The sequence below is a fragment of the Scyliorhinus torazame genome, chromosome 5 (genome assembly GCF_047496885.1).
Source record: "Scyliorhinus torazame isolate Kashiwa2021f chromosome 5, sScyTor2.1, whole genome shotgun sequence".
Taxonomy (NCBI): Eukaryota; Metazoa; Chordata; class Chondrichthyes; order Carcharhiniformes; family Scyliorhinidae; genus Scyliorhinus; species Scyliorhinus torazame.
In genome coordinates, this window is record NC_092711.1 from 299,172,021 (window position 1) to 299,316,199 (window position 144,179).

The following is a 144,179-nucleotide window of genomic DNA, read 5'->3' on the forward strand; positions in this document are numbered from 1 at the left end:
AGAAGTGTCGCCTTTAAGGAGGAGAGGCGTAGAGGTGGAATTATTCTTCAATTATACAGTGAGACCACATCTGGATTACTGTGTACAGTGCTGGTCTTCTCATTCCTCGAAGGATGTAAATGCATTGGAAGCAGTTCACAGAAGGTTTACCAAACTAATACCTGGATTGGGCTTATGAGGAAAGGTTGGACAGGTTGGGCCTGGAGTTTAGAAGAGTAAACTTGATTGGAGTTTAGTAGAATAAGAGGCAATGTTTTTGAAACATATAGGCCGCGATCTATTGGCCTCGTCGTGCACAGCTTGGCATGTGACAAGGCAGGTAAATCTCACGAGAGGCTTCACAAGAGATCTTGCAAGGCGTCGCGATCTGAATCCAGTCCATTGAGTTAAGGATCCAGATTTGCATATTCAAGTGTGCTGTTCGGCTCACTTGAATGTGCCAGCGTCGGAGTTAGCCAAGTCGCGGGATCTAACTTAACCCGCATTGGAGATCCTGAGCGGGTACCTTTTGGTTTCCACAAAGGTGAACCAGATGAACCGCCAGGGCTCTGGGTAGGGTGGTAACCTGGCACCCTCCAATGCCACCAGGGCACCATGGCACTGATACCCTGGCACCATTTAAAAATGGGACTAAGTGCAACCTTAGCGGGGCATACCTCACCAAGGCCCAGAAGTGAAGCAGAGACCGTTTAACAGCGGGATCGTTCTGGGTGCTACCAGCACCAGAAAAACGCTCAACACACACGACACGGGACTCTGTTTCATTTCTGTTAAATAGCACCCATAAGATCCTGAGGGGACTTGACAAGGTGGATGTGGAGAGGATGTTTCATCTCACCCACTTCGGACATTGATGAGGAGAATTTTTTTCTGTCAGAGGGCCGTGAGTCTCTGGAAATCTCTTTCTCACAAGGCAGTGGAAGCAGAGACTTTGAATATTTTTAAGGCTGAGTTAAATAGACTTTTGTTAAGCAAGGGGGTGAGTTGTTATGGGGGATAGGCAGGAATGTGGAGTTGAGGTTACAATCAGATCGGCCATGATCATATTGAATGGCGGAGCAGGCACAAGGGGCCGAGCGGCCTACCCCTGCTCCTAATTCGTGTGTCCGTATGAATTCCAGAGCTTTGGGCCGAGGCAGCTGGAGGCATGACCCACAATGGTGGAAGGATAAAAATTGGGAATTCAGAGGCCAGAGTTGAAAGAGCACAGAGACTTGGAACACATCAAGGGAAGTCCACCAGATGGGTAAAATATGACCCGTGCTCCGTGTTACTCTCATTAAGGAGCCCCTACTTCAGTGTGAGTCGAGAAGGGATTGTGAAGCTGTTCCTGATTGCATCTATTTGATGATATGAAGCCTGGGATTCATTTTTGACTCCCAAGTATCATTTAAATACACCAGGGTGGAATTTCCCCACAGATTGGCAATCTTGGTGCGATAACCAGTGCGATTCCCGCCAGCGCGATCCAGATTTCAATTGTTTGGTACATTGAGAAAGACAATTTCCCCACGTGAGGCATAAAGCTTCTGATTCACCCAGGGGGTCAACGGATCCTGCATTTAAATGGTTCCACACCACTTGCTGGGCTGGTTTAGCACAGGGTTAAATAGCTGGCTTTTAAAGCAGACCAAGGCAGGCCAGCAACACGGTTCAATTCCCGTACCAGCCACCCCGAACAGGTGCCGGAATGTGGCGACGCGGGGCTTTTCACAGTAACTTCATTCAAAGCCTACTTGTGACAATAAGCGATTTTCATTTCATTGCTCTAATTCCAGCCAGGAGGATGGCAGCGAGGAATCTTGCTCCACGCCTCACGGAAGGGATCCTCGCCCATATGCTGTATGCCGTAGAGATATGCAACACATGTGGCTAAACTGGTGGTGTAGGAGGGAGGGTTTCAGATTTTTGAACCATTGGGATCTCTTCAGGGGCAGCTGGGACCTGTACAAGAAGGACGGGTTGCATCTAAACTGGAGGGGCACAGATATCCTGGCTGGAAGGTTCGCTAGATTCGCTCGGAAGGATTTAAACAAGTATGGCAGGGGGATGGGAACCAGAATGTGAGCTTAGAAGGTGTAATAACTGAAGGGGAAATAGAGAACCAAAATAAAAGAACAACATCACCCTCAGGCAGAGCAAAAAAGGTGACAAGTGTGAGAAGGGAGGTAGTCAATGCAGGATTGAGGGTGTTGTACCTAAATGCGCGCAGTATACGGAACAAGGTAAAGGAGCATGTTGCGCACATTGAAATTGGCCGGTACGATGTTGTGGGCATCACAGAGACATGGCTGCAAGGGGATCAGGGCCGGGACCTAAATATCCAAGGATATGTGTCCTATCGAAAGGACAGGCAGATGGGCAAAGGGGGCAGGTTGCATTGTTGGTAAGGAATGAAGTTAAATCGATAGCAAGGAGCGATTTAGGATCAGAAGGCATAGAATCTATGTGGGTAGAGTTGAGGAATCGCAAAGGTAAAAAGACCCTGATGGAAGTTATGTACAGGCGCCCTAGCAGTAGTCAGGATGTAGGGCCGAAAATAAATCAGGTGTTGGAAAAGGCATGTAAAAAAGGCAATATTACAATAATCATGGGGGACTTCAATATGCAGGTGGACTGGGAAAATCAGGTTGGTAGTGGATCCCAAATATTGGAATTTGTGGAATGTTTATTAGATGGTTTTCGGAGCAGCTTGTGACAGAGCATTCTAGGGAACAGGCAATTCTGGATTTGGTAATGTTTAATGAGGCAGGCTTGATTAGAGAACTTAAGGTGAAGGAACGCTTAGGGAGCAGTGACCACAATATGATCGAATTTACCCTGCAATTTGAGAGGGAGAAGCTGCAATCAGATGTAACAGTTTTACAATTAAATAAGGGTAACTACAAAGACATGAGGGAGGAGCTGGCCAGAGTTGATTGGAGAAGGAGCCTCGCAGGGAAGACAGTGGAACAGCGATGGCAGGAGTTTTTGGGGGTTATTCGGGAGGGACAACAGAAATTCATCCCAAGGAGGAGGAAACATGCTAAGGGGAGGACAAGGCATCCATGGCTGACGAGGGAAGTCAAGGACAACATAAAAGCTAAAGAAAAAGCATACAAAGTGGCGGGATTAGTGGGAAGTCAGAGGATTGGGAAGACTTTAAAAGCGAGCAGAGGACAACTAAAAAAGCAATAAGGGAGGAGAAGATGAAGTATGAGTGCAAGCTAGCTCGTAACAAAAAAGAAGATAGGAAGAGTTTTTTTCAATATATAAAAGGTAAAAGATAGGCAAAATAGGCATTGGACCACTGGAAAATATGGCTGGAGAAGTAATAATAGGAAACAAAGAAATGGCAGAGGAACGGAATAGTTACTTTGCATCAGTCTTCACGGTGGAAGACACCAGTGGGATACCAGAGCTCCAGGAGAACCGGGGGGCAGAGGTGAATGCAGTGACCATTACTAAAGAGATAGCTAAGGAGATTGTAGAGGCATTGGTGGTGATCTTTCAGGAATCACTCGAGGCAGGAAGGGTCCCAGAGGACTGGAAAGTGAAAAATGTAACACCACTGTTTAAGAAGGGAGGGAGACAAAAGATGGGAATTATAGGCTGGTTAGCCTGACTTTGGTCATTGGTAAGATTTTAGAGTCTGTTACTAAAGATGAGATCGCGGAGTACTTGGAATTGCATGATAAAATAGGATTGAGTCAGCACAGCTTCGTCAAGGGGAAGTCATGTCTGACAAATCTGATATAGTTCTTTGAGGAGGTTAGACAAAGCAGAACCAGTGGATGTGGTTTATTTAGATTTGTAGCTGTTGTAGCTGTACTGGAACAGCTTGGCTTTGGGTTCTGGAATACAAATCTTCAGTACTATTGCCAGGATATTGTCAGAGCCCATAGCCTTTGCAGTATCCAGTGCCTTCAGCCATTTCTTGATATCACGTGGAGTGAATCGTATTGGCTGAAGACTTACATCTGTGATGCTGGGGACCACTGGAGGAGACCGAGATGGATCATCCACTCGGCATTTCTGGCTGAAGATTGTTGCGAATGCCTCAGCCTTGTCTTTTACACAGATGTGCTGGGCTCCTCCATCATTGAGGATGGGGATATTTGTGGAGCCTCCTCCTCCAGTGAGTTGTTTAATTGTCCACCATCATCCACGGCTGAATGTGGCAGGACAACAGAGCTTAGATCTGATGCCTTCATTGTGGAATCATTTAGCTCTATCTATTACTCGATGCTTATGCTGTTCGGTACACAAGTAGTCCTGTATTGCAGCTTCACCAGGTTGACACCTCATTTTTCGGTCTGCCTGATGCTGCTCCTGGTATGCTCTCCTGCACGCTTCATTGAACCAGGGGTAATCCCCTGGCTTGGTGGCAACGGTAGAGTGGGGGATATGCCAGGCCATGAGGTTACAGATTGTGGTTGAATAAAATTCTGCTGCTGCTGATGGGCCACAGCATCTGACGGATGTCCAGTCTTGAGTTGCTGGATCTGTTTGAAGCCTGTCCCAATTAGCACGGTGGTAGTGCCACACAACACAATGGAGCTTATCCTCAATGTGAAGACTGGCCTTGGTCTCTACAAGGACTGTGTGGTGGTCATTTATACCGATACTGTCATGGACAGATGCATCTGCAGCAGGCAGATTGGTGAGGACCAGGTCAATTATGTTTTCCCCTCTTGTTGGAGTCCCAGCCTAGCAGCTATGTCCTTTATGAAATGGCAAGCTCGATCTGTGGTGGTACTACTGAGCCATTCTTGGTGATGGACATTGAAGTCCCCCACCTAAAGTATATTCTGCGTCCTTACCACCCTCCGTGCTCCATCCAAGTGGTGTTTAACATGGAGGAGTACTGAGTCATCACCTGATGGTGACCAGTACGTGGTAATCAGCAGATTTCCTTGCCCATGTTTAACCTGAAGCCATGAGACTTCATGGGGTCCAAAGTTGATATTGAGGACTCCGAGGACAACTCGCTCCCAACTGTATACAACTGTGTCACCATATCTGCTGGAATGGTGATAATGGTGTCTGGGACATTGTCTGTAAGGTATAATTCTGTGAGTATGACTTTGTCAGGCTGTTGATCAACTAGTCTGTGAGACAGCTCTCCCAACTTTGGCATAAGCCCCCAGATGTTTCCAGTGCCTGGATCAATGCCCGATTATCCGTGCGTCTTGATAGGCCATTTCAGAGGGCATTTAAGATTCACATGTAGGCCAGACCAGGTCAACCTTGCAGATTTCCTTCCCTAAAGAACATTATTGAACCAGATGGGTTTCTATACAATCGACAATGGTTTCATGGTCATCATTCGACTTTTAGTTCCAGATATTTTATTGAGTTTAAATTCCATCACCTGCCATGTTGGGATTCGAACCCGAGCCCCCAGATCATTATCCTGGGTCTCTGGATCACTCGTCCAGCAATAATACCACTATGCCACTGCATTCCCATACTACCTGGTGAGCACCTCAGCGCTTCTGATGAACATCAGGTGGAGGCAGGAGTGTCCCAGGGTTCGGACAGTCAGAGATCTGCCGGATCCCATGTCCCCAGCAAGGTGCCGTGCCTCGGGACGTGTTCGTCCCTCAGCTGCTAGAGACGCAAAGGCAGAGCTGGGAATACCAGGAAGGGGTGGCAGTGACACTTGGGCCACTGCAAGGCCAATTAGAGGTGTCCCAAAGCCTCCTGTCTCAGCAGATGGTGCCGGCAATGCTTGGCATCCAGGCCAACCCCGCAGTACCTGGCAACCAGGCACTAAGGGGCTGTTTAGCACAGGGCTAAATCTCTGGCTTTTAAAGCAGACCAAGGCAGGCCAGCAGCACGGTTCAATTCCCGTAACAGCCTCCCGAATAGGCACCGGAATGTGGCGACTAGGGGCTTTTCACAGTAACTTCATTTGAAGCCTACTTGTGACAATAAGCGATTTTCATTTCATTTCCATTTTCATTTAATTTTCATTTCATTTCATTTCATTTCAGTGGTAAGCCTGAGGTTAAATCCATGGAGGAGGGAGAACTCTGAAGGGTGGCTCAGTCGCTGAGGACCATGGCTGAGAGGCTCAACTGCTTGGTTCAGACAGTGGCAGACCACCAGGACTGGCAGCACCAGATGACAGTGAGGCTCCTGGAGTTTACTCCGGCTGCCCCTCCATCCTGTGGAGGATCCCAGGGGCCCATGAGCGCCAAGAGGGAGGTGGATCCACTGGAGCACATCCTGGGGCCTTCCATCCACGAGACCTGTGGAGTGAGCAGCCGATCTGAATGCCCCCTTTCTGAAACCGGCAGACGAAACACGGTAATGCTACAACACCAGTGCCACCCAAAAGTAGACCAGGACCCTCTAGGACTCAGCCGTCCAGAGGAATTCGGTCCAGGGCCTTGCAGGTAACAGGGTGTGTAAGGCAGCAGGTTGCCTCCATCTAAATCTGCATCCTGGGAACACACCTAGACATTGCGCCAAAGCTCGCAAGGCTAAGGAGTTGCAGAGACGCAGCGTGGGCAGAGGTGAAGTTAGGCAATCATAGTTGGGGGACATTGTTACTTGTCACATTTTGACATGGCACTACATTCATCACTTTAGTGCCTCAGAATCTTTAACCCACCTTCCAGTGGCATGGCGCTACCCCTTATCGGGACGCAGCTATTCTAATGGGCCTCCTGCCTGCCAGACAGTTAGGCGCTCTCAGAGAGAATATTACAATCGCAGTGACAGGACTCAGGTATGATCCAGTGAACCTTAGAATCTTGCCCCTAATCCTCCTCTAAGGGAAAGGAATGTCCGGCAGAGTCTCACTCAAATATGAGCAGCGGATAGAAATCATGCTGCCTCAAATCCCGTTTCTGGGCTCTCGCAATATTTAGTGGCCATGGCGGGAATCTCACCTGTGGCCACTGGACCCGCTGAATCACATCCCAGTCCTCGAATATTCCCATCAAAACTTGGCATGAATGACATCAGGCTGGCTGGCGGGACTTGAGAGAGTTGGTAATCCCCAGCATCAAATAATTGGTGATGCAGGGAGAGGGGGGAGACAATCGATTTTGACGCAGGCTAGTCCGAAGCCCTCAGTTTCCTTTTGGGGTCCAGAGGAGAACTCTGGAGTGCAAGGAAAGGTTTAAAAATAAACTCTATGTCATGCAAGAGTGCCTTTAAGAAATGGATGTGTAAGCAATGTACCTTTAAGAAAACAGTGATGTCAGAGAGTGGGTGGGGCTGGGCTTTAGGTCAGCCATTTTGCAGGTTTTTAGATTCAGTTTAAAAGCAGTGTCTGTGTGTTTCCAGAGAGCTGCAAGTTTTGCAGTTTGGTTTTGCTGAGAGCAGCTAAAAAGTGCCTGGCTGGTTTTGCTGAGAGCAATTTAAAAGTAGAAAGCCAGTTTGCGACAGTCTCTGCCATTCTACAGAAAATATATATATCCTTTAACCTGATGTGATACTGTTTAAAGGTGTTAAGACTCTTGGAAGTTTGAAAGAACATTTTAAGGAATTATTTACTGTTGCGATATTTTCTGAGTTATCTTTGAAGTAAGGGGTGTTAAGCGATCCAATGTTTATTTAAGATGTTCAGTTGATTTGATGGAATAAACAGTATTTTGTGTTTACAAACCCACGTGTCCATAATTGTAATCCCACACCTTGGGAAAAAGCCGTGTGCTCGGAAAAGCAACAAATACATTAAAGGGTGAGTTTGGTTGAACTCCATGATACATTTTGGGGTTCTGAAAAGCCTCGCCCATAACAATTCGGGCTCGTCCGGGATAAAAGTCTATCTATTGGATTTGCGTTTGTGAACTTAAAGACAGTGAAGGATTGTTGCTTTTCCGGTGTGGTATTTTAGTTTAAGTGAGGAGAGTGTTGTGAACAATGGCTTTTTCAGAGGCTCAGAAGTTTTTGGGGGTGGAGAAGGTCACACGTAGTACCTTACGGGCAGAAACAAAAAGCAGACTGTTAGATTTGGCAAGAACATTGCAGTTCAGTTAACATTACCTGACAAAATGTGAAAAGATGAGGTAATTATGGCAGTGGTTAAGCATTTAAAGTTGCCTGAGATAGAGTTTGACTCATTGGAAATGGCAAAAATTCAGTTGCAAATTAAACAAATGGTACATCAGAAAGAATTAAAGCGGCTGGCATATGAGAGAGAGAGAGAGGAAAAATAAAGAGAAAGAGAGAGAGAGGAAAAAGAAAGAGAAAGAGAGAGAAAAAAGAAAAGGGGAGAGAAGAAAGGAGAAAAGAAATAATAGCCCTAGCAGAACAAAAAGATAAAGAGAGGGAGTTTGAACTTCAGAAAATGGCCATGAAATATGACAATCAGTTGCAATTGGCAGACGTAAAGGGAAACGTACAGTTGGATGATAGGGATGAGGGTAGTGAGAAAGAGCGTCATAGTCGAAGGCTTGGTGGGAATCTATTTAAATATGTCCAAGCATTGCCAAGGTTTGACGAGAAGGAAGTGGAAGCCTTTTTCATTTCATTTGAGAAGGTAGCTAAACAAATGAAATGGCCACAGGACATGTGGGTATTACTGATTCAAACAAAGCTGGTAGGTAGGGCTAGTGAAGTGTTTGCATCACTACCGGAGGAGGTATCTGGAACGTATGAGGAGGTGAAGAAATCCATCTTAAGTGCATATGAGCTAGTGCCTGAAGCTTACAGCCAAAGGTTTAGAAATTTAAGGAAAGAATTTGGTCAAACATACATGGAGTTTGAAAGGCTCAAACAGAGTAATTTTGATAGGTGGATAAGGGCTTTGAAAATAGACCAAATGTATGAAGCTCTCAGAGAAATTATACTTTTGGAGGAGTTTAAAAATTCAATTCCTGATGTAGTGAGAACTCATGTGGAAGAACAGAGGGTTAAAACTGCGAGATTAGCAGCAGAAATGGCAGATGATTCTGAATTAGTTCATAAATCAAAGATTGGTTTTCGACATCAGTTTCAGCCGGTGAGGGATAGAAACTGGGGACATGAGAAATACTCAAGTGGTAGAGGCAAAGGTGATCTGATGGGAGATAATAAGGAGAGTGTACCTCAGATTAAAAAAGAAATCCAGGAGGGTGGAAAAGAAATGAAAAGTTTCAGATGTTTTCACTGTAATAAACTATGCCATGTAAAGTCACGGTGTTGGTGGTTGAAGAAAAACACTGGGAAGGTTGATGTTGTAAAACAGGATAAGACAGTGGTGTTTGTTAGAGTGTTAAAGGAAAGCCCAAGGGAAGCGAAGGAGGTGCAAACGATTGTACAGCCTGTTCAAGAAGTAATTGTTAAGAAGGTGCCAGATGTCTTTAAAGAATTTATTTGTGTGGGTAAAGTTTACTCATGTGTATCAGGAGGAGCAGGTAAAGAAGTCACAATTTTAAGAGATACAGGGGCTAGTCAATCTTTAATGGTAAGAGATGAGGAATTATGTAGTTTGGGAAGAATGTTGCCAGAAAAGGTGGTGATATGTGGAATTCAGGGTGAGAGGAGTAGCATTCCATTATATAAGGTAAGGCTGGAAAGTCCAGTGAAGAGTGGTGAAGTGGTAGTAGGAGTAATAGAGAAACTATCTTGTCCAGGAATACAGTTCATCTTGGGTAATGTTATAGCTGGATCGCAGGTGGGAGTGATGCCTACTGTGGTTGATAAGCCAGTGGAAAATCAGACAACTGAAGTGTTGAAGGACGAATATCCTGGGATTTTTCCGGATTGTGTAGTAACAAGGTCGCAAAGTCACAGGTTAAGACAAGAGGAGAAATCAAAGAGTGAAGATGAAGTTGAAGTGCAATTATCAGAAACGATTTTTGATCAGATGGTTGAAAAACAATAAGAACAGGTGGAGGATGAGGCGGGTATTTTTACTTCAGGCAAATTGGCGGAGTTACAACAGAAAGATGTAGAAATAAAATGGTTATATCAGAAAGCATATATGGAAGAGGAATCTGAGAGTATACCAGAGTGTTATTACCGTAAAAATGATGTCTTGATGAGAAAATGGAGACCTGTACATATGCAGGCGGAAGAAAAGTGGGCAGAAGTTCATCAAGTAGTATTGCCGGTAGGGTATAGAAAGGAGGTGTTGCGAGTTGCATATGAGGTACCAGTGGGAGGTCATTTGGAATAAGGAAAACTCAAGCTAAAATCCAGAAACAGTTTTATTGGCCTGGACTACATAAAGATGTAGTTAAATTTCGTCAATCATGTCACACATGTCAAGTGATAGGGAAACCTCAAGCAGTGATAAAACCAACGCCCTTAATACCCATTCCAGCATTTGAGGAACCTTTTACAAGGGTCCTAATCGATTGTGTAGGACCGCTTCCTCAAACAAAAAGTGGGAATCAATATCCTTTGACTGTAATGGATGTGTCTACTAGGTTTCCAGAGGCCATTCCAGTACGTCATATTACAGCTAAAAGGACTGTGGAGGAGTTACTTAAATTCTTTACTAGATATGGACTACCCACAGAAATTCAATCGGATCAAGGAATGAATTTTACTTCAAAGGAGTTATGGATAGCTTAGGAATAAAACAATTTAAATCAACTGCATAGCATCCAGAATCGCAGGGAGCGTTAGAAAGGTGGCATCAGACATTAAAGACAATGTTGAGGGCGTATTGTCAAGATTATCCAGAGGTGGCGGCATTTGTGAGCGGAGCGGTCGCAGCAAAAATGCTCCCGCAGTTCCACAAAGTCGGGGCTTTTTCAGGGGCCTCCGGAATTTTTTTTTAATTTAAAAAAAATGTTTAAATTAAACATTTTTTATAAAAGTTTCCCGCAAAATCGGGTGCTGGGGAACTGGGCCCTCGGGAGTGTAGCGATCCGGCGGTGCCCCCCCCCCCCCCCCCCGCACGGCAGCAGAGCACAGGGCAGGACAAGTGGTGGCCAGGACCGAAGCGGCGGCCAGGACCGAAGCGGGGGCCGAACCTGCAGGGAGGAAGGAACGGAGGAGCGACCGACACCAACCCCTCCCCCCCACCCAAGCAGGACAGCGCAGGGTGCGACGGGCGGCGTCTCTGACCGAGCAGTGGGGACAGCAGCGGGGAACGACGGGGGGACCGTCCGTCCGACTGACCGACCGACCCCCTCCTCCCCCCAAGCAGGAAAGCGCAGGGTGCGACGAGCGGCGACCCAGACCGAGCAGCGGGGACAGCAGTGGGGAATGACGGGGGACCGTCCAACCCCCCCCCCCCGCCCCCGGCAGCGACCACCACGAGGCAGGAACAAAGAGCGACTCCGGACCAGAAGTCACTCTCTCTCTCTCTCGACCTGGGTGAGTGAGGGAAAAGGAAGGAAAAAAGAACTTTTGCAAAAACAAAACTCTGAAAAGAAAACTTTTAATCTTTTAAAACTTTTTAAAAAAAATTATTTTTGCACTTTTCTTGTCCTCACCCAAAACAAGTTCATCTGAGAAGAATTTTATAAAAGAGGGAAAAATAAAGTGGTAAAGAAGAGAAGGGAGGGGGGGGGGAAAGGGAAGGGGGGGGGGGAGAAAATAAATAAATAAATAAGTGGAGGGTGGAAAAAAAAAGGGGGAAAAAATGCCAGAAGGGAGCCAAAGCAGAGGGAGAAGGGGCACCAAAGGCAGACGGGGCAATGGGCGAGCCAGTTCAGACGAGCCAATCAGCAAGCAAAGTGGCAGAATGGAAGTATCGCCGCATCAAAAAGAGCTGGGCAGACAGGTGCAGTCTCCCCCGGGGCCAGGTGGGAGCTGGAACCGGAAGGCAGCCTTTGCTGATGCGCTGAGGGAACATCAGCAGGTAAACAAGGCAGAGGCTAGGGCAGACATAGAGGCCGCAGTGCAGGCAGCAATGGCCAAGGCCCTGACCGAGGTGCAGCTCGCCCTGGGCAGAGCAAAGGAGAAATTGGACGCCCAAGGGAAGAAACTGGAAGCCCAAGAGGCGACCATTAAGGAGCTGGAGAAAGCAGTGACTGACGTGAGCGACCGGATCACGGCCCTGGAGAGGGAGGTGGCGAGACTGGGCACAACACAGGGGAGCCTGAAGGGCAGAGTGGACGACCAGGAAAACCACTCGAGGAGGCAAAATGTCAGGATAGTGGGCTTACCAGGGGGGATCGAGGGTAGAAACCCCACGGCATACGTGGCCGAGATGCTGGGCAACTTAGTGGGGAAGAAAACCTTCCCCAGCCCACCAGAAATGGACAGAGCACACCGGTCGCTGCGCCCGAAACCCAAAGCAGGGGAACACCCGAGAGCAGTTATAGCTAATCTGCACCGGTACCAAGATAGGGAAACAATCCTACGCTGGGCCAGGAAAAACAGAACCTGCAAATGGGAAGGACATGCCATTAGAATTTACGAGGACATTGGGGCAGACCGAGCCAGGAGATGGGCTGAGTTTAATAGAGCGAAAGCAGCTCTTCACAAGAGCAACGTGCATTTTGGTATGCTTGTGGTATTATCAGGTATTGCAATACTCGAGAGGGTGCCCGACGGACTTCTACAAAAAATGTGCGACAGCACTGGCCCCGCACCTGCGGGAGATGTTCACAGACTCGCTAGCGAGGGGCACACTGCCACCCACGCTAGCACAGGTCTCAATCTCGCTGATACCTAAGAAAGACAAAGACCCAACGGAATGTGGGTCATACAGACCCATCTCATTGCTGAATGCAGATGCCAAAATACTGGCCAAAATCCTAGCCAAAAGGCTCGAAGACTGTGTAGCAGAGGTGGTCGCAGAGAACCAGACGGGCTTTGTCAAAGGTAGACAGCTAACCTCGAACATCAGGCGCCTGCTGAACGTGTTTAAAAACCCACGTGTCCATAATTGTAATCCCACACCTAGGGAAAAAGCCGTGTACTGGGAAAAGCAACAAACACTTTAAATGGTGAGGTTGGTTGAACTCCATGATACATTTTGGGGTTCTGAAAACGCCTCGCCCATAACACTCTACTTCCCATTTTGACCAGCTTCAGTACTTGTTGCTCCTTTGTTCCTGGCACAACTGTCAGCTGTCGGTAAATGCAGCTAACTCAAGTTAAAACTCAATGTCAACAAATCGAAGGAGATTGTCATCGCCTTCAGAAAGCGTAGAGGAGAACATGCCCCTGTCTACATCAATGGGAACAAAGTAGAAAGGGTCGAGAGCTTCAGGTTTTTGGGATTCCAGATTACCAACAACCTGTTCTGGTCCCCCCATGCCGACAATATAGTTAAGAAAGCCCACCAACGACTCTACTCTCTCAGAAAAGTTAAAGAAATTTGGCATGTCAGCTACGACTCTCATCAACCTTTACAGATGCACCATTGAAAGCATTCTTTCTGGTTGTATCACAGCTTGGTATGGTTCCTGCTCTGCCCAAGACCGCGGGAAATTACAAAAGGTCGTGAATGTAGCCCAGTCCGTCACGCAAACCAGCCTCTCATCCATTGACTCTATCTATAATTCCCTCCGTCTCGGAAAGGCAGCCAGCATAATTAAGGTCCCCACGCACCCTGGACATACTCTCTTCCACCTTCTTCCGTCAGGAAAAAGATACAAAAGTTTGAGGTCACGTCCCAACCGACTCAAGAACAGCTTCCTCCCTGCTGCCATCAGACTTTTGAATGGACCTACCTCGTATTAAGTTGATCTTTTCTCGACATCCCAGTTATGACTGTAACATTATATTCTGTAGTCTCTCCTTCCTTCCCTATGTACGGTATGCATTGCCTGTATAGCATGCACGAAACAATACTTTTCACTGTACACTAATACATGTGACAATAAAAAATCAAATCAAATCCAATGCAGTTTGATTCTGAATGGCATCATCAGAACCTGGCTTTTCAGCTTCCGAGGTGCTCAGGTCTGCCTGATCCGGGGGTCTTCTGGTGGGCCAGTGTACACCTGTTAATGAGGATCAGGTGGGTGCCAGCATTAACCCCTGATCGCACATTCTGTTTTTAGCAGACATCAGCATCGTCAGAGGTGGGCGTGTAGGGTTGAAATTTGGTTCTCAGGAAAAGAGAAGGTTCAATATTTGCATTCAAAAAGAATGGCTGCAATTCAGGATGTTTCATGTCGTAGAGTTTAGAAATGAGCAACAAACACTGGACAATCTCAGCAGGTCTGACAGCATCTGTGGAGAGAGAAGGGAGCTAACATTCGAATCCGGATGACTTTTGGTCAAAGCTGTTTCTGGTTCTACTTTTGTTTCAGATTCCAGCATCGGCAATAATTTGGTTTTATTTAGCAATGAGTACATGTGTGGCCTGACCTCCATTTTATCGCCGAGGTACCACGCTACTTCGAATTTTACTAAACGTCTTCCTTGCGTGTTTTATTTTCTCTGCCAATCACTCTGAAACATTGGGATGGGTTTCACAAATTCTGCTTTGGTGTGGTATTTTCCACTCAGAGAAGAATGTGATTGGCCTCTGTGTATGCTCCAATAAACAGTTTCTCCTTGTTCACCGCCCCTAGTAAAGTTAAACCCAAAACACTTCACCAATTGTTCAACTTCCAACTCTGGCACTCACCAGTCACAGAATCAGTTTTGTCATTGATTCTTGAACCAGCTCTCTCTTGACATTCTCACCACCCATGACAACCCCATCTCCATCAGGCATCCTACCTATGCTGTTGCCATTTACCAGAGCTCTCAATGCCAAACTTCTAAGGCTGAAAGTTTGGCACAACTGACACGCAGACCACCAATTGATGTTAGCACTGGACAAAATGTTCCCCCTTGTGCGGCAACCTAGAAGGAGAGGTCATGGATATAGGTTGAGAGGCAATAGATTTAAAACTGAGATGAGGAGGGTGGTGAACCTGTGGAACTCGCTGCTCCATTAGTGCGGTGGAGTCCGAATAATTAAATGGTTTCAAGAAGGAGTTAGATATATTTCTAATTTTTTAAAAACTAGTTAAAAGGATATGGGGAACACAGGGAGGTGGATTTGAGACCAGGAAGAGATCAGCCATGATCTGATTGAATGGCGGAGCAGGCTCAAAGGGCTAAATTGCCAACTTCTGCTCCTAATTCCTATGTTCCTATGTAACACCTGGACACAATGTGTCTCCACATCCTTTTCCTCCTTCGTTCAGGGAACTGGGTGTTGCCCAGGACACCAAAGAGAAAAATCTTCACTTTCATGTCCTGGATTAACTTGAATTTTATACAATACCAAAAGTTATTGAAGGAAATAAATATTAGGCATGGAGGAGAAAATCTGATCTTTTTTACGATCATCGAAATCTGAAAATTTTAATGTACAGTGCCAAGCAACAGTATTCCTGGCTCAAGTAATTTCAATTACTGTTGTACTGATTTAGTTAAAATTGTCATCAAGTCCTATTTTCGTGGCTATTTCTGATTGACAATTTCGTATTCACTGATTTTCCCTGAAGGAGAGAAATTTGCAACCAGATAGGAATGTGTAAAATGTAATGGAAAAATGTGTTTTTCCACAAAAATACTTTCATAAATTGCAGACAAAAAGATTTATTTTTTGCTTTGTTTGTTGGTAGTTGATATGCAAATTCATAAGATGGCATTTATAGATCTTAGTCTGGGGTTTCCCGATGGTGCTCGATGGAAACGCTTTGCATGGTGTCATGCTGAGCTATAGGTTGCAAGGTCGTGGGTTTAGGACAACCTGCACTAGTACCTGTCGAAGTGCTGGGTTCCAATAACTGGTGACCAGGGACTTAGAATAACCATAGCTTATTTACTAGTCTGAGCCGCACATGTTTGTACTCTGTCCACACTCAAAGGAGAGCTCCCGTGCTTCCGTCATATGACCTTATAAATAGCCGGGTCATCATGTGACCACTCAGTCTCCAGGTCCTACAGTTCTACAGCTATCAGATTGGATTTACACCCTAGAAAGTCTCCCGATCTCAGTGAAAATCTACTCTGATTTTTTTTCAATATTGTGATTGACTCGCCTTCAATGACCGTTTCTGATGATGCACTCCACATTCGGACAACCCTTTGAGTGAAAACACTTTTGACACCACCCCCACTCCCCTAAGCTTTCCTGGTATTAAGTGTGAATTTTCACCCCCTTGTTACCAAAGAGACCAAAGAACAAAGAACAATGCAGCACAGGAACAGGCCCTTCGGCCCTCCAAGCCTGTATCGATCAGATCCCACCCTTGGCCAAAACCCTCAGCACTTCCTAGTGCCGTACCCCTCTATACCCATCCTATCCATGTGTTTGTCGAGATACCTTTTGAACACCGTTAATGTATCTGCTTCCACAACCTCCCCTGGCAACGCATTCAAGGCACTCACCACCCTCTGTGTAAAAAAACCTGCCTCGCGCATCTCCTCTAACCTTTGCCCCACAGACCTTAAACCTATGCCTCCTGGTGACTGATCTCTCCACCCTGGAAAAGCGTGCCTGCCCATCCACTCTATCTATGCCCCTCATACTCATGCAGACCTTTATCAGTAGACGTTGTAGGAATTCAATTCATTAAAAGTAGGAATAATAAATGTTTCACCATTTACCTTTTTAAACATTTAAAAGACATGTTGAACACTTCAAATAGATCCCTTGAACATTCTCTGCTTCCATGAACATGGCCCTAGTTTCTCTACGCCCCTCAGCATAGCTATTCCGACTAATCTGTGGTTTTGTTCCTCTGAGACTGGGTTGTAGCTTTTCTACGGCTTTAATGTTATTTCTATCACGGGATGCCCAAAACTCCCTGAAATATTTCAATTGTAGCTGGGCCAATGGCTTGTCATCTTAAAATTCATCACCACCTTTTTATTTTATAAATAATTCTCCAAATTCCATTTGCCCTTTTAATGACTTTCCCCATCTATAATTCTTCCTTTAAAGATCTGTGTATTTACAGCCCTAGATCTCATTACTTTCCAACTCCATTGCCAATTTTACGATTATGGCTATATATCTATTCTCTGCTCTTTCATCCAAAATCTACTGCTATATATTTATTTCTGTTGAACTGTGTTTGCCATTCACCTGAATACTTCTTTCTGCTCCAGTCCTTCCACCACATTCTCCCTCTCTGCCACGCCTCGTTATTTTGCATTGTCAACAAATTTTGATATCCGCCCCTCCGTGTCTATATTGTAGCCATCTGGGATGGCCACGTCCCGATTACAAAATGGACACTTGCAAAGAATGCAGGGAAAATTGGACAATACCGAAACAGCAAGCTGGTGCAAGGTCTGACTGTTGATTAGAGCCTAAGCTCTCAGACAGGACCGGTACTGCTATGCCATTTACATACTAATGAGCCATCCCCGGGAACAAAAGGCAACATTTAAGGCTAAGCCAGACATCCCGGCGCCAGAGGAGACTAAAACAAAGCAGACCAACGGCCACCCAGGACACGCCCAGCAACCAGGGAACCCACCTCTCTATTGGAGGAAAATCGATAAGGACAATTGGGAAATGGCCCAATTAATTGGGGCCAAGTTCAAGGCCCGCCCAAAAGCGCGCGAAGCCCTTTTGGGGTATAAAAAGGACTCCCCAAGAGAGGATCCCTCTCTTGGCCTTGGCTCTCAGCGAGGAGAGACCTGCCTAGCAGCTACGCCAGACCAAGTAAGTTCCAAGTCAATGCACGCTATGAGATAGACGCTCCTAGTTGCTATTCTGTAAACAGCTCAACCCAGCAGCCTCAGAACCCAGCAACGGCCATTGTTCCTCTGACTGAGTGGGCACCCGAAGCTAAGTATAGGCTTTTAGTAATAGTGATAGTTTAGGTTGTAGAGTTTTATGAATGAGTAGATTTGACTGTGTGTCACTAAATGAGCATTGCTTTTGAACTTACTAATTGGTGTATCGGGTCTTTGATCAGTATTCGGTTTTGAACCTTGTGGCGGTGTTGAAAGATACCTGGCGACTCTTGAGCAAACGTAATTAAACAGAGCCAAATTAAGAGACAACAGTAAGTTAGCAACATTTACTGGCGACATCTGACGGGACTTGACTTAGAAGTGCCCTAACCATTCCGAGAGAACCCAAATTTGAATTGAGAATCCAATCGGAAACAGAAAAACCACAAGCGTAAGAACAATACTGATCAAGCCTCTGAGATTCGGAAGTGTGTTAATGCTTGCGCACTATCAGGGATATAAGGTAAACCTGAGCGATTTTGTTGCGTAAAACTGTCGGGAGGTTTGTAGGCCGGAAATTAGCGTAAGCCGTACCCGTGTTTACATCACCACTTTATCACCCCCTGTTCCAAATTCAGTAGAGAACCTCGATAGAGAAAATGGCAATGAAGGCAATGGAACGCCTTATGAACCCCCAGGAATTCGAGGTCGCAGCGACCAGTAGAGTAGGACAGTATCCGGTTTGGGAAGATGAGATCAGGAAATATCTCAAAGGGAAAGGATGGCCCCTTTGGAGTGAATTCTGCGCTACTGAGGAAACAGGTCCCGGGAGTATAGGACATACTTGGTGGGAGAACCTGTCAGAGATACACAAGAAGAGCTGAGGGAAAGCTCGCAAGCCGATGGCAATCGTGTCCTGCTTGGCACAATTGCGAGGCACAGAGGAGGTCGTTAGGACGCTCCGTAGAGAGATAGAGGAGAGAGACAGAAGTAGTGAGGTAGACGTGAGCGAAGTCGAGAAGGAGAATAGAGATTTAAAAGAGCAGTTAGCAACAAGGGACAGAGAGGTGGATGATGCAAAGTGGGCACACCAGTCTTGTCTCGCGCATTTGGGTAGTTTCCAAATGCAATACGATAAGGCCTACCAGGACACGCAACGTGCGGTCTTGGTAAGACAAGAGACAGAACAGCAAGTGGAGAAATTGCAGAAACAGTGCAGTGATCTGAAAACAGCCCTACGAGCACTCCATACTTCCACGACAGAACAAAGGCAGAGCTCCGTAGACCACGCAAAGTGCCGGAAGCAAATTGCAGAATTGCAATCTCTGCTTTCCGTTCAAAATGGGTTTCAAAGCACATTTGGACCACAATTAGATCAGGAAAACGGCCCCGACTGGCAGGAATTGAACGAGACATGGGACATGTACACAGGAAAACCCCCAGAAAAGGAGAGACCCCCAACCGAACAAGCAGAACACACCGCCATGAACCCTGTAGCCACACACCGTAGGGCCACAGCAGAAGGAGAAGCAGATTTCCTTTATACAACCCCGTTAACCGTGACCCAATTACGGAACGTGTGTGGAAACATTACACCGTTCCTTCCCACTTCAGACCCCCGCCAATTTTTCGCGAAGGCCAAACAACAGGCAACCATGTATGGTCTGGACAAAAAGGAGCAAGTGAAGCTCACAGTTTTAAGCCTCAACCCTTCAGTCTTAGCAGCCCTTCCCGACCCACAGAATGTAGGAGGCACACTCCAAGAGATGCACACAGCGATTCTTGATGCGATCGGCTTTAACAGAAGAGACCCCGTAGAATGCCTAAATAAGTGTAGGCAAAAGAAGACAGAGCACCCCACAGCGTTTGCTGGACGCTTGTTTATACACTTCACAGCAGTTTTCGGAGAGTTAGCCCGCGCCCATTTGTCCCCAGATAATTTGGCCAAATGGACCCAAATTCTAGTCTCCCACGCCACAGACACAGGACGAAAAGCTTGCGCAAATTATGACCCCTCAGATGAGGCCCACAATGGAAAATGGGTTTTGAAGAGATTGTCCTGCACTTGGGAGCAGGCAAAACTGCATTTATAACACCCGATGAAGATCAGGCAGAGATGAACCCAGTTAAATCGCACCAGAGCCCCACATGGGTAAATGAGGGCAGGAACAGCCCACCCCAGCCCAAAGCTCAGGAATGTTACAACTGTGGCCAGCTATGACACTTTGTACGAGAGTGCAACGCGCCCCAAAAGCAGCAGAGAAGCCAACAGACAGGCACCCTAAACGGGAATAGGGCAAAGCCGATCCATAGCGTTAGCGCCCGTTCAGAAAATGCAGACATGAACGGCACCGACTGACGGTGTTCGGGCTCCCCAACCTGGGTCTGCGACACCCTTTGGGACAAGTCCAGTAGACTGGTAGTGGCATGCAAAGTTCGGGGACACCCCGTAGAATTTCTTTGGGACACAGGAGGGTCCCGCACCACACTCAATTCGTCCACGATGTTTCAGTGAGACACGTGGCTCACAACAGACACCATCACACTCAGTGGTTTTACAGGTCATTTACAACAGGGACACATCACAGCCCCTGTAGCGATACAAATAGGGAACATCACAACTAAGCACCCCATAGTTTGGGTTGATCCGCCCCAGACAGTAGAACATTTCCTTGGGATCGATTTCATGAGCTCCCATAACCTTTCTTTTGACCCAGTTTACAAGTGTGTTTGGAAAATGGCAAAGGCAGCATGAGCCCCCGTCATGCTCACAGTAGGAGAGTATGTAAACAGAATTAGCTCAGTAGGAGACTTCTTGTTCGACCATCGAGCCATTAGTGCAGACAAACAGGTTAGGGCAGACCTGCAGGAACATAAAGCAGCATTTGCACAGCACAAGCATGACTGTGGCAAATTGGCTGGCTTTGTGAACATTACAGGTCCCGACCCTAAACCCCAGAAGCAGTGCGGATTTCCCCAGGAAGCAGAGGGAGAAATATCCAAAGTAATAGAGAGTTTGTTGGATCAAGGTGTACTCAGATCAGTAGCCTCCACAAACAACGCACCAATTTGGCCCGTCAGGAAACCAGATGGATCATGGCGACTGACCATTGATTACCGGGAACTGAACAAAGTGACCCCAGCAGCAGCCCCCACCGTAGCCACGAATCCCGAGACCATGCTCAAACAGGGACTACAGTCAAAAAGAAATTTGGTTTTGGACATTAGTAACGGCTTTTGGTCCATTCCATTGGCTAAAGCGTGCCAGTACAAATTTGCCTTTACATTCCAAGGGCAACAATACACATGGACGTGCCTTCCACAAGGCTTCCACAACTCCCCCTCCATTTTCCACCCACAGCTGGCAGATTAGCAAAATGTTCCCGCCCCGATTGTCTGGTCCAGTACGGAGACGACTTGTTACTACAGACAGACACAAAGGGAGAGCACATTTCGCTTCTCGCCGAGCTCCTAGCACTCCTAAAAGAAATTGGTTGTAAAGTCAACCCCAAGAAAGCCCAGATTTTGAATGAAAAAGTGATTTACTTAGGAACAGTGATCACACACGGTAAACGCGAGATTGAGCAAAAGAGAATTGACTCCATCGTAAAACTGCCCCTTCCCCACAATGTCTCAGCCCTCCGGTCATTTTTAGGACTGGTTGGCTACTGCCAAAACCATATTGATGGTTTTGTCACAAAAGCAGAGCCCCTATCTGAACTTCTCAAGAAGCAGGCGCCTTGGGAATGGCTTCCACAGCATACGGATGCAGGTCCCAGATCCACTTTCCCCATACGCTATCGAAGTAGCAAGCACCGACCAAAACCTTTCGGCCGTGCACCTCCAGGAACGCCATGACCAATTACGCCCGGAAGCATACGCCCCACGCGTGTTAGACCCTGTAGAGCAAGGATTTCTGCCTGTGAAAGGCACCTGCTCACAGTTTTTTGAGCCGTACAATACTTCGCCTACATTACAGGACTCAACCCCATCACCATCCTCACAGAACACACCCCAACACAGCTATTGTTAGACGGCCGACTTAAGGATGGCACAGTCAGCCAAATCCGCGCAGCCCGTTGGACCCTTGTTTTACAGGGAAGGGACAGCACACCAAGACCCACACCTTCCTTGCCGATAATTTTCAGTGTGCAGGCACCACTCATGAGTGTGAAATCATTACCACAAAATGCAACACAGGCCCATTTATTCCCAAAACACCTCCCAGGAAAACAGGTATTACACCCCAGAGACCCCAGCCCACAGACACGTGCATACCCCTGAAGATTTATGTGGATGGCTCCTCCACAGTGTTAAATAGAAAGAGAATTACCGGTTGCGGTATTTACGTAGTGGACGTGCAGGGACGCGCCCTTGATGAGATTGTATTAAAGTTGCCAGGACACTTAGGCTCGCAGGCAGCAGAACTGGCAGAACTACATTGTAGACCACCCCGACTCGTTCCCAACCCCAGCAGACATCTATTCAGACAGCTTGTATGTATGCAACAGTTTGACGGAATTCCTACCCCTGTGGGAAACAAGAGGATTTGTTTCCGCGGACGGTAAACCCCTACCCTCAGCCCCATTACTCCGACATATCTTAGAAGCAGTGAAGGATCGAAAATACGGAATAATTAAGGTTCGCAGTCAGCACCGCTCTTCCCCCCTGGTAACGTTAAAGCAGACGCCCTAGCGAAGGCAGGCTTCAGGCATGGTTATTTTTGGAACCCCCCCCAAAAGCACCCCAGTACACGCAGTTCAGGTCTCACAGACCAATATTCAGAATCTAGTGAAGGCACAGAAAGAGGACGAGAAACTCAGGGAAGTTTTAAAGGGTACATTCCCAGCCCCGTATGATAATTACAAGAATGCAATAACCACAGACCACAGCCAGGACAGGAACCAGATCATTTGTCAGTTCCATGACAATCAGGAACACCAAAGTATTGAACCCACCCTAGCCCACCTCAGACCGCTCTGCTTGTAGTGGCCTGATTTAAAAGCCGATGTTACCCATTGCATAGAGAATTGCTTGATCTGTGCCCAGAACAATCCGGACAGATATGCTAAAAAGGCTCAACTTAGTCATACCGCCCCGTTAATGGACCCTGGGCAAATCTCCAGATAGATTATATAGGACCCCTACCCCCTTGCAGAAATGGTTATAAGTATGTGTTGGTGGTCATAGACACCTTCACAAAATGGGTGGAAGCATTTCCATCACAAACTAATACGGCCAAGACAATGGCTAAAATATTAACACATCACATCTTTGCAAGATGGGTACTCCCCCGCAGTATAGAGTCTGATCAAGGCTCCCATTTCACAGGACGTGTAATGAGAAACGTCCTCATGATTTTCGGCATTCAACAAAAGTTTCATATTGCATACCACCCCCAGTCAAGTGGTATTGTTGAGCGGATGAACAGGACATTAAAAGCCACCCTCAGGAAAATGGTACAGCAGAATAACAGCACCTGGGATTCAGTTTTCCCATTTGCTTTGATGTTTTTAAGGAACACGGTATCCACGTCCACAGGATACACCCCCCATACCCTCATGACCAGACGCCCCATGAAAGGCACTGAGTATTTCTTAGGACTGGATTTGGCCAGCCCCGCAGTCACAGCCCTCACGCATGAAAATGCGGTTCAACAATTGGTAGAGAACATAAAGGCGGCCGAACTCACAGCAGCTGTGAGACCTGGAACAAGGAAGAAACAGAGCAAGGCTTGTTTCGACAAAACAGTACACGCCACTGAGTTTGCAGTAGGGCAGCAAGTCATGCTTTCCCTTTACAACCCTAGTTCATTCCTGTTCCCTACATTTTCCGGACCGTACTCCATTTCGGACAAAGTCAGCTCCTCGGTATACAAAATTACATATCCCAATGGTAAGTCTGCGTGGTTTCACCAGCTCAAGGCTTATGGCTCGCAGAATAACCACGCACACTACATCCTGCTCGCAGCAGCAGACGAGCACGCCCCGCCCACAGATGACATTTTCCCACCCTCCCCCAACCAGTCCAGCCCGCCCTCAGACACGACTTCAACTGCACCCCAGGCACGACGCCGCCTTTCCCTTCCTTCAACCAGCAGCGACAGCGACAGTGATAGCAATCACGATGACGATAGCCACAGCACACCACGTTACGATTATCCCACTGTACCAGGCCCCACTCCCAGCGATTCCGAGCATGATTCCACTGACCCCTTCGAGATTACATATATCAAAGCCCCTGACCCAGACCCACCGCCCGACGATTACGGATTGAAACCTAGTAGCTCCAACCTCGACACACGATTCTGGCACCGAGACAATTTGTTCAGGCTAATCCGGAATGATGAGATGGACCCCAATTCGCCCCAAGCAGCTTTAGCGCGGTTACTACAGTCAAGAGTTTGGCAGCCGGGAGAAGATGATGACATAGAGTCTGACTCCCACCAAACAAATCCCTTTGCGACCCTGTTCGCTATTGAGCAGTGAGGTGTCCAGATGATGGAGAAAAAAGGAACCGATGGGGAGATATGGTGTCTTTTCTGATGGAACCTGCACCATGTTTGTTGTATGTTTGTTCGTTAGGGCTAACGTTAAGTGTTGTTTGACTACTCAAAAGTTTTCACGGCCCCACGTCACCACTCCTTTAACGCCCCCTGGCTGTTCATGGAGCAAGTTTGTCCCCAGACAATAGTTCAGAGGAACTAGTTTGTCAACAGAAACCAGTTTAAAGGTACACGTTTGTTGCCAGACACCCGTTCAGAGGAACTAGTTTGTCGACAGACATGACTCATAGTTACCCTCCTGATTCGAGAGGAAACCCCCACGACAACCACATTCATACCCGTTCTTGCCGGTTGCACAGGCAGTGGAGGAACGGCATTGGTTCTCGCCCTGCCTGAGGACCCCCCCCCCCCCCCCCCTCTGGTCAGCTACGCTCTGATAGAGCACAAACGGCATTGATCACCATCCTACCCGGGGATTCCACCCATTTCCGCCCATATTGACCTTTTATTATTAAGTGACTGTAAATTAATGGGCAACAAATACAACTGGTTAACTACTATTTAGTCTCTAACCCGAGGGGCCCTTTTAACTCGCCCCAGCATCTACACACATGGACAAACAAACACTGAGAGGAAAGAGGGGTGTAAAATAATGATGAAAGTGAAAGGATAAGAGTCTCTGTTTCAGAAAGCCGTCTTCCAGTTATTTTCTTCTTCAGTCTAGGCTTTCAGTTGGATGTTGTCTTTTCTTGCAGTTTGTAATGGTTTTCACTGTAGACTCACAAAAATAACAGGCAGCCAGCATTCAAGAGAGGGAGAGACAACTTCTTCTTTCAGGGTCTAGAAGCTTCTGCCTTCAAACGGTAGGTAGCAGAGCAGAGAGAGATAGAGATAGAGAGAGAGCTGCTTCCACCTTGAGGGTTCAGTGTCTTCTCCTGGGTTCTCTCTGAAAAACCCCATTTAACAGGAACCAATTGCTGTCAGTTGCTGGGCAGATTACAGTCCCTGGTCAATCCATTGGCCGCCAACCAACCAATCAAAACAAACCCCTCAAGTCTCTTGGGTGCCATAAAGTCTGGGTTTGTCTGTTCAAAATACAAAACTTTATAAAACAGCGTACTAATCTGGCACTTTGAGTTCCTTATTTCCTCTGCGCGACTTAAAGGTTTGCCCCCATTAATGATCTATGGACCAAAAACCATAAAGACAAAACAAAAGAAATAGGAACTAAGGGGATCAACAGAAAGGGCCCTTACGCAACGCTATTTCACAGCGATCAGGCACTTACCTGGGCAGCACCGGGCCTACTGTCAAATTAAGACCCAAGCAGAATGGAAATCCTGCCTCTGACAGCTGCTAGTTAATCACAGGCTGGCAGCTCCCCAGTGCCACCAGTGCCACCGGGCGTAGTGGCCACTGCCAATGTTACAAACAAATCTTCAGGAGGGATGGCTGATACATTCCTGGCAGTAGTGTAGGGTTGGAATGAGGGATAACAGGGAGTGAGGGGCGCCAATGAGGTGGGGAGAAGGGTTTGAGGGTTGTGGCTTTTAACTGCACCCCACCCCACCCCCACCACATACCATGTTGGTGTAGCGCACAATGACTTACGCGAGACGAGAAGCGATGAAGTCTATCTAGGCTTTATTAAGCGAGACTTGTTCCCCAGCAGCTCAGTAACAGAATGAGGATGCGGGGAGAACTCAAGCTCTTATACTCCGGCTTCAGGGCGGAGCCAGAAGTCGGCAAATCCAACCAGGACCCGGGACCTGTCAGCCAATAGCCTCTCGGCTTCACAGGTACCATATTACCCCGAATACATACCACCACATTCACCCCTTGATAAAAAAGGAACCCGGCGGGGTGGTGGTTCGCATGGTGGTAGGGGTTTACAAGGCTGGCCCTGGAACAAATTTCGAACTGGGGCTATACATATTTAGCCCAACATTTAGCTATGTACAAGTTTGTCAGAACTATTTACAATAAGGAAAAAAAAAATTATTTTACAACAAAATTCTTGCTTTCTTGGTGTCACGCGGATTCCACGAGTCGAGTGGGCGGTCTGGTCTTCCTCGTCGATCGCCTCAGCCCCGGTGGTGGTGCAGGTGCTGGCTCGGGCACTGTCGTCTCCGGGAGCGTTGCGCTGTTTGTTCCTGTTTTACTCCTGGGCGGCACGGGAGGAGGACCGATCCCCCCGGGAAGGGGGCAGTCGTGGGGTGCGCCGGTGGCAGGGAGGGGGTGATCGGTGTTGGGGGGGTGTGTGTGTGTGTTGCAGGCGGGCGCCAGGTCCCGCAGGGAGACCGTGTCCTGTCGGCCGTCGGGGTACGGCACATAGGCGTACTGCGTGTTCGCGTGGAGAAGGTGAACCCTCTCGACCAACGGGTCTGATTTTGCGCCCGCACATGTTTCCGGAGCAAGATGGGTCCTGGGGCTGCCAGCCAGGTCGGCAGCGACGTTCCGGAGAAGGACTTCTTAGGGAAGGCAAGGAGGCGTTTGGTTAGTGGTGGTACACTGCAGCGACCGGATGGAGTGGAGAGCATCCGGGAGGACTTCCTGCCACCGGGAAACTGGGAGATCTCTGGACCGTAGGGCCAGTAGGACGGTCTTCCAGACCGTGCCGTTCTCCCTCTCTACCTGCCCGTTCCCTCGGGGGTTGTAGCTGGTCGTCCTGCTCGAGGCAATGCCCTTGCTGAGCAGGAACTGGTGCAGCTCATCACTCATGAAGGAGGACCCCCTGTCACTATGGATATATGCGGGGAAGCCGAACAGTGTAAAGATGGTGCCCAGGGCTTTAATCACCGTGACCGCTGTCATGTCGGGGCAGGAAATGGCGAAGGGGAAATGGGAGTACTCGTCCACCACGTTTAGGAAGTATGCGTTGCGGTCGGTGGAGGGGAGGGGCCCTTTGAAATCCAAACTGAGGTGTTCAAAGGGGCGGGAAGCCTTGATCAGGTGCGCTCTATCCGGCCTGGAAAAGTGCGCTTTTCACTCTGCGCAGATGTGGCAGTTCCTGGTGACTGTGCGGACCTCCTCAACAGTGTAGGGGAGGTTGTGGGACTTTACGAAATGGTAGAATCGAGTGACCCCCCGGGTGGCAGAGGTCCTCGTGGAGGGCTTGGAGGCGGTCTATTTTTGCCGCGGGATAGGGCATCGGACGGCTCGTTCAGCTTTCCGGGACGATACAAGATCTCATAGTTATAGCTGGAGAGCTCGATCTTCCCACCTTAAGATCTTGTCATTCTTAATTTTGCCCCGCTGTGCATTATCGAACATAAAGGCTACCGACCGTTGGTCAGTGAGGAGTGTGAATCTCCTGCCGGCCAGGTAATGCCTCCAATGTCGCACAGCTTCCACTATGGCTTGGGTTTCCTTTTCCACTGAGGAGTGGCGGATTTCTGAGGCGTGGAGGGTACGGGAGAAAAAGGCCATGGGTCTGCCCGCTTGGTTTAGAGTGGCCGCCAGAGCTACATCAGATGCGTCGCTCTCGACCTGGAAGGGGAGGGACTCGTCGATGGCGCGCATCGTGGCCTTTGCGATATCTGCTTTGATGCGGCTGAAGGCCTGGCGGGCCTCTGTCGACAGGGGGAAGGTAGTGGACTGTATTAGCGGGCGGGTCTTGTCTGCGTACTGGGGGACCCACTGGGCGTAATATGAAAAGAATCCCAGGCAACGTTTCAGGGCTTTGGAGCAGTGGGGGAGAGGAAATTCCATAAGGGGGCGCATGCGTTCGGGGTCGGGGCCTATCACTCCATTGCGCACTACGTATCCCAGGATGGCCAAACGGTTTGTGCTAAAAACAAATTTTTCCTCGTTATATGTGAGGTTCAGGACGTTAGCGGTCTGGAGGAACTTTTGGAGGTTGGCGTCGTGGTCCTGCTGATCGTGGCCGCAGATGGTTACGTTATCGAGATACGGGAACGTGGCCTGCAACCCGTGCTGGTCAACCATTCGGTCCATCTCCCGTTGGAAGACCGAGACCCCGTTCGTGACGCCAAATGGGACCCTTAGGAAATGGTATAGCCTCCCGTCTGCCTCGAAGGCGGTGTACTTGTGGTCACCTGGGCGGATGGGGAGCTGGTGGTATGCAGACTTGAGGTCCACAGTGGAAAAGACCTTTGACCATGTCGGATATGCGGGGGAGAGGGTACGCATCTAGCTGCGTGTACCTGTTGATGGTCTGACTATAGTCTACGACCATCCTTTGCTTCTCCCCGGTCTTCACGACTACCACCTGGGCTCTCCAAGGACTATTGCTGGCCTGGATTATGCCTTCCTTCAGCAACCGTTGGACTTCAGACCGGATAAACGTCCAGTCCTGGCCGCTGTACCGTCTGCTCCTAGTGGCGATGGGTTTGCAATCCGGGGTGAGGTTTGCAAACAAGGACGGCGGTTCAACCTTGAGGGTTGCGAGGCCGCAGATAGTGAGTGGGGGTATTGGGCCACCGAATTGGAATGTTAGGCTCTGGAGGTTACACTGGAAGTCTAATCCCAGTAATGTGGGCGCGCAGAGTTGGGGAAGGACGTAGAGCCTGTAGTTCTTAAACTCCCTCCCTTGCACCGTTAGGTTCGCGATGCAGAACCATTTGATCTCCACTGAGTGGGATCCTGCAGCTCGGGGAATCTTTTGCGTGCTTGGATGGATGGACAGAAAACAGCGTCTTACCGTATCTGGGTGAATAAAACTTTCTGTGCTCCCGGAGTCGATCAAGCATGGCGTCTCGTATCCGTTGACCAGCACCGTTGTTGTCGTCGTTTGGAGCGTCCGCGGCCGCGATTGATCCAGTGTCACCGAAGCCAGTTGTGGCAGTAGTGTCGCGGCGTTTTCTTCGGACCCCGTGGAGCTGTCGATGCTGGGGTCCTTTGTTGTCAACCAAGATGGCGGCGTCCATGAATCGCACGTGGTCGGGGGTGGACAAAATGGCCACCCCCATGAATCGCACGTGGTCGGGGGTGGACAAAATGGCCCCCCCCATGAATCGCACGTGGCTAGGGGGTCACAAGATGGCGGCGCCCATCCTCTCCTCGTGGTGTCCGGGACCCAAAATGGTGGCGCCCGCGGGTCGCACATGGAACGCTGGGGGCGGGGGGGGGGTTGGGGGGTGTTTGGGATGTGTTGTCCTCGTTCTTCTCCGGGATTGCGGCGACCCCCCGGGACCGGCACACTGCCGCGGAATGGCCCTTTTTGCCGCAGCTTTTACAAGTAGCTGCGCGTGCCGGGCAGCGCTGCCGGGGGTGTTTCGCCTGCCCGCAAAAGTAGCAGTGGGCCCCCCCGGGATGGTCTGGCGCTCTAACTGCGCAAGCTTGCGGGGGGTGCCGGGGAGTCGGTCACGACGGGGGTCCACGGAGCCCAAGGGGCTGCCGCGCGGTCGGGGCCGTAGGCGTGGGCGTTTTGGGAGGCCACATCAAGGGAGGCCGCAAGGGCCCGTGCCTCTGAGAGTCCTAGCGACTCTCTTTCTAAAAGTCTCTGACAAATTTGGGGAGAGTTCATACCTGCCACGAATGCATCTCGAATTAGCAGGTCCGTGTGCTCGATCGCGTTCACCGGCGGGCAGTTGCAGTTTCGTCCCAAAATCAGCAGCGCGCTGGAGAATTCGTCGAGCGATTCTCCAGGAATTTGCCGTCTCGTCGCGAGTTGGTGGCGTGCGTAGACCTGGTTAACGGGCCGAATGTAGATGCCCTTCAGCAACGCGAGCGCCGTCGGGAAATCCTCCGCGTCTTCTATAAGCGAGTAAATCTCCGGGCTTACCCTCGAATGCAGGACCTGCATTTTGTGCTCTTCCGTGATGCCGGCCGGGGGCCGTTCGGAGGTAGCCTTCGAAGCATGCTAGCCAGTGTTTGAACACGGCCGCCGAGTTTGCTGCATGGGGGCTGATCCGCAGGCACTCCGGGGCGATCCGCAGCTCCATAGTCTTTTAAGCTCGCTTAATAAATTGTAGCGCATAATGACTTACGCGAGACGAGAAGTGATGAAGTCTATCTAGGCTTTATTAAGCGAGACTTGTTCCCCAGCAGCTCAGTAACAGAATTAGGCTGCGGGGAGAACTCGAGCACTTATACTCCGCCTTCAGGGCGAAGCCAGAAGTCGGCAGATCCAACCAGGACCCTGGACCTGTCAGCCAATAGCCTCTCGGCTTCACAGGTACCATAATACCCCTAATACATACCACCACAGTTCATAGAACATACAGTGCAGAAGGAGGCCATTCAGCCCACCGAGTCTGCACCGACCCATTTAAGCCCTCACTTCCACCCAATCCCCGTAACCCAATAACCCCTCCTAACTGTTTTGGTCACTAAGGGCAATCCATCATGGCCAATCCACCTAACCTGCACGTCTTTGGACTGTGGGAGGAAACCGGAGCACCCGGAGGAAACCCACACACACACGGGGAGAACATGCAGACTCCGCACAGACAGTGACCCAGCGGGGAATCGAACCTGGGACCCTGGCGCTGTGAAGCCACAGTGCTATCCACTTGTGCTACCGTGCTGCCCACCATTGCAAGTCCCTCGATCAGATACAGAGTGTCTGAGAAGAAGGGACCCACCCTACTAGGCATCAGGCACACTCAAGAAGGGTTTGTTGGGTAGTCTTCCCAGATGGCAGCTTCCCTACCCACCACTAATCGGATACCAGCAGCAGTGGGTGAGGTCTTCAATAGTAACTTGGGGGGCTTGATGAGCTTCTGGGCAGGTACACTGATCGGGGGGGGGGGGGGGGGGGGGTGGAGCGGGGAAAGGGTGGTGATGGGGGCAAGAAGGTGGCAGGTTTTCCACCCGCCTGATGAAACACCCATGCCACCCCCTCACGGCCTCCTAACCCACCTCCGGTTTGGGGAGGGCCTTTAGTTCCACTCATCCTCTTGTTTGTGCTCCGTTTTCTAATCTTCAGCTATCTTTATGCTCATTCTGCCAGATCGTCTTTAAACTGGCTGGTTTTGATCTTTTACAGTGGCCCTTCATCAAATGTTTTCCGGGCAAAAGAAAAGTTCATTTCGCAATCGCAGCAACAGAACTGCCACAAAACCAGGGCTGAAAACATCAGCAAACACTCAGAAAGGTAAGAGAGAATATGGTCAATATTAAAAAGAACAGATGACATTTGGTTAAACTCATCAATGTTTCCAATAAACACTATAGGAATATGGTGCATGTGGGATATTTGATTTGATGTTATGCACAAAATAATACAGAGACATTCAGCAATACAAGTGACATTTTTGTGTCATGTGTTGAAGAAACAAATGCTCATTGATTGGGATGTTGTTTTATCAATGTTACTTTTTGACAGATGTGATGGGTGGCTCTACTAACTAGTCATTGCCTCATTTTAATGCGGTGTTGTTGTACTTTAATGATGGAAATGAGACATCCTTTCCCCTCTATAATTCTTAATTCTCTGCACAACCCAATGCATCCATGGTTTCATCATTGTTCCCATATTTAAGCGAGAAATTATTCAACTCACTCTTAAAAAGAAGCTGAGAAACATCTATAGGAACACCTGAGAAACACCTTTAGGACGTCTTTTGAAAAAGGGTTCACATTTAGACACTCACTGAGTTTCCTAGGTCGAACAAGGCGAATACGTTTAACACTCTGTGTCCCTGAACAGGTGCTGGAATGTGGTGATTAGGGGACTTTTCACAGTAACTTCATTACAATGTTAATGTAAGCCTACTTGCGACAATAAAGGTTATTTATTTATTAGTCTCACTTTAATGTTCAGATTCCTGAGTCCCCTGATCTCCCTTGCTTAGGAGACCTCGGGTGAGCGCTGTTCAGTACACAAATGGAGACAAGACGGAGTGGCACTTGTTGGGTTGCATGCCCTTTGGGCAGGGTGGAACCTTGGCAGTGCCACCTGGGTGCCAGCCTGGCACTGCCAAGCTGTCAAGGAGGCACTGCCAGGGGGACAGGCTGGTGATGTCAAGCTAGAACCTGTTTGCACAGATGTGACTGGGCATAGGGTGCCCTGCATGGGTGTTGGGATGGGGGGGGGGGTTGGTGGTGAGAGGACCCTCCAGTAGCGCATTGGAGATGGGGAGGGGTCAGGGGTCACTTCAAGGGCCTCGGAGGTTGGAACGTCCCAATCTCTCACTACACTGAGGAGTTCCGGCTAGCGGAGCTCCTCAGTATACAAAACTGGGCTATGTGAGGTCTCGGCCGCAGGTTCCCTTATCAAACGCGAGTCGCGTTTTATAACGTTGTGTTTATCGGCGCTGCGAGTGAAGGGAAACAGACGGCTAAACGCACTCACTGTGAAACTTTGTTCCCATTTAGTTAAATCGCGCCCAGAGACTATTACGGAGGAAACACTTTGTTTTGCAGCATTTACAATTTGCGATTCTAACACGTCACAGCTGAATTTTTAAGAGGGAACGCTTCCAAGTGCTGGAACTGCATCAAAGCCTGTAGCTTGGGCAATCGCATTCATCATAAGAGAGGTAAACCTGCCACGTTATTCAAATTATAAAAATCTCAGAGCCACATCAAGTCCTCTGCTTACCTAATACAGGCAGCACGGTAGCATTGTGGATAGCACAATTGCTTCACAGCTCCAGGGTCCCAGGTTCGATTCCCGGCTTGGGTCACTGTCTGTGCGGAGTCTGCACATCCTCCCCGTGTGTGCGTGGGTTTTCTCCGGGTGCTCCGGTTTCCTCCCACAGTTCAAAGATGTGCGGGTTAGGTGGATTGGCCATACTAAATTGCCCATAGTGTTGGGTGGGGTATGGGGATAGGGTGGAGCTGTGGACCTTGGGTAGGGTGCTCTTTCCAAGAGCCGGTGCAGACTCGATGGGCCGAATGGCCTCCTTCTGCACTGTAAATTCTATGAGCAAATTCTAAGAGCAATCTATCTATGAACATGTGCAGACTCACATATCAGTAACAGGGACCGTTGGAGAGATCAGTCAAGGGTATCCTTACATTTTTTACATCTCCTTAGTTCAAGTCATGAGTTGCTATCCCCTCCCACCACCCGAACCAAAGGTGAAGTGAGGACAAATGTCTTCACATGGTTGAGTGGCTAGGATCTGGAATCTGAGACTGCGGTGGAGGCAGATTGGAGCTTTTAAAATGCTATTGGATAATTATCTGAAGAAAAAGAATTTTTGGGTTGAGGGGGCAAGGCAGGGGAGTGAGTCCTCTCACAGAGAATTGACTCAATGGACTGGACGGCCTCCTTTTGTGCTGTGGCCATTCTAAGATGCTCTGGTTGGAAACAACTAACGCACAACAGACTCAGGATTCAATCTGAGATTTCCTCAGTCAGTGTGGGTCAGTTTACACTGGGTGATGCAATTGACCAATTCAGAAGTCCCATTGTGAGTGCTTTTTTTTGCTTAAGGAATCAGCGGGATCATTTTACAATAGCCAGAAGTTAACTTGCATTTACATTTCACAGGAAAATATTCTGAGACCCCTAAGACATCCTTCAACATCTTTTAATAAGATCATTCCTCAACGGTATCATTCAAGGTAAGGCACTGATAATTACCACCAGCATCAGGTGCCACCTTCAACATCATTTGCAATTGCACAATTTATTAAAGCTTTCTCTGTAGCAAATAATACCAAGCACTGCTCCTTTGTACCACACTCACACACACATATAGATACACACATATACACAAACACACATACCCAAATACATAGTGCCCATACACTCACATACACACGCACACCACCCACACACATATATACACACAGCCACACACACACCCACGTACATAGATACACACACGCATACAACCCCCACACACACCCCACATATACACCCACACAAAGGTACACATGCACAAACACCCACACACACACTCCCACATGTGCACAGATACCCCCACACAAACATATACTACCCCCCACACACAGCCACATACACACTCACACACATACCCTCATCCATACAAAACTACACACACACAAACACCTACACACCCATACATCCCCACAGACACCCCACACAAACACCCTCCCACACACACATGCACCTACACACACATACACCCCCCACACACACCCACACAAACGCATATAGATACACAAATCCCACACACATGCCCACACCTACACACAGATACACACACACATAAACTCCCCCCCCACACACAGCCTCACACACATACACCCACACACAAACACACACACATACACGCCCCCCCACACACACACACACAAACACCCACGCACATACCAATACGCACACATACACACATGCATACACCCACACACACCTACATTCCCACACTCACACATAGGCCCTCCAAACAAACGCACACATACACACCCATACACAAATACACATGACACACACTGACACTTTCTTACTGTTAGGCACCACTGGGTGGTGCCAGTGCAGCAGTTACCAATGAAGTTAAAGTATCTTCTGCAGGACAATACTTCTTTATTTTGGCACTTGAACAGGGCCAGGACAGGGATAGAAGGATCATTGAGTTATCTCCCAAGCTAGCTTCCAAAGGTATTACAACAAATATACGAGCTAGCCTGCGTTGCCAGCAAAGATTTTATAGAAAGAATGCAACATTGGCGTCAGTGTGAAACCGTCTTCTCGGTCACGTCCCGTTGCCAGAATTTACCAGGTATTTGTCCCCTGTGGTGAAAGCAAATATTAAAGAACTTAATTTTCCTGACAGGTGCTCTGCTTTCGTCAGCAGTGCAATGTGAAATGCAGTACAAAGTCATGCCCCGTATCAACACAATGGCATTTTTGCAGTGTAATGATGCATTACAACCTGAATTACCCCAGGTGTTCAGCAAACACAAAGTACGTTGAGCAACTTCTCAAGTCCCCTTTCCTGTTTGCTCCGACTTCTGCCCAAATTGCTTGACGGTTCTGCAACAAAGGTCCACAGGTCAGCAGACACCACCCACCCAGCCCTCCGTGACCAGCACCTCACCCCCATGACAATCCTAATGTGTGAACTCCAGTCAGCAAGTGTTCACAAAGTATGCAGGTTATGTCAGACATGGCTGTGGATGCAAGACAGGTGGTATTGCATCGGTCACCCAAAATACCCCCACGCCCCCCACTTGATATTAAATTCTCTCGACATTAATAGAACTGGAGAGTGGATGGGTGGCTTAAGAGATTTCAAAATTGGACCCAAGCCCATTTTCAGACTCTGCAGGAATCTAGGAACCAGTTTTAAATGGGCGTTGTGGGAGGGCCAGAGGCACACAGGCCTGCAATTTCCCTAACCCTAACCGGCTGGCATGCCTGGTTGCCAGCATGGTCCAACCTCGGGTCAAACTTTGAAGAGTCTGGTGGTGTTGGGGGAGGTGATAAATGGCTACCAGTCTGGAAGTGGTGGATAGGCCACATACGTATGAATATACGAACATCTGAATGAGGGGCAGGAGTCGAACACTTTGTGCCCATTGCGCCATTCGATAAGATCATGGCTGGTCTATTCTAACTTCAAATGTATATTCCTCCCCTCACCCCCCCCCCCCCCCCCCTCCCCCTCACCCCCTCCCCTCCCCGCCAGTAAGAATCTATCTTGCTCTACATTAACAGGCTCTACTTCCACTGCCTTTTGAGGAAGAGTTCCAAAGATGCACAAACCTCTATGAAAACGATTCTCATCTCCGTCTTAAATAAGCCACCAATTAGAAGGAAATCTCCTCTCGACATCCACCTGTCATTATCCCTCAGGATCTTAAAGGTTTCAATCAAGTCACCTATTACTCTAATAAACTCGAATGGATGCAAACCTAGCCTCTCCAAACTTATAAGCCTATTACAGCAATTAAATATTAAAGAATTAAAGAGCCCCTTTAGGTCAATGTTTTGAAGGCGATTGGGGACCAACATTCCAGTTTTATCCTGAAACCCCCCTCAGCTGACATGTCAAGATGGCCACAATTACGGTGACCAGTCCTGTAGTTACCTCCCCCTCCACCATGACTGCCTGGCAGCTGTAACATCTTTCTATGTTTAAAGATTTTAAGAATCTTTTCAGAGCGGCACAGTGGTTAGCACTGCTGCCTCACAGCTGCAGGGACCTGAGTTCAATTCTGACCTCCATTGACTGCCTGTGTGGAGTTTGCACGCTCTCCCCGTGTCTGAGTGGGTTTACTCCGGGTGCTCCGGTTTCCTCCCGCAGTCAAAAGGTGTCTGGCGTTGGTTGATGGACGTCTGCAGGAATATGGGTGGAGAATGTCATGCAGGTAATAGGAGCAGGTGGAGGCCATTCGAGCCTGCTCTGCTATTCATTATGATCATGGCTGATATCCAACTGAATAACGTGATCCCACCTTCCCAATATATCCTTTGATCCCCTTCACTACAAGCCAGGGAAAATGCTGCATAGGCTTATTGATCATCTTTTAAATATATTTTTAAAATTCATTTGCGGTATGTGGACGTCGCTGGTTAGGCCAGCATTTATTGCCCATCCCTCGTTGCCCTTTAGAAGGTGGTGCTGAGTTGCCTTCTTGAAACGCTGCAGTCCCCGAGGTGTAGGTACACCCACTGTGCTGTTAGGGAGGGAGTTCCAGGACAGTGAAGGAACAGCGTTATACTTCCAAGTCAGAGTGGTGAGTGACTTGGAGGGGAACCTCCAGGTGGTGGGGTTCCCAGGCATCTGCTGTTCTTGTCCTTTTAGATGGTAGTGGACATGGGTTTGGAAGGTGCTGCCTGAGGAATCGTATGTGCTTTGCTGTTCTTAATAATAATTGATCGGAAAGTATTGTGCACAAAGCACTCATTAGGGCAGCAGGGTAATTGAAAGTTTCACATTGTAGCTGCTTCTGGTAAAGTTTATCAAGAAATCATTTTCATCGGCCAACAAAAGCACATTTCTTCATGGCAAAACACTCCGGTATTCTCAATAATTAATTCATAGTGACAAGGAGATTGATGTGATACTGAATATACAGAAATAACAGTGCAAATGGGGCAATTTCATTTTTAAAAAGCGAATAGCCATTCTTCAATGCGCCCCACACACTCAGCTGCGAAAGCCAGACAGTGAGTAGGAAAACGCCAGTGCACCAATAACTCCTCGAGGAATGGACTGAGGAGCACCATTTGGGATACACGCAAGGAATGCGTGCTTCAGAAAATGCATAAATATCTCTTTATTGTTATTCAAGTAAGTTATTTCCTTTACAAAATAATATCCTGACCCCTGACATTTTCATGAGATAAATATGCAAAAACAATGACGGACTTTTGCAATTTACTTTTTTGCACGGAGACCTGGCAACTCTTTCTACTGCGACTATCATAATATCAGATATCAGAAGCCAGTGAGCATCACAGCGATGGTTAGAGATTTTTGCAGCAGTTATAAAGTCTCCCTCAGCCACCTGGCCTGTGAAAAATTGCAAACAATGGATCATCAAGCCACAGGGAACGAACAAAACAATATTCTGTTGTGTCAAGTCGACCCCTATACTTCACATTGAGGCAGTGTTTACTGAAAAATGGTGAAACACAACAGAATAAGGCTATTTGGTTGAGCAACTCCCCTTTAGGAAGAAAGGGCTTGTATTTATAAACCATTCTTCTCATCCTTAGGGTGTTCCAACTTATTTTGCAGCCGGTAAATAACTCTTAAGATAAATCAGTCATTACGTTGACAATGATGACTGCTTCGAAAAGAATGGCAATGGGCTCATATTGAGCGACAGTTCCACAGGTACCAGCCATCATCAGTCAGTACTTCACCGAAGTCGTATTTTATTTGACTGTAGGGAGGTCGAGCCAGAGAAAATGTACAGGACAGGTGGTCATTCGGTCTGCAAATCAATCCATAACTAATCGCAATGCCTCGTGCTCACCCCAGTGTCAAGTAACTTCCTTCCTTTTGAATATTTATCCAATATATCCGGATGGCACAGTGGTTAGCGCTGCTGCCTCACAGCCCCAGGGTCCCAGGTTCAACTCTGGCCTCGGGTGACTGTCTGTGCGGAGTTTGCATTTTCTCCCCGTGTCTGTGTGGGTTTCCTCCGGGTGCTCCGGTTTCCTCCCATAGTCAAAAGATGTGCAGGTTAGGGGGATTGGCAATGCTAAATTTTCCCTTAGTTTCCAACAGGTTAGGTGGGGTTACTGGGCTATGGGGATAGGGTGGAGGCCCTCTTTCTAAGGGCCGGTGCAGACCTGATGGGCTGAATGGCACTGTAAATTCTATGATTCAATATTTACTTCAAAGGAGAATGGTCTCAATCTCGGCCATTTCCTGTGACAAAATACGCCACACTCCAACTCTTTGTAAATACAGTATTTCTAACCTCTCTCTTCCGCACTCCGACTGATAATAATAAAATCATCAACCCTCCTCAATATCAATCCAACGAGAGAAAACAGTCTTTCCCTCTGCGCTCTATAAAAACTTCTACTAAATCTCCACTTAGCCCTCTCTGCACCTGGCATTTCAAGTCTATCCTCACATTGCTTCTGGAATTTATCCTGTGCAGGCAGGGGTAGAACATCAATGTACATTGATTTACCAGTTGGAGCTATGGATAGTCACCAAAGGGTGCAACCAGTATTGGGCTCAGGTGAGGAATGGACTGCAGCAAGAACCAGTTGCATCCAACCCTGATCCCGAGTGATGATAAAAAAATGAAGGTTCACGAGTGGAGTAATCTCCTGAGCCTCCTACACATTCAGGTTAACTGCCTGCCTGAGGGCACAGCGCCAGGGAGCCGGGCAGGGTAGCTGGCCAGCAGGCAGGAGAGGAAATTCGGGAAGAGTTTATTGGCTGAGCAGCAGATGAAGTCTTCTCTTGAAGAAGGTACATCCTGGGAATGGGAGTATCGGAGGAGTGTCATACAAGGGAAGCCAATGGCTGAAAAGACCTAAAGTCTTCCTGCGGGACCATAAGGAGCAATCTTTCACCTCCTGGCTCCACATGGATAAAATTAACCTTAAACGGATTCTTCTGACCCTAGATCCTCTTGCCAGAATTAAGATCAAAATCGGGGCCAGATTATATAATTGGACACTAACCTGCACATTTAAAGAAGTAGCCTACCCGGTTCAGGCAACGCCTGTACCTTGAGGAAGGTGCTCGGTTGCAGACAGCCCATTTAGCCCATCGAGTCTGCACCGACCCTCTGAAAGAGCACCCTAGCTAGACCCACGCCCCAGCCCTATCCCCGTAACCCCACCAAGTCTTTTTAGACACTAAGGGCAATTTAGCATAGCCAATCCACCGAAGCTGCACATCTTTAGACTGTGGGAGGAAACCGGAGCACCTGGAGGAAACACACGCAGACAAGGGGAGAATGTGCAAACACCGCACAGTCACGCAAGGCCGGAATTGAACCCGGGTCCCTGGCGCTGTGAGGCAGCAGTGCTAACCAGATTACCCTTTGGTGACTATCCATAGCTCCAACTGGTAAATCAAGCCAGTTGATTTTGACTGGCTACTCAGCCTGTGGGCACATTAGCACCCTCCAGGGTTTAGCAACTTTTGTGATTATTTTTCTCTTTTCCTCTCTGCCCCACCCAATCCCCACAACTTCAACAACTGAGGTAAGTTGGAGGACCACCCGACGTACAGCCTGGTCTGGTGAAACTGGTCCTATACTGACCAGGGCACTTCCCAAATTAAAGTTCGGGAAATTGACAGCATGATGGAGGTGACGGCCTTGCAACTTTGCAAATAAATGGAAAAAGAACCAACTGCCAAACATGTTGAAGACTGTACAACTCAAGCAACTATTTCACTGCGAAGGATGGAACTAATGGCCAAGAGCAGATTTCAGGGAGCAAGTTGCATTCTCATTCCTCAAGAAATTACTCTTTTTTTCCCCCAAAAGCAATAGTGGAATATTTGTCAATCAAGTGGAATGAAATATGAGTGCTTATATATCCCAACATTTCACAACGGAAAATCCATCTGGATTGCACTTGGCACAAGAATTCCAATAGTTTAGTTCCAGCGTTCCCTGGCACATTGAAGTCCTGTTAAATCCTGTTAAGTGCTGCCACCTCAGTTCCTTTATAACGAGGTGTTGCAAAGAATGTGCATTTGCGAAGCTAAAGAATCATCCACTCCAGACCCACACAGCAAAACAAAACGAGAAACTTGAAAAAAACTGTTCAAGAGGCAACAGAGACTTTTTGTTAATAAATGCCGCTTGTGATGTATGATTGACTTGTATAGATTACAAAGGTTCTCATTTGTTCCTGGTCAGTTAAATGATCACAGCTGAGGTGCAGCATTAACACTATAATTTAGCTTTGCGCAAGAGCAAGTTCATGCTCCCAATTGTTATCAAGCACGCATATGTGGACGTCGAAGAGGCAGGACGAGCGATCAATGTCAATGCCTCCACTGTGAAGACATCTTTAATTTCACTCATTGTCCAAACTCGTGAAAGAACAGTCTCCTGGGCAGGGCTTGCCAGCACAAGAGTCCTGTGCCTTCATTCTGACAGGAGTTACTGCCCGCAGCAGGGGAGGGGCACCAACTGGGAAGAAATAAAATACAAAGCTAAGTACAAGACAGTGCCCTCCCAGAATTTGCAAGCTTCCAACATGCAGATGCTTTCCAACTGGGAGTATTGCCTATTTCTAATTGCCCTTGAGCAAATGGTGAAACCTTCTTAAACTGCTGCAGCCGGTCTGGTGAAAGCATTTGCCCAGCGCTGTTGGGGAAGAAGTCCCAGCCAAACTGAAGGAACGGGGATCACTTTTGTAAGTCAGGATACAGCGTGATGGTGTTCCCATATGCAAGCTGCCCTTATACCTTGCTAAGATGGTAGACGTCGCGGATTTGTAGGGTGTTGGCAAGTTGGCATTTTGTAGATGGTATGCACTGAGGCCTGTGGGCAAGTCTGCAGTCTGTCTTCTTGTCCGGGAATAGCAGACATTGGGATCAAGCAGGCATTCTTTCACTCTCACTTTCACTAGGGGCTGATTTAGCACAGTGGGCTAAGTAGCTGGCTTTTAAAGCAAACCCAGGCAGGCCAGCAGCGCTGGTTCAATTCCTGTACCAGCCTCCCCGAACAGGTGCCGACTAGGGGCTTTTCACAGTAACTTCATTGAAGCCTACTTGTGACAATAAGTGATTTTCATTTTTCACTCAGCCGCCCCAGAAGATTAATGCCCCAAATGTCCTGAAGAGGGATTATTGATATATTTAGCCCTTCAGGACCATTTTAACCCTCTGTTCCTGTATATCTGCAAAAGTGAATCTGAAGGACAGATACCTTTCTCCTGATATTTTAGTTGCAGGACTGTTTTTAAATCCCCGGGCAGACTTGATCCTCCACCCCGTCAGCATATTAACATGATTCCTAAATTAAAGCAAATGCATATATACTGCTCCTGACCTAAGAGTCAGGTTTCCTGGGTTGATGTTACAGGCAGTTTTTTTCTGCGTTCACATTTCCCCAGCCTCTTGCACTGCATGGTGCCAACTCTTGCACTAATTGGCATGACTGGCCGAAAGTATCGGCATCTCACTGTTCTTCTCGCAAAAAAAACTTACATGTTGCCTTTGGAGAAAGTTCAAGGGTGCATGATTACACATCTAAAGGCTGTTGATAGGGATTGGAGGTTTGCCGAATGAACTTACTTTCACTGGAGAGAAAACAGCAAGAACAATCTAGGGTTGTTTTTAAATAAGAAAAAGGATAATGTACATGAAATGGCAAGTTCGCCTTGGGTCAGATATCAAGACCAAAAGTGGAAGACAAGCAGAAACTAATGAGCCTGAAGTGGTAGAATTTGTGCAGTCTCAAGATTTTGAGATTTTGACTTATTTTAAGAGTTTATCTTAAGAGTTATTTACCGGCTGCAAAATAAGTCAAAATCTCAAAATCAGTTAATGCCGTGTCAATTAACAACGAGAGAAATAGAATTGGGTTGGCATCTGGTTAGGAGCAGAATTAATGTTTGAGAGAGTAACTGCAGGTATCAAATGCTGTGTAGAACATGATTGCTGACATCAAGGAATAGGATTGGTCGGCAGAACGGCCTTTTCAAATTTGTTTTCGTGTTAAGTTGCATGAATGGAATCTTTCGAATAGGGTCTACGGGCAAGGCAAAATCTCAGACTGTTTTAATTTAATAGATCCAGTGTAATTCAGATGGTGCTGGTATTTGAGGTTGATTCAACACTTCTTTTCATAGATATCATAGAATTTACAGTGCAGAAGGAGGCCATTTGGCCATCGGGTCTGCACCACCCTACCTAAGGTCACACCTCTACCCTATCCCCGTAACCCTACCCAGCCTCTTTTTGGACACGAAGGGGCAATTTAGCAGGGCCAATGCACCTAACCTGCACATCTTTGGACCGTGGGAGGAAACTGGAGCACCTGAAGGAAACCCACGCACACACGGGGAGAACATGCAGACTCCGCACAGACAGTGACCCAAGCCGGGAATCGAATCTGGGACCCTGGAGCTGTGAAACAACTCTGCTAACCATTGTGCTACCATGCTGCCCACTATGATCTGCAAAGTATCATTAAATACTTTCAACTTCCTGGGGGTTACTATTGAGCAGAAACTGAACTGGACTAACCAAATTAATAATGTGGCTACAAGAGAAGGTCAGAGGCTAGGAATCCTACGGCGAGCAACCCAACCCCTGACTCCTCAAAGCCTGTCCACCATCTACAAGGCACAAGTCAGGATGTAAGAATATTCTCCACTTGCCTGGATGAGTACAGCTCCAACACCATCCAAGGCAAAGCAGTTCGCTTGATTGCTACACCTTCCAGAAACATTCACTCCCTCTACCACTGACACACAGCAGCAGCAATGTGTACTATCTACAAGATGCACTGTAGGAACTCACCAAGGCTCCTAAGGCAACACCTTCCAAACCCACAACCATTACCAGCCAGAAGGACAAAGGCAGCAGATACATGGGAACATCATGGGCAGCACGGTAGCATTGTGGATAGCACAATTGCTTCACAACTCCAGGGTCCCAGGTTCGATTCCCGGCTTGGGTCACTGTCTGTGTGGAGTCTGCACGTTCTCCCCTCGTGTGTGCGTGGGCTTCCTCCGGGTGCTCACCGCGGTTCCCTCCCACAGTCCAAAGATGTGCAGGTTAGGTGGATTGGCCATGTTAAATTGCCCTTCATAGATTATCATAGAATTTACAGTGCAGAAGGAGGCCATTCAGCCCATCGAGTCTGCACCGGCTCTTGGAAAGAGCACCCTACCCAAGGTCAACACCGCCACCCTATCCCCATAACCCAGTAACCCCACCCAACACTAAGGGCAATTTTGGACACTAAGGGCAATTTGTCCACTGTTCACATGTCGACTCTGTTCACGCTTTTACATAATTAACTAACTCATCACAATTGAAATATTGCCTAACTTCTTCATTTCACAATGTCTAGTGCAAACAGGAAGCCAGAGATCTCAGCACCACACGGAGCCAAAAAAAACTTGCACAAACAATTGCTGAGGCCATTAACAGCAGCAGATGATTCCATTAGTAACTGCAATTTGAACAGAACTTGGGATCTAAATCTTCGTTCCTTATGGAATTTCATCTCCACTGCCAAGAGCAGAACAATTATTCAGGAACTTATTGATACATACTAATAATTTTGATGCCGCACGAGAAATGCCATTATTATCTGAAGCAGGGCAGATAGCTGACAATCAGAGTTGCTCTTTTTTGGGAGGGATGGATTCACATCTACCGTATTTTTTAAAAAGGGTAATTTTGCAGTTAAAAGGGCATTTTGAGATCAACACAATGAAATTGACCTTGATTGTTCATTCATATGTATCCAAATGGACTCCCCATGGTACAAATGAAGGGTTTAGAGTAGGACCAAGCTAAAACCAATAAGGTCGGTGCTGGGTTTGATTCATGATTTGTGCTGTGCCTAGAAACGGAAAAGAATAAGGCACATGGTCCTCTTCTGTTTGCGATGCAGTGGACAGAAGTCAACTTGTATGGAAGTAAGATTAGGCCCAGTTATAATGGCTACTTTAATTGAATAATCATCTCCTCTAACAATCGCTACCCAGGCTTACATGCAAGGAATAACCACATAGGAAAGGCAATGCGCTGATCATGCCTCGGGCCCTGTATTCATTATTGCCTTAAGGAGAACATAAACAATTTACTGTGAGGCAGATGATCTCTTAATCTGCAGGACAAACCTGAAGCCTGAAAACACAGGTCCTCAAAGGCGTCAACTTTGACTCTTCCGCCTCCCACGAGTTTTTTTCAGGGGCACGATAGGGGAGTTGTATTTGCATTGATGGGATTCCCTCCAGGATCCCACCCACCCCGACGTGGACACAATTTAATGGTAGGGCGAGCAGAGCCTTGGTCAGTAAGCCCACCCTTGCCCCAATTAAGACCCCTATTGGCCACTTCAATTTTGAGGCTGAGATGCTGGAAAGCTTAGGGTGTGAAACAGCAAGATTTTCAATCCTCAATCTCAGGCAGGAAAGTGGGGGGAGGGGGAGTGGTGGTGCCCCCATTGGAAGCCCCCTTCTGACTGGTGGTGCCCCCCCCCCCTTAAGGATTGGGCACCTCCGGAACTCCTTTCCCAACCCGTTCTATTCCTTGATAACCCATCGTCCCCTTTGTGACTCCCCCGGAGTCCCTTTCCCTCCCCTCCCCTTCCCTCCCTGGGACTCCTACCACTTATCTCGCCTCCATGTCCTGTCACTTAATGCTGTAGTTCCAGATAGGAGAATTACGCCCCAAGTCCCATGGCGAGGATGGGAACTTGAGTTGTTTACACTGCAGTAGCCAGCGAGAAAGCATGCCATACTTATCAGCCCTAACCTCATTTTACGTTCTGTTTGGCGGTGGGGCAGGCATGTAGTCGTCATTCATATCTGGGCACCATATTGAAAAGGCACCCAGCATCAGTGACCCATTGCTGAAGAAAAAAAGGTGGACATTCAGGGACATTATGAGGCTGGAAAATAGACCCCCTCCAGGCCACTGAATATGGAAGATGCAGCCATAGATGTTCCTCCCACCCTCTGCTGTGGTGTTCCTGTGTTCAGGGTTGCTGGCTGCCTCTCGAACTCCGGACGCAGCTGCAGGCATTTTTCGTGAGTCCCAACATCTGGACGCCGTGTTGTTCGAGGCGAGTTTTGGACCAACATGTTTTCCCGCTGGTGTCTCAGAGAATTGGGCATGGGTGGAAGATTCTGGTTGATTTTGATGTGAATTATTTCACACTGGCCCCCAGAGGATTTCCAATTGGCGATGGTGGACACCAACGGCAGATCCCACGGGAAATTCATGCTTGTATAAAATTGATATTAGGGCGATCCGCCAAATTCTACCGCCCTGCCCCCTTTCAAATCAATGACCCCACCGGCAATGGCGTGGGAGAATTCTGCCCTTAGTCCTGGGCATGATGCTACAGTGCCTCTTCCCGCCACAGCAGTACTTTTCATGGATGGGCTGGAGAGATGCCAGCCAAACTGTTTGGCCAACAGCTACCCGAGGCTGGACTTCCTTCCAAGTGAGGGCAGAAGTCTCTCCTGCTGCCAATCAGTGCTCATTGGAGCATAAAGTGGCAGGTCTCCGGATGACGTGGGTCGGGCCCCTGCCATAAAATTCAGGCCCAAGACTGGAACGGGGATCGCTAGTCAGGTGGCAGCTGTGGTGGGCAGGGGGGAGAGGCACAACTTCAGGTCGAAACCGAATCTGTCAAAATTTTACTTTAGGTTCAGTCTTGTCAGAAACATGGCACTTTTGAGGGGTGGTTGATGAATGGCCACCCAGCTGCAGAATTGGCAGGGATATCATCTGACGCCTTTCCCTTTGGTGGTGCCTTAAGCGATGCCGGTCAGCTCTGGAAGGGGAAAATTCCGTTGTCTGGTTTTACTCCAGAGCAACAGGGACTAAAGGAATCACCGTCTCTTTTCCAACCTCGGTGCGCTGGAGGAGTGAGGCAAAATACTGCAACAGAATTCTCCCCCACCCTTCAGATCAGTGACCCAGCGGTGCTGGAAACACAGGTGACCGTTCAAACATATCAAATGAACTCAATCCCTGTATTTCAGATAGAGTGGGTCATTAATATAGTCAGCGAGTGGGTGGAAGTCTGGTTTTACTGTACCAATACCTCCCCAGGATCAGACAGCCATGAGATCATAGTTTGGATATTCTAACAAGGGGTAAGAAATCAAGGCCACGTTTTGACCAGGCTTTCCTCATTTAAAAGAAAATTGGAGAACATAAAACTCTTACCCTGCTAAGTTTCACCAACCGCCATCTAATCCAACAAGTTACATCAAAGATTCTCAATCTTAACCGTCATTGCAGAAGTAACAAAAAATATTGTGCAAATGCTTAATGCTAACAAATGTGTCGCCTGTACAGGAAAACCAATTGTTGATCTCAATCGTTAAAACCTGGCAGAAGATAAAATTCTGCAGGGCTAGGACACAATATTAAGTTCCTCCTCTAGATAATTGCTTCATAAGTAAAGTTCTTCACACTTGCCTCCAGATAGAAACTTAACTTACATTATCACAGGAATGTCTGCCCTCATGGTATTTTGATTGAGTTTCTCTCAAGAATCATAGAATTTACAGTGCAGAAGGAGGCCATTCAGCCCATCAAGTCTGCACCAGCCCTTGGAAAGAGCACCCTACCTAAGCCCACACCTTCTCCTTATACCCGTAACCCAGTAACCCTAGCTAACCTTTTTTGGACACGAAGGGGCAATTTAGCATGGCCAATCCACCTAACCTGCACATCTTTGGACAGTGGGAGGAAACCGGAGGAAACCCGCAGACATGGGGAGAACGTGCAGACTCCGCACAGACAGTGACCCCCAAGCCGGAAATCAAACCTGGGACCCTGGAGTTGTGAAGCAACGGTGCTAACCACTGTGCCCGCCAGTATATACAGTACTGTCGAGCTAATGATGTATCAACATAGGTAAACAGTTGTATGACCACATCTTCTTCAAAGTAATCCCATTACAGAAAGATATCAGGAAGAGCATAGATGGAAATACAGCCTCAGTAACAATCCCCAATTTGATTGACTGAATGGATAATGCACGTTCCTTAACAAGATGTTGTAACACCTGGATTGCTAAGGATCAATTTGTCCTAATGGTTCATAGTAAATTGTGTAAATCCCTCCAGGCTTCTGAATCCTATTACCTCACCATAGTAGCAAGGAATTAAAATTTAAAATGGAGCACCGTCTTCACCACCCAAAATGGAGCCAAAAGTCAATTGCTCCGATGTCCATTACATCCATGTCTATGTACTCGAAATGGAATTGCAGAGGCAACCTAAGATAGCAAAATGCTGCAGTCGGCAAAGGGTCTTCAGAAGTTCAGGAACCACTGCCAGGGTACATGGGCCAAGATTGCTGAAGAGGTCACAAGCCCTTTCACGTCATTCACCATTTCCAGTGGAGCTCCTGTTTTCTGATTGACGTAGATCTTCATGTTCCCCAGATTTTCAGTTTGAGTAGCCGAGCTTTGACCAATACCGGAAGGAGCTACATGCTCACCTGAAAACGGGACAGCGAGAAACAGCAACAATTTAATATTGAAATTACAGACACATACATACACGCATGACTGAAGAAGATCAGCATCAAAGTAGCTAGACAGCATTTTTGTTCGGAATCAAATGTCATCTTGTTTTCTGGATAGCAGGAAATGTGAAGAAAACACATTTCTCCCTATGTGCATTTATTTTCTCTTCCCCTTCATCCCCTCCTAATTTCACAATGCTGATCTTCCACACTTGCATTCCGTTGCTGCATCTTTTACCTCCTTTCCTTTCCTTTAATTTCACAATCTCCACCAGCCCTTGATAAGACCTCCTTCCACTGTGAGAACCGCCCGAGAATCTCCTTCAGCTAAAAAAAACCTGACCTTGTCATTTATCTAAAATCCAGCAACGAAACCTAATCCCCCTTAACCCATAAAAGTAACAAGAGGCCATATTTTGAAAAATTAACCCATAATATGTCACTGGAGCTGGAGATTTAGAAATCTGGCAATTTCTTGACAAGCAAGATGTTGAGGACCGGTTTAATTGGCAGCATCCAATCTGTAGATGGAGCTGCTACAATTCCGGGGCAAACATTGTTGGTTCAAACATCAGACCAGCATCTGAGCTCATAATCTAGGCTGACTAAGGAAGTTATGATGTACCTTCACAAAGCACCGCGTCAGCTTTTCCAAAGCACTGGAGTATTATATCTACCCCTGGGCATCATACTTAAGCAAGGTGTGAAGCTTTTAGAGGTGGTTAAGATTTATGAGAGTAGTCCCAGGGATTAAGGAATTCAGTAGCAAGGACAGATGGGAGAAAACAAGGTTTGTTCTCCTTAGGGAAGACCAGGCTGAGAATAAATTTGATAGCAGCATTTGAGATCATGAGCAGTCTAGACAGAGTAGATGGAGAGAAAAAGTGTTCCCATTAGGGAAAAGGTTGAGAATGAAAGGGCACAGATTTAAAGCGGTTGGCAAAAGGACCAACAGTGACAAGAGGAGATTTTTCTTTTTACACACTATAAATGCCTATGATTTGGAATGCACTGCCCAAGCATATAGCAGAGGCTGCTTCATGACTAATAAAGGGGAATTGGATAAGCAGCTCGAATCATAGAATCCCTATGCTGCAGGAGGCCATTCGGCCCAGCAAAGCTGCACTGGCCCTTGCAAAGAGCACCCTATTTAAACCCACGCCTCCACCCTATCCCCCTAACCCAGTAACTCCACCTAACCTTTTGGACACTAAGGGGCAATTCAGCCTGGTCAATCCACCTAAGCTGCACATCTTTGGACTGTGGGAGGAAACCGGAGCACCCGGAGGAAACCCACGCAGACACTGGGAGGAATTGTCAACTCCACACAGACAGTCACCCGAGGCTGGAATTGAACCCGGGTCTCTGGAGCTGTGAGGCAGCAGTGCTAACCACTGTGCCGCCACTGAAAGGGAATCATTGGCAGGTCGACGAAAAAAGGGCAGGGGAGCAGGACAAGCTAATTTGCTCTTGCGGAAAGCCAGCGTGTGCTCAAGCGGCTAAACAGCTTTCTCCGCCTGCTGTGACCACTCGATAATTCTGTGGCACTCCAGTGGAATACCGAAGGAGGCTCTGCAATTCAGATGAGACCTTAAAATAAGGACCTACTTCAGGAAATTAATAATCCCTTGACACATACTGAGAATTAGGATGCCTGAACCAACAATTCTCCCTCAACAAATGCTGCCAAGAAATAAATCCGCTGATTAATTATCTCTTGGCTGATTGTAGGACATTACAGGCATTGAATGACAGCTATGGTACTTCAAAGCAACTTCACAAGCCATTGCAAGTAACTTTTATCCCTTTTTAGGTGATGGACGCTGCTAAGTCACAACAATAAATCTTATTGAAAACTTTCTAAAAGACTCTAGTGCAATTTCTTATTTGCATTAGAAGTATACACATTTACATTGCTTGTAGACAATTCATTCTCTAAACATAACAAACGTATCTTGCAGTTATTTAATACCCTAAGCAGAGAAAAACATTCAAAAGATGCTTGGATTAAATACTCGCTGAGCCAGAGGTGGGTTTTCAGGACGTTCTCGCGGCAGTGAAGGGGCAAATGAATTTAGGGAAGGAATTAGTGTGTGGAGCTTGGACAATTGAAAGCATGGGCGGGATTCTCCGACCACCCGCCGGGTCGGAGAATCGCCAGGGGGCGGCGTGAATCCCACCCCCGCCAGCCGCCGAATTCTCCGGCGCCAGAGATTCGGCAGGGGCGGGAATCGTGCCGTGCCAGTCGGCGGGCCCCCCCCGGCAATACTCTGGCCCGCGATGGGCCGAAGTCCCGCTGCTGTCATGCAAGTCCCGCCGGCGGGAATTAAACCACCTCTCTTACCGGCGGGACTGGCGGTGCGGGCGGGCGCCGGGGTCCTGGGGGCGGGGACGCAGGCCGATCTGGCCCTGAGGCGTGCCCCCACGGTGGCCTGGCCCGCGATCAGGGCCCACCGATCCGCGGGAGGTCCTGTGCCGTGGGGACACTCTTTTCCTTCCGCCTCGACCATAGCCTCCGCGATGGCCGATGCGGAAGTGACCCCCCCCTTCGCAAGCGTGGGGATGACGTCAGCAGCCGTTGACGCTCCCGCGCATGTGCGGACTTCCGCCGGCCGGCGAAGTCCCTTTGGCCCCGGCTGGTGTGGCGCCAAAGGCCTTTCCCGCTGGCCGGCGGCGTATCAGCCACTCCGGCGCGGGCCTAGCCCCTCAAGGTGAGGGCTTGGCCCCTAAAGGTGCGGAGAAATTCACATCTTTGGGGCGGCCCGACGCCGGAGTGGTTCATGCCATTCCATCCCGCCGGGACCTCCCGCCCCGCCGGGTAGGGGAGAATCCCGGCCCATATCTCAAAGCAGGCTGAATGAAGTCAGATGGGAAGGGGTAAATCCCTGGAGGGGCTGAAACACAAAGATGATCAGGCACCATTGTAGATTAATGATGGGCCTGTGGAACCTGGTGTGCCGTAAGCTACAGGCAGAAGAATTTTGACGTTTACGAAAGGGTAGAGGGCAGATGGTTAGCCAAGAGGGCAATGAGAGGAATTTGGAGCTGAAAGAGGGACAGATTGAGTTTTCATTGGAGATAAGCTGAGATGTGGACAGTGATGGTGAATGTTAGGGTGGTGCAAGTAGGCAACGTGCGAGATGGGAACAGCTCACCACAGGGAGAGTGTGAACCATCTGTTTCAGCCCAAGGGGAAGGATGGAGTCTGTGGAAGCAGACTGGAGTTGGTGTCGGGGATTGAAAATGATGGTCTTCCCAATGTTTAGGTAGAGGAGACAATAATTCAGGTGAAGAAATGCCAATCTTTAAAAGCAGCATACCAATTGGCAGCAATTGACCTCCTCAAGCGTGCTATATACATCATGGCAGACCTTACTGCTGTGGCGATGGGGTGAAATTAAACTTTTTTTTTGCAGAGTGTGGCAGTGTAGGCCGGGCGGTAAGTGGTATTGAAGCTGCCGGGCCCAATTGCAGCTTTCTCCGCCGTATCATTAGGAACTTGGGAGAAATAATATCCAAAGGAGTGTGGGCAATGATGTCACACTGGGCGGGTGGGCTCTATTTGGGCCAGCCCAGCCAGCAACCTACTTAAAAGATTGGGGCTCCATTTTTAAAGGCAGCCCTGGTACACAAAAGTAAAACTAGCAACCCCCCCCCCCCCCCCATGCCCCACCATCAATACTGGCGGGTACTACCTGGGCAGGACCCCCACCCCCCCCACCCCCACGAGCGATGAATTCACCTGAACCCCACCAGCACGTCATGGGAGACAAGTCGTAATCCACGTTAGCGTGCCCTCGTGCAAACGTGAATGGATAATATAATGGAGATGGGGGATTGGCGGGGAGGATTATTAGGTGTAGAGGCCTGATAATTAGAATCAAATTTATGACAATTGAGATCCTGACTTTCAATGCCAGGAATCCCATTAAGTTATTGATTGGGGGGGGGTTGTGGCGGGCTGGGGACTATTATCTCACACCTTTACATCAGCGTCAAGCGCAATTTGGCCTTTCGCGGGATTTTGCCATCACGACCGATATGATGCGAAGCGGAAAATCACGGCCCATATTGGCAATTATAGCAGTAAAAATTACTGTGTGTAGATTTGGACAGAAATTAAGGGGAATGGGGCAGAGGGGTTAGTTATGCCCCCTTGATCCAAAATTAAGTGTGGCAGAGGGGTCTTGTGGTTGGTCTCAAGGGAAAGTGGACGTTTTTGAGAGGATGGTTCAAATTCAGATTGTGTTCAGTGATGGATCTGAGGCAATTAAACTTTGAAATATTTTCCTTTCTCGAGCTTCTCCCAAGATGGGTAGTAATTCAGAGAAAGAAGAGAAATAAAGGAGGTGGGAATAAAAAAAGCCTCACCTTGAGTCAGTTCACAGGCTTGGTGGGCAGGTCCCGCACATCACCAACCTAACACAGAAAAGATGCAAATTAGATAGATAATCAAACGATTATTTGAATAATCTGAATCTGTGGTCCACACAGGAGATGGTTTTAGGTTCTTGAACGCATGAGCAAAAACTAGAAAAAGATTGCCCCAGAGATTTGAGAGCTTGTCCCAAGAAGCCTCGACACTCCGAGAAGATCACCAAGCTACAGAACAAACGCCCGTAAAAGTTACTGTACATTAAGGCGTATAAATCAACCTTCAAACCTTAAGAAGTCCTTTAAAACGGAAGTTGACATATGCCGAGAATAAATCATGAACTGCCAGTGTTAGTGTAGGTACTTTGATGGATGGAGAGGAAGATCATTTGTTGTGGGGGGGGGGGGGGATTCTGGAACAGAAAGCACCTAATTGGATCTGGAGTGGATCCTTATGATGACACCCAAATCAAAGTGACTCAGAATAAATTTGATGTATCTTTTGTGACGGATACTGAAGACATTGGTTCTGAATCCATTTTGATAGGGATTAAAGATATCCTTGTGGAATTAATTCATTCAGTAAAACGTGACCAAAAAGGTTAGGAGAGGTTACTGGGGTACGCAAATAGGGTGGAAGTGAGGGCTTAAGTGGGTCGGTGCAGACTCGATGGGCCGAATGGCCTCCTTCTGCACTGAATGATCTATGTTCTGTGTGCCCTATTGTTTTAATACCAACTACCTGTGTCATTTTTCATAATTCAAAATGTATTTTTTGAACAACCCGATGGCTATGATTTAATAAGACATCGGGTGGGACAGCATGCTTGTGAAGACTTTTTCTCTATTAACCATACAGCCATTCCAGTTGGCATAAATATGATGCATGAATAGCTTGTTGAGTCACACAAAGGTTGGACCTCTTGGTGTAACTGCAGTGTGGGTGTTATTTCTTTGCCGACACCCGTCGATTATTTGGGATTTCAACATGCCCCACACTAATGGACTATGTTCTTTGCATAGACATGTAATAATCTATAATTCTTATTAGTGTCACAAGTAGGCTTACATGGACACTGCAATGAAGTTACTGTGAAAATCTCCTAGTCGCCACATTCCGGTGCCTGTTTGGGTACACTGAGGGAGAATTCAGAATGTCCAAATCACCTAACAGCACGTCTTTTGGGACTTGTCTGAGGTCCCACAATCCAAAGTTGTGCAGGTTAGGTGGATTGCCCTTAGGTTAGGTGGGGTTACTGGGTTACGGGGATGGGGTGGAGATGTGGGCTTAAGTGGGTGCTCTTTCCAGGAGCCGGTGCAGACTTGTTGGGCCGAATGGCCTCCTTCTGCACTGTAAATTCTATGATTCTATGAACCCGGAGCACCCGGTGGAAACCCACGTAAACATGGGGAGAACGTGCAGGCTCCGCACAGACAGTGACTAAGCCGAAAATTATACCCAGGTCCCTGGCGCTGTGAAGCAACTGTGCCAACCATTGTGCCACCCACACCATCCTCATTCATCCAACCATTGTCATGGACAAAATCTCCCACAGGGAATTTGCTTTTAAACATTTGAAAATTACTATAGGCTTCAACTTCATTCTGTCAGCCATGCAGGCGAGTACCACAGTGAATCTGATCTACTCATGTCCTGTGGTTTCCACTAGAAACTGTTTTCAAACCTTTCCAGTCCACAGTTTGATTGCTTGGCACCCCAAAATACATGGACATTTCATGCGTATGTAACATAACGGATACTCGTGTCTTTGCCACCATCTGCTGATGAATCTCTGGGAATTTTGGCAGAGGCCTTTTGGAAATTGAGTGAACGTGGCTTTCTGTGTCAACACAAGACACTTTCATTCCAAACAGTGACTACACCAATGAGCTGTTGCTCTGAAATCCTTACTGGATTCAGGGTTTAATTTGCCCCACTTGAACGCAGATTTCTGTCCTGGTGATGTTGTAACCATTGTGAGGACCCATTCAGCGACATGCTTCTCAAGTTCAAACCAGTGGCAGGTCTGTTCTCAAAACGCATTTGGTCTTGGGCATCTTCTTCAGAGCTGAGTTCTTCTTCTTCCATTCTTGCACCAGTTCTTCACTAACACCAAATTCTCTCGCTGCAGCACAGTTCCTGAATGAATTAGCAAATGTTACAGCTTTTTATTGAAACCAGCTTCGTACTTCGACCTTTTTGTAGGAGAATGCGTTTCTGTTCATCATTCTGCATGCACAGTCTGCGCTCTGTCAGAACATGCCTTAGACTCCTGCACATCATCTGTACTGCCTGTCTGATCCGTGCACTGAAATACAACCTGAATAAAACACAAATCTACGTTGTGTAAAAATTGACGCCGACTCCTAAAGTGTGCATAGCTCTTATTAGCAGAAAACAAAAGGGTGGGTTCGCTTATACACCGAGAATAAACCTAAGCATGATGTTTGGTGCCAAAAGAATTGGGTCGTCTTAAACAACAGGTCGCGATCGAGCAGATTTTTAAAAACGTTGTTCATGGGATATGGGCATCGCCAGCATTTATTGCCTATCCCTAATTGCCCTTCAGGGGGCAGTTAAGAGTCAACCACATTGATGTGGGTCTGGAGTCACATGTAGGCCAGACCAGGTAAGGATGACAGATTTCCTTCCCTAAAGGGCATTAGTGAACCAGATGATTTTTTTTTACGACAATCGACAATGGTTTCATGGTCATTGTTAGTCTTTTAATTTCAGATTTCTTTTTTATTGAATTCAAATTTCACCATCTGCAGTGGCGGGACTTGAACCTGGGTCCCCGGAGCATTACTCTGGGTAATGAGTCCAGTGACAATACCATTACTCCGCCACCACCCCTCGACAAGAGGATGGCGAGTAGCATCCTTTACCGCCATGGTCATCCTTCCTGCTGAAAGAGGCAAGAGGGAGAGAACCCGGCCACATAGTCAGCTCAGGTTAGAGTGGTCAGCAGAAGCACTGACCGGACCCACGGATCAGAGGATTTAGAAATTGTAGTCCAGCAAGGCACAGGAGGAAGAAAGAGAAGAAAATTCAAAAAGGAACAACAAAGCAGCATCAATAAAATCAAGGTAATAAAAAGGATAAAATGGAGATAATTAGGATAGAGATAGGGAGGGAGAGAGGTTGTTGGCTAGAAGTGGGAAAACACAGTTGACAAGTTTTATTTTTAATTGTCCTTATTTCCATTGGTCAAAGCTTTTAAGATGTCTAGACATTTGGCGCCCATGGATCCTGCTCTCTGCAGGTCTGCCAACTGCCACTCACAAAGAGATTTTGTCTCGTTTTGCTTTAAAAACACAGGTCACCGCTAATAATGCAGCTTCATTCACTTAAAATGAGGTTTGCAATGGGTGTCACTGTAACTGATCATAAATTTCACTGTTGACAGTTCACTAATGTAACAAGTTTGGGCAGTTGACCAAGTTCCATTGATAGTATGACTCAGAGTTACAAGGTCAAACAGTGTGTGAAAATGGAAACATCACCCTTGTGCAATTATAAGAACAAAGGCAATAATGAACAAGAAAGAACCTTTCAGCTTACTGAGCCACTCTTCCCAACAGACGAGGAGTAATTTGTGAAATCATGGACTCTTCCCGATTCAGGGAGATCTCCGAACTCAAAGGCAATAGAGCAAAGCACTTCAGGATATCAACGTAACTTTGTTAAATCCTGTTCCGCTGAACTCCACAAATCACACTTGTGTTCCAAACAGCTCATGAATGCTCCGAGCGCTATACAGAAATGTATTATTTCCAAGGCCACTGATTTGCCATCTTCACAATTGCAGAATTCAAAACAGCAATAAGAATCCAGGAAAACGGAGCTATGGCTCCACTCATCTTTCCGTCCTTTACTTTATTCTGACGCACAGTCCATGATTTGTTGGGACACATATCTTGCCCTACATGCCCTGATGAACCCAGTCGGATTCTATGATGAAGAGCTGAGTTGAATCAGAGAGAATCCTCATTTGACTAAGATGGTTGGGGTGGGGCCCAGCTTGTAGTCGCGGTTTTTCTGGTGAGCGAGCCAACGCCTCAGTGGTGCTGTCGGCATCGGGATGCTGACCGCCATTTTAAATGATGATCTTGGCTCCGTGGTGCATGGTTTTGCAGATCACTTTGAAAAACTGCAAAGTATCCTTGAGAGAAGGTTTGACGGAGCACATTGTATCCGACCACTGGTCTTATGCTATCCTACCCTTGATGCTCGTCGTGAGGGGTTTGAGGTGGCTGATCATGTCAAGAGCATGAGGGAGAGGGTCGTTTTGTTATCCTGTTTTGACAAAAAACATATTGAATCAGTGAGGTGGTCACTGCTGCCTCACGGCACCGAGGTTCCAGGTTCGATCCCGGCTCTGGGTCACTGTCCGTGTGCAGTTTGCACATTCTCCCCGTGTTTGCATGGGTTTCGCCCCCACAACCCAAAGATGTGCAGGTTAGGTGGATTGGCCACGCTAAATTGCCCCTTAATTGGAAAAAATGAATTGGGTACTCTAAATTTATATTTAAAAAAATAATCAGTGAGGTGGTATGTGACTTGTCAATCTTATCCTTTTTGTCGATGCGCTACAATCCTTGTATTCATGGGAGGGGAGTGCATTTTAGAGACCCCTTGTCTCATTTATAATGAAGATGAGTGGAGCGAGGCCATGGTGATGGGTGGATGATTGGTGTGGAGGTGGGTGGTGGGGTTTGGATTGGGATAGTCCCCAGTTAGAGCTAATTATATCAGATTTCCACTTTTCTGTTGCTTTGAATTTTGAGAATCTGCACTGATCTCCTTATAGGGCCTGTGCAGAGTGTCTATCCTGGAGAAGACTGGGTTCCTTTTGATTCCTTTTTTTGGTTGCCATTTTTGGGCTATTGGCGTAGGGGGAACAGAGCAGTGGTGCAGGCCTGGGTTTGGTCAGTTCATTCCTGTTTGATTTGTTGAAGTGAGAGTCTGTATGCTATGCCTCTGTGTTGTCGAAGCTCTTCATCTTGGGGGAGGGAGGGGTGTAGACTTAATGGGCCGGGGGGGGGGGGATTTAAAAGCCCTCTTCCAGGCGGTCTTATATAGTGGTTTCCAGAGTGTCTTCCTTGTTGTGATTGGGTCCACCATGGAGAGGCAGTGTCTTTGTTGCTGTTGAAGAGGTGCTGCCCTGTCCCCTAATATCCTTCTTGCAATGACACACTGTGTTGGTATGTGTCTAATGTTCAAGGGCTTACTCAGGCTTTCCTTCCTGAGATAGGGTTTTTTATTCTCTTCAATTGTGTGAGAAACATGCTGTTATCAGCCCTGTTTTGGTTCAGTGGAATCCCCTTATCGTTCCGGGGGAAGGAGGGGGGGTTGTCTTATTTCTTCTCTTAGGTGTGGGTCTCCTCGGTCAAGACTGGTGTGATTTCTCTGGTGTCGGTGGGTTGGTGCGCTGGTTGTGGTTAATGAGGTGCAGGACCGGCTGGGTGGTGGGTTCTGCCATGTGCTGGGTGTTTTGGGGGTGTTAGCCCCTGTGTCGCAGAGTGTGCTGGGCTCGGCCAAGTCCGCTGCTGTTACACTCCTTATGCTCGGGATGTTCCTTCTTGAAGGTACTTATTAGGGACATCCTGAGAGGCTGAAATTTCAGACATGGTTGTATATCCTTGGTTTATTGGTTCCTGAATGCACGAGGGTATGGGGTTGAACCAGGTCCTGGACATTGGCTGATATCCTGTTGCTCCCTTTACGGTTTGGACATTTCCTTATCTGATTGATCAGCATTTTCTCTTCTTTATCTTTGGGTGTAGGCGAACACCAGAGAAATATGGACCCCCGGCCTGGGTCACAGTCTGTGCGGAGTCTGCACGTTCTCCCCGTGTCTGCCTGGGTTTCCTCCGGGTGCTCCGTTTTCCTCCCACCAGTCCGAAAGACGTGCTATTAGGTAATTTGGACATTCTGACTTCTCCCTCTGTGTACCCGAACAGGCGTCGGAATGTGGCGACTAGGGGCTTTTCACAGTAACTTCATTGCAGTGTTACTGTAAGCCTACTTGTGGAGGAACTGAAGAGCAAGTGGGAGGAGGGGTTAGGTGGGGAGTTAGAGGTGGGTCTGTGGGTGGACGCCCTAAGCAGGGTTAATTCCTCCTCATCATGTGCCAGGCTCAGTCTAATAGTTTAAAGTGGTACACCGGGCACACATGATGGCGGCGAGGATGAGCAAGTTTTTGGGGGTAGAAGACAGATGTGTGAGGTGTGCGGGAAGCCCAGCAAACCATGTCCACATGGTTTGGGCATGCCCGAAGCTTGGAGGGTTCTGGTAGGGGTTTGCCAATGCAATGTCCAAGGTGCTAGGTACGTGGGTGGTGCCAAGTAGAGAGATGGCGATCTTTGGAGTGTCGGAAGACCCGGGAGTTCAGGGGGTGAAAGAGGCCGATGTCCTGGCCTTTGCCTCCCTGGTAGCCCGGCGACGGATCCTTTTAATGTGGAGGGACTCAAAGCCCCCCGAGTGTGGAGACCTGGGTTCGCGACATGGCTGGGTTTCTCAAGCTGGAGAAAATAAAGTTTGTCTTGAGATAATGCTGGGGTTCTCTCGGAGGTGGTAGCCGTTCGTCGACTTTCTCTGGGAAAATGAAAATGTCAGCAGAAGCAGCACTCTGAAGGGGGGGGTGGCGGGGGGGGGGGGGGGGGGGGCAATATGATTAAGGGATGTACAGAAGGGGTTGGGTGGGAAATGTCTATTTTACCATGTTGTTGTTTATGTTATTATTATTTCGTTTGGTTATTGTTATAAAAATTTGCAAATACTTCAATAAAATTAATTTTTTTTTAAATGTAAGCCTACTTGTAACAATAAATATTATTATTATTATTTTCTTTGTATTTTTTTTATGGTGGGGTTGAAGAATTTTGATTGGCTCCTGCAGAGGCACAGGCGGGACTCTTATCCGAGGAGTGGAGGTTGCGTGTGTCATTGGTGCCTCTGGAGTCGAGGGAGATATATTCTGGTGTGCACTCGAACATGCTGTGAAAAATGTATCCTGAACTCTCATGGTCATTACGAGCAATTGCCGTAAGCGAAGGTGGGCACCGTTTTACCATATTTTCATGGCTGTACCCTTTTCTTCCTTGTTCTCTGGTGGTGCATACAGAGGCCCTAAATTGAGTCCAATGATGATATTGCTGTTCCCCTTTTCCCCTCTGCATCCGTATATGTTGACACCTTTTCTTTGTGCTGAGCTGTCCCATTCCTGTGGTTTTGTTGCATTATTTGCTAAAATGAAAAACCTCAATAAAAGTACTTTTAAAAAAAATCCAGGAAAATCCCATAATCTCAAATACAGAATTTGATTTACGCAGTTGCTATTAGCCATTAGAAAATTGATGGAATCAAGGAATTAGATCCCCTAAACCCTGGAATCTCATGCAAGGAAATCACAATTTGACTTAAGCCTCCACAAATTAGTGGCCAATCCATATTTGTCTGTCAGTTCTTACAAGAACGCTCATTTTATTTCGTAACTCAGTATTTGTACAGCTTCCTTTGTGGCTTTCTCAAGTGAGAGGAGAATAATAATACACTTGGACAGAAAAAGATGCTCTGCTATTTCTGCACAGCAGAGGTTTATTAACGTGTGCCCATTTCTCAGCTGGGGCTGGTGGTGCCTGGCATGAAAGGGGAAGATCAAAATCACAAAAAGTACATTAAGAGGCGAAAACAAGAAACAAGTCTGTGATTATTTGTAAAAGTGCCTCAGAACACCAAACCACATCAACAAGCACATTGTAATTGATCCAACAACTTACCCAGTTATTCCCAGTGGTTAGATTGTGATGTCGAGAGTTGCTATCCGCACTGCTGAAGCATTCTTCTGGTCTGTTCTCATTCTGGTCCCTCATGCAAGGTCCCTTTATACAAGAACAAGATCCAAAGCTACGGGAAGCTGTAGTTCGCCCTTCCTGTGTTGTTGAGGGCAGGGAGCGTGCTGCGGTTTCCTGCGCCAACTCTGCGCATTCACACCGCACATCCGTCAGATACTCCTGAAGATCTAGCTCCGTGCATTCCATTGGAGCATGCTGCTGCCGATAGCGGGACACAGAGGCGCAGTGCAGTGCGGGTGTTTGGCAGATTCCTCCCCCCCCCGATGAAACACCGGCGCCTTCGCCACACCCCGGGAGGGGCCCAGCATCCATCCCACAACTTGAAGTCCCCACAGGTGGGCAACCGGCAGAGCCGTCAATGCCGCCAGATGTGTGGTCCAGCAGCTGTTGTCCAGATGAGCCACCCTGACGATACTCTGGCGATGGAGGACCAGATAACGCAGGACAAGTAACTGTGCTGAGGAAACAGATTTCAAGAGTAATTAATGAATAGTTTAAAATACTGGAGATTGCAGCAGATAAATCAACCTTTCAAACCTCAAAAAACATGTAAATGGCTGGCGTGGGTGATGTGGTCACCATTTTGAAAGTTGTATAAAGATGCACGATACCAGGATTTCAGTTTATTGAATGGACTATTTGCACGAGGATAGCTTTTTCCACAAAGCATTTTCAAATGATCACATTTGTTGACATCCGACACATTGAGTTCATTCAGTTTATTCTGTTGTTCTGTTTACTTGCTATAAATATGGCGGTTAATAAGGTCGCCTTTCTTCATCCTAATTCTGAGTATACTTTCAGAGTCGCCAGGTATCTATCTCTCGATACCGCCACAAGGTTCAACCCGATTACTGATCAAAGAGCCAATACACCAGTTAGTTGGTTCAAAGTCAAAGCTATTTATTTACACACAGTAAGATCTACCCATGCACGATAACACTACAAACTAAACTATCTCTATCACTAACACCTATACTTAACTTCGGGTGCCCACTTAAGTCAGAGGAACAATGGCCGTTGTTCGGATCTGAGGCTGTTGGGTTCGAAGAGGTAGCAGGAGTACAGCTAAGGTCGTCCATCTGGTAGCGAACGTTGACCTTGAACTTACTTGCTTTTGGTGATGCTGGTGGAAGGGTCTCTCTGCTTGAGAGCCGAATCCAAGAGACTGAATCTCTGGTGGGGGTTCCTTCTTATACTTGGAGGGTCTTCGCCGCTTTTAGGCGGGCCTTAAACTTGGTCCTAATTAATTGGGCATCTTCTTGATCATTGTCATCGATCTAAACCAATAAAGGGGTGGGTGCCCTGATGGCTGGGCGTTGTCCTAGGCGGCCGGTGGTCTTGCGTTGTTTGTGTCTTTCATTTGGGGTACTGGCGCCGGGATGTCTGCGACCGTATCGGCTACCTGAGTATTAGTCCTTTGTTCTTCGGAGATGGGCCATCAATATGTTAATCGACCCAGAACATAGAACATTACAGCGCAGTACAGGCCCTTCGGCCCTCAATGTTGCGCCAACCTGTGACACCACTCTAAAGCCCATCTACACTATTCCCTTATCGTCCATATGTCTATCCAATGACCATTTGAATGCCCTTAATGTTGGCGAGTCCACTACAGTTGCAGGCAGAGCATTCCAGCCCTTACTACTCTCTGAGTAAAGAACCTACCTCTGACATCTGTCTTATATCTATCTCCCCTCAATTTAAAGCTATGTCCCCTCGTGCTGGACATCACCATCCGAGGAAAAAGGCTTTCACTATCAACCCTATCTAAGAGTTTCGATTCCGTCTGCTGACTGTTTTCCAAATATACATTCAGGCTCTGTGCCTGCTTGTTGCTTAGTATTGTCCACATTTCCCTATAGTCTCTGTGAGTCTCCATTTTGTGTTCTGAAAGTGGTCATCCCAGATGGCTACAATTCGGAGTCACGTTGGCTGTGGCATCATCGTTAGGGTCCCACTTTGGATCAGATGTGGCACAATTGCTTTCAGAGTCATTCTTCTGCAACAATTCACCTTTCTCTCTATCCGTGCAATTGGATAGTCTGCATTTTTGTAATGATCTGATGGCACCTGGTGTACTGACAGCATTGCACAATTTGATCATGAAACCACAAAAATACCAAGTGGAGTAGCATGAGTATTTACTTTCCATCAACCATCCATCTATGCCATTCAGCGCGAACATGATCCTTGAATGGCTTACCCAGCCACACGTCTAAAGGTTGGATTATGGACATTAAATGCCTCGCCCCCGGTATAACTGCAGTATGGGTGTTATTGCTTTGCAGGCGGCCATCAATGGTATGGGATCTGAATACGTCCCTCATTAATAAGCTGCATTCTTTACATAGGCCATGATTTTCCACATCCTCCCCCTCCCGTCAACGGGATCGTCTGGTCCTGCCAAAGTCAATGGTCATTCCTGTTGCTCACCCGCCCCACCTTCAGCGAACCCGCCAGGGGACCCGCCATGGGGGCGGGTGGGGGCTGCCTTCGGTGGTACCAGAAGGGAGGGGTGAAAGATTCTGCCCATCAGCTACCGAGATGTTCATTTCACACATTATTCACGGCTTCATTCCATCCTCATTCATCCAGCCTCCGCCGTCCACACGCACGCAATGGCCTGCAGGGAACGCAATGTTTGGCACGGTTTTACATTTGTGAAATTACCACAGGCTCTAATTTTGTTCCATCAGCCATGCAGGCTCGTTCACCTCTGCGAATCCTGTCTTCTCATGTCCTGTGGTTTTCACCAGAGCTGTTGCGGAACTTTTCCTTTTCCACTCCACAGTTTGGCTACTGGGCATGTGGAAATTATGGGTGTTCCGCTCAGGCTGCCTTGTGACATAATAATTACTGCTCAACCAAAACTTTTAAGAAAACAGATTATCTGATCATTGTTGATTGTGGGAGCCTGCTTGCCACATTTCATTTATTGATTTATTTCAAGGGACGTGAGACTCACTGGTTAGGCTAGCATTTACTGCCCAGCCCTAAATGCCCTTGAGGACGTCAATTACAACATTCCAATGATCACTGAATATCAAGACTATGTAATTGTCTGTAAAGCATCATAAAAGGCATTTCCTCAATTCTAAGCTTTTTCTTTCAAAAACATGCAGGTTATTGGCAGAAGGCAGCTAACGAATTTCCCAGATTAGAAGTTTGGGAAACACAATGAGTCTCGATTTCTTTGTAGTAAAGATAAAAGAAGAGCAATTAAAACAGCCGGTGGGATCGAATGGGAACGTTTCTAAGTGTCATTTCAGGCAGGTTTGGCTGGTAGGTTCGTCCAAGTTCTGTCGGTGAGTTCCCCACTGCTACCTAACCACTCGACTACTTTTTTGGGCCCTGGGGAGTTTCTCACTGGTCAAGCCCACACTTAGAAACACTGGACCTAATGTAAGCAAAAACTTTCCAAGTGTGGTAGGGAGGAGAACTGCCGTGAGATTCCCAATGCTCAGTCCAGCGAGGCTTTCACCACGATAAACATTAATTGGTTTACTTCAAAAGTCCCCACGGGATTCATGCTGCAAATTCATGGTTCTCCGGTTGATTCGTCCGGGACCACCCTCGCCAGCCGCCCACTAACAAGTGACAGCAGCAGTTAAACCGCTCCTGCACAGCCAACACAACTCCGCGCGCAACTATGACGCCATGGAGACCAGCCACACGTTGTGGCGACGCCGATCTGGGATGACTGCGAGACGCGGTTGAGGCCAGGCGGGATACCCTGTTCCCCCTGGGGTCCAGGAGGGTCAGCCACATGGCAGCTACCACCGCCTGGGAGGAAGTGGCAGCGGCCTTCAGTTCTAGCAGCATCACGAGGATGACCGGGACCCAGTGCCGCAAAGAGGTCAACGACCTCCAGAGGGCCGCTCGGATGAGTTTGCACTGGACACCCGACCTCCCCCCATCCCATCTCCCCAAGCACCCCCCACATTCCCCAAGCCGCCCCCCCACAATGAACAATAGGCTAACGATGCCCTCGCTGTGTTCCTGCAGGAGAAGTTGGCCCACAATCAGCGGGAGAGGACCCAGCCTGGCGATAGGGTGCCGGACATCAGAGTCCTCGCCCCCTCTGACAAACGGGCCCTGCAGGTTGTCGGGGTGGCTGAGGACCAAGCGGTGACCATCAGGGAGGTTGGCGCACAGTGCAGAGTTGAGTATCACACACCCCCCAACCAGATAACCAGTTAAAAGAGAGTTGTCCATGCCAAACAAACTGACCCATCCCTACCACTGTCTATTCCACACGCAGGACTTGCAACTGAATGCATCATACAATTCGAGGCCAACAGGCTTTAATGGTGAATGAAAGTGTCCACAACTGCCCCACTATCCTGATGATGCCACCCCACTCCTCCCATACCGCCGTTACCCCCTACAAACTCACTTACCCCCTCACCCTGTTGCCAATTCGGCACCAATAATGTTGCCAATTAATAATGATGCACTTTATAGTCACCGGGTATCAAATGATACCACCACAAGGCTTTACCGGATATCCATCAAAGGACCACACAACCAGTTAGCAAGTTCAAGTTCAAAGATGGTTTATTTACACACAAGGATTACTTCGACATGCAACACAAAACATTACAAGTTAAACTACACCTAACAACTACAATAACCTATACTTAACTTCAGGGCAACCGGCTCTGTGCAGATGGACAAGGCCTTTGTCCGGATCTTGCGTGGCTGGGTGGAAGAAGTGGCTCTGTTTCTGCTGGGCTCATCCGTCTGGTAGCGATTGTTGGTCTTGAACTTGTCTGTCTGGTCGCGATGTTGCACTTGGGTTGGCATAGGCCGGATCCAAGAGAGACCGAGCACATGGCTGTGTCTCTTCTTATCCCTCTGGGATTTCCCGCTCTTTGGGGCGGTCCTTAACTTGGACCCAATAATTCGACAGGCTTCGATCACTGCCTTCGATTTTGACCAATAAAGGGGCAGGTGCCTTGATGGCTGGGCGTGTCCTCAGCGGTCATTGACCTTGGCTGTTTGGGATCCCTGAGTAAAGGGAGTGGCGCCGATTAGTCTGTACCTGTATCGGTTACCTGAGTACAGTTCTTCTGATCTGGGGAAATGGGCCGTTAGAATGCAAACGAGCGGGGGTTTCGTCGCGTCTAGCTATCTGGATTGCAAATACACACACAAGCTCTGAGTCTATCTGAGTTCTGGGTTGGCCATAATTCCCATGGTCCTTTGCAGTTGGTAATCAGAGATGGCTACATCCCGCCCTCTTGTTTCTGAACACGAAGCATGGTGGATCACACTGTTGATCCCTTATCCATCCATGGTGTGCCGGTTACCCTTGGTCAAGGACAGGTTCTACACTACTCTGTCCTATGTTTTTGGAGCATTTACCTCACATTTTTATTAACACATCATACATTAATAATTTCTAACGGGTCACTATGAAACATTTCACTATTACACATTTAACTTAATCGCACAAGGGGACATCTAACTATCACTATCTAAGCTACTCTCATGCTGCTGGCAAATATCAAAAAGAACTTTTGTACAATACAAAACAGCAGCATCACATTTCTACTTAATCTATCAAAGTTACAGAGGTTTTCGTCTTTATTGTTATCAGCGATTACAGTGTTTGTTGAGTTGGGCGAATTCCAAAGAAGGGGGCTCGGAGCGTATATATCGGGGAGCGGGAGGCTCTTTTTCGCCATTTGCGGAGTCTAAGTGTCTGGATGACACTGCAGATTATTACAATTACCAGAAGGGCCTCTATAGTGTATGAAAGGGGGTACCATTTGGCAATGTTTTCGCACCAAGTAGGGGTTTCAGTGTCTATCTCTATGTGGTGTGGTGTCCGGGCTAGGGTATCATGTTGTGTGGTGGTGTTCGGGGCTGGTGTGGTGTGTGGTACAGAGGCTTGTAACGCGCGCAGTTGTAGGAGTCCAGCAAAGATCACAATGTAGGTCATCAGTCCTCTCTTCATCTTGTCTTCTGTCTTCCGTTTTCCATATATTCCTGGGGGTGCAAGCATAATATGTTATTATCTTCGGTTAATATCTCGTTTATTTGTCTTTCTTTCCTTAACTTCAATTACCCATTAGAATAGTCACCATGTGTGACTCCCTGATTTTTTTTTTTTAAACAAAGTTTTGAGAGACAATACATTGCCAAAACAAATTCTTTGTAAGTGCAGAGATTCTCGCAGCTGGTGGTGAATGCGGGGAGTGTGCGGACAATTTCTCCATCCAGTCTTTCCTTTACTGCAACCAGTGATGGCTGAGGCCCATCTTAACTAGCCGAATTTTAGGGCGGCCAGTTTTATAGAGTTTTGTCGTCCCAGGGTCCAGAGGTAGTTCACGTGTAGCAGCACATGTGGCAACCAAGTGTGTCAAACGTGTAAATAGCAGGTGGGGAACTACCAGAGGGGCGCGGAAGGTAAAGGGATGAGTGTACAGACTGTGGCAAAGGGCATTCTTTAAACCACAATGAAAGAGCAGAGAAGGGAAAACTAAGACATGCCAAAGACAGTGAAGAGTGTAAAAGGAACCATTCCAGAGTACTCGAAGCGATGGGAACATGAGGTGCGTGTGGGCGACGGCAGGGCAAGAATGGGTAGAATCCCCTGGTAGTGCGGTGATCAGTGCCGTTGCTCCACTACCCGAGCTTAACTGACCGGATGCAATTGGGGCCCTCAGGCAGGGCGGGGATTAGTGCTGTTATTCCCTACCTGGGTGACCTAAACGAGTGAAAAGAATTTGTAAGACATGTGAGATCCAACAATTGTTCCTTTAACGGCCATTGGTTAGTAAATGGCGTCGGAAGAGTATCAAGAAATTGGGTGTCAGGCCGACATTAATTAAAACCATGTAACAAGAAGAAAGAAAGAAGAAAAATAAAAAGGCAGGCAGGCTCCATTAGGAAGTAAGACACTGTAATTCTTATGCGGCTCCTTTTTCTCATCATCTGGACACCTCAGGGTTCTGTACCAAAGAGCGTCGTAAAAGGATTGCCGTAACGGGAGTCAGAATCTGAATCATCACCATCTCCCGGTTGCCAGACTCGTGTATGCCTTTTTTGTGCCGTGGCCGCCTGGGCCGTCATGGAATCTGAATCATCATGTCTTACCAGTCTACAAGAGTTGTCGCGGTGCCAAAAAGGGGTTTGTTTGTCATGAGGCGTAGGGGCGGTGGCAATGAAGGGCAAGTTACTGTTGTCGGGCGGTGGCGGTGGCTCTGGCTGTGGCTGTGGAAGGGGGTATAGTGGGCCAAACATGTCTTGGTCGTGGTACCGGGGGCTGGAGTGACTGGGGCCGGGGAGGTTGTACCAGTGGTCAGTGATCGTGGTCAATTCGGGGAGGCGGGCACTGTCGTCGGAGTCAAGCTCAAGGTGGAAGGTCGTACCTGTGGGCGGAGACAAGGTCGGGTCTGTGTGCGTGGACGTGCGTCAGGGCTGGGGGAGGGCTGGACTAGGTTTTCGATGGGCGGGGCGGAATCATCTGCTATTCCTAGGGAGATGTGGTGGGAGTGGAAACATTGGGTTCCATAGACATTGAGCTGGTTGATGTGGAAGCAACCAGTTTTACCATTGGGGTACGTTATCTTGTACACAGAGGGGTTTACTTTGTCCGAAATGGAGTAGGGTCCTGCAAATTTGGGGGAGAGGAACGAACTGGGGTTGTACAGGGAAACCATCACTTGCTGACCGAATGTATACTCGATGGGGTGGACTGTTTAATCAAAGCAGGCTTTACTCTGCTTCCTTCTAGCGCCTAGTCGGACAGCTGCAGTGAGCTGTGCTGCCTTAATATTGTCTGTGACTTGTTGGACCGCTTTTTCATGGGTGAGGGCGGTGACTGTGGGGCTTGCCAAATCAAGAGCTAATAAATATTCAATTCCTTTCATGGGTCGTCCGGTCATGAGAGTGTGGGGGGTGAAACCTGTGGAACTGGATACTGTGTTCCGAATAATCATAAGGGCGAATGGGAGAACTGTGTCCCATGTGGTGTTATTTTGTTGCACTATTTTTCTGATGGTTGCTTTTAAAGTGCGGTTCATGCGTTCAACAATACCGCTGGATTGGGGGTGATATGCTATGTGGAACTTTGGTTTGATTCCAAAAATTGTTAGAACGTTTTGCATTACTCTGCCGGTGAAATGGGAACCTTGGTCTGACTCAATGCTGCGGGGAGTCCCCAGCGTGTAAATATCTGTTGGGTCAAATCTTAGCTGTGGCCTTTGCAGTGTTTGTCCGTGAGGGAAATGCTTCTACCCATTTTGTAAAGGTGTCGATTACCACTAATACGTATTTGAAACCATTTCTGCAAAAGGGGGGAGGGGGCCAATGTAACCGAGTTGCAAATTTGTCCAAGGGCCATTAACAGGTCGGGTGTGTCTCAATTGTCCCTTCTTGGAGTACTTTCAGGATTGTTCTGTGCAAAGATTAAACAATTCTCAACATAATGTGTTACATCGGATTTTAAATCGGGCCACCAGCACAAAGGTCTTAAATGGGCACTGGTATTGTCTATCCCCTGATGTCCGTCATGAAACTGGTAAATTATCTGGTTTCTGTCCTGGGTGGGGACCACATAAATTCCATTTTTCAAAACTATACAGTCCTGTACCGTCAGTGAGTCCTTGCATTTGTCATAGGGGACTGGGACGTTACCGTCTAAAACTTGTTTGAGAGTGTCATCTGCCTTTTGGGGCTGGGATAGATCCTCGATATTGGTCTGAGAAACCTGGACTGTGTGTATCGGTTCACTTTCGGGGGGTTGACAAAAGTGACCGTGGCGTGATCGTGACTTAGATAAGGCGTTTACCTTTACATTACCGGGTGGGGAGGAACGATGATGGCTTCTCACTTTAATAATACCGTACATGCGGTCTTTAGCTGTCCTAAGAATGTGTTTCAACATTGGGGCTGGGGGTAGGGGTTTACCATCAGCGGATACAAATCCTCGAGATTCCCACAGGGGCAGGAATTCTGTCAAGCTATTGTACACATATAAACTGTCCGAATGCATGTCTGCGGGGGTTGGAAAGGAATCGGGGTGCTGCACTACATATGCCATGGCTGCTAATTCTGCTGCTTGTGAACCTAGGTGGCCGGGCAATTTTAAAGATATTTTTTCTAATGCACGTCCCTGTGCGTCTTCTACATAAATTCCACAACCAGTTATTCTCTTTCCATTTTCTATCGTGGAGGAACCGTCTACATAAATCTTTGAAGCGTTGTCTATGTGTGTGTTTTACTGCCTGCTCGTGGGTGTAATGACCTTGGAATAAAGGGTCCTGTGTGGTATTGGGCTGCTAAGATCTGGCACTCATGTGGGGTCCCTGCATACTGAAGATTGTCTGCTAGAACTGTGTGGGTCTTTATACATTTGACTGTAATGTCCCTTCCTTGTAACAACAGTGTCCAGCAAGCTGCTCTGACCTGACTGACTGAACTGTCCTTTAACCCACCATCTAACAATAGCTACGTTGGAGTGTGCTCGGTTAAAATTGTTACTGGGTTAAGGCCTGTGATATATGCAAAATACTGTACTGCCCAAAAGACTGCAATTAAGTGCCGTTCGCAGACTGTAAATCCTTGCTCTACGGGATCCAAAATTCGTGAAGCATAGGCTACGGGTCCTAAGCGGTCATGTCTTTCCTGTAGGAGTACTGCTGATAGGGTTCGGTCGGTGGTTGCTACTTCTATGGCATAGGGAGAGTGTGGGTCTGGAACTTGCAAAGCGGGGGCTGTGCCTAGGGCGCATTTTAATTCATCGATGGCGCCTGTGTCTGAGGAAGCCATTCCCATGGGGCGTTCTTTTTAAGGAGCTCTGAGAGTGGGGCTGCTTTTGTGGCAAAACCATCTATATGGTTCCTACAATATCCAACTAATCCTAAGAATGACCGGAGTGCAGTGACATTGTGGGGCAGGGGCAATTTAACTATTGACTCAACTCACTTCTGTTCGATCTCTCTCTTCCCGTGGGTGATAATGGTGCCTAAATAAAGGACCTTTTCTTTTAAGATCTGGGCGTTTTTGGGGTTGACCTTGCATCCAATGGATTGCAAAAGACCTAATAATTCCGAAAGAAGATTTACATTCTCTTCCTTTGTGCCCATCTGTAGGAGTAAGTCGTCCACATACTGTATCAGGCATTCAGGGCGGGAAAATTTGGAAAGTTCTTTGGCCAATTGTCGGTGGAAAATGGAGGGGGAGTTGTGGAATCCTTGCGGGAGGCATGTCCACGTATACTGCTGCCCTTGAAATCCGAACGCGAACTTATATTGACAGGTCTTGTCTAGCAGGATGGACCAAAAGCCATTGCTGATGTCCAGCACTGTGAAGTACTTTGCCTGTACTCCCTGCTTGAGCATGGTCTCGGGACTCGTGGCAATGGTGGGGGCTGCTAAAGGGGTTACCTTGTTAAGTTCTCGGTAGTTAATCGCCATGAACCATCAGGTTTTCTTACGGGCCAAATTGGGGCATTATTTGTTGAGGCTACCGGCCAAATTACTCCTTGATCTAATAAGCTATTAATGACTTTTGAAATCTCGCCAGCGGCTTGCTGTGGGAAACCGTATTGCTTCTGTGGCTTAGGATCGGGACCTGAAATTGTGACCATTCCTGGGATCTTCCCACAATCGTGTTTGTGTTGGACAAAGGAAGCTTTATGTTTCCTGAGGACTTCTCTAATTGTCTGGTCTGTACTAATTGTTTGCAGATCAAACCAATAGTCTCCTACTGAGCAAATCCTATGTTCATAGTCCCCTACTGTGAGCGTAGCGGGGGCTCTCGCTGTTTTGCCCATTTTCCATACACATCTATTCACGGGATCAAAGGAGAGGGTGTGGGAGATCATAAAATCGATTCCTAGAATGTGCTCGGCTGTTTGGGGCAAGTCGACTAAAACAACGGGGTGTCTGGTGCATTTGGTTCCTATCTGAATATCTACGGGGGCTGTGATGTATCCCTGCTGTACGTGTCCGGTAAATCCACGAAGGGTGATGGTGTCTGTGGTGGGCCATTTGTCATGCTGGAACATTGTGGAGGAGATTAAAGTGGTGCGGAACCCTCCTGTGTCCCAAAGAAATTCTACTGGATGTCCCCGGACTGTGCCTGTGACTACTGGTCGGCCTGATTTGTCCCAGAGTGTGTCGCAGACCCAAGTTGGGGAGTCCAAACACCGCCAATCTGTGGTGTTGATTGCTGAATTATCTGAACGGGCGCTAACAACATATATGGGCCTAACATTGTTCCAGGGAGGGGGGCCTGGTTGTTGGTGGCGTTGCTGGTTTGGGGGGTTTTGTCGGCATTCGTGGGCATAATGTCCCATGTGTCCACAATTATAGCAACCTGGTGGTGCCTGTGCTCTGGGGTGCTGTCCTTTATGTCTGCCCTCATTTACCCAGGCTGGGTCCTGATTAGTCCTGACTGGGTGCATATTTGCTTCTACCTGTTCTTGATCTGCCTTCCAGTGTAGAGATTGTTCTCAAGCTCTGGAGAGTCGCTTTAAAACCCAAACTTCATTGTGTGAGGAGTCTGCGGGGTCGTAATTCACACAAGCCTTTTGACCTGCTTCTGTGGCGTGGGAGACTAAAGTGTGGGCCTATTTAGTTGTGTCGTCTTCATTTAAGTGTGCGCGGTTCAAATCCCCAAATACTGCTTGAAAATGGATCCAAAGGCGACCTGCAAATGTGGTCGGTTGCTCTCCCTTCCTTTGCTTACAATGTTTCAAACCTTCTACGGGGTCTCCCTTGTTGTACCCGATCGCATCTAAAATGGCTGTTTTCATCTCCTGTAGGGTTCCTCCTCCTACATTCTGGGGTTCTGGTAAAGCTGAGCTGACGGACTGGTCAAGGCTCATGACTATATGTTTAACTTCCTCCCTTTCATCTAGACCGTACATAACCTTTTGCTGGCGTACTCTCTCAATTAAATTTTGCGGGTCTGCGGTGGGTTCGAATGGATCAATTTTAGCGCAGGCATCTCTCAATTGGGTGATGGATAATGGGGTGGTGTAAACGCAATCGGGCTCCTCCCGATCCGATGAACTGCGCTGTGTGGTGACCGGATTCATTGGGGTGTGTGCTGCCTGTGCAGTCGGTGGTGCAGGTGTTTTCCTTTTCGGGGAATGGGGGGCTCTATTGTGATTTTCTGTGTCCTCCACATATCTCTGGGCGGTTTCATTTAGTTCTTGCCAATTGGGGGCACCTTCCTCATCTAAATTTTGTCAAAAGGTATCTCTAAATCAGTTTTGCATTGAAAGCAGTGACTGCAACTTCTCTATTTTTTGCCTACATTTCACGTGGTCTACTGTGCTCTGTCTTTGTTCTGTAGTGGAGCTATGGAGCACTCGTAAAGCTGCCTTTAAATCCGCGCATTGACTCATTAACTGTGCTACCTGCTGTTCTGTCTCTTCTCATATCAAGACTGCGCGCTGTGTATCTTGGTCGGCTTTATCGTACTGGGTCTGAAAGCTGCTCAGGTGAACTAAACAAGATTGGTGGACCCGTTTGACATCAGCCATCTCTTTATCTTTATCTGCCAACTGACCCCGGAGTTGCTCAATAATCTTTTCGCTTTCAATATTGTTCCCTCATTCTTCTCCTCTTTCTCAACTAGCTGCCTGCGGAGCGTCCTCACGACCTCCTCTGTGCCTCACAACTGTGCCAAACAGGACACCATTGCCATCGGCTTTTGAACTCTCGCTGCGTTTTTCTTATGTACCTCGGTTAGGTTGTCGCACCGGGTTTGTCCTATGCTTCCTGGACCTCACTCATCATTTGAACAAAACTCGGACCAAAGGGGCCATCCTTTCCCCTTCAAATACTTCCTCAATTCCTCTTCCCATATGGGGCACTGCTCTGCTCTGTTGTCGCTGCGACCTCGGGTTCCTGGAGGTTCATTAAACGTTCCATCGCTTTTGTGGCCATTGCCAGTATTATCTCATTTTTCCTACCGTTAATCTCTGTTTTCCTACCATTAATCTATGTTTTCCTACTGTTATTTTGGGACAGGGGGAATAAGGCGGTGTTCGAACAGCGGGTATGGCCTAGGCTATTTTCCGGTTCACAATACTCCCGATAGTTTTGACACAATCTAACGAGTTTACCTTATATCCCTGTTAGTACGCATGCAGGTTAGTACACACTTCCAAAATTCGGTGATTTGGTCGATATGGGCTTGCACTTGTGGTTCTTTCTCTTTCACGCAATTGGATTTCAAGGTTTGTGGGTTCTCTTGGAGTGACAAAATCACTTCTAATTTGAGTCCCGTCAGATGTCGCCAATAATGTTTCCAATTCGGCACCAATAATGTTGCCAATTAATAATGATGCTCTTTAGAGTCGCCAGGTATCAAATGATACCACCACAAGGCTTTACCGGATATCCATCAATGGACCACACAACCAGTTAGTCAGTTCAAGTTCAAAGATGGTTTATTTACACACAAGGATTACTTCGGCACGCACCACAAAACACTACAAGTTAAACTACACCTAAACAACTACAATAACCTATACTTAACTTCAGGGCAACCGGCTCTGTGCAGATGGACAAGGCCTTTGTCTGGATCTTGCGTGGCTGGGTGGAAGAAGTGTCTCTGTTTCTGCTGGGCTCATCCGTCTGGTAGCAATCGTTGGTCTTGAACTTGTCTGTCTGGTCGTTATGTTGCACTTGGGTTGGCATAGGCCGGATCCAAGAGAGACCGAGCACATGGCTGTGTCTCTTCTTATCCCTCTGGGATTTCCTGCTCTTTGAGGTGGTCCTTAACTTGGACCCAATAATTCGACAGGCTTCGATTTTGGCCAATAAAGGGGCAGGTGCCTTGATGGCTGGGTGTGTCCTTAGCGGTCATTGACCTTGGCTGTTTGGGCTCCCTGAGTAAAGGGAGTGGCGCCGATTAGTCTGTACCTGTATCGGTTACCTGAGTACAGTTCTTTTGTTCTGGGGAAATGGGCCATTAGTATGCAAACGAGCGGGGGTTTCGATCGCGTCTAGCTATCTGGGTTGCAAATACACACACAAGTTCTGAGTCTGTCTGAGACCTGGGTTGGCCATAATTCCCATGGTCCTTTGCAGGTGGCCATTTGAGATGGCTATAACCCCCAGACCCCCGACTATCCAGTACCCTCTCACTGATCCTTGACATGCTTAGCCTTCCGTGGTCTAACATGGGCTGAGCACCAATTCCATGCCCCATCTTCCCGGTCAGGGGCTCCTGCTCGACCACCTCCCAACCTCACCCCACCTCGGCACACCACATGCAGGTGATGGTTGAGAGCGAACACTCAGCAGACAGGCAGGGGTAAAACTATGGCATTGAATGATAATTTCCAGCGCTCAGCTCTCTGCGGATTATCATCACCGCCCCCCCCCCCCCCCCCCACCCCCCACCCCAACCCTCTCGCTGACAGTCCCATCACCCTATCACCCTAGAATGATGTTACACAGACCCTGGGATGGTAAAGGATGGTGATTTGTGAGGGGGAGCGTGACTGCAGAGAGATGGGTGGGATGAGAGAGAGGCAGAATGATGGACGAGGTGAAGTGGGCGAAGATGAGCGTCTCCCCAGCCCTCCAGGTTTGCCAGACTCCGTCCGCTGCTGCCAGTCCTCCATCCTCTGGCTGGTCCTGAGGGTCCTTCCTGGGCTCGTCCTCCAGCCACTCCTGGCCCGGCGCCTCCTTGTCCTCCTCGGAGGTGGCCACATGTTCCTCTCCCTCCACCTCCAGCATGTTGCCCCGCTGCTGTGCCAGGTTGTGGATGACACAACAGACCACCACAAAGTGGGCAACCCTCGAGGGGGTGGACCCTTGGAGGGTGTATGGGCGGCACGGCAGCACAGTGGCTCGCACTGTTGCTTCACAGCACCAGAGTGTCAGGTTCGATTCCCGGCTTGGGCCACTGTCTGTGCGGAGTCTGCACGTTTTCCCCGTGTCTGTGAGGGTTTCCTCCGGGTGCTCCGGTTTCCTCCCACAGGTCCCAAAAGACGTGCTGTTAGGTGAATTGGACATTCTGAATTCTCCCTCCGTATACCCGAACAGGCGCCGGAGTGTGGCAGCTAGGGGATTTTCACAGTAACTTAATTAGAGCGTTAATGTAAGCCTACTCGTGACAATAATAAAGATTATTATTATTACTGCAGTGCACCACCAGAGTGGTCGAGGCATTGGAACCACATCTTGAGGAGCTCGATGCACTGCTCAATGACAGCCCAGGTGGCCACATGGGCTTTTGTATCGATTTGCTGCATCGGTCACCGACCTCCGTACTGGCGACATCAGCCAGGTTCTCAGCAGGTACGCCTTATCCACCAAGAGCCAACAGGTGCTCTTGGGTGGTCCGAAGAGGCCGGGGATGTCTGACTGCCCCAGGATGTAACTGTCGTGCACAGACCCTGGGAAGCGGGCACACACGCGCATGACCTTCAGGTGGTGGTGGCACAGAAGCTGGATGTTCAGGGAGTGGATCCCTTTCTGTTGATGTGGGTCGGTGAGAGCAAGGCAACATGCATGCCATCCACTACCCCCTGGACCTGGGGCATCCCGGCAATGACGGAGAATCTTGCATCTTGTTGGGCTTGGTCGTTGTCAAAGTCGATGGAGTTATCTGCCCGGGCACCAGGGCATCTGTGACTTCACTTGTGGGCTGCAGCTAGTGAGATGCCCTGCAATGATCCTGCGCCTTTGAAGTTCAGTAAGAAGTCTGACAACACCAGGTCAAAGTCCAACTGGTTTGTTTGGAATCAGTAGCTTTTGGACGCAGCTCCTTCATCAGGTGATTGCTCACTGGACCCCAGACCCTGTACCCCAGACACCTGTACGTTACGTTAACCAAACTGGGCACTGGTCCCCTCCCCGGTGCACACACCCACCCTCTAGTTGCGGAGATGTCCCCAGTGCTGCGGCCCAGCCCCTGGTTGCTCAGATGTTAATGGCTGCATCCTAGGTGCTGCCTCTCAGTGTCCAGGCAGCATGGTCTGATTGGGATACTAGACAATAACTCCCACATGTTACAGGGCACGCCTACCACAGAAATCCACTTGGGGTGTGTGAAGTGCTCACTTAACTACGATGGCTAACTCCGTATTAGCAATAGCCTTCAGCCACATGGCTGCAGTGCCCCCGGGCTCTTTGCCGGTGAGCGACAATGGCTACTCACCTCCTCGGGTCCCGCAGCAGCTCTTCCGCCAGGTTCAGGTTTTAAAAAAGGAGTACTAATCTGCACCGTGTGACCACTTGTTGGGAGTCGGTTAGATTACAGGATTGGATAGGTGGTCGCTCCTATTAATTGTATGGAGATTGGGCTTATGTGGTGATTAATGGTTCCTCACCACGCTCGGGCGAGGTCCCGATTTCGCCATTGGGAGCAAACCGATTGGCACGGTTCTTGATTCTGGCCTCTCCCGAGATTTAATGGCCTCGTCGTGCTCCCGCTTAAGCGTGACGCGGCCATGAAATTGGGGCACCGAAATGTGATAGCGAGCAGAAACCTACACTCGACCCGATGAGGCTACCCTGCCACCCTGGAACGTGGGCACCGCCCATTAGAACAAAGAACAAAGAAAAGTACAGCACAGGAACAGGCCCTTCGGCCCTCTAAGCCTGTGCTGACCATGCTGCCCGTCTAAACTAAAATCTTCTACACTTCCTGGGTCCGTATCCCCCTATTCCCATCCTCTATTCATGTATTTGTCAAGATGCCCCTTAAATGTCACTGCTTTCACCCTGCTTCCACCACCTCCTCCGGCAGCGAGTTCCAGGCACCCACTACCCTCTGTGTAAAAAACTTGCCTCGTACATCTCCTCTAAACCTTGCCTCTCGCACCTTAAACCTATGCCCCCTAGTAATTGACCCCTCTACCCTGGGGAAAAGCCTCTGACTATCCACTCTGTCTACGCCCCTCATAATTTTGTAGACGAACATTGTGGGCAGGACCATGATTGCAACGCCTTGCGAGGTCTGCGTCGATCTTGCCAGGCGATACTGGCCGTCGGAAAGCCTGCAGGAGGCCTCTCCTGGCATCTACCAGCCGCGCCGCGCTCCCATTCAGGCACAACGCGGCGGGTACATCGCACCCAGGGAATTTGAAGCTTGAAAAGATGAGGGCAAATCGAGGGGACTGTTAGCAATGGTGGTGATATAGAAAGAGGAATCATTATTTCCCCTGAGACGGACCACCATCGGCCTTCCCGATGAACCTAAATCAGAGAAACAGATGAAACTCTGTGCAGATATTATTTTTGTGTGGACATATTGTGTGCAATAGTACTAGTAGCCAAGAGGCTGGACATCCTGGCAGCTCTATGAAAGGCTTCACATGGAATCTCTGTAGATTATCTTAAAGGTTGTGCATGAGAACAACATTCTCTTAACCACAAACTGAGATCAGTTGATCTGACTTTGAATGGAATTTAATGCAGGGCAACTGAGGCCAACAACTAAATTCATTCCATCTGACAAAGTAACTTCAATATTTATTTCCAGTTTGTTTGGTTGAAGTGATTCAAATGATTAAAAAAACTCCCATTTATTCTTTGTGGCTTTTACGACATTCCTGAAGCCAAGTCCAAAAGGTGTGTCCCAGAGTCACCTGATTTATATTCCATTGAGACTTATTGCTGGACACAGGTATCACCTGAGACTTATTGCTGGACACGGATATCACCTGAGACTTATTGCTAGATACGGGTATCACCTGAGACTTATTGCTGGACACAGGTATCACCGGAGACTTATTGCTGGACACAGGTATCACCTGAGACTTATTGCTGGACACGGGTATCACCTGAGACTTATTGCTGGACACGTGTTCAATTCCAACCACGGGTGACTGTCTATGTGGAGTTTGCACATTCTCTCCGTGTCTGCGTGGGTTTCCTCTGGGTGCTCCGGTTTACTCCCACAGTTCAAAGGTGTGCAGGTTAGGTGGATTGGCCATGCTAAATTGCCCCTTAGTGTCCAGGGATGTGCAGATTAGCTCATGGAGTTGCGGGGATAAGGCTGGGTGGGCATGAGTAGAGTGCTCTTTCGAAGGGTAGGTGCAGGCTTAATGGGTCAAATGGCCTCCTTCTTCACTTGTATGATTCTATAGGGGCGGGGGGGGGAGCCATACCACTGGCAGGGGGTTCTTCAGCTGAGGCTGGGGGGACTGGTGGAGGGCGGTGAGGAGGGTTACAGTGGAGGCATTTTCTGGCAGGCCGGGTCAGCGTGTGGCCTGCGCCATGTTATACGGCAGGGCCGCTGCATGCCTTGTGCATGCACGGCCACAGACCCGCCCATTCTCCGTCCGTCTCTGGAGGTAAAGCCGAGGACTTTATGTGGCGCGGCTGCTAGCCCCCGCCGGACGGAGCATCGGTGCAGAGAACACTCGACGTATTGACCGTAAGACCAGACTCTTCCTCCGGTCATAGCCACAAAATTGGAGAATCCAGCCCGTTGTGTTTAAAATAGTCGGAGAGGGCGCCTCCTTCATTGAGTGCCCTCTTTTAATGCTTAATCAGCACTTGACAGCTTCCTTTTAGTCCTCAGTTTAGAGAGCCCACCCACCATCCTTAATAGGCCAGAGTCTGCCCCCGAGCCACTGAGAGGCCAATTAGAGAACATCACATCGGAACAAGGAGCAGAAGTAGGCAATTCAGCCCTTCGAGCCAGGTGAGTGAACGTTCCCGACACAGTGCAGGTTACTGATCCTTATTGGAGCCTGAGGACAGGGCCCCAGAAGCCGACAGGGAAAGCTGTGCCTCAGGTCTTCGCTTTGTTTTTCCACAGATAGTCTCTGGTCTCTCACAGGTGTTGGCTGGTGGAACTGAAATGCCTTTGGGGTTCCATATACTTGTCAGTTAGATTATGTTCAATGGTGCCTAGGCAATGAAATGCATTTCTACTTCAATAGGGTTATTATTAAAACAGGTACACATTAATAGTATTACAGCATAACGCACTGGGAGATCAGCATTCCAATAACATTAAAGGCCTATAAGAATTTTGATGGAAAATTAATTCTGTTCATGGTGCAATTCCATGCAAATGAGCTTTTTAAAATCCCATTTGATCAATGTCTACACCCCCTCAGTGATTTAATGGTTGCGAGTAATACATGTTACCAACTACTTTGGGTCACAAGTTTAATTTGCCTCTACCAGGCAATGTCATCCCGATGTACTCTCCCACAGGAAGGGAATTTTCCCAAGCTTACCTTCTGCCTTGGTCTTGAGATCCTGGCGGAGACAGATAGGCCACAAAACATGATCCTAAGGTCCATGGTGCTTCTTCAGGCGGAACCACATCTGCTGGTCCTGAGTGTGAAAATAGGACATGAGGGCTAACTGTGCTGAAGTGACATTTTGCAGTTACATTGGCTGGTGGTGGTCAGAAACCTATATTCAGTTGCATTTCCACCGCATCACAAAAACAGAAAACTGCAAGCCAGATACAACGCCACCTGTAGCTTCTCCCAATATAATTTCTCCTTTGGCCTTCAGCAGATGCTGAGCCCTGTTCCAATACAATTCAAAGGGTTTCACGATACCTCCAGAACCTGGCTAAAACAGCTGGTCCTCATGTCTGTGCCTTGGCAGCCAATAGAAGTTGGCTATTGAACAGTTCGTCATATATTGAGCATGATCTTCCCCTGATCAATGTTCACACAAATGCACTTTCCAGCAGATATTACTGAATGACACTCACAACTAAATGGTTTTCCCTTACATCAGCTCAAAGGCACACAGCCCAGATGTTGCGCCTACATGTAAAGCTCATTTAAGATCATTTAACTCAGCACGTTTTCCTAGAGTGCCATAGAGTCCCCTACAGTGCAGAAAGAGGCACTCGGAGTAAACACATGCATACTTGGGGAGAAAGTGTGCAAACTCTGCACAGTCACCCAAGGCCGGAATTGAACCCGGGTCTCTGGCACTGTGAGGCAGCAGTGCTAACCACTGTGCCCCCACCCTGAGGCTTTCTTTGGCATTTATTACACGTTCCTATTAGCCCTCGAGAAGGACAGTGAGGTTGTAAGGAGGAGGAAGAGCATGCAGGGCAGAGTAACACGATCGTAACCAACCAAGCCCCAATGGGGTCGTATGTATACCCCTCAGAACAGTATGACATTTCTGTGTCTAACCATCTATATATAAACTTTCTTTTCCACAAGATTCCAAGGGATAAAGAGCAGCATCAACCACACTTCAACTTGTGACACATGCAAATGTGTCATCTTGATTGTCCATAGGTGCACCTGTTTATTGTTAAAATATCCATGCTAATTTGCTCAAATATGGTTAGATAAGAAAAGCTATTATGAGCCAGTAACTCTCACCAAAAAAACATTATTGTGTAATAAGATAAATTTGTAAAAGCCAATAGTGTATCCGCCAAGGAGCAACGCTGCAGGATACCCACTAGTCATTGGATAACTCCACCAAGTGGCAATATGTTATCATTGACAGTTTGACCTTTCCACCATCGTGAACGGAGGGGAGTGGGATTGTATAGAACACCCTTGGGTCACATGACTCACATCGAATGTATGCACTGAATATTATCAGAATCACAATTGTAAGGAAGCACCCAAGGGTGCAACTTGATTGATGTAGACAACTTTGCACCATTTGGAATGACCATCGGAATGCCCATTTTGAAGTGCTTGTAATGTTTCTTGGACCATGTGGAGATTAGGGCATGAAATTGGAGCTAAAGTAGAAGCTCAACCAGTGTTGAGTGGCAGAGCAGGCTAGGGGTGTGGCCAACTCCTGCTCCTGACGGTTTCGTGATTGGCTTGTCTTACCTGCGCGCTGTGCTGCATTCTTGCCAGCACTGATCTTCTGACAGTGCATAATCAAACCTTCAGTGCTCGCGTCGTCCACCTGCACCTCAGAACACAAAGATTCCACTCTGTATCTCCCAGTCGCGTGGGGTCTCGGGTGTCCTGGAAGGTGAAGCATTTGTATGAATCAGCTCATGTTCACTGGCACAACAGCGGCTGAATTTCCAGCGTGCTGCACCAGAAGGAAAGGTTTGTTATTTAAGTATTAGTTATTGAGACACTCAGGTGACGGAATGTGGCTCAGTGCTGGTGAAAGAGGAAATACCCGCCAACACCTTTTACAAGCCCCGGATGTTCTAAAGTTTTACAGGCAATGAAATAGTTTTGAAGTGTAGTCACTGTTGTGCACTACAAAGGTTTCTAAAGGAGTAGAAAAGAAGTCAAAATAAAAAAAGCAACATAATGAGAAGATAAAACCAAGCTGATTGTAAAGGACGGGGAGAGGGACTGGGAACTAATGCAGGACAAACAATGAAAAGAAGTCACAAAATATTGACTCTAATACAGTGAAGATTTTAGGGTGAGGAATGCTATGAAGGTTGCTATATTTGGGGCTTATGAGAAACTGTCTCAGTGGTGAGAGAGTGACCAGCAAGTCACAGCTGACACTAGTGTATATATAACTTGCAGTACGAGCATGATTACCGTTGTTCTGCTTGTCTGCGATCAGTTTTCTGCAGTAGATGAAACAGAGGAGCAGGGCAGCCAGCAGGATCGTTGTCAGTGCGCTGCAGAGCACAGCTACAAGGGCAGTGTCATAGGGAGCAGCCTCCGAGTTCAGGTCCCTCGCCACACTTGCTCTGGAGATACCTGTGAAACAGAGGGCAAACTGCATGAAATCCAAATGTTCCAAACATGTACCCACCGAGAGACTGCTGCCTGATCAGGATCACTCTGAAGTCAAGTTACTTTTTTGATAATTGGAAAACTCAAAAAAAAATCAGGTCCCAACAAGGTCACAGGGAGGACCCAACCCCACAGTCACTGTGGCTGCTGCTGCCTACCTCCAAGTGACTGGTCAGAGGTGTCTGGGCATTCAGGCAAGCTATCCATTCTGACAGCCAGGGTTAGTGTGCAGACACTTGTCGTAACAATTCTACGATTCTAACAAATGTCTGTCTTGGAGGGGGGGGGAAACCCATTTACAAATATATATATTTTTTTAATGTTCTTGTTTCCTTACAGGTAGGAGTTGATCGATGCTTTTGCAGACGTATAATTGATACTGCAGTCCAAGCATGGCAGTCCTCTCAACATGCAGACAATACCACGCTGAAATAATCATGTTGACATATTAGATGTCCCGTGAAGCTTACTCACTGCATTTTCAGCCACACAGCTCAAGACCCAGGTGCTACTGCAAACAGCGGGATGCCCAATTAAATGATGAACTACCCTTTAGCTCCATTTGACCATTATTTATGGATTGGGATGGTGCGAAGATTAAAATCAGGGAGAGCTGTTGGTTCACTATTTAATATGCTGCACTGGGGTTTCATCACCTCATTCTTCTGCGATCGATCACTTTCTCTGTCCTTAAATGAACACTGTTCAGAAGCATTGTGATTCTAAGTTTTCATTTTGGCAAGAAAAAAAAAATCAATAAGGTAGCTGGGCCAAAAAATATTGACTGTTTGTGGCAATATTATTAGTTGAACATATATAATTTCGCGAAATTTCTCTGTCCCGCGTACCATGCCTGGCAGGAAGAATTGATGTACAACCTGTTCCCAGTAGTATGCCAGTATGTCTCTATTAATAGCCCTTGCAGAGCAGAAGGCAGTGGTTTTCACTTGGCCTTGTGGGGAGCCGACCTGACCTTTATTTGACACTTGTTTACCCCTTAACGGGGAGGTGAGATCAGAAGACTGCTATGTGGGGGGATTGTAGGCAGGGGTTTCATGTTCCAATATTCTACAGCACTCCCCAGTGTCACCACTCAACACTCGGGCTGCCATTCCTGGACTCTCTAAGCCTTGGATGATTAATATCCAGGGGAATGCCATGAGTGGCCCATAAAACTCAGAGACAGATTGAAAAGTCTTTCGAGTGTTGATTACTTCCAAAATCATTGCGCAAGGGATATCGGAAATCCTCCAGTCCCAACTGGCACGGAAAGGTAGTGCCTCACGGGGGCAGATGTGCTAATCAATCAGTTTTTCCACAGTAGATAAAATAGAGGAGGGGGGCAGCCAGTGGAATCGTTGTCAGTGCGCTGCTACAAGGGCAGTGTCACCGGAGGGGGTGGAAACCTCCAGGCGCAAATCCAGCCAGAGCAAGGCTGGCAAACCCTGGTGAGGTTCCCCACGACATTGGGGATTCGTCATGTTCTCAAGTCAGGGCAAAAACACGCAGACAGAAGCTACCACTTACACTGAGGTTCACCAGGAGCTGGATCTGTGCAGGGAATGCACTCTGTGTCTGGAAACCCTCCAAGCCTGGTCTTCCTGTAGAATCTACAAGAAAGCAAAATAAAAAGGATTTACTGAGAAACCTCGGGAGGGGCCAAGCTTCGTAGTGACTCAACTAAGGATGAAACAGTGAGAAGAAAATATGAAATGAACCAGGGAATGGTGATTAGATAACGCTAGTCTAGACTGCCTGGAGATTGGGAGAGTGGGGCGTCTTTTTGAGAAAGTGCCAATGAGTGCTCTGGTTTTCTCCCACAGTCCAAAGCGGTGCAGATTGGGTGGATTGGTCATGATTGGTTATGGGGATAGGGCCGGGAAGTGGACATAGGCGGAGTGCTCTTTCAGAGGGTCAGTGCTGCCAGGATGGGCCGAAAGGCCTCCTTCTGCATTGTCGGGATTCAATGGATTCTAAGAAAATAAAATTGTATTTAGGACGTCGCCAAAGGCAACGGACAGGGAATGTCTTCACAAACACATTTATGTACCAACCTTAATAACTCCTCCACTCCCCGTCTCACAGTTGGGACGGCAAACAGGAGCGTCACTCTCCAGCTGACTATGTGAAACCTTGATGTGGCGATGCCGGCGTTGGACTGGGGTGAGCACAGTACGAAGTCTTACAACACCAGGTTAAAGTCCAACAGGTTTGTTTCGATGTCACTAGCTTTCGGAGCGCTGCTCCTTCCTCAGGTGAATGAAGAGGTCTGTTCCAGAAACACATATATAGACAAATTCAAAGATGCCAAACAATGCTTAGATTTAATCACCTGCTAATGCTCGCATTCCAAGCATTGTTTGGCATCTTTGAATTTGTCTATATATGTGTTTCTGGAACAGACCTCTTCATTCACCTGAGGAAGGAGCAGCGCTCCGAAAGCTAGTGACATCAAAACAAACCTGTTGGACTTTAACCTGGTGTTGTAAGACTTCGTACTATGTGAAACCTGACCTCGGGACCCTTTGAAGCTGAGATTGCGTGCCCAAATTGGAAAGGAGCTCTGTTCCGCCGAATTGGCACCCCTCGCTTGTTTAACTACAATTTTAAAATAAATAATATGTACCCTCTTAATCCTACGAGATCCCTACCTTGTAATATGTCCTACGCAATTATTGTTCTCCGCATAACATGAGCACAAATAGCGCTGTGGGATTCACAATTAGCTTACTGCCTCTTAATGCAGAGCTGTCAAGAATTCATGAGATGCATTTTCCTCGGTTTGTCGTTGGCGAAAATGTTGCCAACTATAAACCAGATTACATTACTAAACATGGAAAACAAACTTCGAAGAACAGGAGGAATGTTTCTGTCCTCACGCTTACCCTGGCAAGCATTTCCCACACACAGCATTACTGGACACTGTGCAATTCTTTTCTTGAATCCGATTCACAAGCACGCAAGAGAGACACAGTTTGCATTTCTGCTGGCTCCAGCTGTCCTTGTACCACTTGGGTCTGCAGATGACACACTGCGCACCTGCCCCGGCTCCAAACCCACAGTCCTGCAAGAGTAATATTAACAATCAGCCACTTTGTAAGCTTCTAAATAAGGAGCTCCGCAATGCAATGGATAATTCCGCACCCCCAGGACAAACCCTGTCGAAGGTAGTATGGGACCCCCTGTTCTCTGCCCCATCCTCCAAATTTGTTACAGGGACCCGATGGGAACTCAGAACTATCCTTTTGAGTTGAACTCGAGTCTCAATCCCCTCCACAGGAAGTGCAGCAGATAGTAAGAGAATGTACACAGACAAAATGTTGTCAGCAATGAAAAAACAAACTGGTCTCCTCCCCTTTCTTATGAAGGTTATTGATCATGGAAGATGTATTCACGAGTGCAAGCAGCCATTTAGTATCTTGCTGAAAAAGCCATTGTGTGCAAGACTGGATAACAAATCAGGAAGACAAATGCACTCTTCTTGGGTGAAGTCGTTGGAACACCTAGCCTGATTCTGTTCTTTTCTGAAACCCCAGGTTACCAGCAGAGACCTCTGTTACGGCATCCTGGGCTAGTGCGCGGTCGATTCCAGTCCCACAGACCCCTGGAGTCCCAACACAAGAGAATTAACCAATACTTTGTATACAATTTGCAGAATCTTTGGCCCCTTTGCTCAATAGGTTATAGCCACCAGGTTTGTAAGTTGAACACAATAACTGTTTATTTAGAACAGAAGCAAAGATGAAATATGCAATGACTATTATGGATTAACAGCCAGCTAATCTACTCCTCCCCCTTTACTGTCCCACCTTCTACCCAAACACGCACAAGACAGACAGACACAGAGGAAGGGGAAGAGGAAAATAATAGGAATTAAAATGAAATGAAAGAAGAGTGTCCTTGCTTCCGATGTCGAGGTTGTTGCTACAGGCTGTCCTCCCAGGATGCTTGGGAGCCGCCAGTATATGGTTAGAGAAGGTCTTCTGGCAGCAGTATTCAACCAGTACTCCTAGACAATAGGTTTTCCTCTGGAGAGGCACTTGAACTTTTACCAACCTTGGCCTTCACTCAAAGGAACAGCCTCAGGCCTGTTTAATTCTTACTTGTTTCCAACTCCACCAGAATGACCAATAGCCTTCCTGAGATAAGAGTTCTCCCACACAAGATTTTTAAAAGGGCTGAAACAACTGCCCCTGCCTTCAGCTGGTGGCTGGATTAAATTTCCTTGCAGTTCAATCTGGCTGTGGAGAGAAAAAGGTCTTTACTTCGGATCTTCAGAAATAATCCATTAGATGAAAGAAAGATCAGAGCTGTGACCCTCCAGCTTCTGAATTCAAAACAAAAGTAAAAGAGAAAACATAGTCACACAGAGGAAGAAACATTCCACAGAAAACTCTGACCAATTGCCAGCAGCCATTGATAAAGCCTGGGAATTGGAAATAGGACATTGGCCAACAGCCAAGTCCATCAAGGTGTGTCAGTGCAGATCTTCCTGGAATCTGCTCACCTGAAACATAAATAGCTCCTTGCAACCGGTCATAGGTCAATCCTCAGGTAACCAGCCACTTGAAATAAAGGTGCAGTCCATCTTAAAGGCATAGGCACATTAGTTGTCCATGTACAAAAATTTAAATAGCAAAATAACAGAAATAACAAGGAGAAAAAGGGAACAGACAAGGATTAAACAGGAGGATCCTTACACCTCGAACACAACGGGAGGAATACAGTAAAATAAGAGCACGTTGCCACAGCGGGACGGGTGTGTTCAGTGGCGAGATTGGAAAATATTGTGAGAAAGTCCTCGCCGCTTTTTCCTGACATCAATTCAGGAAGTGATTATCCCCCTCCCCCCCCCACCCCCCGATGGTTGGTCATCTAGCATCCTCTCCGCCACCGTAATACTGCTCTTGACTAGCAGCGCCACACCTCCCCCTCTTTTGCCTCCTTCTCTTGAGCTTACTAAAACACCTAAACCCCGGAACCTGCAACATCCATTCCTGACCCTGCTCTATCCATGTCTCCGAAATGGCCACAACATCGAAGTCCCAGGTACCAACCCATGCTGCCAGTTCCCCTACCTTGTTTCGTATACTCCTGGCATTGAAGTAGACACACTTCAAACCACCTACCTGAACACTGGCCCCCTCCTGCGACGTCAAATCTGTGCTCCTGACCTCTATACTCTCATTCTCCCTTACCCTAAAACTACACTCCAGGTTCCCATGCCCCTGCTGCATTAGTTTGGCGTTTTGTTCCCTCATCTAAATCATTAATATATATTGTGAAACCTGGGGTCCTAGCGCCGATCCCTGCGGTACCCAACTAGTCACTGCCTGCCAATTTCAAAAGGACCTGTTAATTCCTACTTCTTGTTTCCTGTCTGCCAACCAGTTTTCTTTCCATCTCAATACACTACCCCCAATCCCATGCGCTTTAATTTTACACATTTAATTTTAATCTTATGCAGGACTTTGTCAAAATCCTTCTGAAAGTCCAAATACACCACATCCACTGGCATCCTCGAAGAATTCTAGTAGATTTGTCAAACAAGACTTCCCCTTGATAAATCCATGCTGACTCTGTCCGATCCTCCACTTTTCTAAATGCTCAGCTATAAAATCTTTGATGATGGATTCCAGAATTTTGCCCATACTGACGTCTGTCTTACTGGTCTATAATTATCTGCTTTCTCTCCACCTCCCTTTTTAAATAGTGGGAGTTACATTAACTGCCCTCTAATCTTAGAAACAGTTCCGTAGTCTATAGAATCCTGGAAGATGACCACCTATGCATCCACTATTTCTAGAGCCAACTCCTTCAGTATCCTGGGGTGTAGATTATCAGGCCCTGGGGATTTATCAGCCTTCAATCCCATAATTACAGTTGCTCCCTTATTACCTGCATCTCTAATTTCCTGTTTAATGCCAATCCCAACAATATCATTGCAATTTGGGGATCTATATATGCCGCCCAGTAACATTTTTTGCCTCTTGCTGTTTCTCCACTTTACCCAAACAGATCCTGCATTGTCGGAGTTAATATCCTCCCTCACCATTATGTTAATTTTCTCCTTGATCAGCAATGCATCCCACCGCCTTTTCCTTTTTGTCTGTCTTTCCTAAATACTGAATACCACTGGATATTCAGTTCCCATCACTGCTCACCCTGCAGCCATGTCTCCATAATCCTGACTATAGCATACTTGTTCACGTCTATTTGTGCGATTAGTTCATCCACATATTAAGGCACAAGCCTTTAAGCTTGTCTTTTTAACATTACTAGTTCCGCTCTCAATATGTTTCACTGTAGCCCTGTTTGAATCTGGCTCTTGGTTTAGCTGTCTATCACTTTTCTTAACCCCCTTTCTGTCTTTTGTTTTTTTCCTTATTTCCTCTTCCTCTGACTCCTTGCCCTTGCCATATTAGTTTGCTGCACTCCTCAGATTTCAAGTTATAGAACATACAGTGCAGAAGCTGGCCATTCGACCCATCGAGTCTGCACCGACCCACTTCAGCCCTCACTTCCACTCTATCCCTGTAACCCAATAACCCCTCCGAACCTTTTTGAACACTAAGGGCAATTTAGCATGGCCAATCCACCTAACCTGCACATCTTTGGACTGTGGGAGCACAAGGAGGAAACCCGCATGCCTGTGAAGACTTTTTCTCTCTTACCCATACAGCCATTCCAGTTGGCATAAATATGATGCATGAATAGCTTGTTGAGTCACACAAAGGTTGGACCTCTTGGTGTAACTGCAGTGTGGGTGATATTTCTTTGCCGACACCCGTCAATTATTTGGGATTTCAACATGCCCCACACAAATAGACTATGTTCTTTGCATAGACATATAATAATCTATAATCCTCATTAGCGTCACAAGTAGGCTTACATTAACACTGCAATGAAATTACTGTGAACATCCCCTAGTCGCCACATTCTGGCGCCTGTTCGGGCACACAGAGGGAGAATTCAGAATGTCCAAATCACCTAACAGCACGTCCTTCGGGACTTGTGGGAGGAAACCGGAGCACCCGGAGGAAAACCACGCACACTCGGGGAGAACGTGTGGACTCTGCACAGACAGTGACGCAGCTGGGAATCGAACTTGGGACCCTGGCGCTGTGAAGCTATAATGCTAGCCATTGTGCTGCCATGCCGCCCGTGATAGAGGAGTCCGTCCACCTTCAGACGGAGGCGATGGTGCCGACATGCCAATGCACTGTGGTCAACACTGGCATGGTGACCGCTGCCATGGAGACCTTGTCCAGGATATTAGTCCTGCGCTGCTGCAGAAACTGCATTACAGGGCAGAGGCAGTTACTGGCATCCATCAACGTCAATTCCAGAGGGGCTGGGTCATCTCAAACCCACTCCATTGCCCCTCTCTCTCAACAAGGCAGCCAGTATTAGCAGATGCACATCCTGGGTCCTTCTGTCCAGGTGCCTTGGGTGTGTCCCGCCCTTCTGAATCCCCTCTTCCAGTGACTCCCTTCAGCTCCACAGGCTGAGGAAGGAAGCACTGCCTCACAGCAAGTCTCCGAAAACAGGCCAGGTCCCTCCAGGTCTTGACGCTCCAGAGGATGGCCGCGGTCATCACAGATAACAGGCTACAGGAGTCAGCAAGTTGCCTCCCCTCCACTGTGGATGTTGGGGATGCACCAAGATGTATTGGTGGGGTTAGAAATGTCAACAGGGTGTAGTTGGACAACATGGATATGGGTGTTAATGACTCCTATATAATTTCAACTTGTGGAAGTAAACTCTTTCTATGTCTCCTTGTTATGATGAGCAGTGTTCCTGTCAGTCTGAAGTGTAAGCCTGGTTCTTGCACAAGATAAAGGCAGATATCTCAGTCCAGGGCTGCCTCTCTGTGCTTTGTACAATCTTCCCGGCGCACTGATGGTGTGATTTCACTGTTACTGTTATGCCTGCATTTCAATGGGACTTATCATTGCTGCCAGAATGTCCTGGGCTGGTGTCACAGACTTCCATCTCTCCCTGTGTACTCGCAGCACCTTTTGAGGTGTGGCTGGCTCTTCAAAAGAGTGTGGTCCTGAGGTTCCGAAGGGTGCCGTGGGATCAGGAGAAGTTGCATTTTCCCCGCTGCATCACCATGATATGACCCTGTTCATTCAGAGTGAGTGAGCTGCCATCAGCCCGACAGGAGTCTGAAGTTCATCGAAGCTCTGTGAGGTTCGATGCAGTCTTACCTGCATGTTGTCATTGTGCTCCTGGAATGTAGCACTATGGCAGCTGCTGCACCTCCATGTCATGAGCCTTATTGCAGAGGGTATGTACACTACCACCAGTCAGACCTGAACCTATGTGTGTCTATGGCATGTCCTCACTGCATGTCATCATCGTCCTCCACAAATTTAACTGCTATGAGGGCATCCCAAACATGCCTGTCTTATCTGGACCTTGAGATGGCCTCATGGCTGTCATCCGCACCTTTGAGGATGGGTGACGCTGAGAGGGGCTGGGAGGAAGCAGTCAGTACAGGGATCCCCTGTGGTCGTTCCCTTTAGTAACAAATATACCGCTTTGGATACTGTTGGGGGGGGGGACTTACCAGGGGTAAGCCATGGGGTACAGGTCTCTGGCACAGAGTCTGTCCCTATCCCTCAGAAGGGAAGGGGGGAGAGGAGTAGAGCATTAGTTATTGGAGACTCCATAGTTAAGGGGATAGATAGGAGATTCTGTGGGAATGAGAGAGACTCGCGGTTGGTGCGTTGCCTCCCAGGTGCTTGGGTCCGTGATGTCTCGGATCGTGTTTATGGGATCCTTAAGGGGGAGGGGGTGCAGCCCCAAGTCGTGGTCCACATAGGTACCAACGACATAGGTCGCAAAAGGATAGCGATGTAAGGCAGGAATTCAGGGAGCTAGGGTGGAAACTTAGATCTAGGACAAACAGAGATATTATCTCTGGATTGTTACCCATGCCACGTGCTAACGAGACGAGGAATAGGGAGAGAGAGGAGTTGAATACGTGGCTACAGGGATGGTGCAGGTGGGAGGGTTTCAGATTTCTGGATAATTGGGGCTCATTCTGGGGTCTGTGGGACCTCTACAAACGGGATGGTCTACACCTGGACCAGAGGGGTACCAATATCCTGGGGGGGAAATTTGCTAATGCTCTTGGGAGGGTTTAAACTAGTTCAGCAGGGGAACCTGAATTGTAGCTCGAGTATACAGGCGGTTGAGAGTAGTGAGTTCATGAGTAAGGTTTCAAAGTTGCAGGAGTGTACCGGCAGGCAGGAAGGTGGTTTAAAGTGTGTCTTCTTCAATGCCAGGAGCATCCGGAATAAGGTGGGTGAACTTGCGGCATGGGTTGGTACCTGGGACTTCGATGTTGTGGCCATTTCGGAAACATGGAGAGAGCAGGGACAGGAATGGTTGTTGCAGGTGCCGGGGTTTAGATATTTCAGTCAGCTCAGGGAAGGTGGTAAAAGAGGGGGAGGGGTGGCATTGTTAGTCAAGGACAGTATAATGGTGGCAGAAAGGACGTTTGATGATGACTCGTCTACTGAGGTAGTATGGGCTGAGGTTAGAAACAGGAAAGGAGAGGTCACCCCGTTAGGGGTTTTCTATAGGCCTCCGAAAAGTTCCAGAGATGTAGAGGAACGGATTGCAAAGATGATTCTGGATAGGAGTGAAAGCAACAGGGTAGTTGTATTGGGTGATTTTAACTTTCCAAATATTGACTGGAAACGCTCTAGTTCGAGTACTTTAGATGGGTCCGTTTTTGTCCAATGTGTGCAGGAGGGCTTCCTGACACAGTATGTAGATAGGCCAACGAGAGGCGATGCCATATTGGATTTGGTACTGGGTAATGAACCAGGACAGGTGTTAGATTTGGAGGTAGGTGAGCACTTTGGTGATAGTGACCACAGTTTGATTACGTTTACTTTAGTGATGGAAAGGGATAGGTATATACCCAGGGCAAGAGTTATATCTGGGGGAAAGGCAATTATGATGCGATGAGGGAACACGTAGGATGCATCGGATGGAGAGGAAACTGCAGGGGATGGGCACAATTGAAATGTGGAGCTTGTTCAAGGAACAGCTACTGCGTGTCCTTGATAAGTATGTACCTGTCAGGCAGGGAGGAAGTGGTCGAGCGAGGGAACCGTGGTTTACTAAAGCAGTCGAAACACTTGTCAAGAGGAAGAAGGAGGCTTATGTAAAGATGACACATGAAGGTTCAGTTAGGGCGCTCGAGAGTTACAAGTTAGCTGGGAAGGACCTAAAGAGAGAGCTAAGAAGAACGAGGAGGGGACATGAGAAGTCTTTGGCAGGTAGGATCAAGGATAACCCTAAAGCTTTCTAGAGATATGTCAGGAATAAAAGAATGACTAGGGAAAGTGTAGGGCCAGTCAAGGACAGTAGTGGGAAGTTGTGCGTGGAGTCCGAGGAGATAGCTGCCTTTGGGCATCACGGTAGCATAGTGGTTAGCACAATTGCTTCACAGCTCCAGGGTCCCAGGTTCGATTCCCGGCTTGGATCACTGTCTGTGCGGAGTCTGCATGTTCTCCCCGTGTGTGCGTGGGTTTCCTCCGGTTTCCTCCCACAGTCCAAAGATGTGCAGGTTAGGTGGATTGGCCATGCTAAATTGCCCTTAGTGTCCAAAATTGCCCTTAGTGTTGGGTGGGGTTACTGGGTTATGGGGACAGGGTGGGGGTGTGGGCTTGGGTAGGGTGCTCTTTCCAAGAGCCTGTGCAGACTCGATGGGCCGAATGGCTTCCTTCTGCACTGTAAATTCTATGAGTGGTGCTAAATTAATATTTTTCATCAGTATTCACACAGGAAAAAGACAATGTTGTCGAGGAGAATACTGAGATTCAGGCTACTAGACTTGAAAGGCTTGCGGTTCATAAGGAGGAGGTGTTAGCAATTCTGGAAAGTGTGAAAATAGATAAGTCCCCTGGGCTGGATGGGATTTATCCTAGGATTCTCTGGGAAGCTAGGGAGGAGATTGCTGAGCCTTTGGCTTTGACCTTTAAGTCGTCTTTGTCTACAGGAATAGTGTCAGAAGACTGGAGGATAGCAAATGTTGACCCCTTGTTCAAGAAGGGGAGTAGAGACAACCCCGGTAACGATAGACCAGTGAGCCTTACTTCTGTTGTGGGCAAAGTCTTGGAAAGGTTTATAAGAGATAGGATGTATAATCATCTGGAAAGGAATAATTTGATTAGAGATAGTCAACACAGTTTTGTGAAGGGTAGGTCATGCCTCACAAACCTTATTGAGTTCTTTGTGAAGGCGACCAAACAGATGGATGAGGGTAAAATAGATGATGTGGTGTATATGGATTTCAGTAAAGCGTTTGATAAGGTTCCCCACGATAGGCTACAGCAGAAAATACGGAGGCCTGGGATTCAGGGAGATTTAGCAGTTTGGATCAGAAATTGGCTAGCTGGAAGAAGACAAAGGGTGGTGGTTGATGGGACATGTTCAGACTGGAGTCCAGTTACTAGTGGTGTACCACAAGGATCTGTTCTGGGGCCGTTGCTGTTTGTCATTTTTATCAATGACCTAGAGGAAGGCGCAGAAGGGTGGGTGAGTAAATTTGCAGATGATACTAAAGTCGGTGGTGTTGTCGATAGTGTGGAAGAATGTAGCAGGTTACAGAGGGATATAGATAAGCTGCAGAGCTGGGCTGGGAGGTGGCAAATGGAGTTTAATGTTGAGAAGTGTGAGGTGATTCACTTTGGAAGGAATAACAGGAATGCGGAATATTTGGCTAATGGTAAAGTTCTTGAAAGAGTGGATGAGCAGAGGGATCTAGGTGTCCATGTACATAGATCCCTGAAAGTTGCCACCCAGGTTGATAGGGTTGTGAAGAAGGCCTATGGAGTGTTGGCCTTTATTGGTAGAGGGATTGAGTTACGGAGTCGGGAGGTCATGTTGCAGCTGTACAGAACTCTGGTACGGCCGCATTTGGAGTATTGCGTACAGTTCTGGTCACCGCATTATAGGAAGGACGTGGAGGCTTTGGAGCGGGTGCAGAGGAGATTTACCAGGATGTTGCCTGGTATGGAGGGAAAATCTTATGAGGAAAGGCTGATGGACTTGAGGTTGTTTTCGTTGGAGAGAAGAAGGTTAAGAGGAGACTTAATGGAGGCATACAAAATGATCAGGGGGTTGGATAGGGTGGACAGTGAGAGCCTTCTCCCGCGGATGGATATGGCTGGCACGAGGGGACATAACTTTAAACTGAGGGGTAAGAGATATAGGACAGAGGTCAGAGGTAGGTTCTTTACGCAAAGAGTAGTGAGGCCGTGGAATGCCCTACCTGCTACAGTAGTGAACTCGCCAACATTGAGGGCATTTAAAAGTTTATTGGATAAACATATGGATGATAATGGCATAGTGTAGGTTAGATGGCTTTTGTTTCGGTGCAACATCGTGGGCCGAAGGGCCTGTACTGCGCTGTATTGTTCTATGTTCTATATCACCAAATTTGCAGATGATACTAAGTTGGATGGGAGGGTGATCTGTGAGGAGGATGCAGCCACCAGTTCCCAGCAACTTCCTATTCCTCGAGGATTGTGAGCTCTGCACAGGGGTACCCATGGCACCTGGATTGCTGAAGCTCTGAAGTCACAGCAGGGCAGGAGAATCAAAGGCCACCACGACAAGTCGGCTGAGCTCCAGTTATGGATCCGGTGTCCATCTGGCTTGACATTGAGACAGAGCGATCAATTTTTGATCATCAGTGTGGGATGGCGCTGGGGCGTGGCGACTCTCTGCGAGCTCTCCCAAACAGATCCTCATTTTACTTAGAATCATTCTAATCTTTTAACATTTAATTCTAAGACTAACATAATTACTAACCTCTCTCTTTCATACATTGTGTTCTTTGTGTTGCCCGATTATGTATTTTCTTTTATTTCCTTTTCTTTTCATGTACTTAATGATCTGTTGAGCTGCTCGCAGAAAAATACTTTTCACTGTACCTCGGTACACGCGACAATAAACAAAATCCAAATCCAATTCAATCCAATGATCCAACATTAAACTCGTGCCTCTGCATTTTCTAAACAAAGTGCCGCACAATATGGTGGAAAAAGTCGCTATTGGCGTCAGCGGGTCAGACGGCAATTAACCCACCCGAGACTGGGTTTTGCGATTTCTGGGATGATTCTGCCCATAATAATAGTTTTGACACAAGGCCGGTGCGCAGGGATCTTTCTGAGCAGTGTGGGGTCTTGGAAAGACCTCTACCACATAGTTCTCTTCTCAGCTTCTTCCATTCACAATCCCTTTTTGGCCATGTCTTCAAACCTTTTGGGAGGTTGCAAGGCTGAGGAGGAAGCTAGATAATCTTTATTAGTTTCACAAGTAAGCTTAACACTGCAATGAAGTTACTGTGAAACGCCCCTAGTCGCCACATTCCTGCGCCTGTTTGGGTACACTGAGAGAGAATGTCCAATTTACCTAACACGCACATCTTTCGAGACTTGTGGAACGAAACTGGAGCACTCGGGGGAACCCACGCAGACATGGGGAGAACGTGCAGACTCCGCACAGAAAGTGACCCAAGCCGGGAATCGAACCTGAGTCCTTGGTGCTGCAAAGCAACAGTACTAACCACTGTACTAAGATGAATGCATGAAGGAGAAAGGAATAGAAGGATATAACAATAATAAGATGAAGTAGTGAAGTAGGATGAGTGGAGCATCATGTGGAGCATAAATACGGGCATGGAAAAGTTGGCTGGATGATCCATGTAGCTATTGCTGCTACTGGTGTACTGGGTATGGAGTATGTGGCAGTGGGAACACATGATGGGTGGAGGTTTTCTCATGTTCATGTTCACAATTTGCCACCAATCATCAGGGTTTTGTTGGTATTCCTTCAGCATATTTCAGAGACCTGCACATTGTGTAGCAAACACAATGATTAATGACACCACTTTTAACAATGTATTTACTTTCCATTATAAATGCTTTAAAATTGATTATCTCAAGCACTCTCACAAAGACCCAAAGCACCTACTCAGATGTGCTCTCTCTATTACCATTTCACTAGAGCAAGGCAAATCACATCACATTCATGTCTCCACTATAAGCAGGGTTTGATCTCTGGATTCGTATTAATCCTAAGAAAATTGATACGTATCTTGAAATAAAAGATGAATCTCGACATTATTAACTCAGCTCAAGAAGCAGAGAGCTGCAGACAATCTGCTCTTCCTTGGAAGCAAGCAACTGTCCTAAAAGCCCTCATGTCATCCCCTATGTCAATTCAATGGACCCCATCAGGGATTGTCAGTAAGAACAAAGAACAAAGAAAAGTACAGCACAGGAACAGGCCCTTCGGCCCTCAACGCCTGCGCCGACCATGCTGCCTGTCTGAACTAAAATCTTCTACACTTCCAGAGTCCATATCCCTCTATTCCCATCCTATTCATCTATTTGTCAAGACGCCCCTTAAACGTCACTATCGTCCCTGCTTCCACCACCTCCTCCGGCAGCGAGTTCCAGGCATCCAGTACCCTGTGTAAAAAAACTTGTCTCGTACATCTCCTCTAAACCTTGCCCCTCACACCTTAAACCTATGCCCCCTAGTAATTGACCCCTCTACTCTGGGAAAAAGCCCCTGACTATCCACTCTGTCTATGCCCCTCATAATTTTGTAGACCTCTATCAGGTCACTCCTCAACCTCCGTCATTCCAGTGAGAACAAACCGAGTTTATTCAACCTCTCCTCAAAGCTGATGCCCTCCATACCAGGCAACATCCTGGTAAATCTCTTCTGCACCCTCTCCAAAGCCTCCACATCCTTCTGGTAGTGTGGCGACCAGAATTGAACACTTTTTTTTTTTAAATGTTTATTCAAGTTTTCCAACAAAACTTTTGACAAACCCACCCCCCCCTCCCCCAATAACAGAAGATAAAAGAAACACAAACACAACAATTAACATTGTACATTGTACAAAACATTTACATTGGGTTTCCCCATGTACAATAGCCCCCCCTTATGACATTTAAAGGTACTCGTAGGGGAAGCCCCTCCCCGCCCACCCCCATTCCCCCCCCAACAGAACCTCCCCCCCCCCCCCCCCCACCCCACCCTAGGGTTGCTGCTGCTGCTGACCTCCTTCTAACGCTCCACGAGATAGTCTAGGAACGGTTGCCACCGCCTGAAGAACCCCTGCGCAGACCCTCTCAAGGCAAACTTTATCCTCTCCAGCTTAATGAACTCAGCCATGTCGTTTATCCAGGCTTCCACACTTGGGGGCTTTGCGTCCTTCCATAATAACAAGATCCTCCGCTGGGCTACTAGGGACGCAAAGGCCAGAATACCGGCCTCTTTCGCCTCCTGCACTCCCGGCAGAATTGAACACTATATTCCAAGTGTGGCCTAATTAAGGTTCTATACAGCTGCAACATGACTTGCCAATTTTAATGCTCAATGCCCCAGCCAATGAAGGCAAGCATGCCGTATGCCTTCTTGACTACCTTCTGCAACTGTGTTGCCAGTAACTGCAAAGTGTCCGCGTCTTGAGTGAACTTATTGTTGGCTTGTTTTGCAATTCCATACCTTCGACATTTCCATTCCCAGTCCACACTCTTTACACAATTTGCAGTTCCCGTCGACATCGCGAAATTCACTTGCCCCGCAATCCCTCATGCTGGGAAAAACACCAAGAGGCTAAAGGAGGAGCCGGAAAGAATAAATGATACATGTTAGGCTGGTGCACAGGTATGTCCTCGGCTCAAAGCCAGTACCTCGCTGAATGAGGACTCTGATCTTTACTCTTTTTTTTTAAACGGAATGTTGTTTTAAGATTTACGCCAAGACAAAGCAAACAAAGGTAAAACAATTCTTTGACAGCTCCAATTACAAAAATTATCTGGTATTGGCATCAGCCTAAGATGTGAAGTCTGAACAACATTCACAAGATCCCGCCAGATTAAAAGCTCTCGAACAGAGCAATGCACAAGTACACTGGGAGGATGAACACATACCAGCTGTTCCGGGGATCAACATAGAAAGTTCAGCATCAGACCAGGAGAAACCATTGTGTGCGTTTTATTTACAGGCCGGAGGTGTATTTGACAATGATTCACAGCCTGTATTCAATAAAACCTTTGTCCTGATTTTAACCCTGCCACATCAAAATGGCAGCTAGGGCTAAGTGCTGCATTTCCACAATGTGACAAGGAATCCAGAGACACTCCCCCTTCTCACCATTTTAAATCTAGGGCTTTGAGGAGCATCATTCCCACATGCCAAGGGCAGGGTTCATAAATATTTAAACGTGAATGTCTGATTTGGACAGCAGTGCTGTACATTGCGTGAACTGCGCATGCCAATGAAGCCAGCGGCAGCTAGCAGCAAGCATTATCGCAACCAGAGGTGGCTTGGGAATTTTCTTTTCCATAGAAATGTCTTTTCACCAAAATCAAAGCTCAAGCTTTTGATTGGGAGAGGAGAAATCCTTGGAACACAAGGGCAGTGGGCAGCAACTGATACAGGTGCGCCCCTCACTCCCGAACAATCCCCACCTCGCCCCCAACCCCAGTAAGAAGCCCAACCTGGTCCCATTGTAATTTATCATAGATTATAGAATTTACAGTGCAGAAGGAGGCCATTCGGCCCATCGAGTCTGCACCAGCTCTTGGAAAGAGTCAACACCTCCACCCTATCCCCATAACCCAGTAGCCCCACCCAACACTCAGGGCAATTTTGGACACTAAGGGCAATTTATAATGGCCAGACCACCTAACCTGCACATCTTTGGACTGTGGGAGGAAACCGGAGCACCCGGAGGAAACCCACGCACACACGGGGAGGATGTGCAGACTCCACACAGACAGTGACCCTAGCCGGAATCGAACCTGGGACCCTGGAGCTGTGAAGCAATTGTGCTATCCACAATGCTACCGTGCTGCCCTGATTTGCCCCCCCATTGGTGTCATGGCCCAAGGATGCAATTCAAACCCAAGTATTTGAATATTGCTGTGGCCCCTCTCCCCACACCACCTGCAGGTAGCCATACCCCAAAACCTAGGAATGAAAACAGCCAGGAAGGGGGTCATGAACTCTTCGAGGAGGCAGCAGGTTATCATCCAAGGTGCCTGATTAATTGCCCCACCCCAGTAAGCTGAATTGGTCAAGCTATGGTCACTGAAAGAAAATTCAAGGAAATTCTGAGTGTACTCAGTATCCATGCAGAGAGCAAACACGGTGATTTATTCATAATATAGGCGGCACAGTGGTTACCATCGGTGCCAGGACCCTGGTTCAATTCCAGCCTTAGGCGACTGTGTGGGGTATGCACTTTCTCCCCATGTCTGCGTGGGTTTCCTCAGTCCAAAGGTGTGCAAGTTAGGTGGATTGGACATGCTAAATTGCTCCATAGTGTCCAAAGATGTGTAGGTTAGGTGGGGTTACCGGGATAGGGTGAGGGAGTGGGCCTGGTGGAGTGTGCTTTCAGAGGGTTGACGTAGACTCGACAGGCCGAATGGCTTCCTTCTGCACTGTGGATTTCGATGATCAGAAAGTGCTCAGTCCAAGCAAATGTTGACAGTCGTGCATGAAAGACCAGTCTTCGAAACAATTTTCTCAGTCAACTTAGGTAGCAAGGAGTGGGAGGATTAAGCACTGGCAGCCACCTGCCCAGTGATTTCCAAAGCTTCTTGCTCCATGTTACTTGTGAAAGTACCTGGTGTGAGTTAAATGATTAGCCTTCCAGACTACTTCACCATTCAATCTGTAAGGTGAACATGCTTTGAAGCAGAGGAATACGTACCAGAGAAAAGAAAACAAGAAGCTTTAACCTTGGTTCCATTTCCAATACTTTTCCCGAATATCCAAGAATTGATCAGGATGTGCAACCTGTGAGTCAGACACAAAATCATTTCCATTTGGCAATTAGTAAAATGCAACTTTTTTTCTGCACTAAATGTGCAGCATCACAATAGATTACAATGCAAGTAGGATTTTTCACAGAAACCTCATTGCAGTGTTAAGGTAAGCCTATTTGTGACACTATTAAAGATTATTATTAGTATTATTATTAGTAAGCCCCTCTCCGAGCTTCTGATCTCACCTGCACGATGGGTCAGTTGAGAGCTCAGCACCCTCCTGACTCCACCAGGCCAGGTTGGTTAGCGGAAACCAGCAAGAGAAACTGCTGAAGGTGGGGACCTTAGTTACCAGTCCTGTATAACCTGTGACCTTGAACTTGACCAATCTTTCGCTGATTGGTGTTTTTTTTTGAAGAAAAAGAGAAATTATGCAGTAAAATGTAGGTTACAGGGTTAACAGATGGGTTATGTTAATGTATGGTGTGGATGATATCATACCATTGATATCAGTCAATTACGGTTTCAAAAGAGTAATAGAGAGATCTGTTGGAACACCATGCTTGGAAGCAACATGCCTACTCTGTAACCTGTCTGAATGGAGTATTAATAAACAAATGTTAAGCAGATACCAGTTTTTGACCGCAGTCTGTCCAACTTAGCCTCACACCTCAAGCCTATTAGACATAAGGGTCATTGTAGAACATGGTGGCAGCAGTGGAGACATTGATGTAAAAAATACATTGATGTTATCGAAGGAGCCACAGAATGAAAGAAAACTTGGTAGCAGAAAACGTAGGTCAGACCGTGTACGGCTGGCAGATTTCCTTTCCTGAAGGACATTAGTGACCAGATGGGTTTTTAGGACAATCATTTCATGGTCATCATTAAGACTCTTAATTCCAGATCTTTTCCAATTCAAATTTGGTGGGATTCAAACCCGGGAAACCGGGGTCCCCAGAGCGTTACTCTGGACCACTGGATTCGTCGTCCAGAGACAATATCACTGCGTCATTGCCTCCCCATCTTATTTATTATGTACGACATATAAACAGGTTACAGAGAACATGGCTGTTTAGATGTAGTAATGATAAACATGTCTTAAGCAGATACCAGAAAATGACTGCAGTCTGTCTTCTAACCAAGTGCCATACCTAGAATCCATAGGCCAAAGGACCATCACAGAACATAAAGTTCATCACTGTGAGATTTATCTTTTTTATATAACAAAGAAAATATTTTGTAAAGCTCCTTGAGGTGAGAGGAGTGGTATTAAGAACAGGTGGTCACTCTGTAATTTTGAATGATCAATAGAACACTTGTTAGTAAAATCCATTGTTGTGATTTGTTTTTAACAAAGCGGTGGGGGCAGCCTATAGTGAAGTTCATCACTGTAGGATTTAACGATGAAAACTCACGTTGTAAAAACAAGGGGGTGAGCTCAAGTAAATGTTCTGAACAGACCATAGGAAAAAAAAACACATCTACCAACTCCATTAAACGCAGCACAGAGAGCAACGATTTGCAATATTAGTCGGCTAGCTAAAACACTGATAACTCCTCAGCTAAAATTATCGCTCACTTCTGTCTATTTCGTTGTCAATTTATCACTGATTGCTCCTTTTTGCGGTTGTTTTTAAAAACATGTTTTCCTCAAAAATAATTTACTTAACCGGAGTTTCCTATCTTGCACAGTTTAGGATGTGAGAGTCCATCCTCTTTATTCCCTTATTTCCAATTTCTTTTATTTTGCCGTTATCATTTTTGATCCATGAGTGGTCAATGGACGCGTGTCTTTAAGTCAAGCAGCAGAGGGAATGAGGAATTCAGGAGTTACAGGAGAGAACTCTGCCAGTCTCTGCTGTTTTGAACAGGAGCTTCAGACTTCTGGCACCAGAGAGACAGCGATTGGGTGCGACTCAATTTGATTGATTGGTTGGTAGCCAATGAATTGGCCAAAAGGCTGTACTCTGCCTGGTGACAGGTAGTGATTGGATCCTGCCTGACTGGAATGATTTTCAGAGACCCAAGGAGCTCAGTTTGATCCCTGGAAGCACAGGGTCAAGGTCTCTCTCTCTCTCTCTTCAGTGTTTCCTCCAGAAAGGCTGTGAGTGCAATGTCCTGGAACTGCAGAGAATCTAAATGAATGAATCTACAGGAAAAATGTTACAGCCTGCAAACAAAGAACAGGGCCGAGATCCTCCAAAAACGCGGCTAAGTGTTGACACCGGCGTAAACACCGGTGTGTTTCACGCCGGCATCAATGGGCCTCTTGGCCCAGTGATTCCCTGGCCCACAGGGGGCCAGCACGGCGCCGGAGTGCTCCATGCTGCTCCAGCTGCCGAACGCAGCCCTGCACTGCTGGCCACGGGTCCACGCATGCACACGGCAGCCACTTCTGCGCCGGCACCACCCAACATGGACGAGCCACAAAGCGGGCCGACGCGGAGGAAGGTAGGCCACTCCTCCAGATCACGTGCGCTTGACGATCGGTGGCCCCCGATCGCGGGCCTGGCCGTCGTGGAGGCCCCCCACCGCCGGAGACTGATCCCCCCCCCCAACCCGCACCAGGACGGCCACCGCAGCCGCGACGTCGAGCTCCTGCCGGGTGGAACCATACGTGAACCATGCAGGCGGGAACTCGGCCGGTCGACCGCGGAGAATCGCCGCAGGGTCCCCTTTCAACGGTCCCCAGCCGGCGCCACGTCGACCGTGAACGTGCAACTGGCGGCGATTCTCCAGTCACCGGAGAATCGCGTCCCGGCGTTGGACCCGATCGCGGGTCTGAGGCTCCATTCTCCGCCCCCGCGCCGAGCGCCATTTCGGCATGAAGGCTGAGGGATTCCCAGCCCAGGACTCATTCTCTCGCCACAAAGGCAGTGAGTGCTGTATGTCTGAAACTACAGAGACCTGAATGAATCTACAGTAAAACCTCAAACTAAAAGCAAAGTTTGAAGAGTGTGATGCTAAACAAAACACACCATCTGAAACAAAGGCTCTTTTTTCCTTTTACTTCTGTCCTTTACTCCTTCCTTCCCCACTCTGTTTGTCTTGTGTGTGCTAATAGTTAACCCATTTTATTTGCTGCATATTTCATTACAGTTCTTGTTATAAATAAATAGTAATTGTATTTGAACCTACAAGCCTGGTGACTGTAATTATTGGGCAGCCAAGACTTGAGTATTTTTCGAAGAATTATTGGTTAATTCACTTGTGTTCTGACTCCGGGTCAAGTGGCACTGGAATTGACTGCGCACTATCCCAGGGGTGCCGTAGCAAAGATTACAAGCTTTCGGGTACCCAGGATTCTACGGCACAGGAAGCCAGTCGATTCATCCAATCCATGCCAGTTCATTGCGAGAGCAATCCTGAACTAATCCCACATCCTGCTCAATTCCCAATCTTCCTTTGTTTGAAATATTTATCCGATTTTCCCTTAAAATGGATCCGCCTCTGCCACAGCCGCGCCTCGTGTCACAGGAGTCTGTCCCCCAACAACCTGCTGCTGCAAAGAAATTCCCCCTCAGCCCTCCCCTCACTTGGGGACAAGTCAAATACATCAGCTCTCACCACTTGACTCCCCAAGGAAACACAGTCGTTCCATATTTATCTGAATAAAAACCCTGTGCTGCTCTCGTGAAAATGGGCCGAATGTTTCAAGTCTGAGAACTAGTTTCACATCGCTGGTGTCACCCTGATTACGTTTAGAAATTAAGCCAAAATAAAGTCTAAGATGGAGCTGAAACTTTGCACATCTTGCTAGAAGATTATTTGAACTTGCATCAAATGATTTGTTTTATTATCCAACTTTTACAACAAGGTGTAGTATTTCTTTTTTGCATCATGTTTTTCTTGGCTTTGTCCACTTCATGGATGCGGTCAGACTATCATTTCAGAACAGGCATCGTTGGGCTCCAATTAACTTAGTTGCTGCCTCTCTGTGATGCAGCCACCTTTCAGCTCAATTTTAACCCGACTCACCTGACAGGAACGGAGTGAGGCCAAAGGTTGGAACAACAGCAATTCACTGCTGCGATTTAGTTACCTTCCCACTTCTTGCCGTTTAAATGGCATACTTTCAGCAGGCTGCTTTAGAATCTGCCACAGGCGGGGAAGGGGACTCTGTGAGTAGATTTAAATCAGGCCACAAGTTTTTACTAAGAGTCACACCAAGCATTGAACCAGTTGGAAAGCAGGCTGGAGGCCAGAGACGCCCAGGAACTAAAGACGTTTTCACTGTTCAATCCAATTCTGATGAAAGGTCACCATCTGAGACAATGGTCAGAACTTCCAGACCGCCCCCCCCCCCACCTCCCCCCACACCCCAACCCCCCACTCCCACCCCACCCCCCACCCCTCCCACCTCCCACTCCTCCCCTCCCCAAGTGGAGGCATGATGGCCAATGATGGAGCAATTCAAATTAGTGATGCTCAAGAGCCCAGAATAAGTAAGGACAGATATCCGGGAGGATTGTGCAAATGGAGGAGATTACAGGGATAGGAAGGTTGAGGTCAAGGAGGAATTTTGAATGCAAGACATTGCTAGACCAAGACTCTTGCATCAAAGATGTAGATTACATTTACCTGCTCGTGTTCAAGCTGGGTCAAGCCATCAGCAATAGCAGGGTGGAGAGTCAATTGACTTTAGGTCAGTCTAAAACAGGGGCATGGCGCGCATCCGTGGGTAGGGCTGAGATCAGGACTGCACATTTGCCCTAATCTCATCCCTCAAATCTCTCAGCAAGTACAGTGAGGTTACAAATGGCCAATGCAAAAATGAAGTCTAAATTTGCCATCTCGCCCAGTCAAGTGGAATAGATGGGGCATAAGGGCCATGGCAATGCACCAGATGGTTGGGGTTCACTCTCACCTCTGCCTGCTGGCAGCATTCCAAATGAACAGGACACAGGTCCCAGTTCCAGCCTTTGGGTACAGAGGTGAATGACCTGGGCCTGGGAAGAGATGGAAATAGGGCAAAACTGGGTCATTCCCTGCAACATCCCGGGGGTTACCATTGGCCACAAACTGAACTGGATTAGTAATATAAATACTGTGGCTACAAGAGCAGGTCAAAGGCTAGGAATCCTGCGGTAACTCACCTTCTGACTCCCCAAAGCCCGTCCGCCACCCGCAAATCGCACAATAGGAATGTGATGGAATATTCTCCACTTGCATGGATTAATGCAGCACCAACAACATTCAAGAAGCGTGGCACCATCCAGCCCTTCAACAAACATTCACCCTCCACATCTGAAGCACAGTAGCAGCAGTGTGTACCATCTACAAGATGCAGCGCAGGAATAAACCAAGGTTCATTAGGCAGCACCTTACAAATGCACGACCATTACATCTGGAAGGACATGGGCAGCAGACACCTGTGATCACCACTACCTTGAAGTTCCCCTCCAACTCACTCACCTTCCTGACTTGGAAATATATTGCTATGTCACACTGTCACTGGGTCAAAATCCTGGAAATCCTTCCCTACCAGCTTGGTGCATGTACCTACCTGACATAGACTGCAGCAGTTCCAGAAGGCAACTCACCACCACTTTCTCAAGGACAACTAGCGATGGGCAATAAATGCTGGCCCAGCCAGCGATGCTCATCTAATCACTGAATCCCTTCAGTGCAGCAGGAGGCTATTCGCCCCATCGAGTCTGCACCGACCCTCCAAAATAGCACTCTACCTAGGCCCACTCCCCCACCCCTGCAACCCCACCTTACCTACACTAAGGGCAATTTAGCATGGCAAATCCACCTAACCTGCACATCTTTTGAACTGTGGGGGGAAACCGGAGCACCCGGAGGAAACCCACGCAGACATGGGGAGAATGTGCAGACTCCACACAGTCACCCGAGGCGGGAATTGAACCTGGGACCCTGGCGCTGAGAGGCAGCAATGCTAACCACTGCCCGTGTCCCACGAATGGATTGAAAGAAAATTCTGGCCGCTTTCATATCCCTGATTTTAATCGATCCAACAGGGCTTTCTTCCATAAACCCTTGTGTTCCCTCCCTCTCAGGATGCTTCTGCAAACCTCCTGGCCGTATCTCCGAATATTTACTTAATGACTCAGCTATAAAATGCTGTCTGATAGCAACGCCCTGTATCTTCTTGGGGCGTTCAATTCGGACATTCTAAATTCTCATTCCGTGCGCCCGAACAGGCGCCGGAATATGGCGACTAGGGGCGTTTCACAGTAACTTCATTGCAATGTAAGCCTACTTGCGTTAATAAAGATTATTATTAAAGTGGTGTATAAGTCCACGAAACACCATGAAAAATGGATTTGTGCGGAGAGACCACCCCTCACTTTCCATACCAGGTTGGACAAGCATGAGTGGGCTAATAATTCTGCAAACCAGTGATATCCTATTAAATCTATACGAAATCTATCGGAACCATGCAACGTGCGAATCTCCACCTTGTCGAGTGTTCTGAGGTCGAATCTCCTCCACCTATATATTATATAATCGGAGTCGAGAGCTTTCGGGGACATGCACTCAGCATTGTCCCCAGCAGCGCTTGCGCCCCCTTCAGAGGGAGAGCAGCAGCAGTGAGCTTTCCTCTACATGCCTCGACATGTCCACTTGCACACGGGGGAAAACCACTAACTCCCCGTTTATATTCCAGCAAAGGGCAGGAGCGCAAACCGAGCTTAAAACAGCCGCCTGCTGCTCCACACATAGCAAATCTGCAAAGAAAATGTGACTTTATCTTATTGAACAAGTCCAACTGATTCGTCGGACAGTTAGTATTAAATCGGCCGATCAAACCTTCCCGATTTCTAACAGGTCGTGGCTTGCAAACTCCAATGTGCTGTTCGTCGATTTAAACGATTTTAAAACGAAATTGACGAAATATTTACAGTGAAACCTTGTTCAAATAAGGTTCTTTGCAGGGTTTGGATGTGTTCATCTCTGTGCCGAACAATATTATATACCATAGTGAATTGGGAATCACTCGGTAGCTGTACAATTCATTTATCCAGAGCTGAATTAACTCCTGACATATCTCTCTCTGTCTCTCTCCCTCGTTACCTTGTGCCAGTTTATACGCGGATCGTGCTGAGCACCGCAGCCATCAGATCTTGAACCTGGATTTCATTCACTCCCTGCAATGTTTGGAGCCAGGATTGATGTGGAAATTTTAAATTCCTTTCCTGTTTGCAACTCCTCCCCCTCCCCTTCCCCTTCCCGGTGATTGGTGCAAAGCCCCCCTTTAACCCTTTGTGTGCGTTACACTTTCGCTTTCAGTATGGGGCGGGTCATCTGAAGCAAGAAACTGTACTCCCCCACCCCACCCAACCCCCACCTCCTCCTCCACAAAGTTACCAGGTCTAATAACACCATAAGACATAGGAGCGGACGTAAGGCCATTCGGTCCATCGAGTCCACTCCACCATTCAATCATGGCTGATTTCAACTCCATTTACCCGCTCTCTCTCCATAGCCCTTAATTTCTCTAGAAATCAAGAATTTATCAACTTCTGTCTGAAAGACACTCAACGTCCCGGCCTCCACCGCCCTCTGTGGCAATGAATTCCACAGACCCACCACTCTCTAGCTGAAGAAATTTCTCCTCATCTCTGTTCTAAAGTGACTCCCTTTTATTCTAAGGCTGTGCCCCCGGGTCCTAGTCTCCCCTGCTAATGGAAACAACTTCCCTACGTCCACCCTGTCTAAGTAATTCATTATCTTGTAAGTTTCTATTAGATCTCCCCTCAACCTCCTAAACTCCAATGAATATAATCCCAGGATCCTCAGACGTTCATCGTATGTTAGGCCTACCATTCCTGGGATCATCCGTGTGAATCTCTGCTGGACCCGCTCCAGTGCCTGTATGTCCTTCCTGAGGTGTGGGGCCCAAAATTGCTCACAGTATTCTAAATGGGGCCTAACTAATGCTTTATAAAGCTTCAGAAGTACATCCCTGCTTTTATATTCCAAGCCTCTTGAGATGAATGACAACATTGCATTTGCTTTCTTAATTACGGCCTCAACCTGCAAGTTTACCTTTAGAGAATCCTGGACTAGGACTCCCAAGTCCCTTTGCACTTCAGCATTATGAATTTTGTCACCATTTAGAAAATAGTCCATGCCTCTATTCTTTTTTCCAAAGTGCAAGACCTCGCACTTGCCCACGTTGAATTTCATCAGCCATTTCTTGGACCACTCTCCTAAACTGTCTAAATCTTTCTGCAGCCTCCCCACCTCCTCCATACTACCTGCCCCTCCACCTATCTTTGTATCATCGGCAAACTTAGCCAGAATGCCCCCAGTCCCGTCATCTAGATCGTTAATATATAAAGAGAACAGCTGTGGCCCCAAAACTGAACCCTGCGGGACACCACTCGTCACCGGTTGCCATTCCGAAAAAGAACCTTTTATCCCAACTCTCTGCCTTCTGCCTGACAGCCAGTCGTCAATCCATGTTAGTACCTTGCCTCGAATACCGTGGGCCCTTATTTTACTCAGCAGTCTCCCGTGAGGCACCCTATGAAAGGCCTTTTGGAAGTCAAGATAGATAACATCAATTGGCTCTCCTTGGTCTAACCTATTTGTTATGTCTTCAAAGAACTCTAACAGGTTTGTCAAGAACGACCTCCCCTTACTAAATCCATGCTGACTTGTCCTAATCCGACCCTGCACTTCCAAGAATTTAGAAATCTCATCCTTAACAATGGATTCGAGAATCTTGCCAACAACCGAGGTTAGGCTAATTGGCCTATAATTTTCCATCTTTTTCCTTGTTCCCTTCTTGAACAGGGGGGGTTACAACAGCGATTTTCCAATCTTCTGGGACTTTCCCTGACTTCAGTGACTTTTGAAAGACCATAACTAACGCCTCCACTATTTCTTCAGCTATCTCCTTTAGAACTCTAGGATGTAGCCCATCTGGGCCCGGAGATCTATCAATTTTTAGACCTCTTAGTTTCTCTAGCACTTTCTCCTTTGTGATGGCTACCATATTCAACTCTGCCCCCTGACTCTCCTGAATTGTTGGGATATTACTCATGTCTTCTACTGTGAAGACTGACGCAAAGTACTTATTTAGTTCCTCAGCTATTTCCTTGTCTCCCATCACTAGATTACCAGCGTCATTTTGGAGCGGCCCAATGTCTACTTTTGCCTCCCATTTGTTTTTAATGTATTTAAATAAACTTTTACTATCATTCCTAATGTTACTGGCTAGCCTACCTTCATAATTGATCCTCTCTTTCCTTATTTCTCTCTTTGTTATCCTCTGTTTGTTTTTGTAGCCTTCCCAATCTTCTGACTTCCCACTACTCTTTGCCACATTATAGGCTTTCTCTTTTGCTTTGATACATTCCCTAACTTCCTTTGTCAGCCATGGCTGCCTAATCCCCCCTCTGATAACCTTTCTTTTCTTTGGGATGAACCTCTGTACTGTGTCCTCAATTACTCCCAGAAACTCCTGCCATTGCTGTTCTACTGTCTTTCCCGCTAGGCTCCGCTACCAGTCGATTTTCGTCAGTTCCTCACTCATGCCCCTGTAGTTACCTTTATTTAACTGTAACACCTTTACATCTGATTCTACCTTCTTTCTTTCAAATTGGAGATTGAATTCTACCATATTATGATCACTGCCTCCTAAGTGTTCCCTTACTTTAAGATCTTTAATCAAGTCTGGCTCATTACATAACACTAAGTCCAGAATGGCCTGTCCCCTCGTGGGCTCCATCACAAGCTGTTCCAAAAAGCCCTCCTGTAAACATTCAATGAATTCCCTTTCCTTGGGTCCACTGGCAGCATTATTTACCCAGTCCACCTGCATATTGAAGTCCCCCATGATCACTGTGACCTTGCCTTTCTGACATGCACTTTCTATTTTGTGGTGCATTTTGTGCCCCTGGTCCTGACCACTGTTAGAAGGCCTGTACATAACTCCCATTATGGTTTTTTTGCCTTTGTGGTTCCTCAACTCTACCCACACAGACTCCACATCATCTGACCCTATGTCGTTTAGTGCTATTGATTTAATTTCATTCCTAATTAACAAGGCAACACCGCCCCCTCTGCCCACCTCTCTGTCTTTTCGATAGGTTGTGAATCCCTGGATGTTTAAATGCCAGTCCTGAACCCCCTGCAACCACGTCTCTGTGATGCCTACCACATCATACCTGCCAGTAGCAATCTGGGCCACAAGCTCATCTACCTTGTTCCGTACACTGCGCGCATTAAAATATAGCACCTTTAATTCTCTATTGACCGTCCCTTTTTGTTTTCTTAGTGTGGCAGACCTTGGTTTACTGAGCCTTTCCATACACTGTGTCATATTTTGTGGGATGGGAACTATCGTAACCTCTCCTGAGTTCTGTCTTTTCGTGCTTTTTTGTATTCCTAAGTAGCTACGCTTCCCACTGATTTCTTCACCTCTTGGTTCCCTGACTTTCCCTTCCTCCCCAATCTCTAGTTTAATGTCCTATTGACCACCCTATTTACTCTTTTCGCCAGAACACTGGTCCCAGCTCGGTTCAGGTGGAGACCATCCCAACGGTATAGGTACCCCCTGTCCCAAAACTGATGCCAGTGTCCCATGAAAAGGAACCCCTCTTTCCCACACCACTCTTTCAGCCACGTGTTAACTTCCCTTATTCTTGCCTCCCTCTGCCAATTTGCACGTGGCTCGGGCAGTAATCCGGAGATTATGACCCTTGAGGACCTGTTTTTTAATTTGAATCCTAGCTCTTTATAATCTCTAAACAGGTCTTCTTTTCTAGACTTGCCTCTGTTGTTGGTACCGACATGGACCACAACAACTGGATCCTCCCCCTCCCTCTCCAGTATCCTTTCAAGCCGGTCAGAGATATCCCGCACCCTAGCACCGGGCAGGCAACATACGATGTGGGACTCTTTATCCTGCTCACAAAGGATACTATCTATCCCCCTGATAATTGAATCCCCTACAACTACAACTTGCCTATTTACGCCCTCCCCTTGAATGGCCTGCTGAACCATGGTGCCTTGGTCAGCTGACTCATCCTTCCTGCAGCCCTGTTTGCCATCCACACAGGGAGCAAGTGCCTCATACCTGTTGGACAGGGTCAAGGGCTGAGGCTCCTGAGTTCCTGACTGCTGGTTCCCTTTACCTGCCTGACTTGCAGTCACACCCTGCTGTCCCTGGCCACTGGCAGGATTTAAACTACTTACTCTGACAGGTGTGACTGCCTCCTGAAACACAGTGTCCAGGTAAGTCTCCCCCTCCCGGATGTGCCTCAGTGTTTGAAGCTCAGACTCCAGCTCATCAACTCTGAGCCGGAGCTCTTTGAGCAGCCAACACTTTCTACAGATGTGGTCGCTGCAGCTCGCAATGGGATCTGCCAGATCCCACATCAAGCAGCTCAAGCATATCACCTGACCAGCCATCACTAATTAATTAATTAGATTAATTTAAGTTTACGAGTTTAGCTGTGTTTTTTTTATTTTGAGGCAGATTTGCTGTCAACCAATCAGATCACAGCTTTCCTCTGACGTCACTTTTTGGGGAAAAAACTGGAAAACAGGAAGTTACCGTTAGGTTTTTTATACTCACAGAGACTGCTCCTCCTTCCCCCGAACGGCTCCCAAAATTAGGCCCGAAGAAAGAGAGAGAACAAAACACTCGGGAAAAACCACCTTCTCCCACTCTTCACCGAATTACCTCACTGCACCAAATTACCAAATTCTCACTCTGTCTGTGTCTCACTCACTCAGGCTGTGTCTCCTTGACCAGCGCTATGCTTACTAAGTGCACTTTCTCTCTGTCTTTTATACAGACTTTAGGATGACTCACACTAAAACTTCAAAGAGAAGAATACAATGTGTACCTTTGTGCCCCTTAACAGGTCTCAGGTGACTGCCAGATAACTGCCTCTCAGCAATAAGGGTGGGGGCAGCTTCAGCCAATCAGACACTAATCTACACTGCACTTTTAACTGAAAAACAGCACAATTAGATTAACCACTTACCTTTCCTGGTTACCTCACTGCACCAAATTACCAAAATCTCACTCTGTCTGTGTCTCACTCACTCAGGCTGTGTCTCCTTGACCAGCGCTATGCTTACTAAGTGCACTTTGTGTCTGTCTTTTATACAGACTTTAGGATGACTCACACTAAAACTTCAAAGAGAAGAATACAATGTGTACCTTTGTGCCCCTTAACAGGCCTCAGGTGACTGCCAGATAACTGCCTCTCAGCAATAAGGGTGGGGGCAGCTTCAGCCAACCAGACACTAATCTACACTGCACTTTTAACTGAAAAACAGCACAATTAGATTAACCACTTACCTTTCCTGGTTACCTCACTGCACCAAATTACCAAATTCTCACTCTGTCTGTGTCTCACTCACTCAGGCTGTGTCTCCTTGACCAGCGCTATGCTTACTAAGTGCACTTTCTGTCTGTCTTTTATACAGACTTTAGGATGACTCACACTAAAACTTCAAAGAGAAGAATACAATGTGTACCTTTGTGCCCCTTAACAGGCCTCAGGTGACTGCCAGATAACTGCCTCTCAGCAATAAGGGTGGGGGCAGCTTCAGCCAATCAGACACTAATCTACACTGCACTTTTAACTGAAAAACAGCACAATTAGATTAACCACTTACCTTTCCTGGTTACCTCACTGCACCAAATTACCAAAATCTCACTCTGTCTGTGTCTCACTCACTCAGGCTGTGTCTCCTTGATGAGCTAATAGAACAAGCATAGAACATACAGTGCAGAAGTTGGCCATTCGGCCCATTGAGTCTGCACCGACCCACTAAAGCCCTCATTTCCACCCTATCCCCGTAACCCCAATAACCCCTCCTATCCTTTTTGGACACTAAGGGCATTTTATCATGGCCAATCCACCTAAACTGCATGTCTTTGGACTGTGGGAGGAAACCGGAGTACCCAGAGGAAACCCACGCAGACACGGGGGGAACGTGCAGACTCCGCACAGACAGTGACCCAGCGGGGAATCGAACCTGGGACCCTGGCGCTGTGAAGCCACTGTGCTATCCACTTGTGCTACCGTGCTGCCCTCAATCTGGAGTCTTTGCTGATACAACTGATCTCAGTCAAGGCATTGGAAGAAGAAGACTTTGCATCATCTCTGGAATTCCTCAGTGTCTTGCAGCTAACAAAATACCTCTGAAGTGGTGTGTGTCACAGGGTCCTACACCAAGCTCCCACAAAGGGCACTGCGGTTGTAACATAATGATGTCATTTTAATTGTATAGGTTGAGAAGAACCCAGAACCCAGCAACCTATGAGGATTAACTTGTGCTTCAGCTGTTCCCTGTGAACCACACGGTTCCTGGTTTGCAGTCCCACCAAAGGCTAACACTGCAGTGTCATGCCGAGGGAGCACTGCACTGTTCAACGTCTTGTCCTTTGGATGAGATGTCAGCACAGTGGTTAGCACTGTTGCTTCCAACAGAATTCTAACAGAAGTTTCATGTTGAACTCTTTGGTTACAGCTACAGTCAATGACTACAATAATTATGCAAAGATAGCATCTAAACTAGGCGAATGTATGTCATAGTACGAGCCTTGAGCCAGAACCCAAAAATTAATGAAAAGTTGTAAAACAAATTTGCTGAGTAAAATGTGACATGGAAATGAAGGTTCCAAAATGCCATTTTAAACTTATCAGTTGCAGGGTCAGGAGGAGGAGATTCTCCTCCAAGCGCCACATGGAAAGTTTGAGCCTCTGGGTGCGCATTTCCGGCTGGGCCAGCATTTATTGCCCATCCCTAATTGCCCTTGAACTGAGTGGATTGACCATTTAAGAGTCAGCCACATTGCTGTGGCTTTGGAGTGACATAGAAATAAGAGCTTGTGGAGGCCATTTGATGATGGCTGATCATCCAACTCATCCAAATGTAGGCCAGACAGGTAAGGATGGCAGATTTCCTTCCCTAATGTTAATTTTTGAACCAGATGGATTTTTAGAACAATCAACAATGATTTTGTGGTCACAATTATACTTTAATTGCAGGTTTTTATTGAATTCAAATTTCGCCATCAGTCGTGGTGGGATTTGAACCCAGGTCCCCAGAGCATTATACTGGGTCTCTGGATTACGAGCCCAGTGACAATACCATGAGTGCCTCCCAGGGCACTATTTCAATGAAGGGCAGGGGATTTTATCCCCGGTGTTCAGGCTAATATTTAACCCTCAAAGGTATTATCTGGTCATCATCACATCATTACTGCTCAGTTGGCTGGACAGCTAGTTCACGATGAGCAGAGCACGTCCAACAGCGAGGGTTCAATTCCTGATCCAGCTGAAGTTATTCACTAAGACCCCGACTTCTCCAACCTCCCCCTCACCTGAGGTATTGTGATCCTCAGGTTAATCGTCACGAGTCAGTTCTCCCCCTCAAAGGGTCATCTGGAACTATGGTGACTATGTCACTTACATACTTCATTGATAAATGGAATATGGATGTTAGTCTGTGATGCCGATACAATCAAAGTATAAGGCAAACAAATGTGTATTGCTGTCATTCCCCCAGCCCAGATAAATGGAGAGGCTAGCACCCCACCCGCTAAATTACATCATGATAGTTGGTATGAATGGTGGTTAGGGTGATAAAATAAAATTGCGTGGACCCCATCTAGCATGAAAAAAGCTAAACGAGAGAGGGTGATGTGGGTTGAGAGAGAAATATTGGCCAGGATATTGCAAAGTACTGCCCTGCGTTTGTGTGTTAGTGAAAAAACAGACTTGCCATCAAAGCTTATCCTCTTGCACTCATCAGGACAATCAGAAGAGTTACAAATTCCATGTTGACTCTGATTGGTCAAGGCGGTGCCTTGGGGAAAGCACCAGGGAATGGACATCTCCCATGTCCCCCAAGCATGATGATAGATTTGGACAAGATTTGATTGCACTGTTTAAAATTATGAAGCAATGTGGACAGAATAATTCCAGTAACTGCATGACGACATAAATGTAAGTGATTTTGTACACAAAGAGGGAGAAAGTGGGATTGTGAAGGGTGTGGAATGAATTATCAGAGTTCTTAACTGCAGCTAAGACCATGTCAACATTTACTAATATCTTAGTCTGTTGGTTGAATAAAATAGGGGATAAAGAGATCTGCGAACGGACCAGGTAGGGGGTTAGAACAATGATACATATGAACGTTTAACATCAACACAGACTCGATGCACTAGACACCCTGTATCTGTGTACCGATTGCTCGGTATTTGAACTTTGTGCTCAAGTGTTGGGGAGAAAAGAGCAGGCTTGGGTTCCAGTTACTGGTCATTATCCAAAGGCACCAGTTGGAAACTGGGTGAGAACAGGATTGGGCTCAACTATAAAGGATTACCAGGTAGAATGGTCTAATCTATTGCTTACATACATACATGATAAAGGAGCAAGGGCATGAGGATTTGGGGATTGGAATTTGTGCCACTGTGGTACCTCAGTAAGTACAAATATATCTCTGCCTTTAGGACAGAAAGGGGTGGTAATGAGCACAACTGAGCCATGGAGTATTACTTTGCACACTGCCTTTGTTATTCAACACAGGGTGGAATGGAGTGGTGGGGAACCAGTGCGGGGTGTGGAAGGTGGTGGGGTAGAGAAAGGCAGGAGAGGAGCTGAGGCTATTGTGGTTACAGAGACATGACATTGCATCTCAGGATTATGTGATTTACAGCAATATATTGTGCTTGCAAGTAAATAAATGTTGAATACTTAATCACAAAAATTGCACACTGCTTATTGAATAAAATTCTTAAGACCCTGGGCACAACAGTTGAATGCAGATTACAGTAGTGATAATATATACTTCAAATACTTTCAAAACAGACTCAGAGTTGCCAAAATTGCCATATATTTTAACTATAATCTTTTCAAAGCTTCCAATATGTGTTGTTCGGAGTTGTGATCCGAAAGCTAGTGATTTGAAACAAACCTGTTGGACTTTAACCTGGTGTTGTAATAATAATATTTTATTGTCACAAATATGAAGTTACTGTGAAAAGCCCCTAGTCGCCACATTCCGGCACCTGTTCAGGTAAACTGGTACAGGAATTGAACCCACGCTGCTGGCCTTCTTTTACATCTCAAATCAGCTGTCTAGCCCACTGAGCTAAACTTCTTACTGGTAGTCGGAGTAAGTGAATTGTCTCCCTATTGCCAAATTAGATCGTATTTGCTCTTCCAATTGCTCAGTTGCTTAAGTCACCACTGAGTCATATGGACCACATTCAAATTCTGGTGGGTGTGTGCTAACTTAGCCAGTCAGGCCAGCAATAAGTAAGGTCATTACAATTGAATGTAGCATGACTTAACTCGGGAGGAGAAACGTTCGTCAGTATTTCCACTCCTGATTACAATCAGGTTCTGCAAAGGCACAGATGAAAGTTGCATGAGGCCAAAATCAATACCAAATTAGTCTACTGGCCCTCACTGGTTAACATCACACATGAAGACTGGTTACTTGGGTGAGGTACCACAACGAGACTAATTTCCATGGAACTGTGTATCTTCCAGCTGAGATATTAAATCGTGGCCCATACTGCAATCTCAGGTGGGTGTACAAGTTCCCATCGCCCTATTTTAAAGAAGAGCAGGGAAGTTGCCCTTGATATCCTGGCCAATATTTATCCCTCAATCAGTATCATTAAAACAGGTGATAGATTCATAATCATATTTCTGGCTGTGTGAACTTGCTGTGCATAAATCAATTGCTGTGTTTCCTATATTACAACAGTGACTACACTTCAGAAATATTTCCTTGGCTGTAAAGTTCTTTGGGGTATCCTGTCATCATTAAATTTTATGATGTGGACTGGGGTGGGCATAATAAGAAGTCTTACAACACCAGGTTAAAGTCCAACAGGTTTGTTTGAAATCACTAGCCTTCGGAGGGTAGTTCCTTCATCAGGTGAGTCCTGATGAAGGAGCTATGCTCCGAAAGCTAGTGATTCCAAACACAATAATTTTAAGGCTTTGCTTTTACCCTGCAAAGTGCTATGAGATGTCCGATGATCATTAATGGTACTTTACAATTACAAGGTTCTTTCTGCACCATGACATCATCTTTCTGACTTCTAGAAAGGAAAAGGGAAGCTGGAAAGGCAAGAGAGTTTCTGGCGTTCAGCCGATGTTTTATCCTTGGGTGCGTTGGTTGGTGGGTAGGGTGGGGCTAGTGAAGAGTGAGGAGCCTTGAGTTACGTTTGTCACAAGTAATTATGATACCTATTATGATACCAAACAAAGAAATGCATGCTTGCTAAATGGTTTATCATGAAGTTGAGGATAAATTGCTCTTTAATGCTACTTACACTTGGCACATTGTTGGACTATGGACTGCAGTTGATGTGATAATACTTTCAGAGTCTTTCAAACCCAAAGTCCAAATCATGAACAGATTTGCCCTATGGACTGTTTTCAGTCCGTTTCTGATAAATGCTTCGCCAGTTTGCTATCTATTATCCTCTGGAAATATTTAGGAATCCTGAAGTAATTCAAGTCCGCTTATATATTTTTTTTAATGCCAGATAATGAAGAAATAACATGAACAAGTGGTGGACTGGGCTAGACATTAACCTTCCCCTTCTGAGGCCTGGTTTTGCGTTCATATCAGGCTGATAGATTGAAAGTTTTAGTTTGTTAAGAGTGCCATGAGTGGTTTCAAATAAGTTCCTATCATTTTATTATAATCAAACATTATATTGCAAAATATGGGATTGGTTCAAAGAAGGGTGTGGGTCATTGCAAGTGTAGGGTCTGACTTCACCCACCCCTGATAAACATACCCTTCTAATTCTCCAAGGAAGCCGTGACAGAGGTTGACAGTGTCAGACCTAGAAGCCATTCCTTCGGGCTATTGGATTTTATTATTTCCATGACTTTTTATGCTGTTGGTCCTTCCAAGTAGCCAAAGAGGTACTCAGGCCTGAAAACCAATGAATCCAGTTTACTGCTAGATGGGAAACTTCAGTCTCACCAATACCTTATGTACTCGGTCCTATCTGCATTCACAATTTAAGTCATTTTCAGACAGTTGGCAGGCTGCTCTGCCAGTTTAGGTGCAAAAGGTGGGCAGTGAAATACGAGCAACTGCCTGCATCAAACACCAGCATAACCAGTAGAAATGGTTGATTGAGTTAAAAGTGGTCCTTTCCAGGTAGACCTCTTCTGCACTGTCTTTGATGCCCATTCTCTGTTGATCATGCCCACAATCTGCACACAGATTGGTCAATCTGTTTCAAATGTGTTCTTCTTCACTGATATAAAATACTGAATGGCCATATGATGCAAGTGCACAATATGTCTGAGTCGCCGGAAATGTGCAATCAGGAATTACAATGACTACAACTTCTATTTCTAATTTTGCAACATCAGGAAATGGGAAAGATACAAGACACACCTGCCTTCTATGACTCAGAGGCCCCTAGTCTGACCTATACGTGACACCAGTCGCGCACTGCACAGTTGGCTCTTAAAGCCTTCAGGTCAACTACGGATGGGAAATGAATACTATCTTGTGAGTGTTGCACGCATCCCAAAAATAACTTTTCAAAGTGATCCTGTTCTATTTGACACTGCCGCCCTGATAATGTCCTTGATCAGTCTGTCCTGCACTTTCAGGTCGGTGTCACCGAGCTCCCAGTCCCACTGTAACTTTGACAGAACCACAAATGAAATGCGAGGGTCCAGTAATTCCCTGCATCAGGATTTTCCACGAGCATTGAAGTGAAAGTGGTCTCTGGCAGCAATGCAAAACAGGCCCTTGGGCAATCAGCAGTTGAGTTTTAACTGTGCCTGATCTTCTTTCCATTGCAATTCGCAAGTCCTTTGTTCAAACTCTTTTTTGGAGAATTACTTTCTAATCTCACTGGCACTATAATTGCGTTTGAAATTAAAAATCTTGGCAATATTTTCCCAGGTAATGGGAAAGAAAACCTGCCGGGGAGAAAATTTGTCTGCTGATTCGCTCCTAGAATGTTTGGCACTGCTGCTATCGAGGATTAGAGGAGGTCAGCACAGCAAGAGGTATAGCAGCTTCAAGATGAGTACAACTGAAGGAGGAGAGCAAGGGGGAGGTGGGGTGGTAAATGCAGCAGCAGCCAAGAGAAACAGTCTGGGCCAGTACTTAATGACCAGACAGGTGAAGAAGAAATTATTTTGGATCAACTCCCATATAGAAGAGCTGAAGGAAGGATGAGTATGTTCTTTGCAGGGGTACATTGACAACACCCTGACCAATGATGATTGACAATTACCAGATTTTCCGACCATATAGGACAGCAAGTCACAGAGATGACGCAATAGTGACATCTAACCGGTGAGATCATGGTTTACTGCTCCCATATTTCCATTGTGATTATAAGGCGTTTTCGCACTATGCACTTCCAGCTCACACTTCTGCACTTGAGCCCAGTAACTAAATGAACATGTGTTGGAAATAGCATCACCAATAGCGACTACACCAAGTCTTGCTGCATTGATAAAATACCAGATTTTCTATATTTCCCTGCCTCACTGCCTCTGCATCAATCTCTTGCACACAATCTATTTCTCTCTCTCGGTCCCAATTTTACTCACTCTTGTTTTCTTCTCACTTTGACTCACACTCATTTTGACTTTGTTCTTCTCTTGCTGCTCTCCTATTATTCTATCTTGTTGCCTATAGCTTATAAAACCACTAGACGTAGTGCTATCAAATGAAGTTTTAAAATATTCATATCGGATTCATCTACCCATTGTTCCAGAACACTTATAAACCTGTCTTCATTAAAAAGCAGATCATTTCAATCAAATGTATGTGGTAACATCACTCGAAAGAAATATCATATTTTCCTAATATCTCTGTGGTAGACTGTGGTTTGTGTGGGTGGGGGGATTTAATTAAGCGGGAGATAGTTGGGCTACAAGGTTAGAAACATCAAAAGTGGGTAAGTGTGAAAGGTAGCACGTTGAATTTGAGGTGAGCAAAGCTAAGATGAGATACCAGTAATCCACAAGAATAGAGATTTGCATTGAAAGATACGGGGTGTATTGAAGTTTAGCTATTGTATTTCAAAAGGAAACTTTACAACTGGCAAAGATCATAAATGAGTAATGCAAAGTATTATGTTTATTTTTCCCCAGAAGTGGTAGCCATGAAAACAACACAAAATATGTTTATATTCTGGGAAGCGGACTTCCAAAGAGGTTAAGCAGGTTTAAACATGAATGCAAAAAGAAACATATTTAAAGAGAGATTGGAGGTTCTCTGAGTAGGAATGGCCATGCTATCTTGAAGAAGGTGCACAGAGAAAGCTGTGTAAGAAGCAAACTGGGCCCTAGCCACCGTCAGAGGAAAAGATATTTTATCAGTTACGTTTTGATACACATCTTTGATTTCCATTATCGAATGAGAGCGAGAAGACCTGTGAAATTATTCTCATATAGCAGCAGTGAATATCTTCTGATAATACTACTGGGATTTTTACAGGTTAAAAATCCATAGAGACTGTTGCTTCAAAAGGGGTGTTTAGCTCTGAGCTTAACGAAGCAGAAATTTTTCGGAAAATATTTGTAGAACTACCTTTAATTATGTAAATGTAATCTTGTGTGTTTAAGTTTGCTTTTTTTGTTAAGAAATGCTCTAATTTAATATTTAAAACCTCCAAAAGTAGTTTTGCAATTCTTGCTCCTGACTTCAGGACACATGATAAAGTACAAATTGCAAATTGTTGTGATAGCTTGTCCAAGTTTCCCTTCGGCATTTGGGCAGCTATCACCTGCCACATCATACTAATCACTCACAACAATTTGCAGCTCTAAATTGCTCTGGCAATCTCTGAGGTGCTTTGTAATCTTCTTCCTAACTTCCTCTTCCTTTGTCTCTCCTTCGGTTTTCTGTCTCTCGCACTGCGTTTCTGTGCAATTATCCCAGTGACAGGAAATGGAGAATCTACACATTTACCTGACAAAGAGATAGAATAAGTAACCAGGTGTCTTTACCAGAAAGTGGTGATTAAACAACGATCTGACTTCTCACTTACCAGAAGGTTCAGAGCTCTGGCGTGAATTGATTTGCAGTTTGAAAGCTGACATGGAACTCTGTGCAGTCAAACCCCCCTTTATGATGTTGCTGCACCATATTAATTGTTTGAGTCTATGGTGAAATATCATTTTTTGCAAATCAGCACTACCTGATTATATAGACAGGGAATCAGATTTGTGAAATAACCGATGCAGCATTTTCTTCAGGCTCAGGTCACAAGCCTCAAATTCTGTATATAAAATTCGGAGTGCAATTTGTGCACACACAAGGCAGACATCCAAACTATTTGACATTCCCCATGCATCTGTACATACTGTACTGAGGCTAAGAATTTACAGAATTCACCAGACTTTGGCCTCAGGTTTGACTCGGCAATCTGACATCAGCCGCTTTGGCATTCAATGTTTACATGAATGTCACCCACTAAGGTACATTGTCGAATCTCACCCTTTGCGTAACGATTTGATGTAGGGATCTTCAACACTTTTCTAAATAATGAGTAACGTTCGGTTCTGGTGAGCCCCCACCTCATTCTTCATCACTGCTCACCTTTGTTCTAATTAGCACACTCTCATCTCTTCATGTGCTACCAGCAGCACCCTTCTTTGTCTTATTCACTCCTGTTTATATTCCCTTTGTCTTTCTGTCCACAACATCTTTTTTTTCATAAATTTAGAGCAGTGTTTTTCAAACTTTTTTTCCAGGGACACATTTTCACCAACCGGCCAACCTTCGGGACCCAACCCGCCCGACCTTCGCGACCCACGCCTGCCGACCTTCGCGACCCACGCCTGCCGACCTTCGCGACCCACGCCTGCCGACCTTCTCGACCCACGCCGGCCGACCTGCGTGACCCACCATTTTCTCTTACCTTGTTTTTTGCTGACAAACATGGAGGAAATGGTTTTGGGTCCCTTTGTCCCCAATGGTCCCATTGTCCCTTTGGCCCCCCGAACTTGAAAAAAAAAGGCTGCGACCATATAAAAAAAATGCGGCCGCACTAAGCGTGCGTGCCCGATCATCAGTGTGGCTGAATTTTTAAAATCTTGTTAAAGGCCGGCTGCTGCGGTTGTTGCGCGCGGATTTGCGAGATCGGGAGTGCCGCAACGGACGGCTCTGCGACCCTCCCAACACCCGCCCGTGACCCACCTGCGGATCGTGCCCCTGAGTTTGACCATGCCTGATTTAGAGTAACCATTTCTTTTTTTTCTAATTAAGAGGCAATTTAGCGTGGCCAATTTACCTACCATGCACATCTTTTTTTTGGGTTGTGGGGGGGAGATCCATGCAGTCACGGGGAGAATGTGCAAACTCCACACGGACAATGACCCGGGATCGAACCCGGGTCCTTGGCGGCGCGAGGCAGCAGTGCTCACCACTGCACCACCGTGGTGCACACGTCCATGGCATCTTTGTCAATCCCTACCTATTGCTGGTCCTATATCCAACCCCGCAGCTCCACGCCTCCCTCCCCCCCCCCCCCCCCCACCCCACTAATGTAAAAATCTGACCCTATTTCCAGTTCTCTCCAGCTTTGACAAAGAGCGATCCAGACTCGAAACATTCGCTCTCCACAGATGCTGTGAGACCTGCTGAGGTTGTCCATGACTTTCTATTTTTGTTTCATTCTTCATCATCCCGTTTGCTTTTTCTCAGGCTGGTACACAAATTTTTGAAGTTCCGTGGCAATGTTTTTTTTTAATAAACATTTTATTGAGGTATTTTTGATATTGTAACAACAACAAAATAAACAATGCACATGAAACCATAAACATAGTGCAAAAGCCGTCTCCCTTCCTTACAGGTCCGACCTTTATGAACCCCCTACTCTAAGCTAAACTAACCCCCCCCCCCCCCCTTCTACTGACGATTAATTTTCCGCGAAGAAGTCGACGAACGGTTGCCACCTCCGTGCGAACCCTAACAGTGACCCTCGCAAGGCGAACTTGATTTTCTCCAAACAGAGAAAGCTAGCCATGTCCGATAGCCAGGTCTCCGACTTTGAGTCCCTCCAAGCTTATAGTATCCGTCTCTGGGCTACCAGGGAAGCAAAGGCCAGAACGTCTGCCTCTTTCTCCTCCTGGATTCCCGGGTCTTCCGACACCCTGAAAATCGCCACCTCTGGACTCGGTGCCACCCTTGTTTTTAACACTGTGGACATGACATCTGCAAACCCCTGCTAAAATACCCTAAGCTTCGGACATGTCCAGAACATGTGGACGTGGTTCGCTGGTCCTCCCGCACATTTTGCGTACCTGTCTTCCACCCCAAAGAATCTGCTCATCCGGGCCACTGTCATGTGAGCCCGATGAACGACCTTGAATTGTATCAGGCTGAGCCTGGCACATGTTGCGGACGCGTTGACTCAATGCGTCCGCCCACAGACCATCCTCTATCTCTCCTCCCAGCTCCCCCTCCCAATTGCGCTTCTGCTCCTCGGTCTGCGTCTCCACTGACCCCGTAAGTTCCTTGTAAATGTCAAAGACGCTCCCTTCTCCTACCCACCCTCTGGAAACTACTCTGTCCTGAATCCCCCTTAGTGGTAGGAGCGGGAAGGTTGACACCTGTTGACGTAGAAAGTCCCGCACCTGCAGATACCTGAATTTGTTTCCCCTCGCCAACTCAAACTTCTCCTCCAGCGCCCTCATACTCAGAAAGCTCCCCTCTATAAACATATCCCCCATCCTCTCAATCCCTGCTCTCCGCCATATCTGGAACCCCCCATCCATACGTCCCGGGCAAACCGGTGATTATTACAGATTGTGGACCAGACCAATGCTCCCTCTGCTCCCACATGTCTCCTCCATTGCCACCATACTCTCAGGGCTGCCACCACCACGGGGCTGGTGGAGTACTGTGCCGGCAGGAACGGTGGAGGCGCCGTTACCAACGCCCCCAGACTGGTGCCCTTGCATGAATCAGCCTCCATACGCTCCCATGCCGACCCTTCCCCCACCACCCACTTCCTGATCATGGCCATATTCGCCACCCAGTAATAGTTGCTAAAATTTGGCAGCACCAGCCCGCCCTCTCCCCAACTCCGCTCAAGCATTACCTTCCTTACTCGCGAGACTGTACCCGCCCAAATGAAGCCAGTGATCACTTTGTTGACCCGTTAAAAAAAAGACCGCGGAATAAAGATGGGGAGACACTGAAATACAAACAGGAATCTCGGAAGGACCGCCATCTTCACCGTCTGGACCCTCCCAGCCAGTGACAACGGAAGTGCGTCCCATCTCCGAAAATCATCCTCCATTTGGTCCACTAGTCAGGCCAGATTTAATTTATGCAGCCGATCCCATTCCCGCACCACTTGAATGCCTAGGCACCTAAAGCTTCCCTCTACTAATCTAAATGGCAGCTCCCCCCTTGGCAATGATTTAAACCTCTTTGTAAAGAACATTTAAACCACTGAGATCCAGGTCCAATTCATCCCACAGACTTAGTGGAAGAAAGGATTCCCTGCTGGATGGGAAGGTCCGATTTGGAAGGTCTCAGGTTCAGTTTCTGCCCGTTCCCTGGTGTGGTTTTATTTGTTCTCCTTGAGATGAGAGATATCAGAGCTGAGGAAAGGAAGGCTTCTGCTTTTCTCACAGTTTTAACCATCAATCACTCCTGGTTCAGAAGCTGAGGGTAATACACCTACCTCGCTGCCTGAGGAAATACTCTCAAGTCTGATTATATCCAGACTGTGGCTTTCTCTCCACTATCCCAATTGAAGCCTAGCTATTTCAATACAGCGTCACTTCAAATTCGATCATGCGAACATATTTTGTGGCAGAAATCCGACTTGACCAAAACAACGGGCAATATTGTTAGATCGCCTGTTATGCACTTCATCTCCATGGGCGGCACGGTAGCACAGTGCTTCACAGCGCCAGGGTCCCAGGTTCAATTCCCAGCTTGGGTCACTGACTGTGCGGAGTCTGCACGTTCTCCCCGTGTCTGCGTGGGTTTCCTCCGGGTGCGCCGGTTTCCTCCCACAAGTCCCCAAAGACGTGCTGTTCGGTAATTTGAATTCTCCCTCAGTGTACCCGAACAGGCGCCAAAATGTGGCGACGAGGGGCTTTTCACAGTAACTTCATTGCAGTGTTAATGTAAGCCTACTTGTGACAATAAAGATTATTGTTATTATTATTACACTCTCAACACGAGCCGATAGCTGGGTGTATGATAGATAGCTTATGTGATATCACCCATTTTGAAATGAAATTTTTTATTTCTCCATGTCCTAACAACATTCTGCGTGATAATTTGTCTTCAAGCTTCTAACTGCACAGCCCCCATCATTGGATCCTGTGTTAACAGAATTGAGTTTATGCCCCCATACCCCGAATTTATCAACCAGTGGAAACAAATGCGTAGTACGTCCCCAGAGCTGAAACCTTACTGCAAATGTAATGGATGTTTCATTTAATAACGTGAATGCAGTTTCCACTGCACGTCTGGCAGCTACAGCGATGAAGTGGGAGCAGGGCCATGGAAATCCTGACCCGAGACTGACTGTAAACACTTCTAAAACGTGACAGCAATATTTGATCCTTTGAACATTCTTTCTGCCAGGGACATAGTGAGTTATGGGTGAGTGAGAGTTTCAGTAGACTGGGATTTTCTGACCCCGATGTGGTGGGACCCGCCGCGGGGGATTCGACGGCCCAGCCAAAAGTCCATTGGCTTTTGGATTGACCAGATGATCCCGGCGGTGGGCAGGGCTGGGAAACCTCACCCGTAGAGTTATAGAGGAGAGCCACACAGAAGATCGTTCGGTCCTTCATAGCTGCACCACCGGCTCTTTTGCAGAGCACTCAGGTTCCTGCTCTCCTTCCATACTCCTGTCCATTTTTTCCGCATTCAAATATTTATCCAATTCCCTTTTGAAGGCATCTTTGTGTCCTGTAGCCCCTCCTCTGACAGCACAATTCCAGTTCCACACAATGTTTCCCCCCCATGTAACCTCTTGTTCTTTTGCTAAACACCTATAGACTCTTCAGCAAATGGAAACAGTTTATTGATATTTATTCCATCGAAGCCCTTCATAATTCTAACCCTCCAGATAGGAAAACACTGGCCATAACTTCCTCGAAGTGGCAATCAGCGGTGGATTGCCACTCTATACCCACCTATCTGCGCTAAAGTTCTCAAGTGGGGAAGAGGGAGTTAAACATCGTGGCAGGTGGTAGGGGGCTGCGGGGTTTGGACATCGGGCGAGGGGTTGGAGATTCAGACATGGGGCGGGGGGGGGGGGGGGGGGGGGGACCTGTGCGGGACAGGGGTGTGGGGTCAGGCCAGGTCAGGTCGGAGGGGAGTGGGAGTCAGATCAAGGGGGGAGTGGGTGGTGGGGAATCCCGTCAGGGTGGGGAATACTGTGGGGGGATGGGGGGAGTTTAGCTGGGAAGAGCTTTGGGTTTTGGGGGATGTCCCGTGCTGCCTGGGTATTTAAAATACCAGCCCGTACCAGCCTCCCCGAACAGGCGCCGGAATGTGGCGACTAGGGGCTTTTCACAGTAACTTCATTGAAGCCTACTTGTGACAATAAGCGATTTTCATTTTCATGTCATTTCATTTCATTTCAAAATAGCTACGCTGAAGTTAGAAGTGCTTTTATTTCTTCTAACTCTTTCAGAATAATTATTCATGTAAAACTGAATGAAAATGAAATGAAAATCGCTTATTGTCACAAGTAGGCTTCAAATTAAGTTGCTGCGTCACCCCTAGTCACCACATTCCGGCACCTGTTTGGGGAGGCTGGTACGGGAATTGAACCATGCTGCTAGCCTGCCTTAGTCTGCTTTCAAAGCCAGTGATTTAGCCCTGTGCTAAACCAGCCCCAGGAGCTGGCAGAACAATCTGAAGTTAGTGATTTAAATCGCTTTGTCAGATGGTTCCCAGCGCAACGCAATTGTCCCGGGCAATTTAACCCTTCTGGACAATTGCCGCATAAACCCTTACGTGGAAACTTCCACGAGGGATTCAAAGCTTTGACGAGGCTTTGACAAAGACTAATCCAGACTCAAAAGTTAGCGGTGGATGTGGTATATCTAAATTTCCAGAAGGCGTTTGATAAAGTGCCGCATAAAAGACTGATCCAAAAGGTGAGATCGCAGGGGGTTGAGGGTAGACTACTAGATTGGATTGAGGATTGGCTGACTGCAGAAAGCAGAGGGTTGGGATAAATGTGTCCTTCTCCGGCTGGTAAATGTAATCAGCGGGGTGTCGCAGGAGTCAGCCCTTGGACGTCAACTGTTTACAATTTTTATAAATGATCTGCAAGAAGGGGCAGAATGTAACATAGTAAAATTTGTGGACGATACTAAAATAGGTGAGAATACAGGCAGTAAAGAGGAGATGCAGATTTTACAGACAGATATAGATAGGTGAGGAGATTGGGCCAAAATTTGGCAGATAGATCTGGGGCATCCTGCATATTGCCACTTACGAGTTTAAATCTGACTGGGCCAATCTAACTTGTCCTGTTGTGGGCATATCCCTCTGACTCTGTGCTCGCAAGTCCCCCCCCCCCGTCTCCCCTCAGTCTATTTAACCCCCAAATTGCCTGCTACATTGGGGTCTCATTTCTGAACCCAATTTCCTAATATCTCCCTCTAACACCTCTCGGGGATAACAGCAGCAGCCAAATTTCGTAGCATCACGATTGGTTCTGCTGCATAGGGGAGAAGCAAAAGGCAGAGCAATACAATAGTCATAGGGAATTAAGTATGAGGGGAATAGATGGATGTTTCTGTGGCAGCAAAAGAGACTCCAGGATGGTATGTTGCCTTCCTAGTGCTCTGTAGGTAAGTGTGAGGTTATCCATTTTGGCCGAAAAAATAGAAAGGCAAATTATTATCTAAATGGAAAGCAGATTCAAGATGCCCCTGTGCAGAGGGATCTGGGTGTCTTTGTTCATGAATCACAGAAATTGTACAGCATGTAATTAAAAAGGCAAATGAAATGTTAGCGTTTATTGTAAAAGGGCTGGAGAATAAAAGTAGAAAAGTGTTGTTTCAATTGTATCGGGTACTGGTGAGATCACATCTGGAGTATTGTGTCCAGTTTTGGTCTCTTTATTTGAGGAAGGATGTGGTGGCATTGGAGGCAGTTCAGAGGAGATTCACCAGATTATTTCCGGGGATGGAAGAGTTGCTGTATGAGGAGAGATTAAACAGATTGGGCTTATACTCACTGGAGTTTCGAAGGAGGGGAACTAATCGAGGTGTATAAAATACTAAATAGGATTGATAAAGTAAACGTAAACAAAATGTTCCCCCTTGGAGGGCAATCTAGAACGAGAGGTCACGGATATAGGTCGACAGAAGGTAGGTTTAAAACTGAGATGAGGTGGAACTGTTTCTCGCAGAGGGTGTGAATTTGTGGAATTCGCTGCCCCATTAAGTGGTGGAATCTGAGTCATTAAATGGTTTCAAGAAGGAGATGGATATATTTCTGATAAAAAAAACAGAGTGAAAGAGATATGGGGAACAGTTGGGGAGGTGGATTTGAGACCAGGAAGAGATCAGTCATGGTCTGATTGAATGGTGGAGCAGGCTCAAAGGGCTGAATTGCCTACTTGTGCCCCTAATTCCTATGTTCCTAAGTCCCGCCCTTCCCTCTCCACAGATGCTGTCAAATCTGCTGTGATTATCCAGCATTTTCTGGTTTTGAATACAATGTGGTGCAGTGATTGTAGGAGAGTGACAGGCTTGCAGGGAGGAGGGTGTTGTGAGTGCTATCTGTGTTATAAACCATGAGGTCTTAAATGGTGGAACTGCACACGGGAAGTGAGTGAGCAATCTCTTTACGTTAAAAACTCTTGTTCGATCATTGATTTGTTTTACTCTCTCTGGCATTGCAGCCATGTTCTTGGTGCAGTTCTCATGGCTGTGACATATTCAGTGAATTGTTCCCTCTATCTCCTCAGAGGGCGTTCTGAGAGGCGAGAGAAAAACAATGTCCTTCCTCTTGTCTACGGTCTACACCACGACCGTCAGTGCAACATCATTGAACCTTGATGGCCGCTTATTAGCCCCTTCAGATACTTGTTGCTTATGGGTGTTCATGGATGGAATCTTGAGCTCCCACTGGCGATAAACCTAAGAGGAGGGAAGGGGATGTAATTAGGCTGGACTGAAACCTCACAAACCTCCCGCCTCTACCAGAATTAGGTTCTGAGCGGGAAGGCCCATGTCCAACCTTCTCGCACCACTGCTTATTGAGGCCCTAAGGTGGCCAATTAATGGCCACTCACTACCTTTTCAGCAGGTCATGTCCACTTTAGCTAGTACGACACATATAAATGTTGGTGGAATACGGATAGATATCAGTCTGTGATGCTGACATAACTAAAGCAGAATCAGAAACATTGAACAACCAATGGGTAGAGTGCACTGGCTGACTTCTGGATTGTGTCTATAGGCTGCCTGACCCAATTTGTACCTGATTGCAACACGGAAATGCAGTGCTTTCTGACTCCACAAAAATTAATAGCGGCTTACTTTTGACATCCTCGTTGACTGGACTGCCAGCTGATTTTGTCTCAAAATGGCAATGGGGATCCAACATAGAATTAAAGGACTCCAATTTTCTCACCAACATGACCTACTATCAAAAACTGCCAGGCACTCAAGACTGTTCAGCATTGAACCAATTTGAAGGTGGCAGTGGCCAGGGAGTTAAACCAGCTTCGGTCAGCTTAACACCGAGCAGCCTGAGTTAATGGAGCTCTTTCACTGGACAGTCTGCTGCCTAACATGAGAAACACAAGTTTTCCTGCACCTCCATGAACAACAAAATGATTGATTAATGAGCTGAATACTTAAGCAACAAGAAATTAGTGCAATTAATGTAATTTTGGGCCTTCGTGAGGTCTCATAAGAGAGACAACCATAAATTGCTAGGGCAGGTAGAGCAAAAGTACAGATGCAGAACATGGATCATTTTATAGTGCTCCATCAAGCATTCACCCAATTTCTTCCTCTTCCCAAGGCATAGCATGAGTGCCTTCCCGAGTTTGTCAGATGCTGATATTTTCTGGCCCACATTCAAGCTGATTTTATGGTTTAGACTAGCCAATAGACCTTGACATTAGAAAAGGTTATCACAAGTGACATGTGGTATCCACTATTATTATCCTTCTCACATACTTTGCCTTAATCTCTAACTTTACTTGCAACTTCCCAACTTGTGCAAATAAAGCATTGGATAATAATAAACAAATGGAATCATTTAACTGGGTCTGAGACCAAGGGCGAGATTTAATGGAAAAAAAAATCTTGTTTTGGGCGCGTTTAACCGGGTGTTTCCCAGTGCTTGCAGTGCCGAGAACAGCCCCGCTATTAAAGGGGACGCTGCTTCTTTTCTGGGCATTGCTGGGGGCAGCCGGATGGCACTGCCAGGGTGCCTGGGTGGCATCGCCAGGGTGCTAGGCTGGCAGTGCCACAATACCTGGGTGGCATTAGGAGTGCTAGGGTACCACCCTGCCCAGAGCCTGACTCCCCAGGGCCCCCTGATTACCTGGGAGACCCACCCCACAAAGTGCTGCAGAAACCAGTGCTAAACAGTGCCCGCTTGGGGTCTCCGAGGCGAGGCCGTTAGATCCTGCTCACGAGATCTCGTTAGATTTCCCTCTGCATGATGAGGCCTCTCGTGAGATTTACTCCTGTGTCGGGAGCGACGAGGCCGCTAGATCGCACCCTATGTTTTTAAACTTAAATAAGGGCAATTATGAGGGCATGAAAGCTGAGCTGGCTAAAGTGAGGTGGCAAATTAAGTTAAGGGATAGATCAACAGAGTTGCAGTGGCGGACTTTTAAGAGATATTTCAGAATACACAGAATAGATATGTTCCAACGAGTAAGAAAAAGTTGAAGGGATGAACTCACCATCTGTGGTTAACTAGAAAGAATAAAGATAGAGTCAAACTTAAAGGAAAAGCATAGAATTGTGCTGAGACTGCTGGCAAGTCAGGAGATTGTAACAGAGAAGGATGACCAAAGGATTAATGAGAGAAAATTAGAGTATGAGACAAAACTAACCAGATATATAAAAACTGATATTAAGAGTTTTTATAGATATTTTTAAAATGGAAAGAGTTAATGAAGTGAGCAATAGCCCTATAGAAAGTGAGTTTGGACAATTGATAATGGATAGCAAGGAGATGGCTGGTGGATAGAAAAGGTATTTTATATCAGTCTTCACAATAGACAATATAAATAATATCCGGGAAGCAATTACAAACCTGGAAATTGAAGGGAGGGAGGAACTGGTTGGAGGGGCTGGTTTAGCACAGTGGGCTAAACATCTGGCTTGTAAAACAGAGCAAGATCAGCAGCGCGGGTTCAATTCCTGTACCAGCCTCCCTGAACAGGCGCCTGAATGTGGCGACTAGGGGCTTTTCACAGTAACTTCATTTGAAACCTACTTGTGACAATAAGAAATTATTATTTCATTTCATTTCAACTCTGGAAAATTACAGTCTCCAGAGAAATGGCACTTTTCCATTTCTTCTGGCCCCCGGGGAGATATTCTTCGCTGAGGCCACATTTAGAGGGGTTTCCTGCTGGCAAGCTGAAAGGTTCCTTGTAGATCGGGACAGTTTGTCTGGCTGCCCTGACCTTTCCCCCTCCATTAAAGCCCCCCCCCCCCCATTTCTGATCCTCTCACCCCTGGGCCCATTCCTTGGCAGTGCCAATCTGGCAACTGGGCAGTCTGGCACTGTCTGGCATTGCCAGTGTTCCTCAGTGGCACTGCCAGGGTGCCAGGCAACAGTACTAAGGTGCCCGAGTGCCGCCCCCCCCCGGTCCCGGGTGCTGTTACGCCTGGTCCATGTTTTTTTTTAATTTACCCAATTCATTACAATTCATTAAAGTACCCAATACATTTTTTCCAATTAAGGGGCAATTTAGCGTGTTCAATCCACCTACCCCGCACATCTTTGGGTTGTGGGGGCGAAACCCATGCAAACACGGACAGTGACCCAGAGCCGGGATCGAACCTGGGACATCGGCGGCATGAGACTGCAATGCTATGGTCCATGTTTGTATGGGCCAGCACGGAACAGTGCCGTGGCGAGGTTTCACAGGCGCGGGCAAATCAAGTGAACATATATTTAAATGAGCCATATGACACATTTAAATATGCAGATCCGGATCTTGTCCAGCGAGATCCAAACCATGACGTCTCACGAGACTCCGTTAAATCTCGTGAGTCGGCTCGCGCATCACGAATCCCACGACAGGCCTCTCGCGAGATTCAGCGGCCTCAACCCAACACAAGTCGGGTGCAAGGAGGCTGCTGAATCATGCCCAGAGTCTTTGAATATTTTCAAGGCAGAGGTGGATAGATTCTTGGTAAGCGAGAGGGGTGGAAGGTTATCGGGGTAGGCGGGATGTAGATTTTAGGTTGTCATTCAACGATGATCTTATTGAATGGCAGAGCAGCCCCTAGGGGCCGAATGGCCTACTCTTGCTCCTCATTTGTATGTTTGTAGAATGGCTGTGTAATCTTTCAGTTTGTTAAAACATGGGCCGGGCTTTTTACGGCCTTATGGGGGATGCAAAGGCCTAGCCAAAAGTCCACTGGTGTTCAGCGTGACCAGTCGATCCTAGTGACAGGCACGGCTAGAAAGTCCTGCCCATCGTCTATGTCTTGCCTCGGGCAGTGACAGGGTTCCTGCTGACGCCAGCCAGTATGGTGTCCTTTTTGCCGATGGGTGGAGTGGCTCTCTGTGGTTACACAAAGATCAATTATGAACTGGATGTTCCGGTTGAACCCGCCCAATTATAAATCTGATGCTATATCATGGGTTGCATCAAATGAGTGGCATAATTCTCCTGAAGGCTATGACGCTTGCTGAGGAAGGTTTCACAGGCAACAGGAGCATCTGCTTCCCGACAACCCTCGAAATTACTGCCCCAACATTCAACCCGGAAATCAGATGTGCCACTGACTAATCTCGACCCCTGTTTGTTTTTATTGTGACTAATTACAGAAGGCAGCCTGTTGAAAAATGATATAGAATATGCTAACAAGCCTTAACCTGACAACTGACTAATGTAACTATAATTTATTTCAGTAATCGAAGGTCACCCGAACAACGTGACAGAATCCCAAAAAATGAGCAGAGAACGGAGAGGTGGAGATTTCCCCCAGGCATTGTGTCAGCTGTACCTCAATGAAATGGTAACACTCACTGATGTCAAACTAATCCAGGCAAAAGCAGATCACACAGTAAAGCTCACAACCCTCCGTCCCCTACCTTTAATGGGAGTGGTTGTTCCACCAGCAACATGATGGTTCCATGAAATGGCCACCTCTTCATGTCCCAGCAGAGTCTCTGTTCAGTCGAACCAGAGTTGCAAAGCTCCCCAATGCTTTAGAATAAATCTGTTAGTCTGTCACAGAACCTCACAATCCAGCAAACAGTTCAGTATGCTAAGCAGGCCAAACTCAGGGAGCTAAATTGGACCATAATCTGCCGAGACACTGAGGCTCGAAATCACTGTTGGCTAGTAGGCCCAAGGGTGGCAGCCTACCCAGTCAAAAGCCCGGCAAAATTCCTTAAATACTCCGGCAGCCATTGTGAGATGCTTATGCTGCACTGCAAAGAAGCAGCACAGACGCCAGGATTACCCAGCAGGGGGCAAAGGGTGTTTCCAATGTGGGAAGACAGGGGTGGGATTCTCTGTTTCAGAAACTAAGTGTTGACACCGGTGTCATAATATCCACTCATGTATATAATGAGATGCAGCCAGGCAGTGATTGACACACAGGATAACCAATGAACACACACGACACAGAACAACCAATCACCAGACAGGACACCACCACTCTAAAGCACACAGGGCATTAAGACTCTCCCTCTCTCACAGGACACAGCTACTGAGATATTAAGAGTGCACAAGCCAGTGAGCACTGTCACCATGAGGGAGAGAGTTAGTCTGGTCAAGCCAGTAGGAGGTTATCAGTTAGATTGATAGAGTGTCAGCCCACAGCAGACTATGTACAGCAATCAGGAAGTTCAATAAAACAGTGTTGGACCATCTCCTGTGTCAGAAGCCTGTTTCTAGTTTCACTGCATCCAGTTGCAGTCAACATTGAACCAACTTACTTAACACATCAACCGGGACAGAATCTGTGTACTTCTACAACAACAAAATTGGCGCTGCTCCCGGAGCTATTCAGGAACCGTTAATGGGCTAACACCAGCGCCACATACAACACGACCAATTCCAATGAAAAACAGTGTCGGATTCGCCAGGGTAGGGCACTCGAGAGGCTGATAAGCTGCAGCCACATATTCGCACTTTTACGCGAAGATCAACTTTTATGCGAGAATCAGGCCCGGCCGCTCCCATGATCCTCCGGTTAATTGCTCGCCCGCGAAACAGGCCACCCGGCTGGGGGGGGGGGCATTGCCAGAGACCCTCCCAGCGACACTCTGCTCCCGACCGGCTGATTTCCCAACGGCGTGGTTCTAACCACGTCTGGCCAGTCAGGACTCACGTGCGGCGGCTGCGGACTCAGTCCGCGGCCGTCCTGGTGGGGGGCGTGGGGATCCAGCAACGGGGGGAGGGGGAGGACAAATTGTTGAGCCCTCCATAAAAAGACGTTTGCCAGGCACGGCATACCACTCACAGATCAAATTTGTATGGCCATCCATAAAATGACCTTTTGGACCTGGGTTGGTTCTTTCCTGAAAAAGGTAATGAGGAAGAAGATGTCGTAGCAGCGAGTCATCTGTTGGAAGATGAGGATGGTACACAATTCAAATCTACTGATGAAGCTTATGAAGTCTCTGTTGTCTTCCTGAAGAGCCAGCTGTGTTTATTGTGGATGAGAAGCATCTGTATCCCCCTGAACCCTCCAATGCAATGCTTTGTGTATCATTGGTTGGCCATGAAGAATTGTCCAAAGAGAACAAAATCCTTAATTTCTCAAAAGATCATATGACCAGAGCATTCGGGTAAAGTAACCCTTCTTCCCACTAAAGCTATCCTTCAGCAGAGAAGCTGAGGCCAGATCTTCAGAGCTTTTACAGCTTTAGAATCTGCTCAAGAATTGCACCTTGATGCCTCCGAGGAGATTCTTTCCATTGCTGAAGATAGTGTTGTCTTATCTTCTTGTCCTCAAACAGTTTCCCCATTGCCCGTGGTGGAGCAGCCTTCGCAATGCTCACTGAAAGTGAAAGTTATTTCAGAGTCACCATGGCTTTGTGAAGAGTAATCATGTTGAACTAACTTATTTGAGTTCTTTGAAGAAGTAAAATGTGCTGTGTATAAAGGGGAACTGGTGGATGCACCGTAATTAGAGCATTTGATAAAGTGCCACATCAAAGTACGTTGTGAAAAAAACAAGCTTGTGGTATGGGGGTGGCATATCAACATGAATAGTCTACAGGAAGCCAAGCGTTGGCACGTATGGAAATTCATAATGGGTTGTGTGTTACAGGGATCAGTGCTGTTGAGAATTTATATAATAACTTGGATGAAGGGATGGTTGCCAAATTTGACACAGACATAGGTAGGAAAGTAAGTTGTGAAGAGGACGTAAATAATCTTTTATTGTCACAAGTAGGCTTATATTAATACTGCAATGATGTTACTGTGAAAAGCCCCTAGTCACCACATTCTGGCGCCTGTTCGGGTAAGCTGGTATAGGAATTGAATCCGCGCTGCTGGCCTTGTTCTGCATCACAATCCAGCTGTCTAGCCCACTGAGCTAAACCAGCTCACTCTTCAAAGAGGCTGTAAAAAGATACAGATAGGTTAAGTGAGTGGGCAAATAAATATAATGCGAAGGAGTAGAATGTGGGAAGTTGTGAAATTATCCATTTTGATGAGAAGAATAAAAATAAAAATATTGGGCGTAGTCTACCAGCCTCGGTGCACCCGACTTGGGAGCGAAGAGACCGTGATTTGCGACACTCGTTACACTTCACAAGATCTAACCGGATCTCGTAAGGCGTCATGATCTGGATCGCGCCCTCGCTGGGTGTGTCTCACTTGAATACGTCAGCACCGGAGTTATCAAAGGCGTGAGATCAAACTGCCTCGCTTTGAAGACCTTGCCATGGCGCCATTTAGCACTGGTTTCCGCAAACATGGACCAGTCTTTACAGCACAGGGTCTCCCAGGCGATCGGGGGCCACCGGGTGGTCAGGCTCTGGACGGACAGGGTGATACCCTGGCACGCCCGTGCCACCTGTGCACTATGGCACTGACAGCCTAGCAGCCACCCAGGCATACTCGTAGTTCCATGCAATTGCCACTATGGTAATGCCAGGATGCCCATGTGACATTTTACCCATGCCGGATATCGGGCCCAGGGGTGCCCTGTCCTTATGAGGTGGGTTATGGGGGGCTCGAGGACTCTCTAATTCGTAAGATGGGGCGTTTGGAGGGGGGTCCGCAGCTCGCAGTGGGTGGGGGTTGAGAGAATGGGGTGCCATTCAAAAATGGTGCCCCGCTCTCTTCCTGCACCGGCGTGCTGAGCTCCTTAGTGCAGGAAACGACTCAAAGTGCAGCCCCAGCAGGACGTTCCTTGCCAAGGCCGGAAAATTAAGCAGAGTCCCGTTTAATCGCGGGGTCGTCCTCGCCACTGCACACGCCAGGAAACACGCCTGCTAAATACAGACAAAATGTTTTTCCATTAAATCGAGACCTAAATGGAGCGAGATTTCAGAGCTCTAAGGCATAGAGGGACCTGGGTGCCTCAGTACCTGAAGCACAAAAGGTTTGCATACAGGTTCAGCAAGTATTTAAGAAACTAATAGAATGCTATCATTCGTTGCAAGAGGATTTGATGAGAAAAGTAGGGAGGTTACGTCTCAGTTATACAGAGCACAAGTGAAACCACATTTGGAGTACTGTGTACAGTATTTGTCGCCTTATTTAAGGAAGAATGTAAATGCACAGGAAACAGAGGTGACTTGATTGAAACATATCGATCTTGAGGGGCCTTGACAGGATGGATGTGCAGAGGATGTTTCCTCCTGTGGGCGATCTCGGATGCAGATTCATACAGACTCCAAACGTTAACTCTATTCCTCTCTCCACAGACACTTTCAGACCTGCTGAGTTTTTCCAAGCATTTTCTGTTTTTGATTCATATTTCCAGCATTTTGCATTTTATTAAACTTTGGGGAAGTGTAGTCATGTGGTGGAGACTCTGTAAAGCAGATGGAATAACCTGTGACATGAGAAACATACCTACTCTGCCACCAATCTTCTATATAGTGTGAATAAAAAAGTTTGAAGTCATATGGTAGGACATACAACCAGTTTACAAAACATGCAACAAGACTTGAACAACATTCAGACATGGATTGATAAGTGGCAAATAACATTTATGCCACACAAGTGCCAAGTAATTACTACGGAAACATAAAAAATAGGAGCAGGAGGAGGCCATTCGGCCCTTTGAGCCCGCTCCGCCATTTATTATGATCGTGGTTGATCATCCAATTCAATAGCCTGATCCCGCATTCCCCCCGTATCCATTGATCCCCCTCACCCGAAGTGCTATATCTAACTGCTTCTTGAAAACATATGTTTTGGCCTCAACTACTTCCTGTGGTAATGAATTCCACAGGCTCACCATTCCCTGGGTGAAGAAATTTCTCCTCATCTCTGTCCTAAATGGTCTATCCAGTATCCTCAAACTGTGACCCCTGGTGTGACACATCCCCCATCAGGAATATCCTTCCTGCATCGACGCTGTCTAATCCTGTTAGAATTTTTAGGTTTCAATGAGTCCCTCCCTCATTCTTCTAAACTCCAGCGAATACAATGCAAAGTGATTCAACCTCTCCCCATACGTCTGTACCGCCATCCCAGGAATTAGTCTGGTAAACGTTTGCTGCACTCTCTCCAGGACAAAAACATCCTTCCTCAGATAAGGAGGCCAAAACTGCTCACAATATTCCAGGTGTGGCCTCACTAAGGCCCTGTATAATTGCAGCAAGACACCCCTGCTCCTGTACTCGAATCCTCTTGCTATGAAGACTAGCATACCATTTGCCTTCTTTACCGCCTGCTGTACTAGGATGCTTACCTCCAGTGACTGGTGTACAAGGACACCTATGTCATTGCACATTCCCCTCTCCCAATTTATGACCATTCAAATAATAGTCTGCCTCCTTGTTTTTCCTACCGAACTGGATAATCTTGCATTTCTCAAAATTATACTGCATCTGCCATTCATTTTCCCACTCACTGAACTTGTCCAAATCACACTGAAGGATCTTTGCATCCTCCTCACAGCTCATCCTCTCACCCAACTTGGTGTCATATGCAAATTTTGAAACATTACATTTTGTTCCCTCATCTAAATCATTGATATATATTGTGAATAGCTAGGGTCCTAGCCCCGATTCCTGTGGATCACCTATAAGAGAGAATCTTACCATCGCCCCTGATGATTAATGGCATTACCATTGCTATTTTTCCCACTAATATGATCTTTCAGATTATGATTGACCATAAACTGAACTAGACCAGCCAGAGAGATACTGTGACTACAAGAACAGATCAGAGGCTGGAAACTCTGACCCCCAAATCCTGTCCATGATCTGCAAGGCACAAGTCAGGAGTGTGATGGAATACTCTCCACTTGCCTGGATGCGTGTAGCTCCAACAACATTCAACAAGCTCAACCAATTCACAGTTCAGGATAAAGCAATCCCCTTGTCCACCTTGTCCACTATCTTAAAAATTCACTCTCTTCACCTGAAATGTGTAGTGGCAGCAGTATGTGCCGTCTACAAGATGCACTGCAACAACTCATCAAGGCTCCATTGACAGCATGTTCCAAACCCTATATCACATGGAAAAGTGATGGGCAACCCAGGCCAGCGAGTGGGCCGCATGAGTGACCCTCCTTCATCTCAGTGGGCCGCAAGATTGAAATCAGGCATGTTCACCAACTATGACCCTTGAATAAGATTGAGCACATTTAATACACGCCAAATATTTCATAACAGGTAATAGCAAATGTTTAATCATTCATGTATCAACAGACGATCATCAACTTCAAGTGGTAAAGACCAAATAAATATTTAGACTTGACTGGACGCAGAGGGAGCACACGGTTCTCGCAGTCAATGTTGTCCTCACTTCATTTGCCTTTGCTTTAGGTGTGAGTATGACTAAAGACATACGGGTAGGAAGAAAGGTATGCAGGTGGAAACCAGTGAAATGTAGCAACTCTGTGTGTTGGCAACAGTCAATAAAATGTCTTGTGCACTGCACTCAGAAGCCTAATGGGCCGCATGTTGTCCCCGGGCCACAGGTTGGTCACCATCCACCTGGAAGGACAAGGGCAGCAGATGCGTGTGAACACCATAGTCTGCAAATTCCCCTCCAAGCCACAAACACCATTGTGACTTGGAGCTATATCACTGTTCCTTCAATGTTGCTGGGTCAAATTCCTGGAACTCCCTCCCTAAGAGCACTGCGGGTGTACCTACACTGCACGGACCGCAGCGGTTCAGGAGGACGGTTTTTCATCACCTTCTCAAGGGCAATGACAGATGGGCAATAGATTCTGCAGTCAGCGACACCCACATCCCGTGAAGTAATACATTTTTGAAAGTCTAGCAAATAAAAAACAGAATAGAAAAGATATGCGGCAGGATTCTCCGTTTATCAGACTAAGTGTTGATGCTGGGGCAGGATTCGTGGATGTCCACAACAGCAAAACTAGCGCCACACCTGGACCGATTCATCAACCATTGAGGGGCTCGCACCGGTGCCATGTGGAACACAATCGATTACAATGAGAAACGGGATTCGCCAGATGCATAATTGACACCCGGGAGGCTGATAAGCTGCAGCCGCATATACACACTTCACTTCCCACACACATTCATCCCAGCCAACAAGATGGCACTGGGCGCGCTGGAGCGTGCCAATACCCCTGATGGGTTGGCCAGGGCCAAAGGGCACCTAGGGGATTGCCCCGGCTGGACACCCATACGACCCATGGCTCTATCTTCTCAGTGGGCAGTCAGCAGCATGCGCAGCTGCACAGCTACTTTGCAGGCTGCAGCAATGGTGTTCCATGCCTGTCCACACCGACCCCACAGCCCACCTCCTGGCCACCCCCCGCTAATCCCCCAGCCCTGGCAGAAGCCCCCCAGCCTACAGTGCAACGGTGAGCAAACTATGACGATGTTGGACGCTTTCCATACCAACCCCCCCCCCCCCCCCGGCCCCTCCTCCACCCCCAGTAGCTACGGCACCAGCTTCACGATTTCTAAGTGAACCTCGCTCTCGGGAATTTGCCTCAGCAGAGGCGGAGCATCGCGGAGGCCCCAGAGAATACCGGGCCAGGCCCGTTAATGATATGACAACTGAGTTTACTGTATGTGCTTTCTGGAACGCATTGTTGCCACTGTCGAGGCACTGGAGAACTGATTCTCCGCCCAACCGGGTTTCCCACGATTCTGAGGTCGGCCGACGGAGATCCCCGCCCTTGATTTTCCATAAGGTTCTCCTGTTTGTTCACCAGAACCTTTACAGGAGAGACAATGAAGCCCTCCTAAAATCATGACAGTGCGTTTCACTGCATCTTTCTCGGGTCCTCATGGTTCATGTGTTGAATTTAAAGGCAATGAACGTCCGGACAGGAGTGGGTAATTGGGTGTAAATAGCAACGGAGATTGTTTCTTTGGAAGGTTACTAATATAGGCTTGAAATTATACCATGCCAGAATAAACACACAAATGTTTAAAAGATTTCTCTTGAATTTCTCAGCCCACTATTTCCGTAATAGTGTTAACCTACTTATAATTAGAGCTTTGAAAGTTTATACAGTGCTTCTCTAATAGATCACATTGAAAAATTCTAAATCAAGGTCCTTTGCCTTTTTTTTCACTTGAGGCCTTGTTTTGATTGTGAAGGAATGAAACCTGCATGGTTTGAGATTGCAGAGTTCAAGAAAAGGCAACTATAAATGAAACAAGAATGCAGATCATTCCATTCAGTTTACAGTCATTGTTTTTAAGAACATTGGACAGATACCTCCTTGTCATCAAGCTGTACTGAAATATTGTGACAAAATTCCCTGGCTGATGGATGATCTAATAGATCCAGAAACTGAATTTTTTCCTTTAATTCAGCATTGATTAAACACTGCATGCCTATCGGGTTCCAAAAACCAGAACAATGCACAGCTCTGATTAAAAGTCTCAAGCTCCTCATCATTTTAATTTCACTTCAATTCTGTTCCCTTGCTTTCCTGAAGGTGTTGATCTTTGCTGGGGTATAAATGTGTTTTTCCATGGCTCAGTGGCAGCATTCTTATCTCTTGAAGGTTGTGCATGTAAGTCCCAGACCAGAGACGTGAGCATTAAATCCAAGTCGGACGTATTGGCGTAATCCTCCTTCAGCGGAATGGTGCTTGAAGTAAAAATCGTGGCCAGCGACAGGCGACCGACAGAATACCATGCTCTACTCCGCACGTGCTGTAAACACCATTGGCATATCATTAGCGAGCCTGACCAGGTATTCTCCAAGTCCGCTGCAATGCTCAGTCTCTGCCAGGAGGAATTACCGACGGTGAGTTTCACTTGTGGTTTCAAAAATCGGGAAACAGGTGCCGGGACTGAAAAATGTATTACCTGGTCATTATAATGTTGCTGTTTGTGAGTTTTTGCTGTGTATTATTAATTCCTGTGTTTCATTGATACAAAGATACACAGAACATACAGTGCAGAAGGAGACCATTCAGCCCATCGAGTCTGCAGGGACCCACTTAAGCCCGCACCCACCCTATTCCCAAACCCAATAACCCCTCCTAAACTTTTTTGGACACTAAGGGCCAGCTGGCGGAAAAGGCCTTTTGTGCCCCGCCAGCTGGCGCGGAAATGACATCTCGGGGCGGCGCATGCGCGGGAGTGTCAGCGGCCGCTGACAGCATTCCCGCGCATGCGCAGTGGAGGGAGTCTCTTCCCCCTCCGCCATGGTGGAGACCGTGGCGGAGGCGGAAGGGAAAGAGTGCCCCCATGGCACAGGCCCGCCTGCGGATCGGTGGGCCCCGATCGTGGGCCAGGCCACCGGGGGGGCACCCCCCGGGCCCAGATCGCCCCCCGCCCCCTCCAGGACCCCAGAGCCCGCCCGCGCCGCCTTGTCCCGCCGGTAAGGTAGGTGGTTCAATTTACGCCGGCGGGACAGGCATTTTAGAAGCGGGACTTCGGCCCATCCGGGCCGGAGAATTGAGCGGGGGGGCCCGCCAACCGGCACGGCGCGATTCCCGCCCCCGCCGAATCTCCGGTGCCGGAGACTTCGGCAACCGGCGGGGGCGGGATTCACGCCAGCCCCCGGCGATTCTCCGACCCGGCGGGGGGTCGGAGAATTTCGCCCCAGGACTGTGAAGAACTGAAAATGGATCATTTTAAACAAAGAAAAAATTAAAACCAGGAGCAATGCAGTGTAAAGATGATTTCTTGAGGTATGGCTTTGTTACTTGTGCCAATGAAAATCACGTGTGTTATATGTAGAGAAGTTCTGGCAAATGAAAGTTTAAAACCCTCAAAACTTCAAAGGCATTTGATCACACAGGAAGAAATCTTACAATTGGCAAGGATTGACGGGGGGGCGAGGAGGTTTCTAAATATCTATGAGCTGACCATCTCATTGGAATCTGCACCTCTCGATTGGGTACAGGCAAAATGGGAGGAGGAATTGAGAACTATCCTAGATGAGGGTGTGTGGAATGAGTCTCTTTGCAGGGTAAATTCCACCTCATCCTCCATGCAGCTCAACCTGATCCAGTGGGTTCTTTAATGGCGTGGAGGACAGATGTGAATGGTGCTCTCATAGGCCTGCCAACCATACCAACATGTTCTGATCTTGTCCAAGGATGGTGAGCTTTTGGGTCTCCTTCTTTAACACCAAGTCATCGGTTCTTAACACTGATCTGGAGCCATGTCCGTTGGGGGTCTTTTTTGGGGTATCAGACTCGCTGGGACTGTGGACGGGGTTGAAGGCAGATGTGCTCGCCTTTGCCTCGCTGACTGCCCGGAGGTGAGTTCTGCTGCGATGGAGAGTGCCCGTTCCGTCTAGTGCCTCGTCCTGGTTGGGTGCCCTTATAAACTTCATACCTAGTCAAGAACACCGTTAGGGGATCGGTAGATGGATTCGGATGAGGTGGCAGCCATTATCTCACACTTCAAAGAGTTCAGCACCATCAGCTGTTGCGGGGTGGAGGCAGCGCTTATTTGTGGGATTGGGGAGATACCCGGGGTGCGTGCATGTAACTTTTGTTGTGTGTTTGTCTATGTCTCTGATTCCTTGTGCTGATAGTGCGACAATTGAACACTTTTCAGAGTTGTGTTGTAGTTTAGATTATGTTTTTTAACTGTGAAATCTTTAATAAAATATTATTTTTATAAAGTCACCAGGTCACATGGACCTGTGTTTCATAATTCCCCCAAAATTAGTAATCCCTTTTACATGTGTTAGTATCTCCGGAGCAACCTTTTCAAACCTTTTTAGAAACAATTGAAGATTCCCCAAATATTTTAATGTAACTTCAAATGTTCCTTCCTGTTAGTGCTTCTGGGTCAAAGGCCATCACCGACTATTCTTTAAAAATACTTCATTGGCTGCAAAACACTTTGGGATGTCTCAAAGTTGTGAAAGGCGCTATATAAATGCCAGTCTTCCTCTCCATATATTGGTTCTTAGGGCATCTTGCCGAGATAATGAAGGCTCAAGATTCCTGAGCCTGGGAGGGCACGAGAGCAGCCTGGCAGATATTGAAGGGGGAAGAGGTTTGTTTAGGATCTGGCTCCACTGCACCTCTTCCCCATTTGTCTATTGCTTCTTCAGCCCATTTCCTCAATGTGGCGAAATCACCGGAAGGACAGAGCATGAATATGAAAATCAGGCAGGTTTTATACAGGCCAGGTAATATTCCACAACAGATAAAAACCTAGCCACGCCAGAGAACCCTATGGAGACAAGCAGCTTCCGAGCTCTGGATATAAATGATAATTAATGGATTCATATAAAGTTGCCAACTGTGTTATTTTGGAGCCAGCATCAGCTTTCAACCGTCCCCTTTGCACGATACAAGGTACTAGGATATCACAACTGCTGAACAGTATTCTCTGTATAATGCTTCTGCTAAGTGAGTGCACTGTGTATCACGCTGTTGTCCAGCAGATGCCCTCTGCATCATACAATTATCCATCAACATCTCTCTGTGTCAAGCTGCTGCCTGGTGAGAGTCCTCTATATTAAGCAGCTGTTCAGCCAACACCTTCTTCTCTATCATACAGCTATACACCATGCACCACCCCAATCACACTATTGCCCAGCGAAAACCTTTATGCTGCTTATCATGATAATGTGATGCACCATCACAGGCAATGCACCCAGTTCATCGGGCAGTCAGTATTTTTCTGTTTTATTTTGGTCTGGCCTGTTTTAATCTCTTTGCACTTTGTGAATGGAGAGATAAACCCTGGGTGGAATTTTCCTTTCTGGAGATTAAGTGCGACGGCGGACGAGAAACCCAACATGATTCCCGCTGAATGGCGGAATTCTCGTGCTGAACCTCCCAACTTAATAGTTTGGCACCTTTGTACTTTGATCTACATTGCTCTGTCAGGGACAAATGATCAATCACACCAAATGTACATTTGGCTCAACCCCTAATGGATTCTTGCAAGAATGTACATCATGGGTTAAGGTGTCCAAATTGGCATTTGAGTCTTCCAAACATGTCTCAGCTGAGTCTTGCTCTCCATGTCCTGAAACGGAAATCATTAGGATATCTCTTCAAACATCCCAGAGGTCCAGTCTCCAAACCCTTCCACAGGCCCTCAGACCAGCCCTGATGGTGATTGTTTCCATTAGCTGGCGAGAGGGTGCCCCTCTCATTCTATTTCCAACACTCCCTTTGTCACCGTCCACATCTCTCCTATTG

At 47.2% G+C, this 144,179-nt stretch overlaps 1 protein-coding gene across 6 annotated transcripts; it reads right to left on the reverse strand.

The window, feature by feature from the left end:
• Positions 1 to 37,719: 37,719 nt before the first annotated feature.
• Positions 37,720 to 106,412, reverse strand: eda2r (ectodysplasin A2 receptor). 6 transcript variants are annotated; one of them, XM_072505801.1, is made up of 11 exons: positions 106,279 to 106,412; positions 99,180 to 99,265; positions 96,965 to 97,075; positions 84,298 to 84,476; positions 82,940 to 83,022; positions 81,212 to 81,376; positions 80,528 to 80,668; positions 78,938 to 79,037; positions 59,683 to 60,214; positions 51,895 to 51,942; positions 37,720 to 47,496 (listed from the first exon to the last, which is right to left on the reverse strand). In XM_072505801.1, the coding sequence occupies exons 2-10, from the start codon at positions 99,216 to 99,218 to the stop codon at positions 51,901 to 51,903; spliced, it is 1,392 nt and encodes a 463-aa protein (XP_072361902.1). In that variant the 5' UTR covers positions 99,219 to 99,265; positions 106,279 to 106,412; the 3' UTR covers positions 37,720 to 47,496; positions 51,895 to 51,900. The 6 variants fall into 6 exon arrangements, with proteins under 6 accessions (XP_072361902.1, XP_072361905.1, XP_072361901.1 ...); XM_072505804.1 differs by lacking the exon at positions 59,683 to 60,214; XM_072505800.1 differs by lacking the exons at positions 37,720 to 47,496; positions 51,895 to 51,942 and adding an exon at positions 59,368 to 59,541.
• Positions 106,413 to 144,179: the final 37,767 nt, after the last annotated feature.

What these genes read in the sequence shown, in the direction of transcription:
- eda2r (XM_072505800.1), bottom strand. Translation starts at nt 99,218, where the DNA reads ATGGAACCAAGGTTAAAGCTTCTTGTTTTCTTTTCTCTG. An exon ending in AGCTCCTGGTGAACCTCAGT is followed by an intron (nt 81,377 to 82,939) that starts GTAAGTGGTAGC and finishes TCTGTTTCACAG; the next exon opens with GTATCTCCAGAGCAAGTGTG. An exon ending in TCTCAAGACCAAGGCAGAAG is followed by an intron (nt 60,215 to 78,937) that starts GTAAGCTTGGGA and finishes CTGTTTCCTCAG; the next exon opens with CACAGTTACTTGTCCTGCGT.